We start from the raw sequence: 144179 nt of genomic DNA on the forward strand, positions 1-144179 counted from the left end.
ACATTCGGACCTACGTCCTCAAAAAACAATATCCCACTTCTCACAAGGTCTTGCATCTTGGTCTTCAACGGGTAACAGTTCTCCACGTCATGTCCGGGAGCACCAGAATGATACACACAATGAAGCTCGGGCTTATACCACCACTGAGGGTTGGTTGGTACAGCGGGAGGATCTCGTGGAGTTATCAGCTTCCTATCTACCAAGGAAGGATAAAGCTCAGCATATGTTATCGGAATCGGGTCAAAAGTTACCCTTTTCCTCTCGTAGTTGCTGGTGCTGGTGTTATTATTGTTGCGGTTGGTAGGCTTGTTGTTGTTGACGATGTTGTTGTTATTGTTGATGATGATGAACTTCTCGGAAGGGAGGTGCTATATGAGCCACCTGGTGTTGGTTGACAGCTGGACACACATCCTTCCTCCTTATAAAGGGTCTTCTTTTAATGTGAGAGGACACGACATGAGTCTCTCCCTCCTTCTTCCTAGCAAAGCCTCCATACTTCTTTGCTGAGGAACTGTCATCTCTAGATAATCGTCCTTCACGGACCCCCTCTTCTAATCTCATCCCCATATTCACCATTTCGGTGAAGTCTGAGGGAGCACTGGCAATCATTCTTTCATAATAGAAAGAGCTCAAAGTCTTCAAGAAGATCTTTGTCATCTCCTTCTCTTCTAGGGGTGGCACTATCTGAGCTTCCAGTTCTCGCCATCTCTGGGCGTACTCCTTGAAGGTCTCCTTGTCCTTCTGCGATATTGCTCTCAATTGGTCCCTGTCTGGAGCCATATCCATATTATATTTATACTACTTAACGAAGGCCTCGCCTAGATCGTTGAAAGAGTGAATGCTTGCACTTTCCAGCCCCATATACCACCGGAGCGCAACACCTATCAGGCTATCCTGAAAGTAGTGAATCAGTAGTTGGTCGTTATCGGTCTGTGTTGACATCTTGCGAGCATACATCACAAGATGACTGAGCGGGTAAGTGTTTCCCTTATACTTCTCAAAGTCAGGCACTTTGAATTTAACAGGGATCTTCATGTTGGGCACTAGGTGTAGCACCTCAAATTTGCACCTCCCATTTGCATATACATTTTCATTTTAGGTCATTAACATTTGCATTGTCCATTGCATAGTCCATCAGTCATCAGGCAAGATCAGTCAAGACTGGTCAAGAGATCCAGTTGTGCAAGCAAGCAAGTGCATTTCCTATGGAATCAAAGCCTATGGTTGGTTCATTGAGTTCACATGACCTAGGGACCATCTTGGAGTGGTTTGGCCAAGGATTGGATGATCAAAGCTCAACAGTCAAGCTGAATTTCATCTGAAACCCTAGAAAGTCAACTGTGGTCAACTATGCCTGAAATCAAGGATTTGAAGGTGGGAGATGGTTTGAAAGGCTTCATTCATGTCCATACAAGTCTCATTTGACATTTCAAAGATCAAGATTGAAGAATTTGAGGTCAGATGAAAAGTTTCCAAAAATAGTAAGTGACCTGTAATTTCAAACTGCCAAAAATGGAAAGGTCTTCTCCTCAAATTTACATCATCATACAAGCTTCAAATGGAATTTTGTCCAACATGAAAGTTTAAGATCTTGCTCTCACCTTTCCAAAAAGTCCAAGAACATGCATTTCTCATGTGTGGTTGGCAAGTTATGATCAATTCATTGTCAAATATTTTTGAACTTCAACATGGGATAACTCTCATACCATTTGGCCAAATTGAGTGGGGTTTCTTGCTACAAGTCACATTTGACATGCTCTATCCAAATCATTCGTTGCATTTCACCAAAACTCATCACATCAAAATGGCATTTTTTCACTTGAACCAATTTGAAAAAGGGAGGGAAAAAAAGTCACTTTCAAAATATGCATTTGCCACACTTTCAAGCTTCACATTTGGTCTTAAATCAACATTTGGGATATGCTTGAGCTGAATTTCATGCACTGTAGCAAGGTTATCATGTGCATAGGGTGTTTTGGCAAATTTGTACATAAACATGCATTTCACTAATTCACTTCCATTTCAGCTAATTGGGATTAACAAAAATGATTAACAGCTCATATAAATAACTAATCCTAACTGAATTCGTCATTAACATTTCATTCTAACAGATCTAGATCAAGAATTGCACAATTCTCTCAATTTTTCATCTCCATTTTTTCTGCAAATCTTCAAGAACATTGCATTGGATCTTCATTGTTCAAGCATTTACAAGCATTGCTGAAGAAGATTGAGGCCAGGATCTTCCATTTTCGAGCAAATTCAAGAGCTGTTACATAGAGCTTCATCAATGGCATTTTGAATTTTGAGCATCATCAAGCACAACTGAGCCACGATTCTCCTTCCATTCATCAACATAAACATCAAAGTGCATCTGTTTTTGCTTATCCAGGCCAAACAACCACGAATTCAACACTGTCATCAATTAGAGGTTGGAAATCGATTTTTATAATTCATGAAATCATGCTATGCTTCTTGTAGATCTTCTATTGTAGAACATGCTGCACTTTGTAGATTGAATTTCATCAAGTATTGATTGAGATATTATGAATTAAAGTTTGATGTTCCAATCTTCTTTCGCTCGATCTGGATTTATTAGTATGAGTTGAGCTTAATTGGTTACGGATTGTTGTTGTGCATGATGAGACGAGACTATTGATATGTTTAATTGTGATTTTGGTGAAAATTGTTCATGGCCTGGGATTTTTTTCGAAGAACGTGATGAACATGCTCAAGAACACTGTCCAGAATTCATTTGATCGCGTTTTGGCCTGTTTGCATGATTATTTGTGTTTGTGAACCATGAAGCCAGTAGGAATTAGCCACGTCATTTAGTTAAACGCAGCACTTCATATGGCGCGCGCTTATTTGAATGTGGAGGAGGCTCGATTCTTGCCTCTAGCATTTTCAGTTTTGGACCTTGGCATTTATTTCACTCATGTATCCATGCTTCACCATGCTCATTTCTCTTTTTGTTTATTTTTCTTCCACACTAAATAAATCATAACTCATTGATTTTTCGTCCAAATAATATGAGGTTTTTTCCACCATGATCCTTGCCATGTCCTTTATTTTTTGATGATTTTTAATGAATTTGTGCACGGTTGGAAAAAATATTTGGCTAGGGTTTGTTTTCACATGTCATTTGTTGCACCATGCTTACTCTTTTGATCATGAAATGATGATGCTTAATTGGAAATTCTTGAAACTTTACATGTGTGTTCTAGACTCATCCCTGGTCATTTTGGTATAGGATTTGTGATTTTTGCATTCCTGGATTGAGAGATATGACATGATCATTAGAGGTGTGACAATTTGTGTCACACCATTTCTTGTGCAACTTCATGATTTTTGTTACCATGCCACATGAACTCAAAATGACTTGAATTTTTGCATGTTGGATCTTCTGGATGTTAAGTTTGAATGTGAATTTTCCTGGATTTTTTGAGTGCATTTCCGATTTGATTGAGATTTTCTTCACTGTTTGACCAATTGTTGACATCTTGTGAGACATGATTTTATTTGATTTATGAAATTCTAGTGGTTTATTGGATGGATTTGAAATTTGGCATGTGTATTATAGACATCTTGAAGTTTGCCATGGCTTTGATTTCATTCATTTATCATGCTTGGTTGCTGTTTTATGATTGCTGGAAGTTGATGCATGTTTTGATGCCTTGTATGAGCTTGTTTGAACTTGGCTTGACTTTATGAATTTAATTGACTTGCTTCCCTTGGTCCAAATAACTTGAAATTTGGTATGATTGTCATGTTATGAATGCTGTTTGACCATGAATTCTTTGGGGATTTATTGAAATGTTTGTGAGTTGATTTGAATTGAACCATTCTGTTTGGTCCTTTGAGGTTCTAAATTGCATGTTTTGTACTCTTTGCTTCATGAAATGATAATGGTTGATGATATGAATGTGAAACCACTTGGATTTGATTAATATTGATTTTTGATAAGTTTCATGTTCTGTTTAGACGTTTTGCTCTCATTTTGACCCTAGTCTTGTACTAGTGGTTTGTGCTCTCACATTTGAGCTTTGTTTCAGGTTAAGAGCACAATTGCTTATGCTTGATGATGTGCACTCAATTGGAGTTGGCTTGTTGCTTGTTTATGACTAACTTTGAGTTTGTTTTGTAGGTTTTGAAACTTGAGTTTGTGCCATGTGGCTTGCACCTTTGTGCATTGATGCTTGTTATCTGTGTGTGATGTGGACTTGTAATTTTCTGTTTGACTTTTGTTTGAGCTGAGTACTGATTATATTGGATTGATTTCAGGTACCTTAGTTGTTATAGTTCCATTGTGAACTTGTGTTTGCTTTGCTTGCTAGCTTGAGCACTGAGGTATAATGATCTCTTCTCCATGTAGTCTGGAAGACCTGGCCTGTTACTTGGCCAGGCACCTGTCTGAAGTCCTCCTTAAGAGGAGATGTTTGTGCTTGTTTATTTTTGTCCCCAAGCAGGAAAAGACCTTTGTTAAGGCAATTGGCAGACACAAGAGGTGTGTAGTCCACCTCCTGCTATTCTGTTGAGTCGTCCCTTGGCTCACATCACATGTTGATGCCTTGTGGACATTAACCCAAGATCAGTTGAGTCAGTGTCATAAGTGTAGAAGGGTTCCCACTTTCTGGACCCACACTTCGTTGTCTGAAGCTCTCCCTGACCAGGGATAAGAGCTGTGAAGTCTCATCTTCACTCATCTTTCATCAGCTTCACCTTAACTCTCAATGTCAAGGTTAAGAGCTAACCTCACCCTGATACAGTGGCTTGTTTGTCGAGGTTGACATGACCCCTCGACTAAAGCCTAGCCTTGATGTTTGAGCCCCTTGTTGGTGTGTTTACTTCATGCTGTATGTCTTTGTGTGGTGTGATTGTATCCCCTAGGTCTGCTAGACTCCGCGTAGTCTCGTTTGCATGTCAATTAAGGTAGCACGGTTCCTTCGTATAGGACTTCCTTTCTTGCTTGAGCTTTCCTAAAACACACACAAACATTATCCCCTCTTAAGGATACGTCAACTCCTTCTACTACAGGTGAGTAAGTCTCCAAAGGTCGAGCATCCGGTAGATTGCGTAGTGATGTCGTCCACTTAAAAAATACAAACCAACAGGAATAGTTTAGCCGAACTACGGCAACTCTGATTCTCATGTCCAGATGAGATACGTAGGCACGAGATGCGATGTCTTGTCGAGTTTGACTAACAACTAACACTAATTCTTTTCTCTCGCCCTCGTTGCGATTGAGACCTTCCCTTTCTCTTGCCCTAGTTGCAATCGAGACCCTTCTTCTTCCTGTGTTGGTGTTAGGAGATGGATGTAAGCCCAGCGATTGACATTCCGTATCCTCTTGTTGTGTGCTTGGAGTCCGGTATAAGTCCATCAAGTGGCATCTGGTTTCCAGTGTGGGTGTGTTTGGTTCGGAAGCTGATGTAAGTCCAGCGATTGGCATTCGGGTTCCACGTTTGTCTGTGTCTGTTTTGTTTGTGTGCGTGAGCCAAGCTACGGATGCTCTGATTCTTCTTAGTCCAAGAAGATACGTATGCAGAGGATGCGACATCCTCGCGAGCATGTTTTTCCCCCAGTCCGAACTACTTCGACTCTGATGTCTATGCTTGATAGACTAAGTAGGCCTGGGATGCGATATCCTGCCGAGTCAGTTTCGTTTGTTTTCTTGTGTCTCTTTCAGCCAGTGTTTGTTTGTTTGTGAGCAGTGTTTTAGCAACCATATTCCTTCCTTTTGTGCGTGGATCCCGTCGAGTACGACGGATGCGTAGGGGTGCTAATACCTTCCCTTTGCATAACCGACTCCCGATCCCATTCTCTTTGGTCGCGAGACCATGCTTTTTCCAGGTTTACTCTGAGCGTTTCCTTTCCCTCTTTTGGGATAAATAACGCACGGTGGCGGCTCTGTTGTCTCGTTTTCCCGCCGGTTTTTCGCGTAATGCGACAGCTGGCGACTCCACTGGGGACTAGAGAAGTTGACCTCTTGCTGGTCCATCTTCCCTAAGCGAGTCTCTCCTAGCGCTCTCTAGGTTAGGGTTTTGGTTGTTATTTGCTGTTATTTATTGCATTCATGATTATTATGTTGTATATATGTGCATATCTGTTTGCATGCATCATACTGTCATTGAGCTGTCTTCTGTGCAGGTGGTTCCTCTGTTTGGGGTGGGTGTTCTGAGTGGGGCTAAAACCCAGGCCCGAGTATACACCTAGGATTAGTGTGGTCTCGCGTTTCCTCACTTGCTGTATCAGCATGTTGTTGCGACGTGTCACCACAGCCGGACGAGGTTCATTTGAGGGAGTCCTTCCGTTTGGAGTTATTCCACTCAGGTTGGATGATCTCATCTGAGCTGTTGACTTCGGCGACCGTTCTTTCCCGGATATTTAATTGAGACGATCTTAAGAGAGCTACAACGGCACACCCGAAAGGGAAAACCCGTTTAGTATCTTTGCCCGATTGTCGAGATCATTGTCCGCCTTAGGATGACCTGATTAGAATTTACCTGTGAGGGGAGGGTTGTTTCTTACAGATGCATGTTCTGATGGTGATTTTGTTGGTGACTATTGGTTGATCAGAGTCCTATTTATGAGTCGGATTTATGGATCTATTTCTGGACGCCGGAGGTTTGATCCTAGTATTGATCGGAGGGTTCCGTTTATTTCGGATCCCTGGGCTGAATTTGAGGATGCTCAAATGTGGATATGGTTCAGTTGACTTGGGTTCAGATGACTTTGGGTTTCAGATGAAGTTGTGATGCCAGAGTTCAAGCCGAAGCTTCGATCCTGTGTCGCGTGATACTCAGCCGACCAGTCTTGGCTCCCTCATTTGCATCATAGCATGTTTATTTTCAACAAAAAAAAATGTATAATAATGCATGAAAAAGTTAACCTGCATACACATCACGCACATCATACACATATCATCTTGCATAACAGGTGTTCTCGTTCCCGACTTCTCACTCCGGTTCCTGTGTCAGGCAGGATAGCTGATCGAAGACCGCACCAGTATTCAACCAGACTCAATCAACAGCGAAGCATGGATCAGGTTCAGAACGAGTTGGCTGAGATGAGGGCGAACATGGCCCAGTTCATGACGATGATGCAAGGGGTTGCTTAGGGTCAGGAGGAGCTCCGAGCTTTGGTTCAGAGACAAGAGACGGTTATTCAGGCGTCTAATCGTGGTTCACCTGCTGGTATTCCTGTGACAGAGAATGTTGTTGCTGCTCCCGTTCATGACTATGCTGTGGGAGATGAACTCAGGGGTATAAGGATCAATGGACAGCCTCTTACTGCAGAGACTGTCAATGTTAGGGCCACCCGGGCTCCGGTTCGTCATCCAGCTCCTATTGTCGACCGACAAGAGGACATGTTCACATTGCTGAGTGAAGATGATGGGGATGTTGGTAGAGTTGAGGATAGGGATCGTAAAGTTGATGCCCTGGCTGAGAAAATCAGAGCGATGGAGTGCCAGAATTCTCTTGGGTTCGACGTGACCAATATGGGGTTGGTTGAAGGTTTGAGAATCCCATACAAATTCAAAGCACCATCCTTCGACAAGTATAATGGTACTTCTTGCCCTCGCACCCACGTGCATGCCTATTATCGGAAAATCTCTGCATATACTGACGATGAAAAAATGTGGATGTACTTTTTCCAAGATAGTCTATCTGGGGCTTCTTTGGATTGGTATATGGAATTGAAGAGGGATTCCATCCGATGCTGGAGAGACCTGGGGGAAGCCTTCTTAAGGCAATATAAGCACAACATGGACATGGCGCCTAGCCGGACTCAGCTGCAGAGTCTATGTCAGAAGTCAGGTGAAAGCTTCAAAGAGTACGCCCAGAGGTGGCGTGAGCTGGCTGCAAGAGTCCAACCCCCTATGCTGGAAAGGGAGTTGCTGACATGTTTATCAGTACTCTTCAAGGTGTGTTTATGGACCGAATGCGGAGTTGCCCATTTGGAAGCTTTTCTGACGTGGTCATATGCGGAGAGAGGACTGAGAGTTTGATCAAAGCTGGAAAGATCAATGATGCTAGTTCCTCATCGTTCAAGAAACCTTTCTCTGGGGCACCTCGCCGTAGAGAAGGTGAAACTAATGCTGTTCAACACCGCCGAGGTCAGAACAGAAATTAGTACCGTCAGGTTGCTGCAGTGACCATTCCTGCACCTCAACAACGTCAACAACCGCAACAACAGAGAGTTCAACAACAAATGCCGCAACAGCAACAACAGCAACAACGTCCATATCAGCCGAGGCAGAGGATGCCTGATAGGCGTTTCGACCCACTACCCATGACTTACGCCGAACTGTTACCCGAACTGCTCAAGTTAGGGTTTGTGGAATTGAGGACCATGGCGCCATTGACAAAAATACCACCTGGGTATGATGCCAATGTGCGTTGTGACTTTCATTCTGGTGCGCCTGGCCACCATATAGAGAATTGCAGGGCTTTCCACCATAAGGTTCAGGACCTGATTGATGCCAAGACAATCAATTTCGCTGCTGTGCCAAATGTGGTGAATAACCCTATGCCTGTGCATGGTGCTCACCGGGTAAACTGTATTGAAGGGGGAGAAGCTGAAGATTTGGTTGTCAGGGTTGATGATGTTCAGACTTCTCTGTTGGTTGTCAAGGGCCGTTTGTTAGATGAGGGTGTCTGCCCGGGTTGTGATAAAGACTGTGTTGCGTGTGCAGAATCAGACAATGGTTGTATGCAGTTGCGGGCCGGTATTCAGAAGTTGATAGATGAGGGTTGTGTCCAGTTTGGCCGGGCTGATAATAGAGATCGTGGGGCAGTGTCAACTGTCACAATATATTTCAAACCGTCTGAAGGACGTGGGCCGGGGACTGCTGTTAGTGCACCTACAACAAGTGGTACTCCAGTTACCATCTCTGCACCAGTTTCTGCCAATAATCCAACAACGATTGTCGCTCCGGTCAGAAGGGCTGTGGACAGTAGAGCTGTGCCTTGGATATACGATAATGCCTACCGGAATAACAGAAGGGCTGAGAATCGGGTCAGGCCAACCAATCAAGCACCTGTAACTATTGCGGCACCTAGTAGAGTTCCGGCAGTTGTGAGTCCAGTTGTGGACAATGTCGGTGGACCGGGAGGCTTTACTAGAAGTGGACGGTTGTTTGCGCCTCAACCGTTGAGGGATGCCAATGCTGAGGCATCTGCCAGAGCGAAGGGTAAACAGGCAGTGGTTGAAGAGGAACCTGCTCAGACAAATGTGCCTGGTGGCTCGTTTGAAAAGGACGTGGAGGAATTCATGAGAATCATTAAGAAGAGTGACTACAAGATCGTAGATCAACTCAACCAGACTCCGTCCAAGATCTCGATACTCTCTTTGCTGTTGTGTTCTGAGGCACATCGCAACGCCTTGTTGAAAATGTTGAATATGGCGTATGTACCTCAGGAGATCTCTGTCAACCAGCTTGAAGGGGTCATTGCTAATGTGAGCACCAGACACGGTTTGGGGTTCACTGATCTCGATTTGACACCAGAGGGGCGAAACCATAACAAAGCCTTGCATATCACGATGGAGTGCAAGGGGGTTGTATTGTCACATGTGCTGGTCGACACCGGGTCTTCTCTGAATGTCTTGCCGAAGCAAATTCTGAAGAAGATATCTATTGAAGGGGTTGTGCTTACTCCTAGTGACCTGATAGTTCGTGCATTTGACGGATCCAAACGTTCTGTGTTTGGTGAAGTTACTTTGCCTGTGAAGATAAGTCCTGAGGTGTTTGATATCATCTTCTACGTGATGGACATTCAGCCCGCCTACAGTTGTCTGTTGGGGCGTCCATGGATCCATGCAGCAGGGGCAGTCTCGTCGACTCTCCACCAAATGCTCAAGTATGTCTGGAACGGTCAGATCGTGACCGTGTACGGTGAAGAAGATATCTTGGTGAGTCACCTATCCTCGTTCAAATATGTCGAGGTGGATGGTGAGATCCACGAAACCTTATGCCAGGCATTCGAGACTGTTGCTCTCGAGGGTGTGGCGTGTGCTGATCAGAGAAGGTCGGGTGCTTCGATTGCTTCGTACAAGCAGGCTAAAGAGGTTGTTGACTCCGGTAGAGCTGAAGGCTGGGGCAAGATGGTGGACTTGCCGGTTAAAGAGGATAAATTTGGTATTGGCTATCAACCCTTGCAAGCAGAGCAGGATGTGCCGGCAGGTCCGAGTACCTTTACCAGCGCTGGGCTGATGAATCACGGTGATGTCTGCGCAGCTGATGTTGAAGATAGTGACAGTGATATTGATCTCGACTGCTGGGTTCGCCCGAGTGCACCAGGGGAGCAGATCAACAACTGGACGGCAGAGGATGTAGTCCAAGTTACTCTTCAAACAGAGTAATTTTCTTTTGTTTTTTCATTCTGCACAAAACCCTACGTTCTGCCCAAGACGTAGTGGTTCATTGTAGGGCCACATCATGTTTTACAATTTTTATCATTAATAAAGGACGTTTTGCAAACAATTTTGTGATCCCTGTCTTTCTATTTTTGTTTTCACCCTTTCAAAAATAAAAAATGGCAATGTTTTTGTTTTTGTGACTTTATTAAAATCTTTTTCTAAAACAAAGCATTGAAACATGCAGAAGTGATCTTATGGCATCCACTATGAACAAATCTGTTATGGCTCAGTATGATTTCGACAATCCCATCTACCAAGCTGAAGAGGAGAGTGAGGAAGACTGTGACTCCCGAAAGAATTAGTTAGATTGTTGAAGCAGGAGGAAAGGGTCATCCAACCTCATCAGGAGGAGTTGGAGATTGTGAATCTTGGTACTGAGGACGCCAGAAGGGATATCAAGATCGGGGCTGCTTTGAAGACAGAGGTCAAGAGCAGGTTGATTGAGATGCTGAGAGAGTATGTTGAGATATTCGCCTGGTCTTATCAAGATATGCCTTGGTTGGATACCGACATTGTGGTTCATAAATTACCTCTCAGAGAAGATTGTCCTTCGGTCAAGCAGAAGCTTCGGAGAACGAGTCCTGATATGGCAGTTAAGATCAAGGAAGAGGTTCAGAAGCAGTTCGATGCGGGATTCTTGTCAGTGAAGACTTATCCCCCGTGGGTGGCCAACATCGTCCCCGTGCCGAAGAAGGATGGCAAAGTCAGAATGTGTGTCGATTACCGGGATTTGAATAGAGCGAGTCCGAAAGATGATTTCCCATTACCTCACATCGATGTATTGATGGATAATACGGCTCAATCCTCGGTATTCTCTTTCATGGATGGTTTCTCGGGATATAATCAGATTAAGATGGCGCCAGAGGACATGGAAAAGACGACATTCATTACACCTTGGGGCACGTTCTGCTATAAGGTGATGCCATTTGGGCTGAAGAATGCCGGTGCTACCTATCAGAGGGCAATGACGACTCTTTTTCATGACATGATGCACAAAGAGATTGAAGTGTACGTGAATGATATGATTGCGAAGTCGCAGACAGAAGAGGAGCACCTGGTTAATTTGCAGAAGTTGTTTGACAGATTGGTAAAGTTGAAACTGAGGCTGAATCCAAACAAGTGTACGTTTGGCGTGAGATCAGGGAAGCTGTTAGGCTTCATTGTCAGTGAGAAAGGGATTGAGGTTGATCCAGCAAAAGTCAAAGCTATTCAAGAGATGCCTGAACCGAAAACAGAGAAGCAGGTTCGTGGGTTTTTAGGGAGATTGAACTACATTGCAATGTTTGTATCTCACCTAACTGCCACGTGTGAACCTATATTCAAATTACTAAGAAAGAATCAAGCAATCAGGTGGAATGATGATTGTCAGAAAGCTTTCGACAAGATAAAAGAGTATTTACAAAAACCTCCAATCCTGATTCCTCCAGTTCCTGGGAGACCGCTGATAATGTACCTGTCAGTAACCGAGAACTCGATGGGGTGTGTATTGGGACAACATGACGAGTCTGGTCGAAAAGAGCATGCCATATACTACCTTAGCAAAAAGTTTACCGACTGTGAAATCAAATATTCACAGCTTGAGAAAACTTGCTGTGCTTTGGCCTGGGCTGCTCGCCGACTGAGGCAGTATATGTTGAACCATACTACCTTGTTGATTTCTAAGATGGATCCAGTGAAATACATCTTTAAGAAGCCGACTCTCACCGGACGTGTTGCCCGTTGGCAGATGACCTTAACAGAGTATGATATCCAGTACACGTCTCAGAAGGCTATCAAAGGTAGTGTTTTGTCAGACTATCTCGCCGAGCAACCGATCGACGACTATCAGCCTATGATGTTTGAATTCCCTGATGAAGACATCATGTATCTTAAGATGAAAGATTGTGAAGAGCCTCTTGTCGAGGAAGGACCGGATCCTGATGACAAGTGGACACTGATGTTTGATGGGGCTGTTAATGTGAACGGTAACGGTGTCGGTGCAGTGCTGATCAATCCAAAAGGTGCTCATATACCCTTTTCTGCCAGATTGACGTTTGATGTCACCAACAATGAAGCTGAGTATGAGGCTTGTATCATGGGGATAGAAGAAGCCATTGATTTGAGGATCAAAACACTTGACATATTTAGGGATTCTGCTCTAGTGATCAATCAGGTCAATGGAGAATGGAATACAAACTAGCCGCATTTGATTCCTTATAGAGATTACACCAGAAGAATACTGACGTTCTTCAAGAAGGTGAAGTTGTATCATGTCCCCCGAGATGAGAATCAGATGGCTGATGCTTTGGCTACTTTATCTTCTATGATAAAAGTTCATTGGTGGAATCATGTGCCACATGTTGCGGTGAATCGACTCGAGAGGCCTGCGTATGTGTTTGCAGCCGAGTCTGTTGTGATTGATGAGAAGCCGTGGTACTTTGACATCAAAAACTTCCTCAAAAGCCAGGAGTATCCTGAAGGTGCGTCAAAGAATGACAAGAAAACCCTGAGAAGGCTAGCTGGAAGCTTTTATTTAAGTCAGGAAGATATGCTGTATAAGAGGAACTTTGACATGGTCTTGCTCAGATGCGTGGATAGACACGAAGCAGACATGTTGATGCAAGAAGTGCATGAAGGTTCGTTTGGTACCCATGCTGGCGGTCATGCAATGTCGAAAAAATTGTTGAGAGCCGGTTATTACTGGATGACTATGGAATCCGATTGCTTCAAATATGCTCGGAAGTGCCATAAGTGTCAACTTTATGCTGATAAGGTGCATGTACCACCAAGCCCTTTGAATGTCATGAATTCGCCTTGGCCGTTCGCCATGTGGGGGATTGATATGATTGGGAAGATTGAGCCTACTGCTTCGAATGGACATTGCTTCATCCTGGTTGCGATTGACTACTTCACCAAATGGGTGGAAGCAGCTTCCTATGCTAATGTTATCAAACAAGTGGTTGCCCGGTTCATCAAGAAAGAAATCATCTGTCGTTATGGGGTTCCCGAGAGAATCATCACTGACAATGGTTCGAATCTCAATAACAAGATGATGAAGGAGCTGTGTAAAGATTTCAAGATTGAACATCACAATTCTTCTCCTTACAGACCAAAGATGAATGGTGCTGTAGAGGCGGCAAACAAGAATATTAAGAAGATTGTGCAGAAGATGGTCGTGACGTACAAGGATTGGCATGAGATGCTGCCTTTCGCTTTGCATGGGTACCGTACCTCAGTACGTACGTCGACCGGGGCAACCCCGTACTCCCTTGTGTATGGTATGGAAGCTGTCCTACCAGTTGAAGTAGAGATCCCTTCTCTGAGAGTTTTGCTAGATGTGAAGCTGGACGAAGCCGAGTGGATTCGAACAAGGTTTAATGAGTTGAGCCATATCGAAGAGAGACGGCTAGCAGCTGTGTGCCATGGGCAGTTATACCAGAGAAGGATGAAGCGAGCCTTTGATCAGAAAGTGCGTCCTCGGAGCTATCAGACTGGTGATCTAGTTTTGAAGAGGATCCTTCCTCCCGGTACAGATAACAGGGGCAAGTGGACTCCTAATTACGAAGGTCCATATGTTGTGAAGAAGGTCTTCTCCGATGGAGCCTTGATGCTTACAACTATGGACGGTGAAGATTTCCCGTCCCCTGTTAACTCAGATGTAGTCAAAAAATACTTCGCATAAATTGACCCGCTGGACAAAAAAGAATAAAAGAGTCCAGGCAAAAAAGGGGCATCCCGGCGAACCAAAAAACAGAAAGAAAAGGTTTGGGCAAAAATTAGGGATAAAAATGAAAAGAACTTGTACACCCGGTAAGTCGAAAACCCGCAAGGGCGGCTTAGGCAAAAATGGGTATCCCGGTGGATTGAAAACCCGAAAGGGCGATCCAGCCAAAAAAGGGATTAAAGCGAAGACTACAGTCTGAGTTATCTGTATGTTGTCGCGCTTCGTCGTCTGCCATCTCGAAAGATGTGATCGGTCCAGTCATTCTTCTCAGAAAGCAAGGAAGTTGGGAGGAAAACTGATGATCTGTGAGTTATAACAGAATTGGGAAATAGTGGATGCCGTGTTCACATTGCCATTAGGATAGATTTTTCCTTTTGTGCGCAATTACCTCTTTCTAGGAATTGCTTCCCGATGTATTCGCCTTTTCAGGCACATTTTTCAATCAATAAAAGTCGTTATTCAGATAAATAGCTCTCTTGTTTTATTTTACTGTTTTGTTTGCAAAAAACGTTCGAATTTTTGATAAACATTGCATATAAAAACATGAAGGCTTAACAATAACTTGCAGGAAGATAAAACATTTGAAAATCATTTTGAATGTTGAGGACACTTGAGCATATCTTGTCCATGTCTCCCCTGGGGGCAGTTTGTTGTGCTGTTTTGCAGGTTGTCATCTGTGAAGATGTTTCTCAGCAGATATTTCCCAAATGAGTTTGGGAGCTGTCAGAGCTATGTTCCCCTGCAGAGATGCCTGTGGATAGTGCCTTCTTTCCCCCCGCTGAGTGCCTGGCAGGTGTATTCCCCAGGAGAGTTCCCCACTGAGTTGGAGGGATGCTGTATCCCCAGCGGAGTTGTCAGTGGAGCGTTGTTCCCCAACAGTCGGGTTTGTAATACTGTCATCCCCAGCATGGTCGTGAGCGCTCATCCCCAGCAGGGTTATGGATGTTTCTCCTCAGCATAGAGTCTGGTATATTTGCATTCTCCACCAAAGTTATGCTCTTCCTCAGCAGAGTTGGTGTGATATCCCCGACAGAGTTATTTTCCCCAGCTAGTCCCCGAGTGGAGCGGGTTCAAAGAAATTTATGTCCAGCAGAGCTATCCTACCTGTGGTTTGGAGGAGTTTCCCGTAGTGGAATGATACTTGCATCCCCCAGCTGAGTCTATCCTACCTGTGGGTTGAGAGGGTCGTCCCCAGCGGAGTAGCGTTTATTCCCCATAGCGGAGTTTATTACTACTTGTGGATTGGTTGGCTCTCCCCAGTGAAGTCGCCTGGTTATACCTAGCAAAGTCACGTTATTACTCCCCAGCGAGTAGTTTCCCCAGCGAGTTGCTTTGTTTACTTTCCCCAGCGGAGTATTGATGGTTCCTCAGCGCAATCGCTTTGGTTAATCTTCAGCATAGTCGTCGTTGGGTTATCCTCAGCAAAGTTGTATTGGTTGTTTCGCCGAGCGGAGTCCCCGAGTGGATGGGTCTTGTGAAGGATGTTCCCGGTGAAGTCTATCCTTTCCTAGCAACTGTTTGTTTCTCCAGCAGGAGTGAGAAGTCGATGCTCTCCCCGCAGAGTTTTCCTCAAATGGAGTCCCCCCACAGAGGCGGTGTATCTGATTGTTTGGCTTCCCAGCCAGTTTTGCATTTGGCATATAATGATCATTGCATCCTCAAATCGCGTAGCATTTCCATTCGATATGGAGCATTACGCCATAGAAAAATTCAAACATATGCATTCATGTGTTCGAAACCAATCAGATCGTATACCCGACAGAGGCGGATTTTTGATCAACATCTGTACGGCACGTTTGCTACAGTTGCTCCTGACAGCTTTCAGGATTGATACCCCAGAGAGGTTTATTCCTCATCCGATGGCGAAAGGAAAGCCTGTTTCTCCCTAGTGAGATCCTCAGCAAGTGTTTAGCCTTGCCTTGACATGTGTAGATGTCATCTTGCGATACTGGTCGGTGTCATGTTAGCACCCGTGTGTGTTCTTTATTTGGTGTCGGTAAACACCATCTTTCGGTGTCGGTAAACATCGAGTCGTATTTCCCAGTCATTCGTTAATGTCTGGTCGTATTTCTTTGGTGTCGGTAAACATCATCTTTCGATGTTCGTAATACCCTTTTTCTTCCCCAGTAGAGTTACCTCTCCGTTGGTTTCGATAAACGTCGAGTTTTTCCTAGTTATCCGTTGATAACTAGTTGTATCCCTTTCACCTCAGATTTACCTCTCCGTTGGTGTCGATAAACGTTGAGTTTTTCCCGGTCGTCCGTTGACGGTTGGTTGTGATCATTATCCCCACAGAGTTACCTCTTCGTTGGTTTCGATAAACGCCGAGTTTTTCCTATGCGTCCGATGACGTATAGTTGTTTATTCCCCATAGATCATTCATTAATGGCTGTTGATTCCCCTCAGAGTTACCTCTCCGTTGGTTTCGATAAACGTCGAGTTTTTCCTATTCGTCCGATGACGTCTAGTTGTACCCTTCCCCATGCGGATTGACCTCTCCGTTGGTTTCGATAAACGTTGAGTTTTTCTCATTCGTCCGTTGACGTTTGATTGTATATCCTATCCTCCAGTCATTCGTTAATGTTTGGTTAATTCCCAGCCAGATTCCCCAGTAGAGTCGTCGGTGGCGTCCTATTCGGTTTTCGGTTGTTATACCCCTTCCCTAGTGAAGTTTCCTCCTCTCCGTTGGTGTCGATAAACGTCGAGTTTTTCCTAGTTGTCCGTTGACATCTAGATGTATTGCTTTCTTCCCAGTTCATCCGTCGTCCGTTGATGCCTGGTTTCCTTCTCCGTTGGTGTCGATAAACGTCGAGCTTCTCCCGTTCGTCCGTTGACGTCTGGTTAAGTTTTCTCCTTCTCCGTTGGTGTCGATAAACGTTGAGCTTTCTCCTTCTCCGTTGGTGTCGAGAAACGTCGAGCTTTCTCCTTCTCCGTTGGTGTCGATAAACGTTGAGCTTTCTCCTTCTCCGTTGGTGTCGATAAACGTCGAGCTTCTCCCGTTCGTCCGTTGACGTCTGGTCGAGTCTCCCCAGTTCATCCGTCGTCCGTTGACGTCTGGTTACCTCTCCGTTGGTCTTGATAAACGTCGAGTTTTCCCTAGTTGTCCGTTGACAACTGGATGTATTTTCTTCCCCAGTAGAGTTACCTCTCCGTTGGTTTTGGTAAACGTTGAGTTTTTCCCATGTCGTCCGTTGACGTATGGTTGTATCTCTTCCAGTCATTCATTAATGTCTGGTTACCTCTCCGTTGGTCTCGGTAAACGTTGAGTTTTTCCTAGTTGTCCGTTGGCATCTAGTTGTGATTCCCATTCCTATTCATCGTGTTGTGATGTCTGGATGTGACAGTACATTTGAAAAAGAAGAAAATCCCAGTGAATAAATATCAGATCCCAGTGGACGTTCCCGTTGGTGGATCCCCGCATTGTGCAAATTTCTACGGTTCTTCGGTATTCAATCCCTGTTTACCCTGAAAGTCTGACAGCCGTTGCTCTCATCCATTCGGGTTCCTAGTTGATTGAATAGGGGCAGCTGTAGCACCTCAAATTTGCACCTCCCATTTGCATATACATTTTCATTTTAGGTCATTAAATTTTAGGTCATTCCCAGTTGATTGGACAAGGCATCGTCTTTACAGTTCATAGATATGTGTAAAGCCAAATTGTGGTATTTTCCCTCCTCGGGAAGATCAGCATCACAGAAGCTCAAGTTGTTGCAAGCGGTTATATTTGCAACAATGCTATCAAACTGCTCGATTGTGACATCGTGATCCATGTATGCCATGTCTAACACCCTCTGCAAAGCTTCACGGTGTGGCTCGGAATTCATCAACAAAGATAAGACAAATATCTTTGATGGAGTTTGTAGCAGCTGATCAACAACATTATATTCACTCCTTTTGATGAGCCTCAGCATCTCATCACCATCCTCTTTCAAAATGCCAGACTGGCCAACCAGGATAGGAGTACTATTATTCTTAACAGCAATAGGGTCAAAACCCTTCATAATAGAAACATAATTATTTGAAGAAGAAGTCCCCACGGGACCGGCAGGATTAACGACAGTTCTCTTCACAACGTCTTCATGGGATTTCGGCTGAGCCGAGAAAACACGACCACTACGGGTCACACCACTGACATCTGAAATGCTAACTATAGAAGTTGAGGGCAACGACACCTCCTTCCCATCTTCCAGCATGACTGCGTTATATCGATAGGGAATAACTTTGTCCGACACATACGGGACAGGACCCGCTGGCTTAATCACAAGAGCTGGTGATACCTTCTTCTTGCTGCCATCATACTTGATGACAACAGGCTCAGGAATTTTAAACACTGGGGTGATAACATCAACTTCATCCTCATTATGATTCTGAAGTATCTCAACCATCCCTTGATCAATCATCTATTGGATGTCCTTTCTCACTTGACGACATCCTCTCTCATTGATAGTGCACACCTAGCACCTATCATGGTCATGCTCATAATGGCTGTGTTCACACAACAGCTTATGCATCTCAACCAAGGATTTACTTATATCATTCACATAAAGGACTTTGTATTTTCCAGGGCATCCCTGGACCATATTAACGGCTGCCTTCCCATGCTCGGGCAATGGGTTCTTCTTAACATTCGGACCTACGTCCTCAAAAAACAATATCCCACTTCTCACAAGGTATTGCATCTTGGTCTTCAACGGGTAACAGTTCTCCACGTCATGTCCGGGAGCACCAGAATGATACACACAATGAAGCTCGGGCTTATACCACCACTGAGGGTTGGTTGGTACAGCGGGAGGATCTCGTGGAGTTATCAGCTTCCTATCTACCAAGGAAGGATAAAGCTCAACATATGTTATCGGAATCGGGTCAAAAGTTACCCTTTTCCTCTCGTAGTTGCTGGTGCTGGTGTTATTATTGTTGCGGTTGGTAGGCTTGTTGTTGTTGACGATGTTGTTTTTGTTGTTGATGATGATGAACTTCTCGGAAGGGAGATGCTATATGAGCCACCTGGTGTTGGTTGACGGCTGGACACACATCCTTCCTCCTTACAAAGGGTCTTCTTTTAATGTGAGAGGACACGGCATGAGTCTCTCCCTCCTTCTTCCTAGCAAAGCCTCCATACTTCTTTGCTGAGGAACTGTCATCTCTAGATAATCGTCCTTCACGGACCCCCTCTTCTAATCTCATCCCCATATTCACCATTTCGGTGAAGTCTGAGGGAGCACTGGCAATCATTCTTTCATAATAGAAAGAGCTCAAAGTCTTCAAGAAGATCTTTGTCATCTCCTTCTCTTCTAGGGGTGGCACTATCTGAGCTGCCAGTTCTCGCCATCTCTGGGCGTACTCCTTGAAGGTCTCCTTGTCCTTCTGCGATATTGCTCTCAATTGGTCCCTGTCTGGAGCCATATCCATATTATATTTATACTACTTAACGAAGGCCTCGCCTAGATCGTTGAAAGAGTGAATGCTTGCACTTTCCAGCCCCATATATCACCGGAGCGCAACACCTATCAGGCTATCCTGAAAGTAGTGAATCAGTAGTTGGTCGTTATCGGTCTGTGTTGACATCTTGCGAGCATACATCACAAGATGGCTGAGCGGGTAAGTGTTTCCCTTATACTTCTCAAAGTCAGGCACTTTGAATTTAACAGGGATTTTCATGTTGGGCACTAGGTGTAGCACCTCAAATTTGCACCTCCCATTTGCATATACATTTTCATTTTAGGTCATTAACATTTGCATTGTCCATTGCATAGTCCATCAGTCATCAGGCAAGATCAGTCAAGACTGGTCAAGAGATCCAGTTGTGCAAGCAAGCAAGTGCATTTCCTATGGAATCAAAGCCTATGGTTGGTTCATTGAGTTCACATGACCTAGGGACCATCTTGGAGTGGTTTGGCCAAGGATTGGATGATCAAAGCTCAACAGTCAAGCTGAATTTCATCTGAAACCCTAGAAAGTCAACTGTGGTCAACTATGCCTGAAATCAAGGATTTGAAGGTGGGAGATGGTTTGAAAGGCTTCATTCATGTCCATACAAGTCTCATTTGACATTTCAAAGATCAAGATTGAAGAATTTGAGGTCAGATGAAAAGTTTCCAAAAATAGTAAGTGACCTGTAATTTCAAACTGCCAAAAATGGAAAGGTCTTCTCCTCAAATTTACATCATCATACAAGCTTCAAATGGAATTTTGTCCAACATGAAAGTTGAAGATCTTGCTCTCACCTTTCCAAAAAGTCCAAGAACATGCATTTCTCATGTGTGGTTGGCAAGTTATGATCAATTCATTGTCAAAAAATTTTGAACTTCAACATGGGATAACTCTCATACCATTTGGCCAAATTGAGTGGGGTTTCTTGCTACAAGTCACATTTGACATGCTCTATCCAAATCATTCGTTGCATTTCACCAAAACTCATCACATCAAAATGACATTTTTTCACTTGAACCAATTTGAAAAAGGGAGGGAAAAAAAGTCACTTTCAAAATATGCATTTGCCACACTTTCAAGCTTCACATTTGGTCTTAAATCAACATTTGGGATATGCTTGAGCTGAATTTCATGCACTGTAGCAAGGTTATCATGTGCATAGGGTGTTTTGGCAAATTTGAACATAAACATGCATTTCACTAATTCACTTCCATTTCAGCTAATTGGGATTAACAAAAATGATTAACAGCTCATATAAATAACTAATCCTAACTGAATTCGTCATTAACATTTCATTATAACAGATCTAGATCAAGAATTGCACAATTCTCTCAATTTTTCATCTCCATTTTTTCTGCAAATCTTCAAGAACATTGCATTGGATCTTCATTGTTCAAGCATTTACAAGCATTGCTGAAGAAGATTGAGGCCAGGATCTTCCATTTTCGAGCAAATTCAAGAGCTGTTACATAGAGCTTCATCAATGGCATTTTGAATTTTGAGCATCATCAAGCACAACTGAGCCACGATTCTCCTTCCATTCATCAACATAAACATCAAAGTGCATCTGTTTTTGCTTATCCAGGCCAAACAACCACGAATTCAACACTGTCATCAATTAGAGGTTGGAAATCGATTTTTATAATTCATGAAATCATGCTATGCTTCTTGTAGATCTTCTATTGTAGAACATGCTGCACTTTGTAGATTTGAATTTCAACAAGTATTGATTGAGATATTATGAATTAAAGTTTGATGTTCCAATCTTCTTTCGCTCGATCTGGATTTATTAGTATGAGTTGAGCTTAATTGGTTACGGATTGTTGTTGTGCATGATGAGACGAGACTATTGATATGTTTAATTGTGATTTTGGTGAAAATTGTTCATGGCCTGGGATTTTTGTGAAGAACGTGATGAACATGCTCAAGAACACTGTCCAGAATTCATTTGATCGCGTTTTGGCCTGTTTGCATGATTATTTGTGTTTGTGAACCATGAAGCCAGTAGGAATTAGCCACGTCATTTAGTTAAACGCAGCACTTCATATGGCGCGCGCTTATTTGAATGTGGAGGAGGCTCGATTCTTGCCTCTAGCATTTTCAGTTTTGGACCTTGGCATTTATTTCACTCATGTATCCATGCTTCACCATGCTCATTTCTCTTTTTTTTTATTTTTCTTCCACACTAAATAAATCATAACTCATTCATTTTTCATCCAAATAATATGAGGTTTTTTCCACCATGATCCTTGCCATGTCCTTTATTTTTTGATGATTTTTAACGAATTTGTGCACGGTTGGAAAAAATATTTGGCTAGGGTTTGTTTTCACATGTCATTTGTTGCACCATGCTGACTCTTTTGATCATGAAATGATGATGCTTAATTGGAAATTCTTGAAATTTTACATGTGTGTTCTAGACTCATTCCTGGTCATTTTGGTATAGGATTTGTGATTTTTGAATTCCTGGATTGAGAGATATGACATGATCATTAGAGGTGTGACAATTTGTGTCACACCATTTCTTGTGCAACTTCATAATTTTTGTTACCATGCCACATGAACTCAAAATGACTTGAATTTTTGCATGTTGGATCTTCTGGATGTTAAGTTTGAATGTGAATTTACCTGGATTTTTTGAGTGCATTTCCAATTTGATTGAGATTTTCTTCACTGTTTGACCAATTGTTGACATCTTGTGAGACATGATTTTATTTGATTTGTGAAATTCTGGTGGTTTATTGGATGGATTTGAAATTTGGCATGTGTATTATAGACATCTTGAAGTTTGCCATGGCTTTGATTTCATTCATTTATCATGCTTGGTTGCTGTTTTATGATTGCTGGAAGTTGATGCATGTTTTGATGCCTTGTATGAGCTTGTTTGAACTTGGCTTGACTTTATGAATTTAATTGACTTGCTTCCCTTGGTCCAAATAACTTGAAATTTGGTATGATTGTCGTGTTATGAATTTTGTTTGACCATGAATTTTTTGGGGATTTATTGAAATGTTTGTGAGTTGATTTGAATTGAACCATTCTGTTTGGTCCTTTGAGGTTCTAAATTGCATGTTTTGTACTCTTTGCTTCATGAAATGATAATGGTTGATGATATGAATGTGAAACCACTTGGATTTGATTCTTATTTGATTTATCTTGATTTTTGATAAGTTTCATGTTCTGTTTTGACTTTTTGCTCTCATTTTGATCCTAGTCTTGTACTAGTGGTTTGTGCTCTCACATTTGAGCTTTGTTTCAGGTTAAGAGCACAATTGCTTATGCTTGATGATGTGCACTCAATTGGAGTTGGCTTGTTGCTTGTGTATGACTAACTTTGAGTTTGTTTTGTAGGTTTTGAAACTTGAGTTTGTGCCATGTGGCTTGCACCTTTGTGCATTGATGCTTGTTATCTGTGTGTGATGTGGACTTGTAATTTTCTGTTTGACTTTTGTTTGAGCTGAGTACTGATTATATTGGATTGATTTCAGGTACCTTAGTTGCTATAGTTCCATTGTGAACTTGTGTTTGCTTTGCTTGCTAGCTTGAGCACTGAGGTATAATGATCTCTTCTCCATGTAGTCTGGAAGACCTGGCCTGTTACTTGGCCAGGCACCTGTCTGAAGTCCTCCTTAAGAGGCGATGTTTGTGCTTGTTTATTTTTGTCCCCAAGCAGGAAAAGACCTTTGTTAAGGCAATTGGCAGACACAAGAGGTGTGTAGTCCACCTCCTGCTATTCTGTTGAGTCGTCCCTTGGCTCACATCACATGTTGATGCCTTGTGGACATTAACCCAAGATCAGTTGAGTCAGTGTCATAAGTGTAGAAGGGTTCCCACTTTCTGGACCCACACTTCGTTGTCTGAAGCTCTCCCTGACCAGGGATAAGAGCTGTGAAGTCTCATCTTCACTCACCTTTCATCAGCTTCACCTTGACTCTCAATGTCAAGGTTAAGAGCTAACCTCACCCTGATACAGTGGCTTGTTTGTCGAGGTTGACATGACCCCTCGACTAAAGCCTAGCCTTGATGTTTGAGCCCCTTGTTGGTGTGTTTACTTCATGCTGTATGTGTTTGTGTGGTGTGATTGTATCCCCTAGGTCTGCTAGACTCCGCGTAGTCTCGTTTGCATGTCAATTAAGGTAGCACGGTTCCTTCGTATAGGACTTCCTTTCTTACTTGAGCTTTCCTAAAACACACACAAACATTATCCCCTCTTAAGGATACGTCAACTCCTTCTACTACAGGTGAGTAAGTCTCCAAAGGTCGAGCATCCGGTAGATTGCGTAGTGACGTCGTCCACTTAAAAAATACAAACCAACAGGAATAGTTTAGCCGAACTACGGCAACTCTGATTCTCATGTCCAGATGAGATACGTAGGCACGAGATGCGATGTCTTGTCGAGTTTGACTAACAACTAACACTAATTCTTTTCTCTCGCCCTCGTTGCGATTGAGACCTTCCCTTTCTCTTGCCCTAGTTGCAATCGAGACCCTTCTTCTTCCTGTGTTGGTGTTAGGAGATGGATGTAAGCCCAGCGATTGGCATTCCGTATCCTCTTGTTGTGTGCTTGGAGTCCGGTATAAGTCCATCAAGTGGCATCTGGTTTCCAGTGTGGGTGTGTTTGGTTCGGAAGCTGATGTAAGTCCAGCGATTGGCATTCGGGTTCCACGTTTGTCTGTGTCTGTTTTGTTTGTGTGCGTGAGCCGAGCTACGGATGCTCTGATTCTTCTTAGTCCAAGAAGATACGTATGCAGAGGATGCGACATCCTCGCGAGCATGTTTTTCCCCCAGTCCGAACTACTTCGACTCTGATGTCTATGCTTGATAGACTAAGTAGGCCCGGGATGCGATATCCTGCCGAGTCAGTTTCATTTGTTTTCTTGTGTCTCTTTCAGCCAGTGTTTGTTTGTTTGTGAGCAGTGTTTTAGCAACCATATTCCTTCCTTTTGTGCGTGGATCCCGTCGAGTACGACGGATGCGTAGGGGTGCTAATACCTTCCCTTCGCATAACCGACTCCCGATCCCATTCTCTTTGGTCGCGAGACCATGCTTTTTCTAGGTTTACTCTAAGCGTTTCCTTTCCCTCTTTTGGGATAAATAACGCATGGTGGCGACTCTATTGTCTCGTTTTCCCGCCGGTTTTTCGCGTAATGCGACACTAGGCACAACTCAACAACACTTTTACCAAAGAGGTCCTTACCCCTCAAAGTCTTCAGTTCCTTGCGCAACTCAAGGAATTGCTATTTCATTTCATCCATCTTCTTATATACGTTCGGGCCCTCAGATGGCTCAGAATGATAGATGGTGTCATCAACACGGGGAATGGTGTGCACAACGGGAGGTAGCACAGACATGATCGGGCTAGATGCCGACATGCAAGCGAGAGTAGGAGCGAAACCCTTTGGCATGAAATTTGATGGCATTCCCTAAGGGAATCCAGCTGGCATAGTCGAAGCAAAGTGAGCTATTGCAGCAGGCACAATTGACGTTGCTACCTCAGATATGACAGTCCTCGCGGGAGGAGTTGCAAGAGTTGGTGAAGCTTGGCTTTGGGCAGCTAGAACTGACTCCATCAGGGCAGTCAGCCTAGCAATTTCTTCCTTCAAATCCCTATTCTCTTGCTCTAGATGCTCCATTATCTTCAGATGATTGGCCCTAGTATTATACCGGTGCGTCAGCTTGTCTTCAAAATAAATGAAGAGCAAAGAGTTAGACCACTGATCAAGAGCTTGGAACTAAACCTGCTTATGCATATGATGCATGCAATGTTTGTGCATATGGTTTGTTTTTTATTAGAGGAACTTTATAGAGATCTATTTGCAAATATTTGAAAATATTTAACTTTTAAGACATATATGGAACACTCATAGCAATAATATTTGGAATTTTTTTTTACACCAAAGAAGTAATACAGTTTTGGTAACCAAATACAATATAAGAGAAAAGGAGAATGAACATCCTATGGAGCCCTAGAAACAATCGTCCAAAGCCCTTGAGATCGGAAGATAAGCTGCACGAAGCCTCTTCACCTCTCTCTCATAGGCTGCTTCCATATCGGCCTTCTCCTTGACGAGCTGATCATACTTCCTCTTCCAGAACCTAGACGAATGAGGAAGAAGAGAAGTAACTACACCATCAGGCTCATCAATAACCTGATGCTCTAGAAATTCTATCACTGCATCCTTATCTTTGAGTTGCTGAAGAAGTTCCTCACGCTCACGAACCCATGCACGCGACCGGTCTTCATCTCTTAACTCCTCTATTCCTTGGTTAGGGAGGGTTGAAGGCCCAACCATAACCATAAGGGTAGGTCTCGGATAATCGTACGACATGCGGTACTCAAGAGCTCTCCTCCTCACCCAAGAGGTGTAGGGTTCCAAAGCAATGCAATTCTTTGGACCAAGCTCATTCCTCCCTTTCCTAGGAACCTTGCGCCAGGCGCGGACCATCCTATTCTTCAAGTTCTGGGGATCTTTACCCTCTTGAAAAAGCAAACCTTCTAACAAAATGTTGTTAGGTTTATCCTTTAAGGGGAACCCAAGCTGACGGCGAGCCAAAGCAGGGTTGTAGTTAATTCCACCACATGTACCAAGAAGAGGCACATTGGAGAATTCACCCCAAGAATCAATAACCTGAACGCCATCATAAACACGGTTATACCAAGAGATATCATCATTAGTGAGAGACACGAGTCTCACAGACCACCGTAGACATCCCTTGTTCTTCTTGAAGGCAAGCGTCTGAGGCAAGTGTGAAATAAACCACTTGTACAACAGAGGCAGACAACACACAATGGATCCACCACCCTTTGCGTTCCTCATATGCAAAGAGAAATAAGTGTCACCCAACAGAGTCGGAACGGGATTAAGAGAAGAGAAAATCCTAATAGCGTTCACATCCACAAAATTGTCAATGTTGGGAAATAACACTAGCCCATAGATGAGTAGTACAAATATGGCTTCAAAAGCATCCTCACTCATGGCCTTCCCAAATAAAGTAGCTTGGGCAATGAGAAACTCAGATGGGAGACCTTGAATTCCACCTTTGGTAGTCATGTGAGCAACAATATCAGATACATCTATGTGAAGCATGTCAGCAACCTCTTGAGAAGACAGAATCTTCTCCAAACCACTGAACGGCAACTGGTCAAGAATAGGTATACTCACATGATAGGCATACTCCTCAAGTGTAGGCAAAAGCTGGAAATCCGGAAAAGTGAAGCACCGATACAGAGGATCGTAGAATTGCACCAACACACTAATCAGACCCTTATCCACCTTGGTAGAAAGAATAGACAGGAGCTTCCCATGATGAGCTTTGAACTCCAAAGGCTCTAATACATAAGATGTCAAACTCCTTAACTCTTTCAAGTCGGGTTGTCTGAAACTGTACTTCTTCGTATTCCTTCTTTGCTTATCCATGTCTGAAAATTTGCAAATAGACCTCTTAAGTTCCTTGAAAATCTTCATTGTCGATGATATGGATGCAAATGAATGCATGAATGCATGAATGCAACAATCACACTCAAGGATCAAGCAAGTCACACCACACAAAGATCACGGGATGGCTCAAGTCATCGTCAATATCAATCATCCATTTTGGTGGATTATGGTTTACACCTTATCAACACCCAAGTTCCATTGATATTGAGGATATACGAGAACGAATCAACCGCGAATCATGGGTTTGTTGTAAGTCACGAGCATGGAGTCTCGGTTAAGAACCACCCAATGGGAGTGTACTATGGTTAAACCTGACAATAATGTTCTAAAAAGGTCCCCATAGTCATCATCTCATCTTTCGGATATTATCGGATAAAACGACTACTCGTATTCCAAAAATATTCTCAAGAGAGACTCTTATGAGTGTAGTATCGCGTAACAGTCGTATCAAATCTTACACTTGAACGACCTTCGCACGACATCCTAAAATAGGCCAAGATGGGCTAGGTATCTAAGGTCCTTGGCTTCTAAGGTTTATATTGGAAAGAGTAATGCCTAACCACGACTACTCGTGTGACATTATTGATCCCAACAAGACCTCCACCAAGTGAATGGACTTGCAAGTCAACTTGCTAAGGAATAACTCCACACAAGTCAACAAGACTATGCCATTCTCCTATCATAAGTGCGCTCGAGCTCGGGTATAGAACTCATCTCACAAGAAACCACCAAGCATACAAGCAATTAATATATCAATCAATTCATACATTACAAACAATACAGACATCCCAAATTTGCGCAAAAATATGTCACCAATAAATATAAACATACAACACACACAAGCAAAAAGTAGGCTAAACCCACTAGGAAGGTCTCTCCCCAGCAGAGTCGCCACTTTTCTGTAGCGGGGTTTTCGTTACCTTTAGGTTTATTGACTAAACCAAAAGTAAACATACAGTTCGAGTCGCCACCACACTTTTATTTGTCCAAAGGAAAGGCTAAAAAGCGAACAAAAGCCAAGTAAGAAGTTTTATCAAATCAAAAAAACTAATAAAAATGTCAGAGATTTGGGTAAGGGGGTTGGTTATGAAATGGGAAGGTTTTACGCACCCAAAACATCCTTAGTACTCTAAGGGAACCTCTTTTTGCAAATATGTGTTGTAGGTTGGTATTTGTGAAAATATGTACAAAAGATTGGAGGGATGAGAAGAGAATAGATTATATGTACAAATTTTGTTATTTGAATGGATGAACCCATTGCCTACGTACCATTGTAATACCCCAAAATATACCCTTCATTTTTCCTGGAAGCATGGGATTATGTCTTACATTTCATTAGCATCATACTAGGTCATACTCATTGCATACTGCATTAGTGACTTGGAAATCAGGGTTTGATTGATCACTCCTTAACAGAAGGATCCCACACAAAGCAATATTGAGAATTGGACTTCATTCTCCAAGTATACAAGTCTCAAGGGTCTCAAGGTGGTCCAGGCATCTTATTGTGGTCCACAGTTCATCAGTGAAAGATTCAGAGCTCTCAGAGTGTGCATATGGATTTAATTAGAAATTAGGGTTTCATGGCTACCTGCAATAGGCAATGTTTGGTTGGAAGTAGAGGGGCTCATTCGTGTCATGATTAGAGAGGCATCTTGGCCTAGGAAGATTCACAATTATCTCAGGAAGATCCATTGGCAATCAGTGCAATTAGTTCTCGATCATTTTGCCCTAAAACTAGGGTTTGGTATAAAATCAGTCTATTTATGATTCCTTGGGTGAAACTCTTTTCCATGGCCCTCCATATGTCCACAAGGGTCTACATACAAAAAATAAGCTCTTCATTTGAGCCAGAGGTGCTTCAATTGACCAATGGAATCGGGAATCAGACAGTTTGGGAAAAGTCAACTGTAGGGCCAGAAAAGTCAACTCCTGACACTTTGAAAGTGGAATCTCAAAATTCATGCCTAAGGGAGCCTACATGTGAAATTTGATCAAGGTTGGATCATGGATTCATCATTTAATCAGGAGTTGGAAAAGTTACTAAATTTGGAAATAGTTGACTTTCCATTTAGGGCAAGTTTTCATGATTGTTGCACCCACTTTAAGCCCATTTTCCATCAAGATGCAAGCTCCATTTGAAAATTTCTCCAACATGAAAGTTGTTCCTCTTGTTCCAAGCTTTCTAGAGATATAAATTTTGTTCCATTTGGATTAGAATTGAGAAAGTTATGCTTGGTCAAAGTGAGACATTATTTTAGAATATTTGGAAAAAATTTCGAAGTCCAAAATCTTCAAGATTTGTCAAGACTTCTTGGCCAGATTTCTTGCACTTCAAGGAATCTTTTGAAAATACTTTCTTCATAACAATTATACCTTGCCATGTCCTCTTTCACATCCTTTTCGAATCATCCCATTTGGATCATTGGTTTGTGAGATGCACTCATCTAAAGTTTGCATCATGAACTGAATTTCTAGGCAGCATGTTAGGCCAAACTGGCCCAACCTGTTGGCATGACGAAACCTGAACTTTATGGCCATTTTTCACCTCTTTCCATTCATCATTTCCATTTGGTCCCAACATGAAAAGTGTTAAGCTCCATGAACCCTTCCTACTGTTTGCATTGCCTTGCCATTTGGTCACATACTCATCAAGATACAAAGTCTCAAAGTCACCCTGTTGGATTGTTTCCTTGCCAGACCAAGACAACCAATAAAGCTGCAAAATCGACCAAACCTCTTTCTTTACCTCATTTGGCCATGTACTTTTGTTTCACTCACTTAACCTTTGCCAAAACAAGAGATCTTCTAATACACCTTACTTTTTGCATTGCATTTTGCTCATGAACCAAAACAAACATTTCAAGCCCATTTAGAACACTTTGGTCCAACCTATTTAAACATCTAAACCCTAATCTGAAGGGTGGTGGCTGCAAAACTTCAGAGCAAGGCAAGCAGAGGCAAGTTGGCAAGGCTGGTTTTCATTTCCATTTCACAAGTTTCTCAAGCACAAGCATCAAAACAACACCTTATTTTCCTTCCATTTTTCTCCAATACCAAGAGGCAGTGGACTATCTTCCACTAGGTACCTTTACTACTCTCTTCCATGGCCATATTCATACTTGTTCATTACTTGTGTTCACCATGCTTAGCATGTTACCATGCACATTCCATGCTTTTTCATCATGTTTACATGCTTGCTTTATGTTGTTTCCTATGTTAACAATATGCCATGCTTGTCTATGAAGCCCTCACCATGAGGCCTTGCTACTAAGTTTGAGTTTATGACATTGTTTTCTGTTGTAGACGTGTGCATGTGACCATCTTGATGTCCACTTTTCACCATGTTTAAGTTACCATTTCATTTGAAACAAGATACCATGTTGTTCTACTCATTGCATACTTGAACTTTGCTTTTTACACCATGTCATTTGGAGCACCATAGCATTTGTAATCTTGGTTGGAAGATTGAAAAAATATCCTGCTGTTTGTCGCGTTTCCATTCATGCATGAAGTTAGGGTTTATGGCTTGTGAAGAAAACGAGACATGGCACTCTAGAGTCCGCCAGATCGCGCGTGCATTTCATAATCCTATCCATCCATTTCGTTTTTGTCCTGTAGCGTTTAATGAAACCTGATCGATTGTTATGCATGTGACATGGTTTATTAAGGTGTACGTTTTATTTCGTTGTCACACGCTGAATAATCACGTGGACTGGGCTTTTCCCCTGTACGCTATCCACACCCCTCACATTCAAGGCCCACCATTATTCCACTCACATTCTCTTTTCATTTTCTTTTTGTATTCATTCTATTTTCTATTTTGTTTTAATTAATTAAAATATTTTATTTATTCATAAAAATACCAAAAAATACTTTTCACATTTCTTAATCTTTTATTTAATTTATTTTTAATTTTTATTTTCATATTTATTTAATGTTAATATTTCATTTTAATTGTTTATTCTAAATGGTTTATTTTGACACACATTTTTTTATTAATTTTATTTACATGACTTAGAATTATTTTTAACTTCTGATTTTTGGGATGAGGGTTGACCAATGTCTCATGGTCAACCTGACCTTTTATTGGAATTTTATTTCCCATTTTTAATTTATTTTGGATTTATTTTTGACCTAGTTTGTTTGGTTGACTTTTCATTTGACTTCTGTTTTATTTCAATTAATTTATACACTAATTCTCATTATTTTTGAAATCTTTTTGGGGGATGTTGATATCCTGACCCCACCTTAGTTATTTTAATTTTTCATAATTTTCTTGATTAATTTACTATTTATTCCATATTGTTTAAGTTGACTTGACTTTATAGTTGACTTTTCTATGATTGATGTTTGACTTAAGGGATTGCTTAGGGCAATTGAAGAGATCTTTTGATCCTACCTTATTCATCTCATATGCCATGTATTAGAGGCCTTTCATATTGATTTTATTTGATCCTTGCATCATTTCCTGATTAAATTATTCAGTGATCCTTTGTGTGCATAGTTTCAGATGTCTGATTCATCTGATATTTTTTATACTCGTTTCTTTCATCCATGCCTCTATTGTTTGATTGCTTAACATGTTTATACTTCTCATGCATTGTCTAATGCTTCATTATTTCATTCTTTGATTATTTGATTTGATCATATATTTGTTTATATATCTTAATTGATTGATAAATGTTGCCTACTTGTATGATGTATGAGGCATATATTTTTATTGTTTGTTTGCCATGAACAACCCCCATTCATAACAAATGTACCCCTCTCCCATGAAGTGTATAATGTTTATTCTTTCATTCTTTATTCATCTGTTAATACAAGGATTAAAACGAACATCCGATAACCATTTCAAAACAAGATCAAAACCTCGATCCAACGTCGAGTAATCATTTTCAAAACTTAACAAAACCAACACGCATTCATCCATCCTTTTATAAGTCGATTGCTTCATGCATCGCCATCTACCCTTACCCATGGTTCCTCTCCTTTCTCCATCCGTCGACTCTTGTTCCGTTTAGGTAGCACCCATTAGGTAGAACCCTTTGTATGATAACATAGGTAGGATTCCCTTATTCTTTGTATGATAACATAGGTAGAATTCCCTTATTCTTTGCATGCTAACATTAGGTAGATGTTCCCATTTGTAAATCCTAACACATAGGTCCACATTGCATGACAACTCTAGGGTAGAGCTTCCCCACTTTTAGACCTTCCGTGCGTCTTCGATCTTGTGGCATGTAGTCCGTTATATTGCAAAGAGGTAACTGCCTATGACTCGATTCAGCGAGTTGCGACACCTATTGCTAGGACGTGAACACATTGCCCCACCTTCCTTTGACACAACTGGTGTCCTCTTTTGTAAGTCCATGTTCAGATGGCAATCCTTAACCCGTAGTTAGCCGAACTACGACAACTCTGATTCTCATGTTCAGATGAGATACGTAGGCACGAGATGCGATGTCTTGCCGAGTTTTTGACTGACGACTAACAACTAATCCTTGTTTGCTTTCTCCCTTGTTACGATTCTTTTCTCTCACCCTCATTGCGATCGAGACCTTCCCTTTTTCTTGCCCTAGTTGCAATCGAGACCTTCGTTCCCGTAGTTTGCTGAACTACGTTTTTCTCTGATTCTCATTCCCGATGAGATACGTAGGCATAAGACACGATGTCTTAGCGAGCACACTTCTCTTTAACCCATAGGTGGCCGAGCTACGAAGACTCTGATTCTCATATTCAGATGAGATACGTATGCAGTGGATGCGACATCCATGCAAGTCATTTTTCTTTAGACTTTCTTTTAGTAAATAGTACCTTAGATAAACACACACATCCTTTAGACGAGAACAACAAGAGTGGATCCCGTAGAGTACTACGGATGCGTAGGGGTGCTAATACCTTCCCTTCGCATAATCGACTCCCGAACCCTTAGATTTGGTTGCGAGACCTTGTCTCTTCCTTTCCTTTTTCTTCAGGTTTTCTTCGAGCGTTTCCTTTCCCTCCTTTGGGATAAATAACGCACGGTGGCGACTCTTCTGTCATTTCTCTTTTTTCTCCGGTTGTTTTTTCGCAGGTTGCGATAGCTGGCGACTCTGCTGGGGAACCGGTTTCCCTATGCGAGTCCCTCCTAGCTTTTGTAGGTTTCTTGTTTGTTGGGTATTTATTCTTTTATACAGTTATTTATTTTTCAGCATTTACTTGCTTTACCTTATTGCATTATGTACATGATTGTTGTATCTGTGGGTTCTGTGGGTTGGTTGTTTGTTGAGGTGGGTTGTTCTATGAGAGATAAGCCCACTACCCAGGCTTGAGCGTACACATAGGTTTTAGAGTGGATAGTCATGAGGCTTGCGTGGCATGTTGCTACGTTAAGTCGTTCATGAAGACCCACACCCAGACGAGGTTTCTTTTGGATATATTTTGTCCTATGGGTGTTCCATAACGACAGATGTTCCTCTAGAAATCGTCGACTCTAGTGACCATTTCCCGAGGACTCAGCCGAGGCCTCTCCTCCGAGACGCATTTATGTTAGCTCTGGTGGGCGCATTCTCGCTGCTCAATCCGAGGACCCCGAGGCTGGGAACTTGCTTTAGGATGTCCTGTTGAAGGGATTCAGTGGAGGTCTTTTATCCCGTAATAATGCCAAACCTTCAGTGGTAAACGTATTATTCTCGACTAAAGGGCTGAAGCTGACGAACTTCTGTTCTTAGAACCTACTAGTGAGGGGCGGGCTAAATTCAGGAAACCTTAACCTTCAACCAACCCGGTTCTCTAGAGCAGAGTTTTGATCTCGTATTATATTCCTCAGTGGGTTTCTTTTCAGTGCAACCTGACAGATGTTCAAGCAAATACATCAATCCTAATTTCCATGTCACTGCATTGCATCACATCATTTCGCATTCATATCATTTAACACATGTTTATCCATTTTTAGGGGTTTATATCTTCTTCTTGATTCCGGTCGGGGTTTTCTGGTTCTCCTAAGATGGACATTGGTAGAAAGAGACACGTCGCTTACAAGTTTCATGTGGTTTGTTTGGAGCCCATTCAGCAGTTGATGAAGTCAATGGATCATGATTCTCTAGAAAGATTCCGGAAGGATTATGGTTTGATTCTAAGTTTCGTCACGGTTCTCTCCAAAGATCAACACGATGCTCTCTTTACACTGCTGCAGTTCTATGACCCTCCATTGAGGTGTTTTACATTCACGGATTACATCTTGGTCCCTACTTTGTAGGAGGTTGCCAATTTTCTCAGAGTTCCTATCAAGCCGCAGTTGCTATTCTACAGTTCTGAGTTTCTGCCCGATCTTAGCATGGTTGCTTCAGCCACATATTTGGGGAAGTCAGTCTTGAAAGCTAATATGTGTCAGAAGGGAGGAGTCAGTGGTTTTCATCTGAGTTTCCTAGTGGGAGAAGCCAAGAAGAAGCTTAAAGAAGGTGATCAGAGAGGTTTCAATACTGTGTTGGCTCTTTGCGTATACGGGATTGTCCTATTCCCTAATGTTGCGAAATTTGTGGACGTAGATGCTATACGCCTCTTCGTGTTAGGAAATTCGGTGCCGACCTTGTTGGGAGATTTCATTCATTCAGTGCATCACAGGAACGAGGATCGAAAAGGAGGATTGGTGAGTTGCTGTGCACCCTTGTTTCATAAGTGGTTCAGTTCTCACCTACTCAAGTCAGGAGCATTCATTGATTTCAAGGACTCGTTGAGTTGGTCGAAGAGACTGATGGGGATAAGAGCTAAAGATATTTCTTGGTGGGCTGACCAGAGCTTGCTTCGGGCGGATATTGTTCACAGTTGTGGTAACTTCCCGAATGTACCGTTGGTAGGAAGAAGAGGAGGGATCAACTATAATCCTTCTTTAGCAGTCAGGCAGTTTCGATATGCTTTAAGAATTCCGCCTTTGGAAAAAGATGTGGAAGAATATCTGTTTTTCCATTCGTCATTTGATCTGACTGTATCCCATAAGGTAGCTGAGGCCTGGCTCAAGGTGATCAAGAGAGGAAGGATTGTGGTTGGAAAAGGAGATTGCAGGACTTATCCTCAGTATGAAGATTGGCTTCAGGGAAGAGTTGAAGAGTTTGGTCTGCCATTTCCTATTGAAGAACCTTTGTATCCACCTAATCCTGAGCAGTCAACAATGGTGAGCCGAGAGGAGTATGACAAGTTGAAGAATGCCATGGAGGAACTTCAAACTGAAAACTCGGAGTTGAGTGTGAAATTGCAAGACTGTATGCATCTGTACCATGAGGCGGAATATCAGAAGGGGGAAGCTATCAGATTGCAAGAGGAAGCAGAGAAGAAATTGGCGGTGGAGGTGAACTTCTTCAGGAAGACAGACAAAGCCTTGGGGTCATCCAGTTCTGAGTTGAGACGAGTCAAGCAGCAGTTAACAGATGCCCGTGGTAAGTTAGCTGGGTGGCAAGAACAGTGGGATGCATTTTCAGCTTCTCGGAAGGCAAAAGAGGAGGAGATGGTAGCTTAATTGACTGGTCAGATGGAGAAATTGAAGACTCAGCTGAAGGAGAATAACAATGAGCTTCTGTGCGCCCGTTCAACCAATGGTTACATCACAGATCAACTCAACAAGGCTCAAGAACAGATTGAAGAACTCAAAGCGCTGGCGGGTTTGAAGAAGTCTAGACTTGAAGAGGTATTCAGACAGGATGATGGGAATTACTACATAGAGCACATCAATGAACTGGATGGGATTATTCACAAGAGGAATTTGCTTATCCGGCGTTTGACAGAATCTCCAAATCATCCTGACACGGTGGCACTGCTGGCTGAAGTTAGGAACAGTCCCTATGGGTTGCATACAAGAGGCTGATTCTTGATTTTTATTCCTCTTTTTGCTTGTTGCTTTGTAGTGATGATCTACAGGCTTGTTATGGAGATCCTCTTTTGATGTACTGTTGGCCAAGGCCCTTCTCTTTGAACTCATTTATATGACGATTTCTCTCTATTACATCTTGGTCTCAAAAGTTTATCCACGGCTCGATCTCCTTGCGCTATTTATCTGATGTGAGACTGGAATCAAGGGATAGAATACCCTTTGGAATTGATAAACATGTCATTGCATTTACATATTCATTTGCATGTCTTGCATAACAGGTACTGCCGCAGTGGTTCTCATTTTGTTTGGTGTTCCACTAGCAGGATAGCTGACTCAGGAATTCACCGGTACGGTACCCGCAAAAACCAACAGAGAGCAATGGAAGGCCTACAAGCAGAGCTCGCCGAGATGAGAATCCGCATGAATCCGTTTATGGATGTGGTCCAAGGAGTGGCTCAAGGACAGCAAGAGCTCAGACAGATGATGCAGAGGAATCCCGCCACTACTCAACCAGAGACGGTGACGAATCCTCCAGTTGGAGAAGTTAACGGACCCAATGGACCGGGGCCTATCCCGATCCCACGTGCTAACCCTGATCAACAACCCATTCATGATGATCAAGAGGATCAGTTCACCTTGATGCAGGAGGACTTTGGTATTGGCCATGGCATGGACCCCATGTTTAGAAGATTGGAGGAGAGGTTAAAGGCTGTGGAAGGACAGAATACCCTGGGGGTAGATGTTGCTGACTTGGGGCTGGTCCCAGGCAGGAGGGTGCCACCGAAATTCAAAGTCCCAGTCTTTGACAAATACAATGGAAACTCTTGCCCAAAGACACATGTGCAAGCCTACTTCCGCAAGATGGTTGCATACTCCGATGACGAGAAGCTGCTCATGTACTTCTTCCAGGATAGTCTAGCTAGGGCATCCCTGCAATGGTATATGAGGTTGGACAGAGCCCACATCCGCTGTTGGAGGGACTTGGCCGAGGCTTTCGTAAAGCAATATCAGTACAACACAGACGTGGCGCTTGACAGAACCCAACTCCAGAATTTGTCTCTCAAGAGCAATGAATGCTTCAGAGAATATGCTTAACACTGGAGAGAGACAGCTTCCCGTGTTCAGCCTCCGATGTTGGAGAAGGAAATGGCCAACATGTTCATGAAGCGTTTGGTGGGTTGCAATGCCTCCAACTTTGCTGATGTAGTCTCTACCGGTGAGAGGGTGGAAAACTACTTGAAGACATGCAAGATCCAGAATGGAGTTGGATCATCATCAAGGGTGAAGAAGCCGTTCATTGGAGGGCAGAAGCGGAGAGAGGGGGATGCGAATTCTTTGTCTTCATATCAGAGCAGGGGTATCAGAAGGAACAGTTTTCAAACTTACCATCAGCAGCCTTATGTTGCAGTTGTGACCATTCCGGTTGCAGCACCAGTGCAACAACAACAACCACAACGTTAACCAACTCAGTACCAACAACAGCAGGGTAACAGACCCGCCTATCAGCAGAGGAAAAAGGCGATGGACAGGCGTTTCGACACTCTTCTGATGTCGTACGCTCAGTTTCTTCCTAGTCTTCAACAATTACAACTCGTGCAGTTACGCACTCTGGCTTCTCCTGTTGGTAGGCTTCCAGTGGGTTATGACGCCAACGCTAGGTGTAACTTCCACTCTGGGGCACCTGGCCATAATATTGAGAACTGCAAAGCTTTTAAGCACGTAGTTCAGGACCTCATAGATTAGAAGGCCATCAACTTTGCGCCGGCTCCTAATGTCGTCAACAATCCCATGCCGCAGCATGGTGGTGCAAATGTTAATATGGTGGAAGGAGAAGCCAAGTCCATCAAGGATGTGTTGAAACTGAAGACTCCGCTGTTGGAGATTAAAGAATATTTGCTGAAGGCCGATGTTTTCCCCGGTTGTGGGAATGGTTGTTTGGGCTGTGCTATACAGAGCAAGGGTTGTCTGAAGCTGCAGCAGGGTATCCAGGCCTTGCTTGACAATGGTATCCTCCAAGTTGAAGACTTGTCTGTCTAAGAGACGGTTGAAGGGGTTGTGGAAGAGGTGTTTGAGGATGTCGTTGATGAATTCACAAATGTTGATCCTATTGATTGTGTAATTCTTGATAATGTATTTAATTTTTCTAATGCTGTTGCTGATATCCCAAACAATGTGTTTAATTCTGATGTAAGTGTTGAACTTGATTCCGATGTTTCAGATGCTTGTTTTTCAATGAATGAGATTTCTGAGTATGACTGTGATGTTGCTACTATCACCATTTTCTACCCAACTGCTTAGATCAGTGTGCCATAAGCGCAACCGGTGCCACCAGTGCGATCATCCACTATGACTATCACGACCCCTGGTCCTTTACCTTTCACCAGCGAAAGGGCCATTCTGTGGCATTATGGGGGGAGTGTGTACACGTACGATCATGGAGTGGAACAGCCACTGAAAACAGAAGAGGTGCAGAATCAGAAGTCTGAATCTGAAGTGGAAATAAAAGATCCCGCAGTGGACAATGTTGGTGGAATCGGGCGATTTACCAGGAGTGGTAGATTGTTCTCACCACCGGTTACCCAAGTTGATAATGTTGACGCCGCGGCGAAAGCCAAGGGAAAACAAGTTGCGAATGAGGGTACCTCCGCACCACAGGCTGGCTCAGAGCCTACTTTCACGAAGGACGTGGACGAGCTCTTGAGAATTATAAAGAAAAGCGACTACAAGGTAGTCGATCAGTTGATTCAGACGCCGTCCAAGATATCAATTCTCTCACTCCTGTTGTGTTCGGAGGCACACAGGAAGGCACTTCTGAAGGTTCTTAATGCTGCATACGTGCCTCAGGAGATCTCGGTAAACCAATTAAAAGGGATCGTTGCAAATGTTCATGCAAGCAACGGGTTGGGTTTTACCGATTCTGACTTAACGCCAGCTGGACGCAATCATAACAAGGCTTTGCACATCTCGATGGAATGCAAAGACACCGTGTTATCCCATGTTCTGGTGGATACGAGTTCCTCTCTCAATGTGCTACCCAAAAGAGCCTTGTCAAGGTTAGAAGTAGAAGGTTTGATCTTAAAGCCTTCCAATCTTGTTGTGAGAGCCTTCGATGGTTCTAAGAGGTCGGTGTTCAGAGAGGTAGAATTGCCAATTTAGATTGGATCACAAACCTTCAATACCGTCTTCTATGTGATGGATATCAGTCCTTCCAATAGTTGCCTACTGGGTCGTCCTTGGATCCACAATGCTAGAGCAATCTCTTCAACTCTGCATCAGAAGATCAAATTCCCGGTCAACGAACGAATTATCACTGTCTACGGTGAGGAGGACATTCTGGTCAGTAACCTGTCTACATTCAAGTATGTAGAGGTGGAGGGAGAGATTCATGAGACCCTGTGTTAGGCCTTTGAGGCAGTTCAGGTCAAGGATGCAGCTCCGGTGGAAGAGGTTAAAGCAGGTGCCTCTATCTCGTCCTTCAAGCAGGCACAAGCCTTGGTAGATTTAGGTGTTGCCCCCGGTTGGGGACGTCTGTTGGAGTTACCGATGAAAGAAGACAAGTTCGGGATTGGGTATCAGCCAGCGTTAACTTCTACAACTTCAGCGCCTCAGACTCGTCAAGGGCCGATTACTTTCTCCAGTGCTGGCATCATTCAGTATGGCCAGATCTCTGCAATCAACAAAGAAGATGGGGATAGTGATTGCGACATCGACAACTGGGTGCGCCCAAGGGTCCCGGGTGAAGTCATCAACAATTGGTCTTCTGAAGAGATAATCCAAGTCACTCTTCTTGAAGAGTAATTTTTCTTGTTTGTTCATGCATGTCCAAGTCTTACGTTCCGCCCAGGGCGTAATGACTCATTGTAGGGCTCGTCTATGTGATTACCTGCATTTTTTATCATAAATAAAGGACGTCTTTTGCATTCAAATATTTTGTTCACTGTCTTTCTATTTTCGCAGTTTTCAAAATTAAAAAAAAATATTTGGCAATGTTTTGTTTAGTTTGCACTCCTTGTTCACACTCATAAGCACATAAAATCACTCATGCAGATGCACGTCACCGGATCCTATTGATAACAGTTCTGCTATGACTTGCTTCGACTTTGAAAATCCGATCTTTCAAGCTGAAGAAGAGGGTGATAAAGACTTTGAACTCCCCGAAGAACTTGCCAGGTTGTTAAAACAGGAGGAAAGGGTTATTCAACCGCATCAAGAGTCTGTTGAAGTGATTAATCTTGGCACCGAGGACGCCAAGAGAGAAATCAAGATAGGGGCTGCTTTGGAAGACCATGTGAAGAAGGGGTTGATTGAATTGCTGCAAGAGTATGTTGACGTCTTCGCTTGGTCGCATCAGGACATGCCAGGGCTAGACACAGACATTGTGGTACACCGTTTGCCTCTCAAAGAAGATTGTCCTCCGGTCAAGCAGAAGCTCAGAAGAACAAGACCAGAGATGGCTGTCAAGATAAAGGAAGAAGTGCAGAAGCAGTTGGATGCAGGGTTTCTAGCGGTTACAAATTATCCGCCATGGGTTGCAAATATCGTTCCAGTACCTAAGAAGGATAGAAAGGTACAAATGTGTGTTGACTATCGGGATCTGAACAGAGCTAGTCCTAAAGATGATTTCCCATTACCTCACATCGACGTTTTGGTGGATAACACGGCTCAGTTCTCGGTATTCTCCTTCATGGATGGCTTTTCTGGCTATAATCAAATTAAGATGGCACCAGAAGACATGGAGAAGACAACTTTCATAACCCCATGGGTATTAAAATGAAGTCAAAGTTGGATTAAGATTTATTCAAAATGAGTATTGATGAAAATGGTTTTGAAAAATCAAAGACTTAAGGCCTAGGTTTCTAATTTAAAACAAAAGTCAAAGTTTGAAGAAAAAGATTTTTGGCTTGGGTTAGAGTGGGGAGAAGAAGAGAATGACTAGTCCTAAGGTATACAAAGATAAGAGAGAAGATAAAACCCTTGGAGTTCCTTTTCTTGAAATCATAGAGATGATTCAAGATGCTCCTTTCCTTTGGACTTAGAAAACAAGCAAGCAATCATACAATTTAGATTCAAGCTCCTAGGATCTCCATTTGGCTTGTCTCTCTCAACTTGACTATTCATGACAATGGTCCTCTTTTTACTATCTCAAGATGGAATCCCTATCACACAAGAGCAAACATCAAAAAGCTCACAACACAATAAGAGGAATGGACAAAGAATAAGTTTAGATGAGAAGTCCTTTAAAGTCAACTTTGAAATTTAGCATTCTAAAGGTATGCGACCTAGTTGCTCTTGAACTCCTTTAAGCATGGGTATGTCCTAATTCTAAGTCCTTTCTCCTTTTTGCATTAGAAAAATGACATAAACATAAAGTATGTGCTCAAGTGAGCAAAATGAAAAGCAATATGAATAAATGAGCAAGAAGTAAATGACATTAAAGTAAATTGCAAGAAATTAAATTCTTAAATTAAAGTTAGTAATTAGTATGCTTATGTTAGTTTGTCATAAGACAATGTAGCGCTATGTTAAGCAATCGTAAGTGGACTAATGTAGTAGTCACACCTATCTGAGGTCGGTCAATAAACTATAGGCAAATAAACACAAGTTAGAGATCATGACTAGTAAGCCAAGCTCCTAAAACTTGCCATGCCAAAACAAAAGGGGAAGGGCCTTGTATGGACTTTAGGTTCTTTGCTTGACCAAGAAGCAACCTATCTTGGACACAAAATAACTCACTTGATCTTGGATCAAGTTGAGTTTGGTATGGATCAAAGAAGGCTAAACCTCTCATTTGTCAAGACCAACCATAAGACATTAACTCATTGGCCAAAAGATGAAAAGAAAGGGATGAAGATGAAATGGATGGAAAGAGAATTCAAGTATCAAGCTCAATTGGTCAAAAGTAAACCAAATCATCACCAATCAATGCTAAACAGAAAAGAAATTAAGGTTACAAGTCAACAAGTCAACCATATTTTTTTGGTATTTTTGAATTAAAAATAAATGCAAAAATAAAATAAACCAAATATGGTCAAACCTCGAATTTAATTCAAATCAACTTCAACAAGTCCAATTAAATTCTCATAGGTCTAACATGGTCAAACAAACTTTGACAAATTTTCTCAACAATTTTTGAAATCAAAAACTATTTAAAAACAATTAAAAACAATGAAAAATAATACAATATGAATTAAAATCTCAAATAAATCTCAAATCAAATAAGAAATTGATGAGACTATTTTTCATTGACTTATCATGATCCATAGGTGTTAGGAAAATGTTTTTGGATTTTTCAAATATCAGAAAGTAATTAAAAATGAATTAAAACTATTAAAAATCAAATAATTCACAAAAAAATATTAAATGAAGTCACAAAATGAATTAAAAATCAAAATATGAAACTAGATTTTTCAAGAATTTTTTTTGGCATTGGTCTCATATTTTTGTGACTTCAAATAAAATATTTATGAATTTTTGAAAATAAAAGGAATTAACTGAAATTAAAAGAAAATAAGAAAAAAAGGAAAATCCAGCGCCATCAGATCAATTCATTAATTGACGTGGCAAGGGATCAACAGCTCTAAGGCGCATATACATGGTATGCCCTGGTCAAACGTGTAACACAATGATTTAAAAGAAGTAAACACATTGGACGCTCGTGATTAAAACGTTGAGGCACGATCCAAAGGCTGGGAGGCTTCCACGTGGGGATGGTGGTGGAAACCACCATCTTCTCCGGCGATCCAACAAGATCCAGCCACCACGCGCAGGAAAATTGCAATGAAAATAAAAAATGAGGACATCAAAATGAAGTTGAGGTTATGTAGATCACCACTGTAACCATGGATCATCCTCACCATTCCTATTTAGAGAGAAATGTGAGCTTAAAAATCATGGTGTGTCAACTGGAATGGCACAATTTGCACAATTAAGACCACCACTGGCCGGCCTCAAGTATGAGGACTTCAGAAAACCACACAAACCAAAGAAATTCACATTGTATTGCAAGATCTTGATCAAAAAAGTTTGAGGTTCTACCTCTGAAATGAAGCTTCAAATGCCACGAATTCTCCAAGATCTTGATCTGCTTTTGCTCTGGAAGTGTGATGGAGATGATAGGTTAAGGAATTGAGCTTTGAAAATCAACTAATGATGTTGAATTTCAAGCTTGAAAGATAAAGAGAAAACTGAAAATTCCTTTTAGTGAGGGTTGAGATTTCAATTCAGCAGCAATTCAGATCTCCACTTGGTTGCAAATGAAGGAGATTGAGCTCTTATTTATAGCTGAAATGGATTGGCAAGCATGGTTCCCTTGTGTGTATGGGATTTGAATTCCCCTTGCATGGGCCTGTACAGGCGCATGTAAGGCCCAATGATGGGTGCAAATCCTTGTTGTGCTCAACTGGATATGAATTGGTCGTGCATAATGAACTACACAAGCTTGCACATCAAGTTATATCATGAAATGCCAAAATGGTCATAAAAAGAAAGCTCTTCGAAACTCCCACATGGAAAGTCCAAAAAATTATTGTGAGTAATGGTTGGAAAGCCCATGAAATAAGGAACAAAAGTCATGTTGGGCAAAAGTTCATTTGGCATTTGGAAATTAATGAAAACTGGCTGTGAAAGTTTGGTCACAAAACATGTTTAAGTTCCCCTTTGAAAAGTTTCACCAAAAGCAAGCATCTTCAAGCTCCTCTGTTTCCATGATGCAAGCTTCAAATGGAACAATCTCCAACATCAAAGTTGTATATCTTTTCAAGATGATCAATTTAGAATTAAATTTTGCATCATTTGGGTTTTCCATGAAAATGTTATGGGCACTTGAAGTTGGGCACTTTTTCAAATTCAATGACTTAGGTACAAAGTGACCTATAATGTTTTGTATTATCACATGTATTTATTTTAGGATTATGAAATTTTGTCCAACATAAAATTTTAATTATACATCTTAATCTTTCCAATGCATTTTGTCTCACCTCAAAATCATAAAAATTAAGGATGTTAGGTCCTTGGGAAGTTGACCCAAAATTAGGTTTTTAGTCAAAATGACCTATAATGTTTTGAAATGAATGATGACCTTAAAAGTTTCAAATGGATTTTTTATGAACATGAAAGTTGTTCATATGGTTCTTAAGAACATGTTTTCTCTTGGGGTCATATTCATTTGACAAACACATCAAAATTTGTATCTTAGTGATCCTCAATTTAGTCAGATGACTTGACTGGTCAACTTTTCAAGGCCAAACTTCCAATCTTGATGAATGAATGATTTAAGATCCTCAAATAGGCTCATATATGCATAAATTAATGAATGAAAGAACTTACCTTGATTAAATTGGAAAATTGAGACACTTGAGAGACATATATGATGATTAGGAGCTTTTTAGAACATTGTCATGCTTTTTCTCATCTTCAACTAGCCATTTCATTGAGCTTAGGAGCCTCCTAGGAGCATGGGAGCACATGATCACTTGAGCTTCAAAACAAAAAGAATTAGTGACATATTTTGTGCTTTTGGTTAGTAGTCAAAATAAGAAAAACAATAATATACAATACAAGCATGCTTGGTGGTCTCAAACCACTCACACAAGTCCCAACCCTAGGGTTAAGGAACCAAACCTACTATGATCCTTGAGGCAATGCATTGAGCAATGATATGATGCCATGAGGGATCTTAGGGTCAAAATTAGGGTCTTACAATTACTGATAATGGATCTAACTTGAAAAATAATATGGTGGAAGCTCTTTGTAAAGACTTCAAGATTCAACACCATAATTCTTCTCCCTACAGACCTAAGATGAATGGGGTTGTTGAAGATGCGAATAAGAATATCAAGAAGATCATTTAGAAGATGGTTGTGACATATAAAGATTGGCATGAGATGCTCTCATTTGCTTTTCATGGGTACGGTACATCCATCCACACTTCAACAGGGGAAACCCCTTTCTTTCTCGTTTATGGTATGGAAGATGTGCTCCCTATGGAGGTTGAGATCCCATCATTGCATGTTTTGATGGAAGCCAAGTTGATAGAAGTTGAATGGTGCCATACTAGATATGATAAGCTGAAGAAAGCTTTTGATAAGAAGGTCAGGCCTCGTGTTTTTAGAGAAGGTGACCTCGTGCTCGAGAAGATTCTATCTTTCAAACCTGATGCTAGGGGTAAATGGACTCATAATTATGAAGGCCCATATGTTGTGAAGAGAGCATTTTTAGGCGGTGCTTTGATTCTTACAACTATGGATGGTGAAGAGTTCACTCGTCTTGTGAATGTCGATGTAGTCAAGAAATACTTCTCCTAAAAAATAAAAGAACAGCTCGTTAAGTTGAAAACCCGAAAGGACGGCTTAGGCAAAAATGAGCGTCTCGGTGGATTGAAAACCCGAAAAGGCAATCCAGGCAAAAGTTAGAGATAGAAAACAAAAAATTTATCCCGATAGATTGAGTACCCCACCTTGGGGCAATCTAGGAAAAAATTAGGGATTATGGCAAGTAACTGCATTCGGTTGGTCCTGATCATTGGAGCAGTTTTGAGCAAATCATTTGGGTCTGATTCGACATTCTCAACCAAAACCAAGAGCACAAGGGATATAAAAGTTGGTAGGGAGAGTAGTGATCATTGTATTAAATGTATCCCTTTTCCATGTAAATTACTATTTTCAACTTTTGTAAAGATCTATGAAGTCTTGTCATTTACAGACCACCATCCTATTAAATAAAGTTGAGCTTTTTATCCAATTGTTACTACTCTTATTTATTTTCAGTTAAATAAAATTGAATTTTTATGATGATAATTTTGAAATAAATTAATAAATAAAGATCATTTTTCTTAAGAATATAAAGGCAATTACTTTAAGAATAATCAATTTCAGCAAGGAATATCAACCGCGATCTGAGAACAGGTAAGTCTTGAAATGCGTAGCCTTGTTGGTTTTCCCCGAGCAGTTGGTTTGGAGATTTTTCCCAAACAGTTCGCCATTTATCCCCAATAGAGTTGAGCTGGAGATCAGTCCCTTTTTGCAAACCATTTCCCTCAACTGAGTAGTAGAGTCTCACCCTCAACAAATGGCTCAGACCCCGTACATATTTTTATCTCTTCTATTCCTTGACGAAGTTCATCTTCAGATATCGAAGATCTCTTGTTCCCGACAGTATTTGATTTTGAGCAACATTTGATCCCCTACGAGGTTGTCTCCCATTTGATATGGTGTTGACCTAAAATTCCCCGCAGAGTTGAATCCTCAGCAAATCTTTTCTCTCTCTCTCTCTCTCTCTCCATCCAGGATTGAGTTATTCAGAGCTAGATGATTTATGTCCATCCCTAGCATTTTGCTCTGGTTGGTGTTTCCATCTTGTTGAGATTAGCCGAGTGTTGCAACGACGATTCAAATCTGTGATATTTGTATCCTTTGGGATTGTTTTGTCAACATAATTATAATCATATACATACATATTCATGCATAAAGCACAATATCATACATTTTCATTATGCATTTTATTGCCTTTGATTCCTTATTTCTGATCCCCTGGTACGGTGATATTATTCCCCCATACAGGATTGGTGTGTCTGTCCTCCTTCAATTGTAGAGTGTCAGCCCCTTAAGTAGAAAGAGTTTAACCTTTCTTATTTTCCCACTGAGTTATTTCCTCATGGATGATTATTGCTTAAGTTTCCTCCCCAGTTAACTATCTGAATGAAACCACTCCCCTTGAGTTATATCCTCATTGGGTTGAGTCATTGTTTGACTGTTTCTTTCTAGTTACTACCTAGATGAATATTTTGGTCCCTTGAGAATATGTTACCCAGTAACTAGTAATATTCTTCTCAATTTTTGAGTACATTACTTTTGCCCAATACCCGGTAAAATACTTCCTTTGCTTTCCCCAGCGAATTCATTTTCACGTTTCCCTAGGCAATCTATCCTTGATATGTTCATCCTAACCGATGACGGATATTCTCCCTTTGTGGTTTTCTACCCAGTAAAAAGGTAGTTATGATCCTTATTTCATTCCCTATAGAGTTAATCCTTGATATGTTCATCTTAACCGATGACGAATTTTCTCCTCTTTGCGGTCTTCTGCCCAGTAACAGGTAGTTGTAAATCCCATTTTTCCCAACATGCTCTTCTTACCCAGTAACCAGTAACAAATACACCGCATATTTCTCAGTGAGTCATCCTTGATATGTTTACCCTAATCAGTAACAGATGATCCTCTGTCAGAATATATTATCTACCTACCTAGTAACCGACAATAGATAATATACTTCCGATACTCCTGCGTTGAAGCTTATCCTTCCCAGTTGAGTTTGAGTGCATATTTCCTCAGTGAAGTCGCCAATCCCCTATTTGGTTCAGGTATTTCAGTTTTGTTCTGATTTACCCATTTCCCCTGCAGATTTCCCTTATCCCCAACCGAGCCCTTCCATTGATTTATTTTCATGGAAGTCCCCCTCGTGTCCCCAGTAGTTTTTAAGTCGTAGCTTGGCCTACGCATAACTGTTTATCCCCAGAGTCTCGGTCTCCCCAGTGAGTGTTCCTTATGGAATGCATTATGCTCCTGTGGACTTTCAGTCTCTCAAGATTCTTTTCCTTTGTGGCAATATTTTCCCCACATAGATTATTTTTAACATTTCATATCATACGCATCATGAGGTCTCTTAGGGACCAAAATTTGTTTCTATTGTTGTTATTTAAGTCCACTCTACTGAGTTGATACGAAGATTTTAACCTTCACATCCTCAGTTGGAATGTTCTTAAATAGGGTCAGCTGTAAGACCCCAATTTTGACCCTAAGATCCCTCATGTTATCTCATCATATGCATTGGCTTTGGGATCACACCTTGGCATCCTCCTTACCCCTCATTAATTGGGTTTACATTGATAGAGATCACTAAGCACATTTGATTGTATCATACTTTTTTTCATTATTTACTAAACCAAATGAAAAAAATATGTCAATATATAGTTTGCTGCTTTTGTAGGTAGTGTGTGTGTTCATCCATACTCCACCAAGCTCATATCTAGGGTTTAAGACCCTCAATTCAAGGAGACTAATCAAGAGATGGTTTATATTGGTTCTAGAAATCATATGTGGATCCCAATGATCTTCACATATCATTTTGATCAAGAATTCATCAAGAGTTTGAAGCTTGTTTTCCTTGGAAACCCTAATTCATCTAGGTATCTTGTATGACTTTCTCAGCAAGTTTCTTCAACATTTGATCAAATATTTCAAGGTATACTTAATATTACATCATCTTACACATATATGATCCTCCATGAGTCCCAAATATGAATAGAATGTCAAGTTTGCAAGATGGTTCATGGTGGTTGACCAGAGAAAGTCAACTAGTCAAAACTGGGGTTCCCTAAACCCTACATCCTACAAATTTTATCATATGAAAATAATTCCAAGATAAACTTTACTCCCTATGACATTACAAACAACTTTCATGTTTAAGTCAAGAGCTAGTTTTGCTTGGAAAGTCATTGTTTATGATGAAAGATTATAGGTCATTTTGTTTGAACCCTAGTTAGGAGGTTAACTTCCAAAGACATAACTTGCTCAATTTTTATGATATGAAAGCCATTCAAGTTCCATGATTAAATTCAATATTTCCTATCCAACTTTCATGTTTTGAAGAAGTTCAAATTCAACTTGAAAATGCATTTTCCAAGAGGAAACATTATAGGTCATTTTGGGCCACTAACATTGAACAAGTGATTTTTCTCAACTTATAAAATGCATAACTCCTTCATGCCAAATCCAAATGAGGTCAAATTTATTACCAAATTGAATAGGTTTGAAATATCTATAACTTTTATGAAGGAACTTTTTCCATTTGAAGTCCATAGCAAACGTTATTCAAGGTGGAAGAAGTGAACATTTGACTTGGTACTTAGAAAGTTTTCAAAAATATGTTTGATTTTGCAAACTTCCACCTCAAACTTCATCATGATCCAAGACTCAAATGTAAAAGTGTTCAACATGAAAGTTGTTCCCCTTGATCTCACCTTTCCGAAAAGTCCAAGATTATCTCTTTTGGCCAAGAAATGAAGGACTTGTGCATAGGTTCTTTTCAAAGTTCCATTTGGATGAATTTCACCTTCACTTTCCAATTTCAAATGCATGGCCATATGACATGATTTCAGCATTGAACTCAAGTAATTTTGGACCTGAATACATCACTTGATGGGCCAATCACACACCCATGCAAGCATGCAAGGCAAATTGATAAATTTGGCAAAATTTGGAAGTGTGTGGAAATGAATTGCATTGGCTATAAATACAACCCTCATGGATCAGAATTGAGGACCTCATGCCCAAGCTTTGAACCTGTAATCCAAACCCTCACCATTAAAGGATAATCTTGAAGGTTTTCATTTGAAAATCGAGCTTCAAATCTCATTCTATTTTGAGATTGAAACTCCAAGAGCCCAAGCTTTTATTTGGTCTAATTCACCTCCTACAAGCTTCTGAAGCCAAGCCAAGGACAATTGGAAGCAAGATCAAGCAAGGTTGAAGCTCATTCAAGGTGATTTTTCAGAATTTTCATCTCTTCAATTCTCACTCAATTCTTCACTATTCTTTGTGATTTTTGGTTGGCTGAAGTCCTACTAATGTAGGAAACAAGATTGAGTTGCTTTAAGGTTAAATCGAAGCAACTCAGTTCATGGTCCTCAAAATTCAAATCCCTGTATCTCTTGATATACTTGAAATTAGAGAAAATTGAGGCCAAATTCGAGCTCCCGAGCATTCTTTCTTTAAATCCATGTCCTTGTTTTTCATTTCCATGGTGGTTGGTGGTGGACCAGCCCGATGAAGTCCATCGGAGAAGACAACCGGAGCTAGGGCTCCGGTGATGTGGTGCCATGTCTCCTGGCCGTTTGATCTGTTTGAAATATTTTAATCTTAACCATCTGTTTTGATTACCAACCATGTGACGCGTTGACTGAAGACTATGGTCGATAGCGCACGCGTGGCCATCAGATATGCCACCTCAATTAATGAGGGAGATCCGACGGCCCTTATTTTTTCTATTTTTATTTTAATTTCTGATTTTATGTTTAATCCTTTTATTTTGTTTAATTCATATTAATTTCATTTTTAATCCAAAAATATGGGACTTTCACCAAAAATCTTTAAATATTTTTCTCCTCCATATTCTGAATTAAAATTATTTTTTGGATTAATTTTGATACTTTTCATGAATTAAATGTTTTTTTTCATATTTTTAATTGTTTAAAAATACTTCTGACTTTTCAAAAATCATGATTTTTTTTGTCTAAGGTCCTTTGACCTAGGATAAATCTCTTGGCCATTTATTTGGTGTTTTGAAGAGGTTTTAGGTTTTGACCAAATTAAATTTTATTTTAATGCATTTTTAATTTGATTTTTAATTGATTAAATGTGTAAAAATTAAGTTGAGCTATTTTTATGGTCTTGTGATGTTTGACTATTTGTTTGGGCCTTGGTCAAGTTTGATTTGACTTTTGTTGGATTAAAATCATTGGATTTAGGGGATTGATGAAATATACATTTCATCTCCCAAAATGAATGAATGATCTTAATTTGATAAAATTTCTCCCATGACCAATTTGTGTTTCTCTCACTCCCCTCCCTATTCATCTCCATCCCTATTATTTTCCATTCCTTTCATTGACCAATGAAATCTCAAATGTCTTAAGGCTAATTAGGTCATCAATGACCTTGTGTCAGATGAACCAATACAAGTATAGATGAGATATGTTCATCCGTCTTGGTTTTTTTCTTTTAGTGTGTGGTATGTTTTAGGAATTTAGTTCATCATACCAAATCTCTAACATGCATTAACACCTAAATTTTTATTGTCCGGCCTCAGATAGTTGTGACTTCTATATAAGTCCAATTACGATTGCTTAAGATAGAGCTAAATTTGACCATAAATGCATAACATTCTAGTAAGTGAGATTGTAAGTCTACCATCATTCATGGTATTGTGTGGAAACTTGACCTTTTTTCCTTCCCATGGAAGATGTCTTAGTTTAAGGATCCATGCTTGTGAATGGATGGTTGAGTGTTCTCCAAAGAATGACTTAATCCATTAAAAAACAAAAACATCACTAACACTTGACTAGCCTTTGACTAACATTTGACTAACTCTTATTAATATTGTTTTACTTTCAAGTCATTTACTTTATTCAATTTAATTTTCAGTCATTTATTATACATTGTTATTTACATTTCATTTAACCTGCTTATGTTTATGTCATTTTCACTTTGCTCATTTGAGCCATATCTTGTTATTGTATATATTTGTTTATGCATTTTGATTTTGTTTGTGGTCTTAGGACCTTAAAATACTTAATAAACAACAAAAAAACCCTAAAAAAATGTTTAGTGAACTGTTGATCTTGATCTGAACTTTTGGACTTAGGATTAGGCAACATTCCCTGTGCAAAAAGGACTTGGCCAATGCCAACATTTTGAGACCAAGTTATTGTGAACTGAGCTTTCATCGGATGCAAGCCTTAGGACTCTGTTTGAATTCTTTTTTGGCTTTATCTTGGTGCTAACTGTTATTTTGATCTTGTGTCTGATGCTTTCTTCTGAGTTGATCAAAGAATATTTCATCTGATACATGAGAAGACAAAGAAGACTGCTAGCTATGGAGTTTCTTACTTGGATGTGGTCATCTTTATTTGATGTCTTGATCTTCATGATGTCTTATATTGCTAATTGCTTATTGATTATTGCTTGATTCAAAGTCCAAGGGAAAATGGGTTTCTATATGACATTCTTGTCTGTTGGATTGCATCCTATTGGTCAGATCTTTTCAACTCTTAACTTTTAATTTTATGCTTAGGATAGCCTCTTCATCTCCTACCACTTTTAATTTTCCTAAGTGTGCAGGACTCTGATACAAACAATCAGATAGACAATCATCAGATACAAAATCAAGTGTTAAGATGTTACTTAGAAGATACACAACCAGAAGCTCTGACTCTGATCAAACGCAAGTGCAAGCTAAACTAAAGAAGTCAGACACTCTGAAGTGGAAGAATAACTCTAGATCTGAAGACGTACGCTCTGACTTAGTCAAAGTAAAAAAAAACTCCGAGGACAGTCAGCAACAATCATCATCTGAAGTGGCAATCAAGACTCTGACGTTAGGATCCTCTGATCCAGAAAGCTTAACCACGGAGAAACTCGCTTATGGAAAGAAATTATTTTTAAAAGGATATTATGATGCTCCAAATATTGCTTTGGAAAGAACACGGAGATTAATGACTTTAATCATCCTTCAATGCTCAAGATTCTGACATTAACATCACTCAACGGTCTGCTCTCTATTCCTATATAAAGGACGGAGCACCATCCAAAGAAAGACACAAAAACATGTGAGAATACAACATTTCCACCATTCGTTATTCCTTCTCTCACGAGCTGGTGCTCTTACGTGAGAATAACTCTTGTACTTACCTTGTGTAATCTCTGCTTATTGTTAGAAGCATTTTTCATTATTGTGATCCTTTTATTGCTAAGATATTTCCTCAAGTGACTTTGTGTAGTCTGATTACTTGAGAGGGCTAAGGGATTATTATTCTCTTAGACGGTTGTTTGTGTAATCTTTCAAGATTAGTGGATTAAGTCCTTTTTGAAGGAGAAATCACCTTGGCCGGGTGGACTGGAGTAACTTTGAATTTCAAGCGAACCAGTATAAAATCCTGTGTTGAATTCTTTTGTTTCTGCACGTGTCTCTGTTCTAAAAAGTTTCTATTTTCCAATAATTCAAACCCCCCTTTCTTGTTTTTTACTACCTTCAATTGGTATCAGAGATTCGGCTCTATTATTGATTTTCTAATCAAACACTTAACAATGTAGAGAGATCCAACGTGAGAAAAACACTATGGCCAACACTAATGAAAGAGATAGTTACAATGTTAAACCTTCAATCTTTGATGGAGAAAAATTTGATTACTGGAAAGGTAGAATTGAAAGTTTCTTTCTGGGCTATGATGTTGATATGTGGGACATAGTTACTATTTGCTACGTACCTCCTGTATCTGACGGTGGCGTTGCAATTACCAGAAGCAAGATGATAGATGATCAGAAGCGCGACTTCAAAAACCATCACAAAGCCATAACAATATTGTTGAATGCCATTTCCTACAATGAATATGAAAAGATCACCAATAGGGAAACCACTAAAGAAATAGTTGACTCCCTAAGGATGACTCACGAAGGAAATTCTCAAGTCAAAGAGACAAAGGCTCTGGCTCTAATTCAGAAGTACGAAGCCTTCAAGATGGAGCATGACGAAGCTATAGAGGTAATGTTCTCTAGATTTCAAACTTTAATTGCAGGACTCAAGGTTCTAGGCAAAGGCTACACAACTGCAGATCATGTAAAAAAGATAGTCAGAAGCTTGCCAAAGAAGTGGAGACCCATGGTCACAGTATTAAAATTGTCAAAGGATCTGAACAATATCAGCCTTGAAGAACTCGTTAGTTCACTCAGAAGTCACGAGATAGAACTTGAGGAAGATGAGCCTCAAAAGAAGATCAAATCTGTAGCACTAAAGTCCAGATATGAAAGACGCAAACCAGAAAGGAACAAAGCCTTCCAAGCTGAAGAGGAAGACAATGACGACTCTGAAAAGGAAGACTCTAACGATGAAGAAGAGTTATCCCTTTTGACCAGAAGAGTAAAACAACTCTGGAGAAAAAGGAACAACAACTTCAGAAGACCAAGATCCAAGGGAGATTGCTCAGAATCAACTTCCAGAGGTAAATCTAACAAAGAAATAACATGCTATGAATGTAAGGAAATAGGTTATTACATAAGCGAATGTCCAAAGCTGGAGAAGGAGAGCTCCATAAGAGAAAGTTTCAAGAAAAGCTCCTTCAAGACCAAAAAGGGACTGATGGCCACCTGGGACGACAGTGGATCTGATTCCTCTGAATCAGACTCTGAAGAACAGGCAAATGTTGCATTCATGGCTACCACCTCTGGAAACACATCAGATGAAGAATCTGATCCTGAAAAGGTATCTTTTGATCTTTCTCACTCTGACCTTAAATCATGCCTTTCTGAATCTTTGAACTCATATCAGAAACTTAAACAAAAATTTAAAGCACTAAAAAGGGTTCTTGAAGGAACCATCGAAGAATGTAATAAGCTTGAGATGACAGTTTCAAAACTAAAAGATGAAAATCTAACTCTGACAAAATAAAGAGACGCCACAAATAAACAATGTTTAAGACTTGAAGAAGATTTATCTCAAGCCCCACAAACTTCTAACACAATGATATATAAATATGAAAAATCTTTTCAAAAGTTTCTGAAAAATGGGATAGAAAGAGGCAGAATGGCATCCATGATTTATGGAGTCAGTCAGAATAATAAAAGAGGAATAGGGAATGATCCTAGTGAAGATAAAACTTCCACAGATGACAAACCCAAATCTCCTTTTTCTTATCACTATACACATGCATAAGCACAACATTTTGATAATGCTAGAAAACCCAAAGTTCTAAGAAACTCTGGGAAAACTAATCACAAAGGACCCAAAAGATTATGGGTACCAAAGGATAAGATTGTTTATGTTGCAGATATCTTATGCAGCAGAGTTAAGACACCAATCATGGTACCTGGACTCTGGATGCTCGCGACACATGACGGGAAGAAAGTATATGTTCCAAATCCTGGAACTTAAAGATGATGGCTTTGCAGGTTTCAGAGGAAATCAAAAAGGAAGAATCAGACACACCGAGACTATTGGTAATGGAACTCTTCCCTCTATATCTGATGTTCTCTACGTAGACGGATTAATGCATAACCTGTTATCAATAAGCCAATTAAGTGATAGCGGTTATGATGTAATCTTCAATCAAAAAACATGTAAAGCAATTAATCAGAACAATGGAATAGTTCTATTCACTGGAAAGAGGAAAAATAACATTTACAAAATAAATCTTTCAGATCTAAAAGATCAAAAGGTAAAACGTTTGATGTATGTTCACGAAGAGCAATGGGTATGGCATAGACGCTTGGGCCATATTAGCATGAGAAAACTTTTTCAGCTAAATAAAGTCGAGTTAGTCAGAGTCTACCTAAGTTGAAGGTTTCTTCAGATGCTCTGTGTGAGGCATGTCAGAAAGGAAAATTTTATAAAACATCTTTTAAAAAGAAAAATGTCGTTTCCACCTCAAAGCCTCTGGAACTTCTTCACATTGACCTTTTTGGGCCTGTTAAGACAGCGTCAGTCAATGGAAAGAAGTATGGACTAGTCATTCTTGATGATTTTAGTCGCTGAACATGGGTAAAATTCCTAAAGTGCAAGAGTGAGTCTCACTCTGTATTCAATAGCTTCTGTTCTAAAGTGCAAAATGAATTTGACTCTAAAATTATCAGAGTCAGAAGTGATCATGGTGGAGAATTCAAAAATAAGTTCTTTGAAGAATTGTTTGACTCTAATGGAATATCCCATGATTTCTCCTGTGCTAGAACTCCATAACAGAATGGAGTTGTAGAAAGGAAGTATAGGACACTCCAAGAAATGGCCAGAACCATGATCAATGAAAAAAACGTGGCAAAACACTTTTGGGCTGAAGCAATAAATACAGTGTGTTATATTCAGAATAGAATCTCTATAAGACCTATTCTAGAAAAGACTCCCTATGAACTGTGTAAGGGAAGAAAACCCAACATTTCTTATTTTCATCCTTTTGGATGCTCTTGTTTTATTCTCAATACTAAAGAACATTTGAACAAGTTTGATTCAAAAGCATAAAAAGGTATTATGTTAGGATACTCAGAATGCTCTAAAGGCTACAGAGTATACAACACAGAAACCAAAATTGTGGAAGAATCAATACATGTTAGATTTGATGATAAGCTTGACCCTGAAAAGTCAAAGCTAGTTGAGAAACTTCCAGATTTGGAGATAACTCTTGCAGGCTCTGATGAAAAGACTAAAGCATCAGAAGAATCTGAGAAAAAAATTCCAAATGCAACAGAAGTCTCAACTATCCAGAAAATATCAAAAATTCATCCTAACATCTCTGAAGATTTGATTCTGGGAAACAAGGATGAACCTTTCAGAACTAGGTCAACATTCAAAGTATCTGAAGAAACTCCTCTAGGATTAGTATCTCTAATCGAGCTTACTTCCTGTGGTGAGGCACTTCAAGAGAATGACTGGATTCTGGTAATGAAAGAAGAACTGGATCAATTCTCAAAGAATGATGTCTGGGATCTTGTCCCAAAGCCTAAAGGAACTCACATTATTGGAACAAGATGGATATTCAGAAAAAAACTGAACGAAAAAGAAGTAGTCAGAAACAAAGCACGATTGGTGGCACAAGGTTATAGTCAACAAGAAGGCATTGACTACAATGAAACCTTTTCCCCAGTCGCTAGGTTAGAACCTATTTGCGTACTTGTTTCATTTGTTGTAAATCATTCCATCAAACTATATCAGATGGATGTCAAAAGTGCATTCCTTAATGGTTATATATCAGAAGAGGTGTATGTCAATCAACCTCTAGACTTTGAAAATTCTAAATGTCCAGAACACGTTTTTAAACTAAAGAAATCATTGTATGGAGTAAAACAAGCTCCTAGAGCTTGGTATGAAAGATTAAGTAACTTTCTCCTGGAACATGATTTTATTAGAGAAAAAGTTGACTCTACACTCTTCTGTAAAAACATTAGAAATGATCTCATGATATGCCAGATATATGTTGATGACATTATTTTTGGTTCAGCTAACCCCTCTGTATGTCAAGAATTTTCTGAGCTAATGCAGGCAGAATTTGAAATGAGCTTAATGCAAGAACTAAAGTTCTTTATGGGAATTCAAATCAATCAAGCTTCAGAATCTACTTATGTATATCAAAGTAAGTACATAAAAGAAATTCTGAAGAAATTCAAAATGGCAGAATACAAACCTGCTAAGACACCCATGTATCCAACTTGCATTCTGGAGAAAGAAGAAACGAGTCAGAAGGTTTGCCAGAAGCTCTATCGTGGTATGATAGGCTCCCCTTCTCTATCTAACTACTACACACCCTGATATTCTTTTTAGTGTATGTATTTATGCCAAATTCCAATCAGATCCTAGGGAATCTCACTTAACAGTTGTTAAAAGAATCCTAAGGTATCTGAAAGGAATCCCTAACCTTGGCCTGATGTATGAGAAAACATCAGAGTATAGGCTCTCTGTTTATTGCGATGCAAATTATGCAAGGGACAGAATGGAACGCAAAAGTACATCTGAGAACTGTCAGCTCTTGGGAAAAAATCTCATATAGTGGGCCAGCAAAAGACAGTCAACCATCACCTTGTCTACTGCAGAAGCAGAATATATATCAGCGTCACTCTGCACTACTCAGATGCTCTGGATGAAAAATCAACTAGAAGACCTTCTGATCTTTGAGAGTAACGTTCCTATCTTATGTGATAACACTGCTGCCATCTGTTTAAGTAAGAATCTTATCCTGCATTCCAGAGCTAAGCACATAGAAATAAAACATCATTTTATCAGAGACTATGTTCAGAAAGGGGTAATATGATTAAAATTTATTGATACAGACCACCATCATGGGATGTAATCATTTCTCCCCTAAGCGTGTAAACTTGAATAACGTGCATCATTAATTTCATAACTTCTAAACTCCTCTAACACTATCGTTTTGCATGCACCTATTTGGGTATTTATACTTTTCACTCATCACAAGCTCACACTTTACACTCACGCCCTACACAAACCCTCTCTCTCTCTCTCTCTCTCTCTCTCTCTCAGTTTTTCATCGTCATCAAGGTCTTCATCTTCTTCAAAGCAAGTTCTTCATCCTTCAACCATTTAAACAATTTCTACATGGATGCTCAATAACAATGAGTCTACAACTACTTACAACAGATGGAATCCAATTATCAAACACCCATTTCTACTCAACAAACAACTACAACTACTGGTGTCGTCTCAACCCCCATCTACAGAGAACCCCACATTCTTGACTGTGAACCTCACATCCATCTTGCAACACCATTTGAGAAGCTTAAGGTACTGTGCGAATCGCTGGTAGATTTCGACAATATGAAGCGTAATGGAATAGACCTTACTGAGGAGCTAAGAACGCAAGGGTGGGAAACCTACTTTCAGAGACTCTACAGTCCCGTGTACACCTATCTGGTGAAGGAGTTCTGGCGTTTCACAGACTCAGATGATCACTATATCGTCTCTCATGTTTTGGGAGTCAAAATAGTCATCACTGAGAAATCAATAGCCTCCCTTCTGAACATGGAAAAGACAGGAGGAAGAAAAATCTACAACATTAGTCCTAGGGCAAGGTATCTATCTCAAGAAATATCCCCCACCATCTTTCAACAGAACACTGAGGGCAAACACTCCAAAAACAAAAAACTGCATCAGAATCTTCGTGTCTGGCTGAAGATCATCCTGGGCACCATCCATCACCGCCCTACATCAAACTCTTCTGACTACATCAACACGGATCAGAAGTGCATCCTTTACTGCATCCACAAAGGGATGAAACTGAATCTGCCAGCGCTGCTCTTCAAGTATCTCAGAGATTCTGTCAAAGATACCAGAAACAACATGAAGACCAGAAACTACATTCCTCTGGGAAGACTTATCTCGGATGTTCTGATCGAGGTGGATTGGTGGATCATCTGATCCATCACAATCTGATGGAAGATGTCACTGTTGACACTGGAAGACCTTTGAACGCTCGAAATCTGAAGAGTATGGGAATAATTGAGCAGGTCAGAGCTAAACCAACTCTAGACACTTCTTGGGAAGCACTTAACGACCAAAGGAAGATCCTCAACGGTCTCTATCTGTTCTCCAAGATTGACCCTCTAGAAGTGGGGAGAAACCTCCGGGCCAAGACCTCCAGGCCAAGAAGGCAAAGAAGGCAAAGAAGGTAAAGTTGGGAGAAACCTTCGGGCCAAGACCTCCAGTCCCTCTAGATAATTCTCCAAGTCTATGCCTCCTTCTCGCTCTGATAAATTATAGCTTGTTGCTTCTTCTCTCCCTCAAAACACTCCCATTCACACCCCATCAGAAACACCTCCCTCAACCACTAGAACTTCTAACCTACCATCCCTCAAATTCAATCTCGCAACCACTACCCTACCCATTTCTGAAGCAGAAATGCTGAATGAAACCACCTCACCATCATCTTCCTCACCTTCATCCCCATCATACTATATTCTCTCATCAGACAACGAACCATCTGCCCCCCAATCCCTCACTCTAGCTCAACTTTAGGCACGTGCCCTGGCCTCACAGTAACCTGAACCTGAAGTCACCTCTTCACCCCATGAACAAAAAAATACACCTCCATATGATCAACCTCAAACACCAACCCCTGCATAACAAACTAATCCACCCCCTGAACAACCAGTACTCTCACCATCTGAACATCAACCAAATCCACAACCTGAACAAACAACACCATCTCCCTCTGATATTCCCTCGCCACCAACCTCGGATGCCATCATCCTTCCTACTCACGATCCCGCTGACACCAATCCATCTCCACCACCCTCCTCGGCCTCTAACTCTGAACCAGAAACTGCCTTACCCACATTAGAAGAAGTCTTCAGTGGAGAACTTTGTTTGCAGAGTCTTCAGTGGAGAAGATCAAGTCTCTGTCTATCAACTCTAGCATCAGTGATGATCCCTCTGCAGTGAGAATCCACTGGAATAGAGTGATCAGATGGATGACCTCTGAAGCCTTCAAATTGAAATGCCTCTTTAAACAAGTCTGCAATGACTTCATCAGAGATGCTGGAATAAGGCTACAGGCTCGCTTGGCCAGAGAGGCTGAGGAAAAGGCCATGAAGGAAGTAGAAGAGAAAGCTCGCCTAGAAGAAGAGAAAAGGATCAGAGAAGTTGAAGAAAAGGTTGTTGTTGAAGTTGCTGCTGCTGTGGCTGCTGTTGAGGCTGAGGCAAAAGCAAAAGTTGAAGCTGAAGAAGCAGCATGCATTGCTGTAGAAGAAGCTGCCAAGTCCAGTGTTGATGCCTTGACTCAGGGGGAGCAATCTAACTCTGGTTTTGCCCCTCTATTCTTAAATACTCTGGAGGAACTACAAAAAGAACAACAAGTGGTACGAGTAAGGTTGGATCACCAGGATTCCGTCAACACCAACATTCAGAATCTGCTGAATCTGTTGCTCCAAAGGATGCCTCCGCCCCCAAACCCTTAGGCACTTAGGCTTTTTGCTTGTTGCTTTTCTTCTGATGTCTTTTTATGCTTTCTGCTATATGTCTTCATTGTTGCCTATCTGTACATGTTTTCTCTTATATATATGAATATCCATTTCCTGCCTATATTTCTATGTCTTTTTGATTCTAACAAAGGGGGATAACTAAAACAGCTCTAATGAAAATACATATCTAAACTTCTCAAAGCACTGCAACATTAAATATCTTAATGACTTATGAAAGCTAAAGTTATGCATGATAATAGCTAAGGTACAAAACAAACTACCACACAGGGAAGGTCCGGTAAGAACTTCTGTTATTTTTGATGCTCTAACTCAGGGGGAGTCCTTTCTCTTTATTTGATTCTGAGATATTACTTACTGTTTCATCATCACTCGGACTTGTTTTGTCATCATCAAAAAGGGGGAGATTGTAAGAACAAATTTAGTTCTACAATGTATCTCTAAGATTTTGATGATAACAAAGGATGAAACAAAAATGGTACCCTAACGAAATTTTCCTAAGTGTGCAGGACTCTGATCAAAACAATCAGATAGACAATCATCAGATACAAAATCAAGTGTTAAGATGCTACTCAGAAGATACACAACCAGAAGCTCTGACTCTGATCAAACGCAAGTGCAAGCTAAACTAAAGAAGTCAGACACTCTGAAGTGGAAGAATGACTCTAGATCTGAAGACGTACGCTCTAACATAGTCAAAGTAAAAAAGAAACTCTGAGGACAATCAGCAACAATCATCATCTGAAGTGGCAATCAAGACTCTGACGTTAGGATCCTCTGATCCATAAAGCTTAACCACGAAGAAACTCGCTTATGGAAAGAAACTATTTTTAGAAGGATATTATGATGCTCCAAATATTGCTTTGGAGAGAACACAGAGATTAATGACTTTAATCATCCTTCAATTCTCAAGATTCTGATATTAACATCACTCAACGGTCTACTCTCTATTCCTATATAAAGGACGGAACGCCATCCAAAAAAAGACACAAAAACATACGAGAATACAACACTTCTGCCATTCGTTATTCCTTCTCTCACGAGCTGGTGCTCTAACGTGAGAATAACTCTTGTACTTACCTTATGTAATCTCTGCTTATTGTTAGAAGCATTTTTCATTACTGTAATCCTTTTATTGCTAAGATATTTCCTCAAGTGACTTTGTGTAGTCTGATTACTTGAGAGGGTTAAGGGATTATTATTCTCTTAGACGGTTGTTTGTCTAATCTTTCAAGATTAGTGGATTAAGTCCTTTTTGAAGGCGAAATCACCTTGGTCGGGTGGACTGGTGTAGCTTTGAATTTTAAGCGAACTAGTATAAAATTCTGTATTGAATTCTTTTGTTTCTGCGTGGGTCTCTGTTCTAAAAAGTTTTTATTTTCCAACAATTCAAACCCCCCTTTCTTGTTTTTCTCTACCTTCAACACCTTCCCTCTGTGTAACCAACCCCCTTACCTGTAATCTCTGACATTTTATTAGTTTTGATTTGAAAACTTCTTATCTTTGGATTTTGTTCGTACTTTTCCCTTTTCCTTTGGAAACAATAAAAGCGCGGCGGCGACTCTGGTTTTATTGAAGTTAAGCTTATTCATAGTTTGATGGTCATGAATTTACTGCTACACTACGCCATAGAAAACAACCCCATTGCTTTCAAACTCACTGCCAAAGAGGGTATAAACTGTATTCCTCAATCCACGTCCTCTGATGAAACGGTGGTGAAGAACTGGCAATGCCAGATGCTGATTCCCTTCGTGGTTGATATGATACATTTGGAGAACACGATATTTATTGCAAGGAGCTTATTGGATTCAAATACTGACATGAATTTGTTAGAGATGTCATATTTGATATATTTAGGCGTGCAATGCTATTTGTGAAGAAAGAGGTACCTATGAATTTCTTGACTGATCCACGTGATGGGAGATCGACTCTTAAGTCAACAGGTGTTCTGGTGTATGGGTGGGTAGGAGTGAAACATGTATATGTAGACTTGATTGTGGTTTCTCTCATGGTGAGACTGAGGACTCGAGTTTTTACTATGAGACAGACAACTCTGAAAGCCGCTTCAAGTAAAGTGGTCAAGCATGATAAAACGTATTTCACAATCTACATGTTTTTATACCATTTACCTTTAATATTTTTGGTTTTCTAATACCAGAAACAATGAATCTTCTACTGAGCAGGCCCGACCCAACACATTTTGAGGCCTAAGGCGTGTAAAGAATTTTAATTTTTATCATTTATTTTAATTTTTTGTGTATAGAATGTTTAGTTTGTATTTTATTTTTTATCATTCATTTTAGCTTATATATAATTTTTATCATTTATTTTAATATTTTTTTAAAACATTTTTAGAATTTATTTTAAACAAATTTTAATAAAAACTATAGAGTTTGACTTTTTTTCACAAGACTATGTATTTAAAAATAGCAAATTGTTAAGTACTTGAGAGAAATTACTTTAAAAATGACAAAATATGCAAAAATTTAGTCTCACCTGGATAACTAAGGTACCATGAGATGTTAGACTATATTATCTATCGATGGAATACTAAGTTTTAGTCAACTTGTATTGAACTAAGGCGTCATGAGATGCTAAACTATGTTATCCACTTCTGGGACGATTACCGAGAATGCAAGACTCATGTTTAATAATATCATGTCACCTAAGACAATGAATATAATTTTGAGAGGATTAACTTTGTCATTTAAAAAAAGATAACGATATTATTTATTGCACGTTTGAATGTTATTTCTGTATAATCAATTATATATACATTAATTTAACTTTATGTTTTGTTTGAGAAAACTCTTTTAAAATCCCTTAAAGTGATGTATTGATTTATTTTTGGTTTGAAAATAGAATATTTTCGCTTATTGGTTCGAAAAGAGGTATTTCTTAAAGAAAACAGAATAAGAATCATGTACATTTAATAATAAAAGCAAGAATCTGCTATTATATCCTTTTTGTTAACTATTACGGATATTATATCCTTTTTGTTAACTATTACGGAGTCTCATCTAAAGTATGCAATTTAGGCCATCCACCTAACAGCATCAGGTGCAGTTTATAACTTTTCGGTAATCCAAACATTCTTGATAGAAAAATATTTAAAAAATTTGATTAGTGATGATAAAAAGTAAAGTGATGATTAAATTAAAATTAACATTAAAATTTTAATACTTTCATATATTTATTCATAAGTTATTATAAAACATGTGCATATACTTAATATTTTTATTAAACATGTGCATACACTGCACTCAGGTGGCGGTGTCGCATTGCGGCCAGTGATCGCCCGATTTTCATCGAAGATTTGGAGTTTGGGTGTTTTTGAATTTTTTTTAAGTTCGGGTATTTTTTGATTTTTTTTTGAGTTTGGGAGTCATTCGATGATATTTTTGAGTAACTTGTGATATTATAGTCTTTTTAGTGATTTTAGGGTCATTTTTGAGTAAATTGAGAAAAAAATATTTGTTCCTTATCTTAGTAGAGTTATTCGTGTGGATCTTTACCCTTGAGCATTTGGGTACCTTAGAGTACTTTTAGGGTACTAAAGGGTTATTTTTGAGAATTATGAGTTTTTAGGCAATTTTAGTTCCTTGAGTATTTTGATGAGTTTGAGGTTTGGGGTAAAACACAACTTTCCCCTCTTTGATGAAAAATAATTAAAATTAATTTAAAAACATATTTTTGAGTATAGTAATCTAGAGGATTACAGTGACAATCTTAATTGGTAGTTTGAGTATAGTAATTTAGAGGGATTACACTGATGACATATGATTGAAAACTTATATGTTTAAGAGTGGAACCTTTTTGAGAATGTTTTGAGATTTGTGATTTTATAATGCTATGATGTTGAGGATGTTGCATGTTTACATTGTTTTTGGCCATGCATTCATTTATTTAGAGTTAGGTAGGACTTCGGTCTAATGATGGACTAGTTCAGAGAGGAACTATGGTGGTCTCACGTCCACAGAGGGACATGGTTCAGAGAGGAACCGGAGACATGGGAAAATTAGTAATAAACCTCTGATCCCAGAGATTTGGTACCACATGCATTTTGAGAAGGAGTTGGAGACATTAGCATTTGCATTGCATAGTATTTATTTGATTTTGTTTTAGGTGTGAATGATGTATGTTATAACTCGTTATTACTGAAGGTGACGAGAAACGCAAGAAAATGAGGGTTTGAATTGAGTTTGTAAAAACAAAATCTTTTTCTAGCTAACCCAACACACATAAAACAAAGAACATAAAAAATAAAATAATTATTTTTTATCCTGATTCGCTGTTAACTAAGCTACCTCCAGTCCACCCGCCAATGTGATTTCACCTTATCAAACATGACTTAATCCACTATAATCAAACTTGATTACAACACAAAGATAAACTATCAATGTCTCTTTGTGTATACTGACTAAATCCTAGCCACTCAAGGAAAATACAATCAAGCAGATTGAAATACAAAGTGTGTTTATAAAATGCTTTTAAGAAAGCATAATACACAAATGAATAACAAGTATATCACACAAAGATATTCAATGAAGAGTATGAATAGAAGTTCGTTGTATGTGTTTCTTTTCTCTCAAAATATTTTACAAAGTGCATTGTTCATGTATATGATAATCTTTTAGAATGTGTAGCTCCTTTCAATTCTTCCAAGTCTTCTTTATATAGGAAATGGAGAGATCTGTTGGAGGATAGAATTGGAATACCAAAATGCAGTTGTATCCTTGCATAACAGCTTATGAAAATGGGAGAAAAATGGTACAATAGTACAATCCTTAGCCCATAAAATCAGTGTAGTGGAAGGAATATTTGATCTTGTACTGCATACTATTTTTCTTACGTAAAACTTTTTGATCTTATCTTCAATATTCAGAGGCTTCTGATAGTTAGATGATGAAGCATTCATAAGAGAAGAGCAAGAATATGGTTGAGAGAATCTTCAGAAATTATGTCTTTAGAGTTTTAATCTAGTTCATCAGAACCTGGTCTTCAGAGTCTGGTGATACATTTCAAAGTTGTTTTGAGTGTGGGGATTCAGAGCCTATCATCTTCAGAAGCTTTAAAGTAAAAAATCCTAGGATAAGTAGATGTCAGAAGCGTTGAGTACAGAGTCTAGAACTTGATCAACTTGAAAACACCTATTTCAGAGTTATAGTGCATTAGATTCAGAATCGGATGACGTCAGACGTCATTTAATTAGAGTTAGAACTTGTATAAGAAATATGCAAACTTAACAAGATTATTAGGGTACAAAATTGTTCTCTAAGAGTTTATGTATTGTTATCATCAAAACATAAGATCACATGCATAACTAAATCTTCTTTTTACATTCTCCTCATTTTTTATGATGACAAAACCATACATTTTGATGAACAAATTATACTTGGTTTAATCACATAAAAACATTAGAACGGGGTTTGTAAGCTCCCCCTGCATCTTATGCTATTAAAATTATTTCTTAACTCAAAACGTAAGAGTTAGCTTTGCAAGCTCCCCCCAAGTTTAAGACTTCATATAATTTTAACACATAAAATATTTTAATCAGCATGAAAGAAATAACTTCCCTGAACGAGGAAGCCTGGTTAAAATATCTTCTGATCTTTCTTGATTTCAAGTATCAAAAGGTATGGTTATTAGAAGACCATCTTCTCAAAGTCTTGATTGAACTTGCATCAGAACTTGATTAGAAATTCTCAATTTCTTGTATCAAGGTATGGTTGGAAACTTGCTTGACTCGGAACTTAGTTTAAAGACCATATATGCCTGATTAACACTTTTCTGACTATAGAATTATGGAATTTCTGAATAACCTGGTTAGCCTGATTGAAAAAGTTAACAATAATGGTGAACTTATTCAAAGTTTCCAGATTAGTGATCAAAGTCATAAAATATAGAAGTCTCAGAATCAAATGTTTAAGATTCAAAAAGGAAATAAGTATATCAAGATTGTGTCCACTCTTATCCTCCTTTGTCATCAATCAAAAAGAAAAAATAGAAAGATAAAAACAAAGTATAAACACAAAAGAAATCTCATATCATTCAAAATACAAAAACTACAAAAACAAAAGCAAGAAAGATAAGAAAAACAATAAAGTAACAAGTTTTTTTTAACTAGGGTTTCTAAGATGGGGGTGGCAATCTGGACAAAATGGCTTGAAGCATCCTTTCAATCTTGGTGTTAGTTTTAGCCTGTTCCTTCAAAATTTCATCATGCTTGTCCAGATGAGATATAACAACTTGATTCTCATTCTTCAGCTCTTGTAGAGTCTTCAGCACCAAGGGAATGGGTTCAGAACCAGAGTCTCCAACATCCACAATTGGTTTCGTTCCAGATACAATTGTTATTTCAGTTACAGGATGAGGAGTGACCACAACATCAGCTTCTAATTCAGAGGTGAGATCTTGGAGGAGATCTTGGAGTAAATATTTCCAAAAGAGGCTATATAACCTCTTAAATCTTGTCATGAAAAATTCTCTGAGCAACTGTGTAGTAGAGTTCCTTCAGCGCCTAGGAGCATGAATTCATCCATCTTCTGAAATTAGCCTAGAAAGCATCACTCTGAGCAAGATTGACACAATATATGCAATCTTGTACCACCGAGTCTAGATGCTCATTTGCTTTTGATTCGAACTGCCAAACTAAATCATCAATCTCCTCAGGTTGGTGATGGGTTGAGGTTCAGGTTCATATTCTATTTCAGTATCAGATGAGATTTTTATGGTTTGGTCAAAAGAATTAGAGGTTGAGGGTTCATTGTTTCTAATATTTTCCATGAAAGTATCAATGACTGGTTCATCTATTTGGTTAGGTTAATGGGGAAGATGGTGGTGTTGGCAGTGTTTATTGGTTTGAATATGGAGTAATTTTTCTATAAGGGGGTTAAATAGACAATTAAAATCCCTTCGATTTGATTTAAAATTAGATTACGCAAGCGGAAACGATATGGTGAAAACTTGTTTTGAAAAGGTTTTAAGATATTGGAAGAGGATTTATTCTATTCATACACTAAATGTTTGTAATGAGGTAAAAAACAATGTAATGCCTAATGGTTAACGTTTCAACGAGATGTTTAAAGACTTTAATTATTCTTCAATTTGAAAGCAACTCTAATTTCAATTCTCACACAATAATTAATTAACAAGATTCTTTCGAAGAACAATTCTAATAAAACCTAAACTTTTGCAAATCAAGACTATGAACACAATCAATATAAACAGCTAACCCAAGCATGCAGTTTTAAACGAGAGAGAGAGAGAGAGAGAGAGAGAGAGAGAGAGAGAGAGAGAGAGAGAGAGAAGATGGAGAGAGAGAGAGAGTGCACCAGGATATATACTAGTTCAATGTTATCGTTCTCGCGGGAACGTACATCTGGTCTTCGATGGTGAACCACCAAAAATTTCTTTCTTCCATTAATATGATTTTTGAGTTTGGTTCGTGTTACAACAATTCAGATAAGCAAAAGATAAACTATAACAATCCATTTTCTCTTCTTCCTTGCTTCTTAATAGAACTTGTTTGCAACTAGCTACCACCACTAAACTTCGATATATTCCCAAGATCTTGATATTCAACTTTTTATGGATTCCAATCTTGATAAATTTATAAATCTTCACTTAATCTTGAAATTACAAGCCTTGAATCCTTCTCTTCAATAAGTTGACTGATCCACAGAAAAACTCCACTACTATGGAGAAAAGCTCATTCTTCTTTTTCTTTTAGGACTTTCAAGCCTATGAAATTTCCAAGATCAAAGTACCTCTTTGCAAAAATCTACACACTTTAATGAACAGTTAGACCTCTAATATTTCCCCATAATTAATCATCACACACACACACACACAAGAGAATGTTTTCCATAAGCATGATTAAGATGAAGATCTGAGAGAGAAAGCAGTTATGTTTGCAAAGCTTTTTCTAACAGAAAAATTTGATCTCTTATGAAATGAGTAAATGAAACCCATATTTATAGGTGCAAGAGATAATGCACAAGAAATGAGTAAAAACTAACTAAATGAATAATTCAGTATTTCCATGACTCAATTCAATTAGGAAAATTTACCTGAGTCGAGTCTGAAAGGAATCAATTCAAATTAGAATCCTTAATCAAGTCATAACCCTTACTGAATCAATTCAATTTGGAATTTTAGACCCTGACTCAATTCAAATTTGGTCCTGACTCAATTCACGTAAACAAAACTAAAATCAACTTTTGATGCACATTGATGAATCGATTTATGAAGTCCTTGACTCGAGTCAGAAGTTACAAAAACCTTTGAATCAAATAGGGAAAGATTCTGAATCGATTCAAACAACTATGACTTATAGTCAACTTAACATAATGCATGGACATATTTCTTTAACATGTTCTTGATGATTAATAAGCAGGAAAACTCAAAATAAACAATAAGCATAAAACAAAGCATCAAAATAACAAAATAACTGACATGTTGATAGAGAGAAATTTCAATCTCCCCCTTTTTGATGGGAAACTTGATTAATTTTGAGTTACACGAAGTCATGATCCCCCTACGTAAAAGACTTTAATCACACGAATTACAATTTCTAAATGGGAATCCTTTCTCCACCTTTGACAAAATAAAAAAGGAAGAGGGATACAAACGAAAGAAAATAAAATGTGATAACACATAAACAATAACTAAAGCACAACCCAGCAAAAAAATTCAAAGCGCATAAAAGAATATCTCAAACGATAGGCAATTTCAGGTAAGAAGATATCAAGAAGAAGCTAAATGGCATAGATCAAGCAAACATAGAAAATACAACAAAATGGAAAGAGTTAAATAGAATGCAAGGATGCAAGATGCAAAATGATGGTTTAAGAATCCTCCATCTCAAAATCTTCAGAAGCGTTGGATTGACCAAAGTTATGAGCTTCAAGTTAAGCAAGAATGCGATCCAACTTGGCATTGTATTGAGCAGAAAGTGCCTTTTGGTCTGACAAAATAAGTTCACCCCAACTATCAAGGCCAACCCTAGTAACAACTGCAGAGCCATAATCAGTTAAAGAAGGAGCACCGGAAGGAGAGAAGCAGCTACAAGATTATAATCGGGAGGAACACTTTTGGTGTTCACAAAAGAATTCTCATAAATGTTAGAGAATGCAGTTTGAAAATACCATTCCTATTTTCAGGAGTCAAAATGATATTTGCACTGATGTAATATGTAATCACTAAACAGAGTCGGCTCATTTGTCATATCCTTAAGAGTTGACGCAACTCCAGCACGATACAGAATGAGTTGCACAAAGGATGGAAAGTACAACAGTTTTGATACACTCCTTTTGAGCTAATATTCATCAGTCAGAGCTTCTTTCACATTTTTAGGTTCAACCTTGGATACAAAGCAGGAATTTGAGCTATTCTCCCTTGATCTGGAAATCACACCACTATTGGAATCTCCTATGATAAGATCCTTAGGGCGGTCTTTCTGAATCCTGATAGAAGGCACCTTGTTGGATGCTTCTAACTCAAGTCCAGGAGGAGTATCCTGTACATTTTCTGTTGAAGTCTTAAGGAATGTTTCAACATCCTCTATGACATTGGATTCTTCATTTTTATCATCAACAATAACATTTATGGATTCCATCAAGACATTAGTTCTGGAGTTGAAAACTCTATATGCTCTGCTGTTAGTAGAGTATCCCAGGAATATACCCTCATCACTTTTGGGGTCCATTTTTCTTCTCTGTTCACGATCTGTAAGAATGTAACATTTGCTTCCAAAGATATGAAAGTACTTCACAGTAGGTTTTCTTCCTTTCCATATTTCATACAGAGTGGAAGAGGTTCCCTTTCTCAAGGTAACTCTGTTGTGAACATAGCAAGCTGTATTCATAGCTTCAGCCCAAAAGTGCATAGGAAGCTTCTTTGCATGAATCATAGCTCTAGCAGATTCTTGAATAGTTTTGTTCTTCCTTTCAACTACTCCATTTTGCTGAGGAGTAATAGGTGAGGAAAACTCATGACTTATTCCTTCAGATGAGCAGAAATCATCAAACTTGGAATTTTTAAACTCCTTTCCATGGTCATTTCTTATTCTGATAACACTACTATCCTTTTCTCTTTGGAGTCTTATGCATAGATCTTTGAAGACATCAAATGCATCTGATTTTTCTCTGATGAAGCTTATCCATGTGTATCTGGAATGGTCATCAACAACCACATAAGCATATCTCGTCCCACTAAGACTTTCAACCTGCATAGGTCCCATTAAGTCCATGTGCAAAAGTTCCAGAGTTTTGGATGTTGTAGGATGTCCAAGCTTAGGATGTGACATCTTGGTTTGCTTGCCAACCTGACATTCTCCACAGACTTTTCCTTCATCAATAAGCAGCTTTGGGATTCCTCTAACTGCTTCCTTGGATATGATCTTCTTCATTCCTCTTAAATGAAGATGTCCAAGTCTTCTATGCCACAACTTCACTTCCTTTTCTTCCTTGGCTAAGAAGCACATTGAGGAGTAGTTTGAGACTTTAGGTTCCCATAGATAGCAGTTATCTTTGGATCTGGATCCTCTCATAACTTCCTTATTTTCTGTATTTGTCACAACACATTCTTCCTTAGTGAACTGTACATTGAAGCCTTGATCACATAACTGGTTTATGCTGATGAGATTAGCAGTTAGTCCTTTTACTAACAACACATTATTCAATTCTGGAACTCCAGGACTGTCCAGCTTACCAACACCTTTGATTTTTCCTTTAGCTCCATCACCAAAGGTCACATAACTGGTAGTATGAGGTTGTATATCTACCAATAAGTTATTCATCCCAGTCATATGTCTTGAGCAACCACTATCAAAATACCAATCTTCTTTGGTAGATGCCCTTAGAGATGTGTGAGCTATTCTAGCAACCCATTGTTGTTTCTTGATAGGGGCATTATGCTTAGGTGCCTTCTTCTTAGGTCTGACTTGAGGGGTCTGGTTAGGATAACCATGCAACCTGTAACAGAAGGGTTTTATGTGACCAAATCTTCCACAGTAGTGGCATCTCCATCTTTGAAATTTCTTCTTTTGATGGTTAATACTCCTGTTTCCATGATGTTGTGACATTGGTTGTGACTTCTCCTTGATTTTCCGAACTTCAGCCTTTGAGCTTTTGAATTCAGATGAGGATTCCTTAACAAAGCCTAAACCAGACATGGTTCCTGATTTCTGTCCCACCTTTAGAATTTCTTCCAAAGTGTCAGCTCCTTTATTCAGCATTCTGATGGATTTTGTCATTTGATCTAGCTTAGAGGTCAGCAAGGTCATCTCACCATTTAGATCATCTATGACTGTCAGATGCTTCTTCTTCTCAACTTCCAACTCCTTGATAAGTTTCTTCTGCTTTTCTCCTTGTAGACACACTTCTGCACTTTTGACACATAACTCTTTATATGAAGCAGCAAGTTCATCAAATGTAAGTTCATCTCCATTTGAGTCATCATCAGAGGCACAGACACTAGTTAGTGCAGTGACATGTTTTGCAGATTCTCCTTCTGATTCACTCTCAGAGTCTCCATCAGACCAGGTGACAGATAGTCCCTTCTTTTGCTTCTTGAGGAAGGTAGGACATTCAGCTCTATTGTGTCCAAAACCTTCACATCCATGACACTGGATTCCCTTGCCTTGGTTGGACTTTTCTTCAGATTTTGATCTTCTACTGATGTCAGATGAAGTGTTCTTGACATTTGGTCTACCTTTTTTATCAATCTTCTTTATGAACTTGTTGAACTGTCTTCCAAGCATGGCTATAACTTATGATATACTTTTATCACCTCCAATATTTCCTTCTTCTGAATCCTCTTTAGTATTTGATACAAAAGCTATGCTTTTGTTTTTCTTTTCAACATTCTCACACAAGCCCATTTCAAAAGTTTGGAGAGAACCAATAAGCTTATCAACCTTCATATTGCAGATATCTTGAGCCTCTTCTATAGCAGTAACCTTCATGGAAAATCTCTTGGGCAATGATCTGAGAATCTTTCTTACAAGTTTTTCTTCAGACATTTTCTCTCCTAAGCCTTCAGAAGTGTTGGCAATTTCAAGAATATTCATGTGGAAGTCATGAATAGTCTCATCCTCTTTCATCCTCAGATTTTCAAACTTAGTAGTCAGCATCTGGAGTTTAGACATCCTTACCTTGGAGGTACCTTCATGAGTTGTTTTGAGAGTATCCCAAACTTCTTTAGCCAGTTCACAGTGATGCACCAGTCTGAAAATGTTCTTATTTATCCCATTGAACAGTGCATTCAAAGCCTTAGAGTTTCCAAGGGCTAATGCCTCTTGCTCTTTGTCCCACTCTTCTTCGGGAATTTGCATAATGATTCCATCTTTACCTGTCTTCGTTGGATGTTCCCATCCTTTGTTGACAGCTCTCCAGACCTTGCTATCTAGATACCTCAAGAAGGCTATCATACGAGGTTACCAGTCATCATAGTTAGAACCATCCAGCATGGGTGGTCTATTTGAGAATCCTACATCCTTTCCATGGTACTAGAAAGTAACGTCCCTAGATCTCACCCAGAAACTAACAGGCAGGGTGCCTGCTCTGATACCAATTGAAATTCTAGTAACAGACTATCGATGTCACACTGGATGTTATGACATCCAATTCTGCGCAGACAGGTAATGTATGCAGAAAGTAAATGTAAAAAGCAGTAAATGACACAGAGAATTGTTTACCCAGTTCGGTGACAAACACACCTACTTTGGGGGCTACCAAGCCAGGGAGGAAATCCACTATAAGATGTATTAATTCAGGACTTAAACCACCAGTTTAATCTTATCACTTAAGACCTACCCAATGCAATTTCAATCTAAACTAAGACCTGAGTACCTACTCACTCCCCCTCAATCACAACAGTGATTACAACCATTAAGAATTTTAAATTTAGTGGTGAAGATATACTTCAAACAACTCTTGATTGTGCTTAAAAGCTTTAATCAAGAAACACAGCACTCACGCTTAAAAGCTTAGAGTGACACAACAATTACAACTCAATAAACACCCTAGTCCAATGCAATCATCTAGGTGATAATTGCTTGGCTCACAAGTAAAACCTAATTCAAGACACAATGAAAGTAGATCAATGATATATAATGATATATTGAATTCTTCACGCTTCAAATCACTCAATTGCTGAAAGTAGGATTGCCATCCTTTTATAATGCAGTACTTGGGCCTTGAACTTGAATTTCATAAAATTAGGGTTAAGCAAGTTAACCTAATTTCCACACATTAGGGTGCTAACAAATAGGCTATATGCTAGGTCTCTTAATTTTAGCAGAGCTGTTAGTTTCCTGAAAATCAGCCTGAGATAAATACTGAAACATAACAAAAAAATTAGCCTATACTTTAGCATCTGCTGTCAGGGATGAATGTCATAACATTCAGTTTGACATCCAGAAAATGCTGTCATGAATGAATATCATAACATTCAGTTTGACATCCAGTAAATCCTGTATTAGCTAATCCTGCAACATACTACTTAAGCATGTCATGACATCAGTCAAGACATCTAAGTACAGTAAGTGTTTTAACATAAAATGCAGCCAATCAAAAACATCTACACAGATGAACTCAAAGGGATCTTCAATGATGTATCAGATGAAGTTTCAAATTGCAAGCACTTGGTTACATGAAAGTTGGCATTGGCCAAGTTCTTTTGCATAGAGATGTTGTCTCAATTCTAAGTCCAATTGTCCAAGATCAAACCAACAGTTCACACAATAGTTTTTTTAGGGTTTTTGTTCTTATTATGTAGATTAATGGCCAAAGACCACACAAGCAAACAAAATATTCACAAACAAGATATATCACACAATATGGTCCAAGTGGACAAAGTGAAAATGACATTAATATAAACAATTAGAATGGTATGAATAATGGAAAATGAATAAAGCTTAAAAATTAAAGTGCATTAAACGTAAATGACTTGAAATTAAATGTTAGTTGTTAATGAATTAGAAGTTAGTATTGCTTTTTCTTTCTATTTTAAGTCATCCTTTGGAGAACACTCAACTCACTTATCACAAGCATGGATCCTTGAACCCAAGACATCTTCCAAAGGAAGGAAAAAAGGCCAAGTTTCCACACAATACCATGAAAGAGGGGGGACTTACAATCTCACTAACTAGAATGTTATGCCTTTTTGTGTCAAATATTTAGCGTTATGTTAAGCAATCGTAATTGGACTTGTGTAGAAGTCACAACTATTTCAGGTCGGGCAATAGAATTTTGGTGTTAATGCATGTTAGAGACATAGTATAATGGACTATTCTCATGAAACATACCACACACAAAAGAATATGCAAAAGAGGTGACCTAATCTCATCCATACTTATGTTGTTTTTTCAATCCACTAGCCTTAGGACCTTGAGATATCATATACCAAATGAAATGGATGCATAAATAAGGGGATTTAGATGAAGAGGGATGGGAGTGGATCAAAACTCAAATTGGTCAAAGAAGGACTTTTACCAAATTAAGATCATTAATTCATTTTGGAAGATGGAGTGTACATTCCATCAATCCCTTAAATCCAATGATCTTAACCTAACAAAGTCAAATCAACCTTGACCAAGGCCCAACAACACAAGTCAAACTCACACAAATCATCAAGATAGCTCAACACAATTATTTGGCATTTATTCAATTTAAAAATACTAAAAATAATGCATTAAATTAAATATAGTTTGTCAAATTCCTAAAATCTCATCAAAACACCAAAGAAATGGCCATGAGATTTATCATAGGTCAAACAAGGTCAAAGGACCTTGGAGAAAAAATTTCAGAATTTTCGGAAACTTAAAAGAATTTTTAAACAATTAAAAATATTCACAAAACATATTAAATCATTAAAAATATTAATAATGATCCAAAAAATAATTTTAATTCAAAATATGAAAGAGGGTTTTATTTAAATTTTTTTGGTGAAACTCTCATATTTTTTGGATCAATATTAAAATTAATATGAATTAATGAAAATAAAACAAATTAAATGAAATTCAAATAATCAGAAAAACGTGGACCACTTGATCTCCCTCATTAATTGAGGTGGTAGATCAAGTGGCTGAGCGCGCGCAATCTACCATGCACCTGAGTCAACTAATCACACTCGTGGTAATCAGTATGTACGCTCAAGATTAAAACATTTCAAATGAGATCAATGGCTCAGAATGTCTAGCACACCACCGGTGCTGGACCTCCGGTCACCTTCTCAGGCGAGGTCCACCGGACTGGTTCACTCATCACCATCAAGAAAATGAAAAATAGAGAGGATATGATCTGAAAGAATACATGGTGTAGAGCACAAATCTGACCTCAATTTCAACTAACTCCAAATATATAGAAAGATATGAGGAGTTGAATTTTGAGGTGTGACAACTGAGTTGCTTCGATTTGACATCAAAGCAACTCAATCTTCTTGCCTACATTGGTAGGACTTCAGACAACCAAAGATCTGAGAGAATTGATGAGAATTGAGTGAGAATCAAAAAGAAGAAGATTTCTGAAAATTACCTTCAATGTTGTGCAGAAATGGATCTTGCTTGCTTCAAACTTGACTTGATCACACTCAAGGAGCTTGCAAAAATGGTGTGGCAATGGTACAAAGCTTTGGATCCTGGAGTTCTTGAATCTCCAAACAGTGAGATTCAAACACAATTTTCAAGTTGAAAGTTCTCAGGTTTTCCTTTGAATGGTGACGGTTTGAATTAGGGGGAAAAGGTGGCGCGCAAGGTGTGTTTGAAATGAGATAAGAGGCCTTGTATTTATAGCATTTGGGATTGATAATTGCACACTTGTAAATTTGCTAAATTTGGCAATGTAATGCACAAGCTTGCATGGGCGTGTACAGGCCCATGAAGCAATCCATTATGATCCAATTGCAACTGTACTGAAGTTCAAATCATGCTTGAGTGGCAAGGCAAAGTGAAATGGAGTTTTGGACATTTGATTTTCTCCAATGATGCGGACCTGTTAAGACCATGTGCAGTCCTAGAAAACCTCATCCAAAATGCATGAAATAGGTTTCTTTGGGAAGTTTAGATCAAGGGGAACAACTTTGATGTTGGACACTTTTTCATTTGGGACTTGGATCATAGTGAATTTTGAGGTAGAAGTTTGGAAATTTCAACATGTTGAAAACTTTTCTAAGTGTTAATTCATATATCTCAATATTCCATCTTGCTTAACTTTTTATGTGAGCTCCAAATGAGAAAGGTGTCTTTATCAAAGTTGTATCTCTTTCAAGGGCCTTCAAAATGGTCACCAATTTCATGTCATTTGGATTAAGAATGATAGAGTTATTCATTTTTGAAGTTGAGGAAAATCACTTGTTCAATGGTATAGGGCAAAAATGACCTATAATGTATCCTCATATCACATGCTCATAAAAGTTGATTTAGCTTTCACTCCAAACATAAAGATTGAAGTAGACACCTTGAATTTGATTTTTCAACTTGGAAATATTTCATCTCATAAAAATTGAGCAATTTATGGCCTTGGGAAGTTGACTTTCAAATTAGGGTTTAGACAAAATGACCTATAATGTTTCAACATAGAAAATGATTCTCCAAGCAAAAAAAGATCTAGGTCTCAACATGGAAGTTGTTTAGAATGTCATTTAGAGTAACTTTTCTCTTGAAATCATTTTCATATGGTGAAAATTGTAGGAGATAGGGTCTAGGGAGACCTAGTTTTGATCAGATGAATCCATCTGGCCAACCACCATCAACCAACTTCCTAACCTTCAATTATCTTGACTTTATACGCTCATGATAGATCATATATGTATAAGATGATGAATTTTGAAGTGTCCCTTGAGAAATTTGATCAATTGGTGAGGAAACTTGTTGAAGAAGTTATTCAAGATATCTAGACAAACTAGGGCTTCCAAGGCAAATCACTTCCAAACTCTTGAAGAATACTTGATCAATATGACATGTAGAGATCATTAGGACTCATATATGATGCTTAGAGACATTGCGGACCAATCCTTGGTTGTAATTTTAGCCATGAGGGTCTTAAACCCTAGACGTGAACTTGATAGATCAATGGGGATCATGCTCTACCTACAAAAGAGTTAGACAAATACAAAGACATATTTTTAGTACTTTAATTAGTAAAATGATAATATACAAGTATGATACAATCACATGGTGCTTGGTGATCTCTCCCAAAACAAACCCAATGAAAGAGGGGTAAGGAGGATGCCAAGGTATGATCCCAATGCTAATGCATATGATGTGGTTGCATGACGGATCTTAGGGTCAAAATTGGGGTCTTACATTGTTTCATGAGCCTTGTTCATCATACTATGTCTTTAACATGCATTAAAACCAAAATTCTATTTCCCGACCTCAAATAGTTGTGACTTCTACATAAGTCCAATTACGATTGCTTAACGTAGCCCTAAATTTTGACACAAAAGGCATATCATTCTAGTTAGTGAGATTATAAGTCTCCCCTCTTTCATGGTTTTGTGTGGAAACTTAGCCTTTTTTCCTTCCTTTGGAAGATGTCTTGATTCAAGGATCCATGCTTGTGATAAGTGGGTTGAGTGTTCTCCAAAGAATGACTTAAACAAAAGCAAATTAAAAGCAATAATAACTTCTAACTCATTAAGAACTAACATTTAATTTCAAGTCATTTATTTTTAATGCAATTTAACTTTCGAGCCTTATTCATTTGCCATTATTCATATCATTCAAATTGTTTATGTTAATGTCATTTTCACTTTGTCCACTTGGAGCATATTTTGTGATATATTTTATTTGTGTATATTGTGTTTGTTTGTGTGGTCTTTGACCATTAATATACATAATTAGAATAAAAATCCTAAAAAATATCTTGTGTGGACTGTTGGTATGATCTGAGACAATGGGACTTAGAATTTAGGCAACACTCCATATGCAAAGGACTTGGACAATGTCAACTTTCATGTAACCAAGTGCTTGAAATTTGAAACTCCATCTGATACATCATTGAAGATCCATCTGAGTTCATCTGCTACATGATCATGGGGAAGCTGTTATATTGAACCTGTGATTTGTGCCATCTTGAAATTCATCTGCTACATGGGCAAATTTGAAGAAGATCATGGAGTTGTTAAGCTTGGATGGGGATATATTTATTTGATGCCTTGCTCTTCAAGTTGATACTTTGTTCATTGTTTGTTGCTTGATTCTAAAGTCCAAGGGAATTTGGGTTTCTATATGACATTCTTGTCTATTGGATTGCAGCCCATTGGTCAGATATTTTCAACTCTCAACTTTTAAATTTTATTCTTAGGATTAGTCTCTTCATCTCCTCCCCACTTCTTTAATTTCAAAATCTCTCCCTCTTTTTTAGAAGTCTTCTTTGCTTGTGTTTGTTTATTTCTAAACTTTGACCATTATTGCAAACTAGAAACTTTTGCCTTATGCCATTGCATTTTCAAAACTCTTTTTGTTAATCAAATTTGTAAATAAACTTAACTATACTTGACTTAAAATTTTAAAAGACAAAAAAAATTAACACTCATTCAAATCATTTTAGGCCTTTGTGCCTTTCAAACTTAATTTTTTTGTTAAAAGCAATGCATCCACTTTGAAATTGATACCACGAACTACGAGGTTTTGATCCCTCATTTTATGTTGGTACGTAGGCATAAGTCTGAAGGTCTTGTCAAACACAAAAATATAATGAATGAATTCTTTTCTCATCCCTCTATTCTATTTGTTTGCAAACATCATTTGTACAAAAACATATATGCACACAAGAAAGGGCTCCCTAGGAGTACCTGGGATACTTTGGGTTCTAACACCTTCCCTTTGTGTAACCAACCCCCTTATATGTATTCTCTGGCATTTTATTAGTGTTGATTTGAAAACTTCTTATTCTTGGGTTTTGTTCGTACTTTTTCCCTTTTCCCTTGGAAATAATAAAAGCGCGGTGGCGACTCTTATTTAATTGATGTCTAGCTTATCCATAGCTTGATGATCGTGAATTTACCGCTACACCTGCTCATGATAATGCTATTGTCAACATGGTGGACGACTGTCCAGGGAATATTCGGGTATTCGATGTACGACGTATTTGCAGGTTGTTGGTGGAAATTCATAGGACCTTGTGTTTGATTAGTGACTGTGAACATGACCATGATGGTTGTGTCATTTGTAGTGTGAGTGTATGATTATTAAGAGAGATATCCAGAAGTTGATGGATGAGAATGTAATCCAGATTCAACAATCGAGGGATATGGGAGATGATGTCAATGTGATTGTGCCAGTGTTCAAGACCCCAGAATGGTTAGTAATCCAATTTGATAGTAGCAGCAACAACAACATTAATAGATCGATATCGCCGTTAGTAATACAGTTAGGGGGCCCTATTCCTTATGCATCCAATAAAGTTGTGCCTTATCAGTATAATGCCACCATGGTAGAGAATGGTCAAGAGGTTCCTTTACTAGTAGTAGATTCTATGGTGAATATAGCTGATATTACGAAGGTGACCTGTAACAGTCGTATGTTTGGTCCGGTCTTTCCAAAGGAGGTAGAAGATGTCGCAACCAGTAAGAGGGTGGAGATGCCAGTAGTGAATCCAGTTAGTGCTCCAGTGTGTCAGTCTGGTGAATCCAGCAAACTGAAGACTAATGATGATGATGAGGTATTGTGTTTGATAAAAAGAAGTAAGTTCAATGTGGTGGAGCAACTGCTCCAAACCTCGTCAAAGATTTTGGTGTTTTCTTTTTTGATGAATTATGAGGCACATAGAGAAGCATTGCAGAAGGTACTCGAGCAAGCCTATGTTGAACACGATGTTACTGTGGATCAGTTTGACCACATTGTTGCTAACATCACTTCTTGCAATAATTTGAGTTTTTATGATGAAGAGCTTATTGAGGAAGGTAGAAATCACAATTTGGCACTAGATATTTCGATGAATTGCAAGGAGGACGCACTATCCAATGTGTTGGTCGATATTGGTTCGTCTCTGAACGTGCTTCCAAAGTCAACTTTGTCCATACTTTCCTACCAAGGCGCCCCAAGGAGATACAACGACATAATTGTCAAAGCGTTTGATGGTTCTCGTAAAACTGTCATTGGTGAAGTGGACCTTCCGGTTAAGATAGGTCCGAGTGATTTCCAGATTACTTTCAAGGTAATGGATATCCACCCGACCTACAGTTGTCTATTGGGAAGGCCATGGATTCATGAAGTTGGAACTGTAACATCTACTCTACACCAGAAGCTTAAATTTGTGAAGAACAACCAGCTTGTCGTTGTTGGTGGAGAGAAGGCACTTTTAGTGAGCCATCTGTCATCCTTTTCTTATATTGAAGCTGAGGAGGAGGTTAGAACTTCGTTCCAAGCCTTGTCTATTGCTGAAGTAAATAAAACTGGGGCACCCATGTCTTCTTTGAAGTATGCTCAGAAAGCTATTGAGACTGGCACACTGATCAGTGGGACCGTGTGGTAGAAATTGATGAAAACAAGAATAAGAGCCGGATTGGGATTTCAACTAGGGTCGTTCAACGTCAAAGCTGGAGATGTCCAACTGAGTTTTCGCAGTGGGGGGTTCATTCATGGTAATGATCAACACTCAGTTGCTGTGATCAAGGATGGTGACGATGAAGATGAAGCTTGCGCCAACTTTGTGACGCATGGCCAGACTTGCAACAATTGGGTTGCTATTGACGTTCCTATTATTGTTCACCGATCTAAGTAATTTGTTGTTCATTTTTAAGAAAAAGCCTTCTCTTATGCCTAATGGAGAAGTGAACATTGTTGGGAATTTTATTATTATTATTATTAATGAAATACAATTTTATTCATCCACGTCTTTGATGTTTAATCATTACTTTTTGCTTTTCTAGAAATGGTAATCACAAAAAACATAAATAAATAATAATTGTCCATCTGCATAATATTTGGTCACAATTCACTTCTCTAAAATCAAAATATCAAATCATTATGTAGGTTGGTTCCCAAACCCATTGAATACAATGGTCCTACTCCCTCTCCAAACTTTGATTTCCCTGTGTTTGAGACTGAGGAAGAGACTGATGATGAAGAAGTATATGATGAGTTATCTCTTTTACTTGAGCACGAGGAAAAATCCATTCAGTCATTCGAAGAGAAGATTGAATTAGTCAACTTGGGTTCTGAAGATGATGTGAAGGAAGTCAAGATTCGGTCTCAACTGTGTCCAGAGGCTAAGAAGGGGTTGATTGATCTTCTTCGAGATTATTCAGATGTGTTTGTTTGGTCCTATCAAGACATGTCTGGGTTAGATTCTAAGATTGTGGAGCATAGATTACCGTTGAAGCCAGAATCCCCATCAGTCGAGCAGAGGTTGAGGAGAACTCATCCTGATATGGCAGTTAAGATCAAAGAGGAAGTGCAGAAGCATATTGAGTTTGGTTTTCTTGTTACCTCTAAATATCCGTAGTGGGTGGCCAATATTGTGCCTGTTCTGAAGAAGCATGGAAAATTCCGTATGTGTGTTGATTATAGAGATTTGAACAAGGCTAGCCTGAAAGATGATTTTCCTCTACCACACATTAATATATTGGTAGATAATACAACTAAATTCAAAGTCTTTTCATTTATGGACGGATTTTCCGGTTATAATCAGACCAAGATGGCACCTGAAGATATGGAGAAGACCATATTCATTACACCCTGGGGAACATTCTGTTATAGAGTGATGCCTTTCGGTTTAAAGAAGTTGGTGCAACGTACCAGAGAGCTATGACCACTCTTTTTCATGATATGATGCATAAAGAGATTGAAGTTTATGTTGATGACATGATTGCCAAATCAAGTGATGAAGAAGAACATGTTGAGCATTTGTTGAAGTTATTCCAGCGTTTGAGGAAGTACAAACTCCGCTTGAATCCCAATAAGTGTACTTTTGGTGTTCGTTTTGGTAAGTTGTTGGACTTTATTGTCAGCGAGAAGGGTATTGAAGTTGATTCTGCCAAGGTCAAAGCAATACAAGAGATACCTCCTTCATCCAAAACTGAGAAGCAAGTCAGAGGTTTTCTCGGCCGCTTGAATTATATCTCAAGATTTATATCGCATATGACTGCCACATGTGCGCCTATATTCAAGCTTCTTCGGAAAGATCAGTCTTGTGATTGGACCGAAGATTTCCAGAAAGCATTTGACAATATCAAAGAGTATTTGCTTGAGCCTCTGACTCTGTCTCCGCCTGTTGAAGGAAGACCGTTGATCATGTATTTGACTGTGCTTAATGAGAGTATGGGATGTGTTCTTGGTCAACAAGATGAATCTAGGAAGAAATAATAAGCAATTTACTACCTTAGTAAGAAGTTCACCGACTGTGAGACTCGGTATTCTATGCTAGAAAAGACTTTTTGCGCATTGGCTTGGGCTGCTAAGCGTCTGCGCCAGTATATGTTGAATCATACTACTTGATTGATATCTAAATGGATCCAATCAAGTACATTTTTGAGAAGCCTACTTTAACTGGAATAATTTCCTGTTGGCATATGTTGTTATCAGAGTATGATATTGAATACCGATCTCAAAAAGCTATAAATGGTAGTATCTTGGCTGACCATTCAGCTTACCAATCTATCGAAGACTACCAGTAAGTACAATATGATTTTCCTAATGAAGAGATCTTTTACTTAAAAATGAAAGATTATGATGAACCACTGCTTGAAGAAGGGTCAAAACCTGGTTCTTGTTGGGGCATGGTATTTGATGGATATGTTAATCAGTATGGCAATGACATTGGGGAAGTGATTATTACTCCTCAAGGCACTCATTTTCCGTTTACAGCTGGATTGAATTTCAAGTGTACAAACAATATGGCTGAGTATGAAGCTTGCATTATGGGGCTTGAAGAGGCCATTGATCTCAGAATCAAGTATCTTGACGTCTATGAAGATTTAGATTTGGTTGTGAATCAAGTCAAAGGTGAATGGGAGACGAATCAACCCGATTTGATACCATATAAAGACTATGCGAGGAGGATTTAAACTTTCTTCACAAAGGTTGAGTTTCATCATATCCCTCGAGATGAAAACCAGATGGCAGATGCTTTTGCAACGTTGGCTTCCATGATTATGGTGAAATTTTGGAATGAAGTTCCCAATTTGACTGTGATGCATCTTGATAGACCAGCTCATATGTTTGCTATTGAAGAGGTCAAAGATGAGAAGTCGTGGTATTTTGATATTAAATGTTTACTCCAAAGTCAGATCTACTCGTCTGGGGAATCTTTGAAAGATAAGAAGACTTTAAGGAGATTAGCTGGCAACTTCTACCTGAATGGTGATGTACTTTACAAGAGAAACTTCGATATGGTCTTGCTCATATGCGTGGATAGACACGAAGCAGACTTATTAATGACTGAAATCCATGAAGGTTCATTTGGTACTCATTCCAATGGACATGCTATGGCGAAGAAAATGTTGAGGGCAGGTTACTATTGGCTGACAATGGAATCTGATTGTTGCAAGTTTGTGAAGAAATGCCACAAGTGTCAAGTTTATGCAGATAAGATTCATGTTCCTCCGACACTATTAAATGGCATTTCCTCTCCATGGCCCTTCTCCATGTGGGGAATTGATATGATTGGTATGATTGAGCCTAAAGCATCAAATTGACATCATTTCATTTTGGTGGCTATTGATTACTTCACAAAGTTGGTTGAAGAGGCGTCATACACAAATGTAACCAAGCAAGTTATTGTGAGGTTTATCAAGAATCAGATTATATATCGTTATGGTGTGCCAAGTAATATCATTACTGATAATGGATCGAACTTGAATAACAATATGGTGGAAGCTCTTTGCAAAGACTTCAAGATTGCACATCATAATTCTTCTCCCTACAGACCCAAGATGAATGGGCTATTGAAGCTGCAAACAAGAACATCAAGAAGATCATTCAGAAAATGGTTGTGACGTATAAGGATTGGCATGAGATGCTCCCATTTGCTTTGCATGGGTACCATACATCCATCCGCACTTCAACAGGGGAAACCCCTTTCTCTCTTGTTTATGGTATGGAAGATGTGCTCCCAGTAGAGGTTGAAATCCCATCATTGTGTGTCTTGATGGAAGCCAAGTTAATAGAAGTTGAATGGTGTCAGACTAGATATGACCAGCTGAATTTGATTGAAGAAAAGAGATTGGCTGCCATGTGTCATAGTCAGTTATACCAGCAGAGAATGAAGAAGGCATTTGATAAGAAGTTCAAACCTCATGTGTTTAGAGAGGTGACCTTGTGCTCAAGAAAATTCTATCTTTCAAACCGAATGCTAGGGGAAAATGGACTCTTAGTTATGAAGGCCCATTGTTGTTAAAAGAGCCTTTTCAGGCGGTGCTTTGATTCTTACAACTATGTATGGTGAAGAATTCACTCGTCTTATGAATGTCGATGCAGTCAAGAAATACTTCTCCTAAAAAGAAAAGAATAACTCGCTAAGTTGAACACCCGAAAGGACGGCTTAGGAAAAAATGAGCATCTCGGTGGATTGAAAACCCGAAAGGGCGATCCAGGCAAAAATTAGAGACATAAAACAGAAAATTCATCCCGATAGATTGAGTACCCCACCTTGGGGAAATCTATTCAAAAATAGGGATTATGGCAAGTAACTGTAGTCGGTTGATTCCCCAGTCATGGGAGCAGTTTTGAGCAAAACATTCAGTTCTGATTCGTCATTCTCAATCGAAGCCAAGAGCGCAGTGGATATTGAAGTTGGTAGGAGGAGAGTAGTGGTAATTGTATTCAATTTAGCCTTTTCCATGTAAATTACCATTTTCAACTATTGTAAAGATCTATGGAGTCTTGTTATTTACAGACTACCATTCTATTAAATAAAGTTGAGCTTTTTATCCAATTGTTTCTACTCTTATTTATTTTTCAGCTAAATAGAATTGAATTTTATGATGATAATTTTGAAATAAATTAAATAGTAAAAACCATTTTTCTTAAATAATGAAAGCAATTACTTTAAAAAGCAATCAATTACAGTAAAGAATATCGGCGACAATCTGAGAACAGGTAAGTCCTAAAGTGTGAAACATTGTTGGTCTTCCCCAAGCAGTGGGTTTGGTAACCTTTTCCTCCCCAATAGTAATCAACTATCCCCAGCTGAGTCTGTGGGTCACCTCCAGTTGAGTTATAGGCTCACATCCTCAATAGTTTTCTTGTACCCCGTACAGAGGCTTATCTCCTGAAGTCTCCGACAGAGTTCACTTTTGATTCCCGGTGGTGTTGATTCTGAGCAGTGTTTGATTTGGTCCTCTGCGAGGTTATCTCCCATTTGATATGGTATTGATCTAAAATTCCCCGCAGAGGTGATAATTTAGATCCTCGAAAGATATTTTCTCTTTCCCCAACCATGGTTGAGACATTCAGAACCATATCATTTCTGTTCATCCCCAGCATATTTCTCCAGTTGGTGTTTCCATCTTGTCGAGATTAGCCGAGTGTTGTAGTAATGATTCAAATATGTGACATTTGTATCCTTTGTAATAGTTTTGTCAGCATAATCATCAATCATATACAAACATATTCATACATCGGACATTTCTATGCCTTTTCATTGCATTTGATTTCATATTCTGATTCCCTATTTTGGTGACATTATTTCCCCATACAAGTTTGGTGCATCTGTCCTCCTTCAATTATAGAGGGTCGACCACTTTAAGCAGAAAAAGTTTAACCTTTCTCATTCCCTACTGAGTTGTTTCCTCGTGGATGATTATTATTTCAGTTTCCTCCCCAGTTAATTATCTGGATGGAACCACTCCCCTTGAGATATATCCTCATTGGGTTGAGTCCTTGCTTAACCGTTTCTTTCTAAATCTCACCTAGATAGATACTTTTGGTCCCTTGAGAGTCTATTACCCAGTAACTGGTAATATTCTTCTCGATTTTTGAGTATTTTACTTTTGCCCAATACCCGGTAAAAGTAATCTATTTTCCCCATCGGATTCGTTTTCACGTTTCCCTAGACAGTCTATCCTTGACATGTTCATCCTAACCGATGATAGATATTCTCCCTTTGTGGTTTTCTACCCAGTAAGAAGGTAGTTGTAATCCCTACTTTTCGTTCCCCATAGAGTTAATCCTTGATATGTTCATCCTAATCATTGATGGGTTTTCTCCTCTTTGCGGTCTTTTGCCCAGTAAACGGTAGTTGTAAATCTTGCTTCCCCCTGCCGTATGTATCCTTGATATGTTCATCCTAGCCGATGACGGATATTCTTCCCCTGATTCTATCCTTGATATGTTCACTTTAACCAGTGACGAATATTCTCTTCCTACGGTCTTTTTCCCAGTAACCGATAGTTGTAAATCCTATTTGATATTTTCCCCAATAGGTTATTCTTACCCAGTAACCGGTAACGAATACACCTCCTTTTTCTCAGCGAGTCATCCTTGATATGTTTACCCTAACCGGTAATGGATGTCCCTCTGTCATAGTATGTTATCTTCCTACCCATCAACCAGTAATAGATAATGTACTTCTGGTACTCCTGTGTTGAAGATCTTTCTTCCTCAGTTGAGTTTGAGTGTGTATTTCCCCAGTGAAATCACCAATTCCCTGCTTGGTTTGAGTATCTTAGTTTTATTTGATCTACCTGTTTCCCCTACAGATTTTCCCTTATCCCTAGACCGAGTCCTTCCATTGATTTATTTTCATGGAGTTCCCCTCGTATCTCCAACAGTTTTTCAAGTCGTAGTCTAGCCTACGCACAACTTTTATTCCCCAGAGTCTCTGTCTCTCCAGTGAGTGTTCCTTATGGAATGCATTATGCTCCTATGGACTTTCAGTCTCTCCGGATTCTTTTCTTTTGTGGCAATATTTTCCCCACAGAGATTGGTTTTTAACATTCATACCATATACATCATGAGGTTTCTTAGGGACCAAAATTTGTTTCTATGTGTTGTTATTTAAGTCCATTTTACTGAGTTTATATGAAGATTTTAACCTTCACATTCTCAGTTAGAATGTCCTTAAATAGGGCCAGCTGTAAGAACCCAATTTTGACACTAAGATCCCTCATGTTATCTCATCGTATGCATTAGTTTTGGGATCACACCTTGGCAACCTCCTTACCCGTCATTCATTGGGTTTGCATTGGGAGAGATCACCAAGCAAATTATGATTGTATCATACTTTGTTTTTCATTATTTTACTAACCAAAATACCAAAATTATGTCAATGTATAGTTTGTTGCTTTTGTAGGTATTGTGTGTGTCCACCAATGCCTCATCAAGGTCACATCTAGGGTTTAAGACCCTCAATGAAAGGATACTAATTAAGAGATGGTTCATATTAGCTCTAGACATCATATATGGATCCCCATGTCCTTCACATATCATTTTGATCAAGAATGCATCAAGAGTTTGAAGCTTGTTTGCCTTGGAAGCCTTAATTCATCTGGGTATCTTGTGTGACTTCCTTAGCAAATTTCCTCATCAATTGATCAAATATTTCAAGATATACTTCATATTACATCATCTTATGCATATATGATCCTCCATGAGTCCCAAAGATCAAGATAATGTCAAGTTTGCAAGTTGGTCCATGGGTGTTGACCAAAGAAAGTCAACTGGTCAAAACTGGGGTTCCCTAGACCTTATCTCCTACAATTTTTGTCATATGAAAATGATTCCAAGATCAAAGTTACTACTTATGACATTCCAAACAACTTTCCTGTTGAAGTCTAGAGCTATTTTTTCTTGTAAAGTCATTTTTTATGGTGAAAGATTATAAGTTATTTTGTTTGAACCCTAGTTAGAAGGTCAACTTCTAAAGACCATAACTTGCTCAATTTTTATGATATGAAATCCATTCAAGTTCCATAATCAAATTCAAGATGTCATATTCAACTTTTATTTTTGGATCGAGTTCAAATTCAACTTTTAAATGCATTTCTCAAGAGGAAACATTATAGGTCATTTTCGGCCATTACCATTGAACAAGTGATTTTCCTCAACTTCTAAAATGCATAACTCCTTCATGCAAAATCCAAATGAGTTCAAATTTGTGACTAAATTTAATAGGTTTGAAATATATACAACTTTTATGAAGGAAAGTTTTCCATTTGAAGTCCATAGAAAAAGTTATTCAAGGTGGAAGAAGTGAACATTTGACTTGGTACTTCGAAAATTTTCAAATATGTTTGATTTTTCAAACTTCCACCTCAAAATTCATCATTATCCAAGCTTCAAATGGAAACGTTTTCAACATGAAAGTTGTTCCCTTGATCTCACCTTTCCAAAAAGTCTAAGATCATCTCAATTGGATCAAAATTGAAGGACTTACACATGGGTGCAATGCATGGTCCCATTTGGAAGATTCTCACAACCATTTTCCATTCCACATTGCATGGCTTCATGATTTGTTTTCAGCATCAGATGTGCACATTTCTGGACCTATTCCAATCATTCTTTGGGCTTTGTACACGCCCATGCAAGCTTGCATGAGGTAATTACTATTTTTGGATTTCAAATGGAAGTGTGTGGAAAGCATTTGAATTGGCTATAAATACAAGTGCTATGAGCTCAGAAATGCATCAACACCTTGCCCAAGCTTTACCAAGACAACTCAGACCTCTCACTCCATAGAATTTCTTGAGGATTTCATTGAAATCGAGTTTGAATTTCACCTTCTGTTTTGAAATTCTAACTCCAAGAATTCATTGCCCTTTCCATCTCAATTGATCTCTACAAGCAAGAGGAAGAGGAATCAAGAAAATCCATATCAAGATCAAGCAAATTTGAAGCTACTTGAAGGTGAAAATTCAGAAACTTCATCTCTTCGATTCTCTTTCAATTCTTCACTATTCTTTGTGATTTTTGGTTGGCTGAAGTCCTACCAATATAGGCAACAAGATTGAGTTGCTTTGAGGTCAAATCGAAGCAACTCAGTTCATGATCCTCAAAATTCAAATCCCTATATCTTTTTATATACTTGGAGTTAGAGAAAATTGAGGCCAGATTTGTGATCCTGAGCATTTTCTCTTCAAATTAGTGTCCTTGTTTTCCATTTTTCATGAAGTCTAGGTTGGACCACTCCGGTGGTCCTCACCGGAGAAGATGACCGGAGCTAGGACTCCGGAGGTGTGTTGGCAAGGTTCCAACCATCTGATCTTGGTTCAACGTTTTAATCTCAACCCTTGCTTTTGCATATCACGTGTGTACACGCGTTGACTGAGGTGTTGGATGGAAGCGCGCGCTTGGCCATCAAATCTGTCACCTCAATTAATGAGGGAGATCTGATGGCCCTTGTTTTTTTGAATTTCTTTTTATTTTCTGATTTTTCATTTAATCTCTTTATTTTGTTTAATTCATATTAATTTCATTTTAAATCCAAAAAATATGGGACTTTCACCAAAAATCTTTAAATATTTTTGGATCAATTTTGATATTTTTCATGAATTAAATGTTTTTGTACATATTTTTAATTATTTAAAAATACTTCTGACTTTTTAAAAATCATGAAAAAAATTGTCTAAGGTCCTTTGACCTTGTTTCACCTAGGATAAATTTCTTGGTCATTTATTTGGTGTTTTGAAGAGATTTTAGGTTTGGACCATATTAAATTGAATTTTAATGCATTTTTAATTTTATTTTTAATTGATTAATTGTGTAAAAATTGTGTTGAGCCATTTTTATGGTCTTGTGATGTTTGACTAGTTGTTTGGGCCTTGGTCAAGGTTGATTTGACTTTTATTGGATTAAAATCCTTGGATTTAGGGGATTGATGAAATGTACATTTCATCTCCCAAAATGAATGAATGATTTTAATTTGGTAAAATTTCTCCCATGACCAATTTGTGTTTCTCGCACTTCCCCTCCCTCTTCATCTTCATCCATATTCTTTCTCATTCCTTTCCTTGACCAATGAAGTCTCAATATCCTAAGGCTAATTGGTTCATCAATGGCCCTGTGTCAGATGAACCAAATCTCTAACATGCATTAACACCTAAATTTTTATTGTCCTCCTCTGATAGTTGTGACTTCTACATAAGTCCAATTTCGATTGCTTAACATATAGCTAAAATTTGACCCTAAAGGAATAACATTCTAGTAAGTGAGATTGTAAGTCTCCCATATTTCATGGTATTGTGTGGAAACTTGGCTTTTTTCCTTCCTATGGAAGATGTCTTGGTTTAAGGATCCATGCTTGTGAATAGATGGTTGAGTGTTCTCCAAAGAATGACTTAATTAATTGAAAAGCAAAACACTACTCACATCCAATTAACTTTGACTAACATTTGACTAACTTTTAGTAATATTGCTTTATTTTCAAATCATTTACTTTATGCAATTTAATTTTTAGTCATTTACCATTCATTGCAATTTACATATTATTTAACTTGTTTATGTTTATGCCATTTTCACTTTGCTCATTTGAGCCATATATTATGATTGTATATATTTGTTTGTGTATTTTGTTTGTGTCTGTGGTCTTAGGACCTTAAAATACCTAATAAATAACAAAAAACCTAAAAAATGTTTGAGTGGACTTTTGTGTTTGATCTGAACTTTTGGACTTAGGGTTAGGCAACATTCCATATGCAAAAGGACTTGGCCAATGCCAACATTCCGAGACCAAGTTATTGTAAATTGAACCTTCATCTGATGCAAGTCTTGGGATTCATTTGAACTCATCTACTACAATGTCTTTATGCACACTATTATTTTGATCTTGTGTCTAATGCTTTATTCTGAGTTGATCAAGGAGTATTTCATCTGATACATGAGAAGACAAAGAAGACTACTAGCTATGGGATTTACTTTCTTGGATGTGGCTATCTTTATTTGATGCCTTGATATTCATGATGTATGATATTTCTAATTTCTTGATTGATTATTGCTTGATTCAAAGTCCAAAGGGAAAGTGGGTTTTCTATATGACATTCTTGTCTGTTGGATTGCATCCCATTTGTCAGATCTTTTCAACTCTTAACTTTTAATTTTATGCTTAGGATTAGTCTCTTCATCTCCTCCCACTTCTTAAATTTCAAAATCTCTCCCCCCTTTTCAAAACTTTTCTTTTCTTGTGATTTCAAACTTGGACCAATTTTCAAATTAGAAACTTTGGCCTTATGCCATTGAATTTTCAAATTCTTTCTTAAATCAAACTTGTAAATAAATCTAATCATATTGACTTAAAATTTTAAAAGGCAAAAAGAACTAATACTCATTCAAACTTTTGGGCCCTTGGTGCCTCTTTTCACTTAACTTTTGATTAAAAGCAATCCACTCATTTTGAAATTGATACCACGAACTACGAGGTTTTGATCCCTCATTTTTATGTTGGTACATAGGCACAAGTCCGAAGGCCTTGTCAAACACAAAAATATAATGAATGAATTCTTTTCTCATCCCCACACTCTGTCTTTCAAACATCTTTTATACCAAACACAGATACACACATAAAAAAGGGCTACCTAGGAGTACCTAGGACACTTTGGGTGCTAACACCTTCCCTCTCTATAACCAACCCCCTTACCTGTAATCTATGGCATTTTATTAGTTTTGATTTGAAAACTTCTTATCTTTGGGTTTGTTCGTACTTTTCCCTTTTCCTTTGGAAACAATAAAAGCACAGTGGCGACTCTAGTTTTGTTGACGTTAAGCTTATCCATAGCTTGATGGTCATGAATTTTCCACTACAGCCACCACACTTTTATTATTTTCAAAGGAAAAGGGAAAAGTACGAACAAAACCCAGAGATAAGAAGTTTTCAAATCAAAACTAATAAAATATTAGAGATTACAGGTAAGGGGGTTGGTTACACAGAGGGAAGATGTTAGCACCCAAAGTGTCCTAGGTACTCCTAGGGAGCCCTTTTTTATGTGTGCATATGTATTTGGTATAAAAGATGTTTGAGAAAAATAAAGTGTGGGGATGAGAAAAGAATTCATCGATTATATTTTTGTGTTTGACAAGACCTTCGGTCTTGTATCTACATACCAACATAAAAATGAGGGATCAAAAGCTCGTAGTTCGTGGTAAAAATTTCAAAGTTGGTGAATTGCTTTTAACAAAAGTTTAATAAGAAAGGCACAAAGGGCCAAAAGTTTGAATTAAGTTGTTAGTTCTTTTTGTCTTTTTGAAATTTTAAGTTAATATGATTAAGTTTATTTACAAATTTGATTTATGAAAGAGTTTGAAAATTCATTGGCATAAGGCCAAAGTTTCTAATCATTAAAATAAAGTCTAAGTTTAAAATTACAAGCAAAGAAGGTTTTTGAAAAGGGGAAGAGATTTGAAATTTAAGAAAGTGGGATGAGATGAAGAAGTTATCCTAAGCACAAATTTAAAAGTTAAGAGTTGAAAAGATCTGACCAATGAGATGCAATCCAACAGACAAGAATATCATATAGAAACCCATTTTCCCTTGGACTTTAACCAAGAAATCATCAATAAGCGGTGAACAATATCAGACATCATGAAAATCAAGGCATCAAATAAAGATAGCCACATCCAAGCAAGCAATTCCCATAGCTAGTAGTCTTCTTTGTCTTCCAATGTATCAGATGAAATATTCCTTGATCACCTTAGAGCAAAGCATCAGACACAAGACCAAAATAACAGTTAAGCACAAAGATAGAATAGCATATGAATTCTAACAAGATCCAAGGCTTCCATCATATGAAGGCTCAGTCCATAATATTCAGTCTCAGAATGTTAGCATTGGCCAAGTCCTTTTTGCACAGGGAATGATGCCTAATTCTAAGTCCAAGAGTTCAGATCAAGATCAACAGTCCACCAAATGTTTTTTAGTGTTTTTGTTGTTATTAAGTATTTTAAGATCCTAGGACCACAAACAAAAACAAAATACACAAATAATATATACAATCACAAGATATGGCTCAAATGAGCAAAGTGAAAATGGCATAAACATAAACAAGTTAAATGAAATGTAAATGACAATGAATGATAAATGACTGAAATTTTAATTGCATAAAGTAAATGACTTGAAGGTAAAGCAATATTAACAAGAATTAGTCAAATATTAGTTAAGAGTTAGTCAAGTGTTAGTGGTGATTTTTAATTAATTAAGTCATTCTTTGGAGAACACTCAACCATTCTTTCACAAGTATGAATCCTTAAACCAAGACATCTTCCATGAGAATGGCTCTAACTTGGATAATTCAACAAGTATGCCACTAGCTCTCATGAAAGGAAAAAAGGTCAAGTCTCCACATAATACCATGAAGAATGAGAGACTTACAATCTCACTTACTAGAATATTATGCCATTAGGGTCAAATTTAGCTCTATGTAAAGCAATCGTAATTGGACTTATGTAGAAGTCACAACTATCTGAGGTCAGGTAATAAAAATTTAGGTGTTAATGCATGTTAGATATTTGGTATGAAGAAACAAACTCCTAAAACATACCACACACTAAAAGGAAAGATCAAGAGGGAGGGACCTATCTCAGTCATACTTGTATTGGTTTATCTGACACAAGAGCATTAATGAACCAATTAGCCTTTAGACATTAGAGATTTCATTGGTCAAATGAGGGAATGAGAGAGAATAGGGATGAAGATGAAGAGGGAGGGGAAGATAGAAACACAAATTGGTCATGGGAGGAATTTCATCAAATCAAAACCATTCATTCATTTTGGGTGATGAAATGTACATTTCATCAATCCCCTAAATCCAATGGTTTTGGTCCAACAAAATTCAAATCAACCTTGACGAAGGCCCAAACAGAAAGTCAAACATCACAAGACCATAAAAATGGCTCAACATGATTTTTAAGCATTTAATCAATTAAAAATCCAATTAAAAGTAAATTAAAATACATTTTAATTTGGTCAAAACCTAAAATCCCTTCAAAACACCAAATAAATGGTCAAGGGATTTATCCTAGGTCAAACAAGGTCAAAGGACCTTACACAATTTTTTTTTACTAATTTTGAAAAGTCAGAAGTATTTTTAAACAATTAAAAATATGGACAAAAACATTTAATTCATGAAAAATATCAAAATTAATCCAAACAATAATTTTAATTCAGAATGTGGAAGAGAAAAATATTTAAATATTTTTGGTGAAAGTCCATATTTTTTGGATTAAAAATGAAATCAATATGAATTAAACAAAATAAAAGGATTAAATGAAAATTCAGAAAATAAAAAGAAATTAGAAAATACAAGGGCCATCAGATCTCCCTCATGAATTGAGGTGGCAGATCTGATGGCCAATCGCGCGCTTCCATCATGTTCTGCAGTCAACGCGTGTACACACGTGGTAATCAGGGAGAATGACTCAGATTAAAATGTTCCAACATGGTCAGATGCCCAAGAGGTGTGCCAACACACCACCGGAGCTAGGGATCCGGTCATCATCTCAAGTGACCTTCACCGGACTGGTCCAACTTCATCTCAATGGAAAATGAAAAACAAGGACACTATTTCAAAGGAAAAATGCATAGAAGTTCGAATATGGCCTCAATTTTCTCCAATTCTAAGTATATTGAAAGATACATGGATTTGATTTTTGAGGATCATGAATTGAGTTGCTTCTATTTGACCTCAAAGCAACCCAATCTTGTTGCATACATTGGTAGGACTTCAGCCAACCAAAAATCAAAGGGAGTGGTGAAGAATTGAGATAGAATCGAAGAGATGAAGTTTCTGAAAATTCACCTTCGAGAGAGCTTGAATCTTGCTTGATCTTGCTTCTAATTGGCCTTGGCTTGACTTCAGAAGCTTGCAGAAGTTGAATTGGATCAAGGAAAGGCTTGGATTCTTGGAGTTTCAACTTCAAAACTGAAGTGAAATTGAAACTCAATTTTCAATTGAAAACCTTCAAGTTTATCCTCTAATGGTGAGGGTAAGGATTGCAGGTTCAAAGCTTGGGCAAGGTGTCCATAATTCTGAGCATGAGGGGTTGTATTTATAGGAAATGCAATTGCTTTCCACACACTTCATTCAAAATTTGAAAAATAGAAATTCACTCTTGCATGGTTGCATGGGTGTGTGATAGGCCCATGAAATGATGTAATCCGGCCCAAATTTCATCATGTGCAATACTGAAAGTGTGTCATGTAATCATGTAATGGAAATTGGAATGTGAACATGAGATTCATCCAAATGGAGCCTTGAAGAGAACCCATGCGCAAGTCATCCAATTCTTGGCCAAATGAAATGATCTTGGACGTTTTGGAAAAGGTGAGATCAAGGGGAACAAGTTTCATGTTGAACACTTTTCCATTTGAAGTTTGAATCATAATGAAGTTTGAGGTGGAAGTTTGAGAAATCAAACATATATGAAATGTTTCTAAGTACCAAGTCAAATGTTCACTTCTTCCACCTTGAATAACTTTTACTATGGGCTTCAAATGGAAAAGGTTCCTTCATAAACATTGTACCTATTTCAAACCTATTCAATTTGGTAACCAATTTTACCTCATTTGTATTTGGCATGAAAGAGTTATGCATTTTAGAAGTTGAGGAAAATCACTTGTTCATTGGTAATGGCCCAAAATGACCTATAATGTTTCCTCTTGGCACATGCATTTGAAAGTTGAATTTGAATTTCTTCCATGAATTAAAGTTATAAAGGACATATATAATTTGATCATGAAACTTGAATGGTTTTCATCTCATAAAAATTGAGAAATTTATGGTTCTTGGAAGTTATTCTCCTAACTAGGGTTCAGACAAAATGACCTATAATCTTTCACCATAAAAAATGATGTTCCAAGCAAAACTAGCTCTTGACTTCAACATGAACGTTGTTTTTAATGTCATAAGGAGTAACGTTTATCTTGTAATAATTTTCATATCACAAACATTGTAGGAGATAGGGTCTAGGGAGCCCCAGTTTTGCCCAGTTGACTTTCTCTAGTCAACCACCATGAACCAACTTGCAAACTTGAGATTCTCTTGATCTCTTGGACTCAAGGAGGATCATATATGTATAATATGATTTAATATGAATTATCCCTTAAAATATTTGATCAAATGATGAAGCAACTTATTGAGGAAGTCACACAAGATAGTCAAATGAATTAGGGCTTCCAAGGCAGACAAGCTCCAAACTCTTGATGAATTCTTGATCAAAATGATAAATGGGGATCATGGGGATCCATATATGATGTCTAGAGTCAATGTGAACCATCTCTTGATTATTTTCCTTGCACTGAGGGTCTTGAACCCTGGATATGAGCTTGATGAGGCCTTGGTGAACACACACACTACCTACAAAACAAGTAAACTATACATTGATATAATTTTGGTATTTAGGTTAGTAAATAAGGAAAAACGAAGTATGATACAATCAAATGTGCTTGGTGACCTCTCCTAATGCAAACCCAATGAATGAGAGGTAAGGAGGATGCCAAGGTGTGATCCCAAAGCCAATGCATATGATGAGATAGCATAAGGGATCCTAGGGTCAAAATTGGGGTCTTACAATGATCACTGCATTTGGTCATGGGATCACAAGCATGGTCACTTTGTAGTTTGTATCTTAACATTAGGGTTTCATCTTGTTTTATTTATCAACTAACCCTAACTTCATTTCGAGATGTTACTTGGTTGTTCTTGTTACTCATATAGTTGATCATGCTCCAAATCAATGCAAGGAAAAGGCCTTTTCATCAAGGTAAATGCAAGTTTGCTTATTGAGATTCAAAGATGGTCTGTGTGTTTGTTTCCATGCCACGTCACTCAATCTTCAAGTCATTCTCAATATCACTCAAGCCTTAATCAAGTTTTAATTAAGGGGTACTTATTCTATCATCATTTTGGCTTTAAATGCAAGAAAATATCAAGTTTGCACAAAGGGGTACAAGTTGGTTTAACCTAATTTGAAAGAATCTCATGCCTTTGGTCCAAAATCTATAACTCTTTCAATTTTTATCCAATTTCCAAGCTTCTTTGAGCCAAATTATCCTTTTGGGACCCTCTACAAGTTTTATTCAAGTTTCAAACATCAATTCATTCATTAAGGATCTCATTTGTGCAAAGGTCCAAGTTGCCAAAATGGGCCAAAACCTTGTCATGACCGCTACTTTCCACCCTTGCCATTTTTAGCTCAAGCACTTTTTTAACCCCATTCTTTTTGCATCTTGTTAAGATTAATGCAAAGATAATTTGGCCCAATTTTGTATCAATATTCATGAGGGGATCAAAAGTTATGGTGTCATCAACTTGGGACCTCAAAATGACCAGACATGCCTCAAGTTGGTTGACCAATTGCCCATCCTAAAACTCAGGCCACGGCCTCAACTTTCCAAGCATGTAACTTTCACCTCTAATATCTTTTGGACTTGTTTCTTTTTGCATCATGTTCTAATCCTTGAAGTGATCATCTTGCTCAAAGAAAATTGGAAACACACGAGTGGATTGGAATTGGCCTAAGCATGAAGATGGTGACCTAAACTTTGTTTTACAACGTGACCTATAATGTGGAATCATGCCAAAATCAACTTGGGACCACTTCTCACACATGCAAACTTGTTTCTTATAACCAAACTCATCTGACCATAACACAAAATAACTTACAAAGCGCCAAAATCACAAGTTTGGTGCCAATTTTTCACACAATTTGGATCTGAAAATTTCTGAGTTGATTCACATGAATTCTGATCCATTTCAAATGTATTTGAATCCCAACACATTCTCTATAAATAGAGTAAGGTTTTGCCTCATTTACCAAGCTTCAAGAGTCAAGAAATCCATGCTTCACTGAAACTCGAAAACACCAAAAAACTAGTCACTCATTTCTTCGTTTCAAATCCTTCATTGGCATCATCCAAGTTGTCTGAAGCATTGTCTTAGTTTGAAACTCCCTACAACCTTGCTTCCCGTTTCTTCATTGTTAAACTCGAGCTTCGATTTGGACAAGGTAGTTACGAGTAAAATTACACTTCAAGCAAGTTATCATTTCTTTGTGTGGTTCCACTGATTGAAAGCCCTCATCTACCTTTGATTTATCTTTTGATTTGGTAATTTAATTTAACTTTTGAAGAACTAGGGTTCTTCAAGAGTTTGAGCAAATTCTCTCTGCTCATAGCAAATCAATTGCTCTGATGCAGAAAGATAGGGATGATGATGGTAGTAGAAGCTTGCACGCATTGTGTTTTAGCTCAAAACTCCCAGTTCCTGAGTTTGCAAAATCAAAATTTTGGAGGTTGAAGATGAAGTGCTTTGCGCGCTTCAAAGGGAAAATTTGAATCCCTGGCCAATCAGAATGTGCCACCTCTCATAGTCGTTGTATTCAAATATTTTATTTTCTATTTTTATTTCATTTAATTCCTTTTCTTCCAAAATTCATTTTCATTAGCTCATTTATTTATTTTTAGTCTAATTTTTTTCATAATTTCATAAAAATATTATCTACCACATATAATTTTTGCATAATTTTTAAAATCGTTTTTGCATTTAATTCATACTTTCTTTTATTTTTCATTTAATTTTTATTTAACATTTTTATTTTAAACATTTTTCATCCCAACTTTTGAGGTCAATTCACTTATAATTTTGTTGATCTTCTCCATTTTTTAGACTTTTATTTGGTTTTTTTATACCTCTTTGATATTTCCTTTTATTAATCATAATTAAATCATTTTAATCATTTTTTATTTTCTTTTTTGTTGATCACTTTATGTTTTGAGTTAAGTTGATTGCTTGGTTGATGAGTTATTCCATATCTCAAATCATTGATAGATGGACTTAAGGTTGATTCAACCTTCTCCGATTTAAAACTATTGATAGATGATCATCAATCATCTTCTATAATTTGCATCAATGATAGGTTATCCCTCGATGCGCCATATTTTGAGTCCTTTGATTTATGGATAGAATGATCCCTATGTGATTGCCTTGGCTCCCCTCTTCACTCTTTCTATCTTCATCTCTTTTATTCTTTAATCATTGTGTTATATGTTGTAGGAGATTAAATTTGTGTTAATTCTCTAACATGTAGGACACATACATTGTTATTGACCGACCTCAGATAGGTATGGCTTCTACACAAGCCTACTTACGATTGCTTGACATGACGTTAAATTGTCCCGACACAATTAACTGATCACTAACTTCTAACATTACTTTGTGCTCTTTACATTATTGCCATTTAATTCAAGTAAATTTAATTTATGTCATTTACTTTTATGTTATTTACTTAATGCACTTTAATTTCATGCCTTATTAATCATCATCTCACTTCATACTCTATTCATCTTGCCTTATTCATCTGTTGCTTCTTATTTTGTTTGATTGATTTGCTTGTAAATCTTAAAGAATCAAAACATGATAAAGTGACTTTGAATTGATCTTAAACCTATGCTTGACTTGGAGTGTTGATGACCTCTTGAACTATGGACTTTGTCTTAGGTTTTAGACCCTTTGCTTGACTTGGAGTGACCTTGGACCCATGGATCTTGTGGACATTTTGACTTGCACTGTTCCTATTGAAATTTTGAGCTTGTAGTTTTATTCATCTGCTTTATGCCTCTGATTATTGCATTCATTTGTTTAGGCTTAGCACAAATTTGCACACACATGGATTTCTTTTGGGCTACCTAACAATAAGACATAGGACAGCAAACTTTGCACCCACATGGCTTTCTCTTGGGCTACCTAACAATGAGACCCTAGGCTACTTTTTGTATGATCATGCATCTTTGTTTGTTCATCAATCATATTCCCTTTGATTTGGCTTGATCAAATTCCACTATGATCAACCATATCCTATCATTTGATACACTTCCCATTTCTCTTTCTCAAGTGACCATCAGTACCTTGGTCACTTGATGGGATTTGTCTTTGTTACTTTGGAGCTTCAGCCACTCAACAAGTACAAGACTCCCAATGAATCACAGTCACGTTCCTCAGCATATCTCAATCATCCCCACAAGTATACTTGGGAGCCTACTACAACAACTTGTCAGACATTAACTAGGCTTGCATGCCATGAGCCTTAAGCAACAGGAAATGATAAGAGGGGATCTTCCCCACCCTTGTCTGTAAGAACAAGATTCAGTATCTGCAAATCATCTCTAATATTTTGATGATAACAAAGGACGAAACAAAAATGGTACCCTAACATTTTTTACCTATGTGTGCAGTACTCTAATCAAAACGAAGTCAGATAGACATATATCAGATACAGACACAAGTTCAGAATGACCACTTAGAAGGTACTCAAGTAGAAGCTCTGACTCTGAATAAAGGAAGCGTACAAAGCTTAACGAAGAAAGAGATATCAGACACTTTGAAGCGGAAGAGCGAACTCTAGGATCTGAAGCTTTTACACTCTGACGTAATCAACCAGGAAGACTCAAGAACCTCTAAAGACAGTCAGATGTAAGCAACTATCTGAAGATGTACTTACTGAACAGATACTCTGATGTCTTAACATTCTGATTTAGAAACGATCTCGAAAGACTTAGCTGTGAAGAATTCCACATATGGCAAGAATCTGATTTTGGAAGAAAGTTATAGCACCCCAAACTGCTTTGGAAAGAACACAGAGATTAATGACATTAATCATCCATCATTGTCAAAGATCCTTTCATCCAACAGTCTCTTCATCAACCCCTATATATAGTGTGGATCTCTTCACTCCGTCAACAACGAAACATAGTAGAATACAAAAACTACTTTCATATATCTTACGCATTCTCCTTTCACACGAGTTACTGCTCTAAAGTGTGAACATCTCTTTTGTTATTATATTGTAATTTCTGCTTATCTAGAAGCACTAAGCACTACTGTAATTCTACTTAATTATTGAATTCTCCTCAAGTGACTTGTGAAGTCTGTAAACTTGAAGGGGCTAAGAGATCTTTATCCTCTTAGACGATCATTGTTGTAATCTTTCAAGATTAGTGGATTAAATCCTTATCGAAGGCGAAATCACCTTGGCCGGGTGGACTGGAGTAGCTTTGAATTTCAAGCAAACCAGGATAAAACATTTGTGTTGATATCCTTTATTTTCGCGTGTGTTTTATTTTCAAAAGTTTTTATTATCAATTCAAACAATTCAAACCCCCCTTTCTTGTTTTTTCTCTACCTTCAATTGGTATCAGAGCTTCAGCTCTGTTATTGATTTTCTAATCAAACACTTAATAGTGTAGAGAGATCCAGCGTGAGAAAAACACTATGGCCAACAGCAATGAAAGAGACAGTTACAATGCTAAACCTCCAATCTTTGATGGAGAAAAATTTGATTACTGGAAAGACAGAATCGAAAGTTTCTTTCTGGGTTATGACGCTGATCTATGGGACATAGTTACAATTGGCTATATACCTCCTGTATCTGATGCTGGTATTGCTATTTCCATAAAAAGATGATAGATGATCAGAAGCGTGACTTAAAGAATCATTACAAAGCCAGAACAATATTGTTGAATGCCATTTCCTACAATGAATATGAAAAGATCACCAACAGGTAAACTGCCAAAGAAATACTTGAATCCCTGAGGATGACTCACGAAGGAAATTCACAAGTCAAAGAGACAAAGGCTCTGGATCTAATTTAGAAGTATGAAGCTTTCAAGATGGAGGACGATGAAGCTATAGAGGTAATGTTTTCTAGATTTCAAACTTTAATTGCAGGACTCAAGGTTCTGGACAAAGGCTACACAACTGCAGATCATGTCAAAAAGATTGTCAAAAGCCTGCCAAAGAAGTGGAGACCCATGGTCATTGCATTAAAATTATCAAAGGATCTGAACAACATAAGCCTGGAAGAACTCATCAGCTCCCTCAGAAGTCACGAGATATAACTTGAGGAAGATGAGTCCCAAAAGAAGAACAAATTTGTAGCCCTGAAATCCAGATCTGAGAGACGTAAACCAGAAAGGAACACAACCCTCCAAGCTGAAGAAGAAGACATTGACGACTCTGAAAAGGAAGACTCTGACGATGAAGAAGAGTTATCCCTTTTGACCAGAAGAGTGAAACAACTCTAGAGAAAAAGGAACAACAACTTCAAAAGACTAAGACCCAAGGGAGATCGCTCAAAATGAACTTCTAGAAGCAAATCAAACAAAGGGGTAACATGCTATGAATGTAAAGAAATAGGTCATTACAGAAACGGATGCCCAAAGCTCAAGAAAGAAAGCTCCAGAAGAGAAGGTTTCAAGAAAAATTCTTTCAAAACCAAGAAGGGACTCATGGCCACCTGGGACGACACTGAATCTAATTCCTCTGAATTAGACTCTGAAGAACAGGCAAATATGGCATTCATGGCTACCACATCTAGAAACTCATCAGAAAGAGAATCTGATCCTGGAGAGGTATTTTCTGATCTTTCTCGCTCTGACCTTAAATCACGCCTTTCTGAATCTCTAAACTCATATCAGAAACTTAAACAAAAATTTAAAGCATTAAAAAGGGTCCTTGAAGGAACCATTGAAGAATGTGATAAGCTTGAGATAACAGTTTCTGAATTAAAGGATGATATTCTGATTCTGACAAGAGAAACAGAATCCACAAATAAACAATGTTTAAAACTTGAAGAAGCTTTATCTCAAGCCCCACAAACTTCTAACACAATTATATATGAATATGAAAAATCTTTTCCAAAGTTTCTAAAAAATGGGATAGAAAGAAGCAAAATGGCTTCTATGATTTATGGAGTCAGTCAGAATAAGAAAAGAGGAATAGGATATGATTCTAATGAAGACAAACACATATCTTCTGCAGATGACAAACCTAAATCCCCATTTTCTTATCATTACACACATGCATAAACACAACGTTTTACTAATTCTAGAAAACCCAAAGTCTTAAGAAACTCTGGGAGGACTAATCACAAAGGACCCAAAAGATTCTGGGTACTAAAGGATAAGATAGTCTATGTTGCAGATATCCTATGCAGCAGAGTTAAGACACCAATCATGGTACCTGAACTCTGGGTGCTCGCGACACATGACGGGAAGAAAGCATATGTTCCAATGCTTGGAACGTAAGGATGCTGGCTTTGTAGTTTTCGGAGGAAATCAGAAAGGAAGAATCAGAGGCTCCAGAACTATTGGTAATGGATATCTTCCATCTATATTTGATGTTCTCTATGTAGAAGGGTTAATGCATAACATGTTATCAATAAGCCAATTAAGTGATAACGGTTATGATATAATATTTAATCAAAAAACATCTAAAGCAATTAATCAGAATAATGGAACAGTTATATTCACTAGCAAGAGGAAAAATAACATTTATAAAATAAATCTGTCAGATCTAAAAGATCAAAATGTAAAATGTTTAAGGTCTGTAAACGAAGAACAATGGGTATGGCATAGACGCTTGGGCCACATTAGCATGAGAAGACTCTCGGCTAAATAAACTCGAGTTAGTCAGAGGTCTACCTAAGCTGAAGTTCTCTTCAGATGCTCTGTGTGAGGCATGTCAGAAAGGAAAATTTTCAAAAACATCTTTTAAAAAGAAAAATGTTGTTTCCACCTCTAAGCCTTTGGAACTTCTCCACATTGAAATGTTTGGACCTGTTAAGACATCGTCAATCAATGGAAAGAAGTATGGACTGGTCATTGTTTATGATTTTAGTCGCTGGACATGGGTACAATTTCTAAAGCACAAGAGTGAGTCTCACTTTGTATTCACTAGCTTCTGTTCTAAAGTGTAAAACGAATTTGACTCTAAAATCATCAGTTAGAAGTGATCATGGTGGCGAATTCGAAAATAAGTTCTTTGAAGAACTGTTTGATTAAAATGGAATATCCCATGATTTCTCCTATCCTAGAACTACACAACAAAATGGAGTTATGGAGAGGAAGAATAGGACACTCCAAGAAATGGCCAGAACCATGATTAATAAAACAAATGTGGTTAAGCACTTTTGGGCTGAAGCAATAAATACAGCGTGCTATATTCAGAATAGAATCTCTGTAAGACCTATTCTGGAGAAGACTCCCTATGAACTGTGCAAGGGAAGAAAACCCAACATTTCTTACTTCCATCCTTTTGGATGCTCATATTTTATTCTTAACACTAAATAACCTTTGAACAAGTTTGATTCAAAAGCACAAAAAGGTATTATGTTAGGATACTCAGAATGCTCTAAAGGCTACAGAGTATACAACATAGAAACCAAAATTATGGAAGAATCAATACATGTCAGATTTAATGATAAGCTTGACTCTGAAAAGTCAAAGCTAGTTGAAAAACTTGCAGATTTGGAGATAACTCTTGTAGGTCCTGACGAAAAGACTAAAGCGTCAGAGGAAGCTGAGAAGCAAAGTCAAGAAGCAACTGAAATCTCAACTATCCAGAAAAGATCAAGAAATCGTCCAAACATCTCTGAAGAATTGACTATGGGAAACAAGGATGAACCTGTCAGAACAAGGTCAACATTCAAAGTATCTGAAGAAACTCTTCTAGGACTAGTATCTCGGATTGAGCCTACTTCCTGTGATGAGGCACTTCAAGACAATGATTGGATTCTGGAAATGAAAGAAGAACTTGATCAATTTTCAAAGAATGGCGTCTAGGATCTTGTCCCAAAGTCTAAAGGAACTCACATTATTGGAACAAGATGGGTATTCAGAAACAAGTTGAACGAAAAAGGAGAAATAGTCATAAACAAAGCATGACTAGTGGCACAAGGTTACAGTCAACAAGAAGGCATTGATTACAATGAAACCTTTGCTCCAGTCGCCAGGTTAGAATCCATTCGTTTACTTGTGTCATTCGTTGTAAATCACTCCATTAAATTATATTAGATGGATGTCAAGAGCGCATTTCTTAATGGTTATATATCATAAGAAGTGTATGTTCATCAACCCCCAGGTTTTGAAAACTCTAAATGTCCAGAACATGTTTTTAAACTGAAAAAATTAGTGTATGGTCTAAAACAAGCTCCTAGAGCTTGGTATGAAAGATTAAACAACTTTCTTCTAGAACATGACTTTATTAGATGAGAGGTTGACTTTACACTCTTCTGTAAAAATATTAGAAATGATCTCATGATATGTCAGATATACGTTGATGATATAATTTTTGGTTCAGTTAACCCCTATGTTTGTCAAGAGTTCTATGAGCTAATGCAGGAAGAATTTGAAATGAGTTTGATGCAAGAACTAAAATTCTTTTTGGGAATTCAAATCAATAAAGATTTAGAAGCTACATATGTATATCAAAGTAAATGCATAAAAGACATTCTGAAGAAATTTGAAATGTCAGAATGGAAACCATCAAAGAGACCCATGCATCCAACCTGCATTCTGGAGAAAGAATAAGTAAGTCAAAAGGTTTGTCAGAAGCTTTATCGTGGTATGATAGGCTCTCTTCTCTATCTGACGGCTACCCGTCCTGACATTCTTTTTAGTGTATGTCTTTGTTCCAGATTCCAATCAGATCTAGTGGGATCTTATTTAACAGTAGTTAAAAGAATCCTAAGGTATCTGAAAGGAACCCCTAACCTTGGTCTGATGTATGAGAAAACATAAGAGTATAGGCTCTCTAGATATTGTGATGCAGATTATGTATGGGATAGAATGGAACATAAAAGCACATCTGGGAACTGTCAATTCTTGGGAAACAATCTCATATCTTGGGCTAGCAAAAGATAGTCAACCATCGCTCTATCTACTGCAGAAGCAAAATATATATCACCTTCACTATGCACTACTCGGATGCTCTGGATGAAAAATCACTAGAAGACCTTCAGATATTTGAGAGTAACATTCCTATCTTCTGTGATAATACTGCTGCCATATGTTTAAGTAAGAAAACTATTTTGCATTCCAGAGCTAAGCACATAGAAATAAAACATCATTTTATCAGATACAATCTTCAGAAAGGGGTAATATCTTTAAAATTTATAGATACAAACCATCAATGGGCTGATATCTTCACAAAACCCCTCGCTGAAGATAGATTCTCATTCATTATGAAACACTTAAACATTGAAAATCGTCCAGAATGAATCTAACGTGCTTATCTGAAATAGAAAAATAGGGCTCTGAAAATAACATTTGGTATCTGGATCTGACTCTGATACTTCTACCAGTTAGGAGTCATCTGAATCAGAAATCCTCAGGATCCAATCCCTTGGTATTCCTGAAGATCAGATAGATCAACATGTGGGTTATCTTGTGCCTGACCTTGGATCTTCTAAACAAATGTCTACCAAAACTCAAGAGACAGACCCTTGAGATCTCATCGAGCAGTGTACTGATTTGGGGATTAGACTTCCATCATTATCTGTAATCATGTCTCTCCTAAGAGTGGCAACTCTTTTATGTGCTAAGTCTTTTTGAGTCTGACAAAAAGGGGGAGAATAAAAACAGCTCTGATGAAAATATATATAAGCCTTGTTGTACTACGCACATTAAACCTATTGTGAAAACTGTAAGTTATGCAAGATAACAACTAAGGTAAAAACTAGCTGCCACACAAGGAAAATCTGGTAAGAACTTCTGAAAAATCCTTATGATCTATCTCAAGGGGGGTCATCTCTCATCTGACTCTGAGATATTATTTTCTATTCTTGCTAATAGTATCATGTTTCATCATCACTCTGAATTTTTTGTCATCATCAAAAAGGGGGAGATTGTAAGAACAAGATTCAGTATCTACAAATCATCTCTAATATTTTGATGATAACAAAGGATGAAACAAAAATGGTACCCTAACATTTTTTATCTAAATGTGCAGGAATCTAATCAAAACGAAGTCAGATAGACATATAGCAGATACAGACACAAGTTCAGAATGACCACTTAAAAGGTACTCAAGTAGAAGCTCTGACTCTGAATAAAGGAAGTGTACAAAGCTTAACAAAGAAAGAGATATCAGACACTCTGAAGCGGAAGAGCACACTCTAGGATATGAAACTTTTACACTTTGATGTAATCAATCAGGAAGACTCAAGAACCTCTGAAGATATTCAGATGTAAGCAACTATCTGAAGATGTACTTACTTAACAAATACTCTGATGTCTTAACATTCTGATTTAGAAACGATCTCCAAAAACTTAGCTATGAAGAATTCAACTTATGGCAAGAATCTAATTTTGGAAGAAAGTTATAGCGCCCCAAACTGCTTTGAAAAGAACACAAAGATTAATGACATTAATCATCCATCATTGTCAAAGATCCTTTCATCCAACGGTCTCTTCATCAACCCCTGTATATAGGATGGAACTCTTCACTCCGTTAACAACGAAACACACGAGAATACAAAAACTACTTTCATATCTCTTACGCATTCTTCTTTCACACGAGTTGCTGCTCTAAAGTGTGAACATCTCTTTTGTTCTTATATTGTGTAATTTTTGCTTACCTAGAAGCACTAAGCACTACTGTAATTCTACTTAATTGCTGAATTCTCCTCAAGTGACTTATGAAGTCTGTAAACTTGAGAGGGCTAAGAGATCTTTATCCTCTTAGACGATCATTGTTGTAATATTTCAAGATTAGTGGATTAAGTCCTTATTGAAGGTGAAATCACCTTGGCCGGGTGGACTGGAGTAGCTTTGAATTTCAAGTGAACCAGGATAAAAATTATGAGTTGATATCCTTTATTTTCGTGTGTGTTTTATTTTCAAAAGTTTTTATTATCAATTAAAAGAATTCAAACCCCCCTTTCTTATTTTTTCTCTACCTTCATTGTCTAGAGTACCTATGTGCACGGGATGTAGACCCTAGTCGCTCAGAGTATTCGTTTCTATTCATAGACTTTAGTGCAATTCAAGTCAATTCACTGTCAAATCTGCAACTTACCTTGTGGCTCTTTTATCTATCATTTTGGTTTAAACACCATTGTAATCACCTTTCTTAGGGACACACCTTTTATGGCTAACCAAGAATCCTTTTCTTTGGGAGACACCTTTCATGGTTAACCCCTATTTCTTGGTTTAAACACCATTGTAATCACCTTTCTTAGGGACACACCTTTTATGGTTAACCCCCTATCCTTTTCTTTGGAGCACACCTTTCATGGTTAACCCCCATTTCTTAGTTTAAACACCAATGTAATCACCTTTCTTAGGGACACACCTTTTATGGTTAACCCCCTATCATTTTCTTTGGGACACACCTTTCATGGTTAACCCTCATTTCTTGGTTTAAACACCATTGTAATCATCTTTCTTAGGGACACACCTTTTATGATTAACCCCTTATCCTTTTCTTTGGGACACACCTTTCATGTTTAACCCTCATTTCTTGGTTTAAACACCATTGTAATCATCTTTCTTAGGGACACACCTTTTATAGTTAACCATCTATCCTTTTCTTTGGGACACACCTCCATGGTTAACACCCATTCCTTGGTTATAAAACTATAATTTAGGGAGATACTTCCTTGGTTAACCCCATATCCTCTCCTGGTTTAAACACCATTTCCTTACCATATGAGACCCAATGCTTTGGTAAGACCCTTGTCATGTTAGTTCCATTGCTTTGACAAGTTTCCTATTTTCTTTCCCTTACCATGTTAGACCCAGTACTTTGGTAAGACCCTTGTCATGTTAGTCCATGTGCTTTGAAAAGTTCATGCTTTTCTTCCTTACCATGTTAGACTCAGTGCTTTGGTGAAACCCTTGTCATGTTAGTCCATGTGCTTTGACAAGTTCTTGCTTTTCTTCCTCACCATGTTAGACCTAGTGCTTTGGTAAGACCTTTATCATGTTAGTCCTTGTGCTTTGACAAGTTCCTGTTTTTCTTCCTTACCATATGAGACCCGGTGCTTTGGTAAGGTCCCTGTCATGTTAGACCCATTGCTTTAACAAGTTCTTACTTTTCTTCTTTACCATCTTAGACCAAGTGCTTTGGTAAGATCCATGTCATGTTAGACCCAATGCTTTGACAGGTTCCTGTTTTCCTTACTTACCATGTCAATCCTAGTGCTTTGGTAAGCCTATTCTTTTTTATTTAAACACCGCCCTCAATCATCTTTTTCTCAGTCTTTATCCTATGAACTACAGATCTTTGACCTCCTTATTACATTATAGAGATACGTAGGCACGAGGATATGAATCCTTGGCGAGCACCTTCCCCATTTTCTTTCCCCAGTTCCCCGAACTACGAGACTCTGACTTTCTCATTGCACCATGAGAATATGTAGTCATGAGGGCCACAATCCTCCTAAAGCACTCTTTTCCTAACCCTTTTCTGTTTTGTAGGCACATAAAGATTTTAACACTCATCCAAGGAAGAGCATTCAAAACGGTTCCTATTGAGTACCATGGATGTGAGGTGTGCTAATACCTTCCCTTTGCATAACCGACTTCCTTACCCGTTTCTATGTTTCCCTTGTTTATCGATATTTTCCCATCCCTCTTTTGAGATAAATAAAGTTTGGTGGCAACTTTGTTGTGCCTTCGAGCGTGCGATGCGTTTGGTGCGTATATTTCAGCTAGCTTCAGATGTCATATTTGGTTCTTCTAATGCTACTTTGTGTAAGGATTTTGCTAAGTCTATGCAGGAAGAGTTTAAGATGAGTCTGATGGGAGAACTCAAGTTCTTTCGGGGGATTCAGATTAATTAAAGTCTAGAGGGAACATACATCCATCAGAGAAAGTACACCAAGGAACTTCTGAAGAAGATTGACATGTCATAATGCAAGGTGTTAAAGACTCTTATGCATCCTACATGTATCCTTGAGAAGAATTGGGTAAGTGATAAGGTAGAATAGAAAGTATACATAGGTATGATTGGCTCTCTCTTATACTTGACTACTTCTAGACTTGACATTTTGTTTAGTGTCTGTTTGTATGCTCACTTCCAATCAGATCCTAGAGAGTCCCATTTAATAGTTGTTAAGAGGATCTTCAAGTATCTGAAAGGCATGATTAATGTTGGCTTGTGTTATAAAAAATCTAAAGACTACAAGCTAATGAGTTATTGTGATGCTGATTATGCTGGAGATAGACTTGAGAGAAAAAGAAATTCTGGAAGTTGTTAGTTTCTGAGAGACAACCTGATCGCATGGTCCAGTAAAAGGCAATCAACAATAACAATATTAACTATTGAAGTTGAATACATTCGAGCTTGTGGATGCAGCACTCAGATGCTATGGATGAAAAGCCAGCTTGTGGATGCAACACTCAGATGCTATGGAATCCCATTTTGCATTCTAGAGCAAAGCATATTGAGATAAAACATCACTTTATACGTCTATGTTCATAAGGGAATTTAAAATTTAAAATTTATTGATACATACCATCAATGGGTTGATATCTTTATAAAACCCCTTGCTGAAGATAGATTCGTTTTCATTCTGAAAAGTTTTAGAATGGACTTATGTCCAGAATGAAAAAGATTTTCTTCTCAGAATGGTCAAATGAGACTCTGAGATTTGTTTTTGGTTCTAAAGGTGTGAGTCTTCTAAAGTGAGAAGGTTTCATAAGTTCATAAGTTCATAAGTATTCAGTCAGAATTTGTTTGGTTAAACAATATGTTTTCTGGATACTTAACAGTTTTTGCATTTAATAGTTATCAATCAGTCTCAATTAATGGAACAACTTTAAGACAGTTGTCTTAGAAAATTGGGTTGTTTCTAGTCTGGTGGTGTGACACATTGGGTGAATAAATCTTGGGATTAGGTAAAATCTTCACGCTTTACTCCTTATCAGATTTTTGCTCTATTATAAAAAATTCCATGATTGCAAAACCTCTATTTAAACCCACTTCACACACTTTCACTACATCCACAACCTATATTTTCTCTCTTAAAGCTCAAAACTTTCATTAACCTAAAAACCTTTTGTTCTTCGTCAATAATGACTTACAACAATCTTCTAAACAAACTCAACAAGCTCAATAACAAAGTGTTTCAACTACTCAACGAACTTCTCGTGGTTCTTCTTCATCATCATAAAAGCAACCACAAATTCCCCATCTCCTTCATTTAAGTTCATCGAAATCTTCTTCAGGTCAAGTTATACATATTTAAGATGCTTATGATGCTTCTGAAATTACCATGTCTGCTCCAGTAGAGAAACTGGATGTTCTTTGTGAACTCTTGGATGAGTTTAACAACATGAAACACAGTGGAATTGATCTTTTAACTGCTATCAAATTTCAAGGTTGGGAACAGTTCTTCAATCGTCTTCAAGGTCCAATCTTCTATCATCTGGTTATAAAATTCTATATTCGTGCCAAGTCTTCAACGTTCCAGGTTACTTCTTTCGTGTTTGGAAAGAAGATTGTTATTTCTGAAAAAATCATTGGTCATGATGGGTCTAGAATCAAATGTGAACAAATGGTGGATAAGGAATCCAATTTGAGTGAGATTTCTAAAGTGATTTTCATCTATGGAAAACACTCTAGCAAGAGCAAGGATTTTCACCTTAAGCTAAAGGTTTGGGCTAGAATCCTTCTGGGATGTGTTCATCATAGAAAGTCAACTAATTATTCTAAATATATCAATTATGACCAACAATACGTCCTTTATTACATTGCTACTAAGAAGAATGTGAATCTACCTGCACTTGTTTTTCATCACTTAAGGGATAGTGTGAAGGAAACCAGATAAGGTAGCAGAAAGATGAAGAACTAGATTCCTTTTGGTAGGCTAATCTCAAATATCCTGATGGAGAGCAAGATGATTGACTCTCTAATAAAGGAACATATCACCAAAGGGTTGGAACCTCATGTTGGCAAGATGTTTAATACCAAAGGTCTGAAGAATATGGGCATTATTACTGGAGTAATAAGTCCTTCTTTTGATATTTCCAAGGAAGATATCTACAATAAAAGGATCCATTTGTAAGACTTTCTAATCTTCTCAAAGCCAGATCCTCTGAAAGTTATGATAGGATCTCTGGAAAACTGTCATGCAGATGCTATTATTGTAGCTTCTCAAACGACTTTTAAGAAGAGGAAGATTTATAAGAATCATTTTGAGAGAATGGACAAGAGGTTTAAGGCTGCCAGGGAGAATCGGGATACTTATGTTGAAGAACTCAGAGCTTCTAATGCTACTTCTACTGGAACTACTTCTGGTAAGTTTGCTCCTTCTGAAGCTCGCTTAATTACTATTGATTACAGTTCATCCATCCCATCAAACACTCTCATTTCACCTACCCTCATCTTGTATATTTATGAAAAAGTTCACTTCCTCCCACTTAATCCAAATGTTACCATTCCACCACCAACACCATCAGACTCTAAAATCTTAACTTCCATTCTTATATCAACACCTTAACCAATATTACCACTTTATATCTTATCCCAACTCACTCAACCAGAAAACCCTCCCTCGCAAACTCTTTTTGAAACCTATCAACCATCATTTCATAGAAACCTATCACCCATCAATCCATACTCACTTTGATGTTCCTATTGCAGAATCAGACATTGATTCTAATACTGAGTCAGATGTTGAGCTCATTTCTCTCCCATATAGAACTCTTCAACCTTACTCTGATCAAACAACCCTTCAAACAAACATTCACCCTAAACCTATGGATGAATGGTTTCCACAATTTGAAAGTGAGGTTGTTTCCAGACTGAACACTCTCACTAATGTTTGCACTTTCAATGCAACCCTTTATGAAGTGTGTGCTCTAACTAACAACTTCAGAAGTTGGATAGAAGTCAACTCTAAATAGTTTGAATTCTTATGTCTGAAGGAAGCTAAAAGGAACTTCCATGCCAGACTCTCTGGTATATTTGAACCTCTGCTTCAAAAGGTTCCTCCAATGCTACTTCTTTCTACTCTAGAAGTGGTTCGTCCTCCTTTACCAGATCAGATTACTTTGGTTGCTTCTTAGATAACTCTTGAATATGGAAGTGTATTTGGGGTTAAGAAGATTGTGATGTCTGAGGAATTCATAATGAAGACTTTGGAAGAACTGAAGGCTAAGAAATTTGAGGTCAAAGAATAGTTGGGTAACACGGTAGAGATGTTTAAGCGTCAGGATGAGAAGACAACAAGGGTTTAAGGGATGCTTAGAGCTCTCTTAACAAGACTGCCACTCCCTCCTTAAGCCTTTGTTTTAAAACTCTGTGTTTTCTTAGTCTTTGTCATTTTTGTAATTGTTGTCTATTTTATCAATGAAATAAAATTTTATTTGGTTTACTTTGTCTCGATTTATTTTTGAATGATGACAAAGGGGGAGAAGAATGACTGATTTTGATATACCTAATTTCAATTCCAAAACCCAAACTTGTCTTTGAATATTAATTCTGACATTGGTAACTTTTCTGAGAACTTTGAATAAGTTTATTATGTCAGCCAAGTGTTTCAGGTTTTAAGGCATTAACCAAGATTATTAGAGTTCAAGTGAACCAAACATATGATCTAAATATTTAACTAAGTAGTTTGCAGTTAACCAGACATACATGTTCTGAACTCAATTCAAATGAACCAGGTGTGTACTGAACCAGGCGCATACAAGTTATAAATCAAAAGAAGTTCTGAACAACGTGTATACAAGTTCTAATATCAACCATGCATGCGTACAGCTAGGCATATGAAAGCTCTGACAAATTATGCTTTGTAATGAGGCTGATGAATATACTTTCTGACACTAAAGCAAAGTCATTTCTGAAATGAAATACTTTTGTACCCGAATTGTTGCTTTCTGAGAAGTTACTACATTCATAGTAATCAGGCTTCTGCCTTATGGGAAGTTATTTCTTTCATACTTATTGGAATTTTTATATGTGTTAAGATTATTTCAATTAAATTCAGGGGTAGCTTACAAACCTAACTCTGATATTCTAAGTTGAAAAATTCCTTTAAACAGTATAAAATTCAGGGGGAGCTTACAAACCTCACTCTGATAATTTTATGTGATTAAACCAAGTAAAAATTGTTCATCAAAGTACATGGTTTTGTCATCATCAAAAAGGGGTAGATTATAAAAACAAGATTTGGTTATGCATCTAGCCTTTAGTTTTGATGATAACAATTCATTGTTTCTAAGAGAACAATTGTGTACCCTAATGGTTTTTGTCTAGTGTGTAACTTTTTCTAACAGGTTCTAACTCCTAAGAATTGATGTGTGATATCATCAGATTCTGGACTCAACACACTCTGACTCTGAACAGATACAAGGTGTTTTACAAGATGTTGTCAAGTTCTAGAAATATCTTAGACAATGATTCTGATGAACTTTTATGCTAAAGCTTTTGACAGTGACTCTGATTGAAGAGCCTATGAAGGATTGTCTAGCCTTCAAGATTCTGCGTTCTCATGTTTGGAGGAACTGTGTCAAGACTCTGAAGATCGAGGTTTTGAAGAGTCTCTCAACTAGTCTCTTGATCCTTATAAGAATGCTTCAACATAATTTATTCAGAATCCTATGAAGATTAGAATATTAGATCAAAAGGTTTTGCGTCAGGAAAATAATACACAGTACAAGATCACCATTCCCTCCATTGCGTTGTTTTTGTCGGCTACAAACAATACCGTTGTACCATTTTGTCTCCTATATGAAAACCGTTATCAAAGAGACAACTCCAATTTTGATATTTTAATTCTACCTTCCAACTGATCTTTTAACTGCCTATATAAAGAAGACTTGAAAGATTGGTCAAGTTGATAATTCTCATTCGTATTCACGCTGCTATTTCACACTCATACACAAAGCTTTTGTTGAAGTAAATATTTTCTACATATAGTCTTTGTAAATACACATAGAGATTTTGTCCGTTATTGTGTGAGAAATTCATTGTACTTAACTTGTGTTAATCTGCTTTCTTAGAAGCAATATTGTAAAAACAGTCTTGTAAATCTCAAATTATTTGAGTGTATTCCTTCAGTGATTAAGTTTTAGTTATATAAACTTAAGAAGACAAAGGTGGTTTATCTATGTGGTGTCTGTAATCAGTTTCAATTATTGTGGATTAAGTCCTTGTTATGAAGGAAAAATCACCTTGGCGGGTGGACTAGATGTAGCTTCGTTAATAGTGAACTAGGATAAAAATAACTATCTTATTTTTCTTGTTCGTGTTATTGTTTGATTGTGTTGGTTTTAAAAAGATTTCATTTTTAGAAACCCAATTCAAACCTCTTTTTCTTGTGTTTATTGCCACCTTCATCTCTCTCTCTCTCTCTCTCTCTCTCTCTCTCTCTCTCTCTCAACAAAAAATAAAACAAAACAAAATAAAACAAAAAACAAAAACAAAAATTTTCCCTTCAGTCTAAATCACTCTCATATCTCAAATTGTCGTCCATCCCCTTCAATTTTACTCAAAGTCTACTAATAGAATACAAAGTAACTGGAAAGAGATTCAATACTTGCACTCGCAAGAATGCCAACCCTCATGTAGAGTACTCTGCCTGTGATTCATTTGATGTTAAATTTTTTGTCAATAGTGATGTCCATAAGAGGTACACAAAAATAGGATTCGTCTTTGTTTTGTAAGAAGAGTATTTTGGCCTCACTGATGAGGTTGAGCACATCATAACTGACTAGAAATGGAAGAGGTTCTCCAAACACCCTCTCAAATACAAAATACTGTTGGTAAAGGAATTTTATTCCAATCTGATTAACACTTATCAGAAGAAGATGAAGGTCCTTATAAGAATAAGACTTGTGCAATACTCTAACAAAACCCTCAACATGATGTTGGGTGTGAAGGAGGTCGAAACTTTTACCAAACCCTCTTTGAAAAATTTGACAAGGATGACTTGGAAGCTATTAGAGGTTCTTTGTGTATCTCATGTACAAAATGGTTTGAGACAGTAAAAAAAGTTGAGAAAATTGTTCTAAGAAAGAATTTGAGGGTGAGACCTAAAGTATGGTACTAGTTTCTTAAACATTCTCTTACGCCCACTGCGCACAATGAAATAATTAACAAGGCCATGCTAGTTTTAATTCACTGTGTGACAACATGCTCCCCATCAACATTTCAAAGATAATATGTCAATAAATCCATCCATGTTCTAAAAGGATTAAGGATATGATGTTATATTTTGATTAATGATTGTAGTATGGAAGAGACGCAGAAGCCTGAGAAGCCCATTGATGAAGTATCTAGCCCTCCATCAGGATTTAACAAGGATGATATTCTACATTCGTTGAAACCCTTGGGTAAGAAGGTTAACCAAGTGACGTTCCATAAGACGTCTGAGGCAATCTCTTTAATCAACAAGGAAGAACTCTTGTGGGAAACTCAACAACAAATACAAAGTAACCAACGAGAGTTCTACAAATTTGTGAAGGAGAAATAAACCTGACACGAGAGGTTATACTCTTTACACAAAAGAAGGGTGATGAATAAGCCCCATATTTTTTTATGTACACAACCTATGAATAAGAGCACTAGGAGCACCACCCTACAAAGAAAGTTGAAGAAAAAAGGATCCCGAATAATAAAAACAACAAAGATAAGGCTAAGAAGAAAAATATATCTTTTACAAAGAAACATGAGTTTCCAGAGGTAGAGAAAGCCCTGACAGGCAAGAAAAAGAAGAAAGCAAGAGTTTTTGACAAGAAGATGAGGAAACAATTGATGACCTGATTGAGCAAGCTGACAAAGACAATCACTACTATAAAATAGACCTTTCATCACACTAAACTACAACGGTCTGTTTGTTAACCGTGGTAATACCTCAACTGTGGGCACACTTTTTTTTATTTATATTTACAAAAATACATTGCACTATGGTCAAACTAATAAACCGTGATTATACGTTTATGGAGTGGCATGGTTCAAATCCCAGCTCCAACAATTTTCTACTTTTTTGTTATAATTGATGTTGTACTTATAATTATAATATATAAATTAAAATTGAAATACTTATCACCACGGTTGATAGTGAGAACCGTTGTGAAAGTCATTACATTTCATCACGGTTTTTTAAAATAACAGTGGTGAAATTGTTTACTTATTTATAATATAAGCGAATTAGCTCTCACTTCTTGACATTATCGCCATATCTATCACAACAAACCCCTAGCACACATTTTCTCTCTTCTTCGTCATTAGCTCTCGCTTCATACATAAAGGTATTCTTCTTCTTTCTTGTTCGAGATTTTATATTTTTGTTGTTGTTGTATATTGTTGTAGTTTTATGTTGTTGTTGTTGTATTTCCGATTTCAGATTCTTCTCTCATCATGGATAGTGGGAGAAACAAACTTATCCATGAGATTCAGGTTACAAAAGAGGTTATTGATATGGTGGAGTTATGGTTTAACAAAGCCAAGGAAGTTGAATCTGTTAGGGAACACATTATTGTTGTTGTTGACAAGTTTTTGATTTATTATAGGTAGTTGTTGTTAGCATGCTACTTTTTATTATGGCATGATTTTCTTCCTTTTTGGGTTACCAATGTACTGCTTGTTATGTTACAATGTTAATGGTAGTTATGTTGTGGTTGTTGTTTCTTGTTATGTTACAGTGTACTGCTTCTTTATGTTAACATGTTGCTTTTTGTTAAGGCATTATTTACTTCCCTAATGCTTTGTTGTTGCTTGTTATGTTATAATATTAATGCTAGTTTATATTTTCAAAACAGGTTAACTCATATTACGAAAAGTATGAATCAATTTTGGAAGTTTCATTCGCCTTGTACTTTTTCTTCATGGCAACACAAAGTAGATCAACTTCAGATTATTCCACGAATCTTTTCAATAAAATATATGTTGTTGCCATTTTGTTGATGTATATGTTGTTGTTGAGTTTATTATAATGTTTGTAGATTGTTTGTTTCACTCACCCTTCATTGAAGATGCATTCATTTAAAATGATTTAGAAAATAATAATCTGAAAATTAAGTTATATTTGAAATGCAACTTAGATCAAACATGATTTCTGAAATGCATCCATCTCGTAGATCATCTATATCACTCTTTAACACATAGAACTTGGTTTATTGCCCTAAATTTTCAAAGCAACGATTCATTCTCTATTAATTTATATTACAAAACATCAAATGTGTTGAGAAATTAGATCATCTTCATCGTTGTCATCATAATAATCTTCATCATTGATTAAAGTAATGACGATGATAGGGATGATGATGATTCCAAATTAGTCAACATATTGATGTTTTACAAAATAAATAAGGAACGAATTGTTGCTTTAACAAATTTGGGGCATTGAATCAAATATTACGTGTTAAGAAGCAAGAGATGAATTACAGTATGAATGAAATTTGAAAAATGGTGGTTCATTTAAGTTATTTTTCAAGAATAATCTAATTTTTCAAATTATAATCTTCTACATCAAGTTTTATGGTTGTATATGTTTAGTGAGGTGTAAGGAAAAACAAGCAATCTACATATTTTATAATAAACTCAGGGTACTTTTCACAACAGTTATATTCTGTAACCGTGGTGAAATGTTAATTATTTCCAAATAAATTATTGCATCTACTGGGTTTCAAACTCATGACCTTAATATTTATCACAATGGTTGTTTAATATAACCATTCTGATAGGTAGAGCGCTACCTTTTGTATAACAATGGTCACACGCCCGTTGTGGAAACCACCATACATACAATCACACACTACCTAACAACGGACGTGAAACTGTCATTATATGTGTTTTCCGTAATAGTGAATGAGCAAATGATGGAAAGGACTAATGAAAAGATGGAGATAAACGATGAATAAGAGGACAAAGAAAGAACATATGAAAAGGATGATCACAATGAAGAGATGGCTGGAAAAGATGATGAGCCTGCTGATGGTGAACCAAACTCAGTCTAAATATATGATAAAATATGTATTATATATATAAAGGCTAAATAATATATAAAATACCTTGTTGTCTATGTAAAAAGATAGGTAAATGAACTATTTGAAAACTTTAACGTGAATCAAACTTGTAAATAGACTTTCAGAGCAGGCCTGATTTTTAAAAAGGTTAGACTTTTAAAAAGGTTAGACCAGGCAAAAAATCGTATAATAGAGCATAGGCCAAAGTCAGGTCTTAAAATTTTATCATAAGTCAGGCTCAAGCCTTCTAAGTTTTGGCCTGACCTTCCCTATTTCCACCCCCAATATATAAACGAGGTTTCTCCTTACTTCATTTCACACCAAAATCCAGTTTTTCTAATTCTTTATAATTTACATATCTCTTCTCTCTCTTTAAATATTTTCTTTCACCAAAGTTGTCATAATGTCTTGTGACTAAAAACTTCTTGTGAGGAAAGATTTGCACTGGTATCGTTCCATTGTTGTTATTTTTAAGAGTTTAATACTCTTAAATAATTGAGTTTGGTTCTTGAGCTCAGCCACTTGTAAAATATATGTTTGGTTATAAAACTCATTCTGGAAAAGTTATGTTTGATTATTGAGATCAGTCTATAAAATCTATATTCGATTCCTGAGTGATGGGTCATCATGAGGGGGAAAACATACACATTGGATCAAACATACACCCAAAGATCAAAGAGTTACCCAAATAATTGAGAGAGACACCACATATTCATCCAAAACCTTAAGATAATATGTGTGTGGGTCCTCTTACTTATCAAGTACTCAACCTCCACTTTTCTAAGAAATGTGGTACTTATAACTCACACTTATTTCTCAACACTTATTTCCCAACAATCTCTCCCTCAAGTGTGAGTCCATCCAATATGCTCCCCCTCAAACGAAAGCTCTTTAATCTGCATGCTTGTACCGCTGTTGAAAGACGCTTGTATCTCGTTCTAGGCACTTAAATGGGACACGCCTCTTGACCATCATGTCAGGAAAACTTTCGACATAAGGAGTTGGTCCCTTACTCGAACTAGGCTCTAATACCACTGATGGGTCATCATGAGGGGGAAGCATATACATTGGGTCAAACACTCGCCTAAAGGTCAAAGATCCACCCAAAAAAGTGAGAGAGACACCACATATTCATCCAAAACCTTAAGATAGTAGGTGTATGGGTCCTCTTACTTATAAAGTGCTCAATATCCACTTTTCTAAGCAATATGAGACTTAGAACTCACACTTGTTTCTCAACACTTATTTCCCAACAGTGAGTTCATCTAGTGTAAAAGTTCTCTTTTAGGTTTGGGGGATAATAAAGTGTAAAATCTCTTGATTCACTTGTATCACATAATTGTGGGCATAACCTATAAAAGCTTAATATTATAGTGAAATCTTAAAAAGATCTCTTGGGGACAAGACTAGGCCAACGTTCAGCCGAACCTGGATAATTCTCTGAAGCCATCTCCATAAGCCTTGTCTTTTTAATTTTTGTTATTTACTTTACTATTTTATTTTCCGCTGCTTTCCTCTGTGGTCTTGAAAATACTAACTGTAGCGGTAAATTCATGATCATCAAGCTATGGATAATCAAGACATCAAATAATAAGAGTCGTCACCGTGCTTTTATTATTTCCAAGGGAAAAGGGAAAAGTACGAACAAAAACCAAAAATAAGAAGTTTTAAAATAAAAACTAATAAAATGCCAGAGATTACAGGTAAGGGGGTTGCTTACACAGAAGGAAGGTGTTAGCACCCAAAGTGTCCTAGGTACTCCTAGGGAGATCTTTTTTGTATGCATATGTATTTTGTACAAATGATGTTTGCAAATAAATAGAATGGGGGGATGAGAAAAGAATTCATTAATTATATTTTTGTGTTTGACAAGACCTTCAGACTTTTGCCTAACTACCAACATAAAAATGAGGGATCAAAACCTCGTAGTTCGTGATACAAATTTTAAAGTGTATGTATTTCTTTTAACAAAAATTTAAGTTTGAAAGGCACAAAGGCCTAAAAAATGGTTTCAATGAGTTAGTTCTTTTTGGCTTTTGAAAATTTTAAGTCAAGTATAGTTAAGTATATTTACAAGTTTGATTTAAGAAAAGAAGTTTGAAATGCAATGGCATAAGGCCAAAGTTTCTAGTTTGTAAAATGGTCTAAGTTTAAAAAAAACAAGTACAAATAAAGAAGTTTTTAAAAGGAGGGAGAGATTTTGAAATTAAAGAGATGGGGAGGAGATGAAGAGACTAATCCTAAGAATAAATTTAAAAGTTAAGAGTTGAAAAGATCTGACCAATGGGTTGCAATCAAATAGACAAGAATGTCATATAGAAACCCAAATTCCCTTGGACATTAGAATCAAGCAACAAACAAGGTACACAATATTAACTTGAAAAGCAAGGCATCAAATAAAGATACCCATATCCAAGCTTAGCCATTCCATAATCTTCTTCATATTTTCCCATGTAGCAGATGAATTCCATAATGTCATAAGTCACAGGTTCAAAATAACAGCTTCATAATGATCATGTTGTAGATGAGCTCGAATGAATATTTCAAGGATGTACCAGATGAAGTTTCAGATTACAAGCACTTGGTTACATGAAAGTTGGCATTGGCTAAGTCCTTTGCATAGGGAGTATTGCCTAAATTCTAAGTCCAATTGTCTCAGATCAAACCAACAGTCCACACAAGATGTTTTTTAGGGTTTTTGTTCTTATTATGTACATTAATGGCCAAAGACCACACAAACACACACAATATACACAAGCAAAAGATATCACAGAATATAGTCCAAATGGACAAAGTGAAAATGACATTAACATAAACAATTAGAATGATATGAATAATGGCAAATGAATAGGGCTTAAAAATAAAGTGCATTAAAGTAAATAACTTGAAAGTAAATGTTAGTTGTTAATGAGTTAGAATTTAGTATTGCTTTTTATTTTTGTTTTAAGTCATTCTTTGGAGAACACTCAACCCACTTATCACAAGCATGGATCATTGAACCAAGACATCTTCCAAAGGAAGGGAAAAAGGCCAAGTTTCCACACAATACCATGAAAGAGGGGAGACTTACAATCTCACTAACTAGAATGCTATGCCTTTTGTTTCAAAAATTTAGCGCTATGTTAAGCAATCGTAATTGGACTTATGTAGAAGTCACAATTATTTGAGTTCGGGCAATAAAATTTTGGTGTTAATGCATGTTAGAGACATAGTATAATGGACTATGCTCATGAAACATACCACACACAAAAAGAATATGCAAAAGAGGTGGCCCAATCTCATCCATACTTATGTTGATTTTCAATCAACTAGCCTTAGGACATTGAGATATCATAGGACCATGACATGAACGCATAAAGAAGGGGAATAAGATGAAGAGGGAGGGGAAATGGATAAAACTCAAATTGGACAAAGGAGGACTTTTACCAAATTAAGATCATTCATTCATTTTGGGAGATGGAATGTACATTCCATCAATCCCCTAAATCCAATGATCTTAACCTAGCAAAGTCAAATCAACCTTGACCAAGGCCCAACAACACAAGTCAAACTCATACAAACAATCAAAATGGCTCAACACAATTATTTGGCATTTATTCAATTTAAAAATACTAAAAACAATGCATTAAATAAAATATGGTTTGTCAAATTCCTAAAACCTCATCAAAACACCAAAGAAATGGCCATGAGATTTATCATAGGTCAAACAAGGTCAAAGGACCTTGGAGAAAAAATTTCATAATTTTTAGAGACTTAAAAGTATTTTTAAACAATTAAAAATAATCACAAAATCAATTAAATCATGAAAAATATTAATAATGATCCAAAAAATAATTTTAATTCAGAATATGAAAAAGGATTTTGTTTTAAATTTTTTGGTGAAACTCTCATATTTTTTGGATCAATATTAAAATTAATGTGAATTAATGAAAATGAAACAAATAAAATGAAATTCAAATATTCAGAAAAAACGTGGACCACTTGATCTCCCTAATTAATTGAGGTGGCAGATCAAGTGGCCATCAACGCGTTTCCACCATAGTCACTAGTCAACGCGTAACACAAATGGTAATTACAAGCAACGTGTGAGATTAAAACATTTTGAACAAGATCAATGGCTCTGAACCTATCCAGCACATCAGCGGCGTTAAACCTCCGGTCACCTTCTCAGGCGAGCCTCACCGGACTAGTTCAGTCATCACCATCATATAAATGAAAAAGGAGGACATGATCTGAAAGAAAAAATGGCATAGAGCACGAATCTGACCTCAATTTTAACTAACTCCACATATATAGAAAGATATGAGGAGTTAAATTTTGAGGTGTGTCAACTGAGTTGCTTCGATTTGACCTCAAAGCAACTCAATCTTCTCGCCTACATTGGTAGGACTTCAGACAACCAAAGATCCAAGAGAATTGATGAGAATTGAGTGAGAATCGAAGAGAAGAAAATTTCTGGAAAATACCTTCAATGATGTGCAAAACTTGATCTTGCTTGCTTCAATCCTTGCTTGATCACACTCAGGGAGCTTGAAGAAGTGGTTTGGAAATGGAACAAAGCTTTGGATCCTGGAGTTTTTGAATCTCCAAACAGTGAGATTCAAACTCAATTTTCAAAATGAAAATTCTCAGGTTTTTCTTTGAATTGTGAGGGTTTGAAGAGAGGGGACAAAGTTGGCGCGCAAGGATCCTTTCAAATGAGCTCAGAGGGCTTGTATTTATCGCAATTGGGAATGTTATTTGCACACTTCAAGTTTCTTCCAAATTTGGCAATGTCATGCACATGCTTGCATGGGCGTGTACAAGCCCATGAACCAATCCAATTAGGTCCAAATGCATCTGAAATGAGATTGAAATGATGCTTGAATGGCAAGGCAATGTGAAATGGTCATTTGCACTTTTGATTTTTCCACTTGATGCAGACCTGTTAAAACCATACCCAACCCTAGCAAACCTTGTCCAAAATGAATGAAATAGGATTCTTTGGAAAGCCTAGATCAAGAGGAACAACTCTTATGTTGAACACTTTTCCATTTGGAACTTGGATCAAGGTGAATTTTGAGGTGGAAGTTTGGAAATTTCAACATGTTGAAATATTTTCTAAGTGTCAAGCCATATACCTCAATGTTCCATCTTATTAAACTTTTTATGTGAGCTCCAAATGAGAAAAGTGTCTTCATAAAAGTTTTATCTATTTCAAATACCTTCAAAATGGTTACCCATTTGACATCATTTGGATTTAGAATGAGAGAGTTATGCATTTTTGAAGTTGAGGAAAATCATTTGTTCAATGGTATTGGTCCAAAATGACCTATAATGTATCCTCATATCACATGTTCATAAAAGTTGATTTATCTCTCACTCTAAACATAAAAGTTGAATTAGACATATTTAATTTAATTTTTCAACTTGGAAATCTTTCATCTCATAAAAATTGAGCAAGTAATGGCCTTGGGAAGTTGACTTTCAAATTAGGGTTTAGACAAAATGACCTATAATGTTTCAACATGGAAAATGACTTTCCAAGCAAAATTAGCTCTAGACTTCAACTAAAGTTGTTTGTAATGTCATTTAGAGTAGTGTTTCGCTTATAATCATTTTCATATGGTGAAAATTGTAGGATATAGGTCTAGGGGGACCCAGTTTTGATCAGATGAGTTCATCTGGCCAACCACCATCAACCAACTTGCTAACTTGCAATTCTCTTGACTTTTTAGGCTCATGGTAGATCATATATTCATAATATGATGAATTTTGAAGTGTACTTTGAGAATTTTGTTCAATTGGTGAAGAAGCTTGTTGAAGAAGTTACTCAAAATACCCAGATAAATTAGGGTTTCCAAGGCAAACCAACTCCAAACCCTTGAAGAAATCTTGATCAAAATAACATGAAAAGATCATTGGGACTCATATATGATGCTTAGAGATGTTGTGGATCATTCCTTGGTTGTGTTATTAGCTATGAGGGTCTCAAACCCTGGATGTGAACTTGATAGATCAATGGTGATCATGCCCTTCCTACAAAAGGGTTAGGCAAATACAAAGACATACTTTTGGTGTTTTGGTTAGTAAAATAATAAATGTACAAGTATGATACAGTCACATGGTGCTTGGTGATCTCTCCCAAAATAAACCTAATGAAAGAGGGGTAACGAGGATGTCAAGGTATGATCCCAATGCTAATGCATATGATGAGATTGCATGAGGGATCTTAGGGTCAAAATTGGGGTCTTACAACTGCCCCCTATTTAAGAACATTCTAATTGAGGAGGTGAAGGTTAAAATCTTCATATCGACTCAGTAGAATGGGCTTAAATAACAACATATTGAAACAAATTTTGGTCCCTAAGAGACCTCATGATGCATATGATATGAATGTAAAAGAAAGATCTCTGTGGGGAAATGTTGCCACAAAGGAAAAGAAATCAGAGCGACCGACAGTCCGCAGGAGCACAATGAATTCCATAAGGAAAAACTCCCTGGGGAGACAGAGACTCTGAGGGGATAAAAGAGGTTGTGTGTAGGCCAGGCTACGACTTAAAAACAATTGGGAGACTAGAGGAATTCCATAAAATGGAAGGACTCAGCTGGGGAAAAAACATCTGCAGGGGAAACGAGTAGATTAGGATAAAACTAACATACTTGAATCATGCAGGAACAGCGATTTCACTAAGGAAAAATGCATTCAACTCAACTGGGGAAGAAATAGACTTCCACACAGGAGGAGCGGAAATTTATTATCCACTACCGGTTACTAGGTAAGGAGATAATAAAGATCTACAAAGAGGACATCCGTCATCAGTTAGGATGAACATATCAAGGATATACTTGTTGGGAATCGTCAGGAGGGAATATTCATTACCGATTACTGGGTAAGAATAGCCTTGCTGGGGAGAAACTGCAGAAATAGGATTTACAACTACCAGTTACTGGGCAGAAGACCAAAGATGAGAATATCCGCCACCGGTTAAAGTGAACATATCAAGGATAGACTCAAAGGAAAGAAAATTCGTCATCGGTTAGGATGAACATATCAAGGATAGACTTTTCTGGGGATGTTAAGGAGGATATCCGTCATCCGTCAAGATGAACATATCAAGGATAAACCAACTGAACAAAAAGTAGGAATCACATCTATCGAATGTTGGATAGAATACCACAAGAGAAATATCCGTCACCGGTTAAGATGAACATATCAAGGATAGACTCTATGAGGAAGAAATAGGAATTACATCTATTAGCTACTGGATAGAATACCACAAGAGAAATATTCGTCACCGGTTAAGATGAACATATCAAGGATAAACCCTGCAAAGGGGAAAAGAAAAGCAGGATTTACAACTATCGGTTACTGGATAGAAGACTGTAAAGAGAAGGAAACCCGTCATCGGTTAAGATGAACATATTAAGGATTAATTCTCTGGGGAATAAGATAGGGATTACAACTACCTTTTTACTGGGTAGAATACCAAAGATGAGAATATCCGTCATCAGTTAAGATGAACATATCAAGGATAAACTCAAAACAGAGGAAGCAAATATTTGTCACTAGTTAGGATGAACATATCAAGGATAAACTCAAACAAGGGAAGAAAATACCAGTCATCGGTTAGGATGAACATATCAAGGATATATTTCCTGGGGAATCATAAAAAATGAATCCACTGGGAACTCCACTACGGAGAAAACAGGGCAACTTTTGTCGGGTAGTGGACAAGAAGTAGCAAACTGCAAACTAAGAAGAATATTACCAGTTACTGGGTAATAGACTCTTAGGGGACCCAAAGCATATATCTAGGTAAGATCTAGAAAGAAGCGGTCAATCAAGACATCAACCCAATGAGGATATAACTCGAAGGGAGTAATTCCATCCAGATAATCAACTGGGGAGGAAACTGAAATAATAATTATCCACGAGGAAATAACTGAGTGGGGAGAGAAGAAAGGTTAAAGTATTTCTGCTTAAGGGGCTGACTCTCTACAATGGAGGGAGGACAGACATCAAACTTGTATGGGGATAAAGTATCACCATAACGGAGAACCAGAATCTCATTAGTGAATCAACAAAAATGATGATGAAATATGTGGGTATATATGTACATGTATATGTATATGCATATGTATATGTACATATGATGATCATGCTGACAAAACGATTGCAACGGATACAAAAGTGTCGCAATTTGAACCATCGATACAATTCTCGATCAATCCACAAAAGAGGGAGACGACTTGCTGGAGAAAAAGAAAAAAAAGGAGATCATCATCCAAAGGCTCAAACCTAGCCGGGGAAAGAAGAGATCTGCTGAGAAAACCCGTTATCGAGTCTGCGGGGAATTTTAGGTTAACATCATATCGAATGGGAGACAACCATGTAGAGGATAAACATAAATAGCCACTCAGAAACCAGGAGGAAACTCTGACTCGGAATGATTCTGATGGCGATTGGTGGGGAAACCAAAGTTCTACCGCTATCACGCGAACTGCTGAGGAAAACCGGTTTTCAGCTAGGGAATAAACATAAATTCTGTTGAGGAATAAACATTCCGCAGGGGACTGAATCAACCAACCCTACTGGCTACCCTACCGGGGAATAGTGGACAACAATGGTTGAAATGCTAAAATGTTGTTGAGGATAAAAGAGAAATTGCGCCTACTGCTCGGGGAGAACCAATGCTACTTCACACGTAGGGCTTACTGCTTTTGACCCACTAATGATATTTCTTTTAAATGAAATCGATTGCTTAAAATTCATGCTTTTATATGTTTAAGAAAAATATTTTTGATTTAAAATTTTAATTTCAAAAATGATCATAATGAAATTTAAAACTATTTGCTGAAATAAACACGAGTAGAAACAATTGGATAAAAGCTCAACTTTATTTAATGGAATGGTAGCCTATAAATGATAAGACTCTATAGATTTTTTACAAAGTTGAAAATGGTAATTTACATGGAAAAGGGTTACATCAAATACAAATTATCACTAATCCTTCCACCAACTTTTGATGTCCACTGTGCTTTTGGCCGCTACTGGGGATGATGAACCACCGTCGATCGTTGTGCTCAACAAAATCTTCAAAATCTGAAGATCAGCATGATGCAGTTACTTGCCATAATCCCTTATTTTTTGCATAAATTTCACCAAGATGGGGTATTCAATTTATCGGGGTAATCTTTCTGTTTTATGTCTCTAACTTTTGCTTGGATCGCCCTTTCGGGTTTCAATCCACCGAGACGCTCATTTTTTCTTAAGCCGCCCTTTCAGGTTTTCAACTTAGCGAGTTGTTCTTTTCTTTTTTTAGGCGAAGTATTTCTTGACTGCATCTGCGTTCACTGGACCAATGAACTCTTCACCATCCATAGTTGTAAGAATCAAAGCACCGCCTGAAAAGGCTCTCTTAACAAAATATGGGCCTTCATAATTAGGAGTCCACTTGCCCCTAGAGCCTAGTTTGAACGATAAAATCTTCTTGAGCACAAGGTCACCTTCTCTAAATACACGAGGTCTGACCTTCTTACCAAAAGCTTTCTTCATCCTCTGTTGATATAACTGACCATGACACATGGCAGCCAATCTCTTCTCTTCGATTAAATTCAAATGATCGTACCTGGTTTGACACCATTCAGTCTCAGTCAACTTGGCCTCCATGAGCACACATAATGAAGGAATCTCAACCTCTACGGGGAGCACTGCTTCCATACCATATACAAGAGAGAAAGGGGTTTCCCCTGTTGAAGTGCGGATGGATGTACAATAACCATGCAAAGCAAATGGGAGCATCTCATGCCAATCCTTATATGTTACAACCATCTTCTGAATAATCTTCTTGATGTTATTGTTCGCAGCTTCAACAGCCCCATTCATCTTGGGTCTGTAGGGAGAAGAATTATGATGTGCAATCTTGAATTCTTTGCAAAGAGCTTCCACCATATTGTTGTTCAAGTTCGATCCATTATCAGTAATGATCTTGCTTGGCACACCATAATAACATATAATCTGATTCTTGATAAACTTTACAATAACTTGCTTGGTTACATTCACATATGATGTCGCTTCAACCCATTTTGTGAAGTAGTTGATTTCCACCAAAATGAAACGATGTCCGTTCGAAGCTTTGGTCTCAATCATGCCAATCATATCAATTCCCCGCGTGGAGAAGGGCCATAGGGAGGAAATGACGTTCAACAGTGTCGGAGGAACATGAATCTTATCCGCATATATTTGACACTTGTGACATTTCTTCACAAACTTGTAACAGTCAGATTCCATTGTCAGCCAATAGTAACCTACTCGCAACATCTTCTTTGCCATTGCATATCCATTGGAATGAGTACTAAAGGAACCTTCATGGACTTCAGTCATCAACAGGTCTGCTTCGTGTCTATCCACGCATCTGAGCAAAACCATATCGAAGTTTCTCTTGTACAATACATCTCCATTAAGGTAGAAATTTCCGGCTAATCTTCTCAAAGTCTTCTTATCTTTCCAAGATGCCCCAGACGGGTAAATCTGACTTTGGAGGAAACACTTGATGTCATAATACCACGGCTTCTCGTCTTTGATCTCTTCAACAGCAAACACATGAGCTGGCCTATCAAGACGCATCACAGTCAAATTGGGAACCTCATTCCAGTACTTCACTATAATCATTGACACCAATGTTGCAAGAGCATCTGCCATCCGGTTTTCATCTCGAGGGATATGATGAAACTCAACCTTTGTAAAGAAAGTTGAAATCCTCCTCGCATAGTCTCTATATGGTATCAAACCGGGTTGATTCGTCTCCCATTCACCTTTGATATGATTCACCACCAAAGCTGAATCTCCAAAGACGTCTAAATGCTTAATTCTGAGATCAATGGCCTCCTCAAGCCCCATAATGCAAGATTCATATTCTGCCATATTGTTTGTACACTTGAAAGTTAATCTAGCTGTAAACAGAAAATGCGTGCCTTGAGGAGTAATGATTACTGCCCCAATGCCATTACCATACTGATTAACAGCTCCATCAAATACCATGCCCCAATGGGAATCAGGTTCTGGCCCTTCTTCAAGCAATGGTTCATCATAATCCTTCATCTTCAAGTACAAGATCTCTTCATCAGGAAAATCATATTGCACTGACTGGTAATCTTCAATTGGTTGGTGAGCCAAATGGTCAGCCAAGATACTACCTTTGATTGCTTTCTGAGATCGGTATTCAATATCATACTCTAATAACAACATCTGCCAACGGGAAATCCTCCTAGTTAAAGCAGGCTTCTCAAATATATACTTGATTGGATCCATTTTGGATATCAACCAAGTGGTATGATTCAACATATACTGACGCAGACGCTTGGTAGCCCAAGCCAATGCGCAACAAGTTTTCTCAAGCATAGAATACCGAGTCTCACAGTCAGTGAACTTTTTACTGAGGTAGTAAATTGCAAATTCTTTCTTTCCAGTCTCATTTTGCTGACCTAGAACACAACCCATATTATCTTCAAGCACAATCAAATGCATGATCAATGGTCTTCCTTCAACAGGTGGAGACAAAATCATAGATTCAAGCAAATATTCTTTGATACTGTCAAAAGATTTCTGGCAATCTTCGGTCTAATCACAAGACTGATCTTTCCGAAGGAGCTTGAAGATAGGCGCACATGTGGCAGTCATGTGTGAAATGAATCTTGAGATATAATTCAAACGGCCGAGAAAACCTCTGACTTGTTTCTCAGTTTTGGGCGCAGGCATCTCTTGTATTGCTTTGACCTTGGCAGGATCAACCTTAATACCCTTCTCGCTGGCAGAACGAACACCAAAAGTACACTTATTGGGATTCAAGCGGTGTTTATACTTCCTCAAACGCTGGAATAGCTTCAACAAATGCTCAATATGTTCCTCTTCATCAATTGATTTAGCAATCATGTCATCCACATAAACTTCAATCTCTTTATGCATCATATCATGAAAAAAAGTAGTCATTGCTCTTTGGTAAGTTGCACCGGCATTCTTTAAACCGAAAGGAATCACTCTATAACAGAATGTTCCCCAAGGTTTAATGAATATGGTCTTCTCCATATCTTTGGGCGCCATCTTGATCTAATTATATCTGGAAAATCCGTCCATAAATGAAAAGACTTTGATTTTAGCAGTACTGTCTACCAACATATCAATGTGTGACAGAGGGAAATCATCTTTCGGACTGGATTTATACAAATCTCTATAATCGACACACATGCGGACTTTTCCATCCTTCTTCAGAACAGGCACAATATTGGCCACCCATTGTGGATATTCAGCAGTTACGAGGAAACCAGCATCAATCTGCTTCTGCACTTCTTCTTTGATCTTCACTGCCATGTTAGGATGCGTTCTTCTCAACTTCTATTTGAATGGCGGGCACTCTGGCTTCAATGATAATCTATGATCTACAATCTCAGAATCCAAACCAGGCATGTCTAGATAGGACCAAGCAAACACATATGAATATTCTCGAAGAATATCAATAAACCCCTTCTTAACATCTGGACACAGTCGAGACCCAATCTTGACTTCCTTCACATCATCCTCGGAACCCAAGTTAACTAACTCAATCTGCTCTTCAAATAGTTGAATGGCTTTTCCTTCATGCTCAAGAAGATGAGACAATTCATCACTCACTTCTTCATCACTTTCCTCCTCGGCCTCAAACACAGGGAATTCAAAATTTGGAGAAGGAGAAGGATCATTGTACTCAATGGGGTTAGAAACCAACCTGCATAATGATTTGATATTTTGATTTTAGAGAAGTGAATTTATGATCAAATATTATGCAGATGGGCAATTATATTATTTATTTATATTTTTTGTGATTACCATTTTCAGAATAAAGCAAAAAGTAAAAACAAACATCATAGATGTGGATGAATAGAATTAATTTTATTGATTATCAAATTTGAAATGCCCAACAATGTTCACTTCCCCCTTGGGCATAGGAGAAGGATTTTTTAAAACAAATAAAATCAATTACTTAGATCGATGGATAATAACAGGAATATCAATAGCAGTCCAATTGTCGCAAGCCTTTCTATGCGTCACAAAGTTGGTGCAATCTTCCTCTTCGTCATCCTCTAGCACGACAGCTAAGTGTTGTTCATTGCCATGAATTAACCCCCCGCTACAGAAGCTAAGTTGCATATCCTCTGATCTAGCAGTTGATGAACCTTGCTGAAAACCCAGGTCGGCTCTGTTCTTGTTATCGGAGACCTCTACCACTCGCCCCCAATGATCAACAATGGCCTCTTCAACAATCTTCCTTGCATCTTTCAATGAGGACATAGGTGTCCCAATTCTCTTTTCAATAACAATAGACAAGGCTTGGAACGAAGTTCCAACCTCATCCTCAACTTCAACATAAGAGAAAGATGACATGTGGCTAACCAACAACACCTTCTCCCCGCCAACAATGACTACTTTTCCATTCTTAACAAATTTGAGTTTCTGATGCAATGTGGAGGTAACAACTCCCGCCTCGTGAATCCATGGCCTTCCCAACAGGCAACTGTAGGCCGGTGGATATCCATTACTTGAAAAGTAATCTTGAAGCCACTCGGACCTATTTTCACTAGAAGGACCACTTCACATATCACTGTTTTGCATGAACCGTTAACAGCTTTGACGATTACACCACTATACCTCATAGGCGCTCCTTGATATGACAACTTTGATAATGTTGACTTCGGTAGCACATTTAGCGATGATCTGGTATCAACAAGAAAATTAGATAAAGCGTCATCTTTGCAATTCATCGAGATATGCAAAGCCAAATTATGATTCTTACCCTCCTCAGGGAGTTCTTCATCATAGAAGCTGGGATTGTTACAGGAAGTGATGTTAGCCACAATATGATCAAACTGATCCACTATAACATCATGTTCCACGAACGCTTGCTCTAGAACTCTTTGCAGTGCTTCTCTGTGTGCTTCTGAATTCATAAGCAGAGACAGTACTGAAATTTTTGAGGGGGTTTGGAGCAGCTGCTCCACCACATTAAACTCACTTTTCTTTATTAACCAAAGTACCTCATCATCATCATTAGTCTTCAAATTGCTGGATTCACCAGACTGACACTTTGAAGCACTAACTGGATCTGCTACAGGCACTTCCACTTTCTTACAGACTATTGAATCTTCCACATCTTTCGGGAACACCGGCCCAAACACTCGACCACTGCGGGTCATTTTAGTAACATCAGCAATGCTCACGATAAAATTGGTTGTAGGTAATGGAACCTCTTGACCATCCTTCACCATAGCTGCATTATACTGATAAGGAACGGCCTTATCAGATGCGTATGGGACTGGACCCACCAACCGTATAACTAACGACGATACCGATCTTTGGCTGATGTTGCTACTGTTGCTGTTATCATATTGGATTACCACCCTCTATGAATTCTTAAACACATGAACAATCACATTCACATTGTCATCTTCATGATGGGATTGAACAATCTGGATCATACCTTCACCCATCAACCGCTGGATGTCTCTTTTCACAATCTCACAACCTCTTGGATTAACACTGCAGATAGCACAACCATCATGGTCATGCTCACATTAACTAACAAAGCAAACATCCTTATGCATCATCACCAAGGACCTTCGAATAAAACGGACATCAAACACTTTGAACTCCCCAGGGCAGTCGTCTACCATGTTAACAGATGAATTTCCACGAGCGGGTAGTGTGTTAACTTTCACGTTGGGTGCACGGTCCTCAAAGGACACCATCTCACTCTTCACTAGCTTCTGGACTTCATATTTGAGAGGATAGCAATTCCCAATGTCATGTCCGGGTGCTCCCTAATGAAAAGTACATCGGAGATCAGGCTTGTACCACCATGGAAGTGGTTCAGGAATTTGTGGTGGATTTCTTGGTTCTAACAAGGTCTTAAGAACCAGTGATGGATAGAGCTCTGCATATGTCATAGGAATCGGGTCAAAAGAGACCTTATTCCTCTTGAAAGTTTGTCGTTGATGATTGTGGGTATTGTTGTTGTTGTATGTGTTTGTTCGTTGTGGTGGTTGTTGTTGTGGTTGCTGAACTGGTACTAATTGACTAGCTGAAAAAACAGGGATTACGGAAGATACCTGATGATGATGTTGACGGGATGGTTGACTTCTTATGATTTGAGGCCTCCTCTGCCTTCCACTAGAAATTACATTGGCTTCACTGTCCTTCTTCTTACTGAAATTGCTGCCATATCTTTTGCTGGATGACACCTCCTCCTTTGATAACCGTCCTTCTCGGGCACCTTCTTCTAGCCTCATCCCCGTGTTTACCATTTCGGTAAAATTACTGGGGGCACTGGCGATCATCTTCTCATAGTAAAATGAGCTAAGGGTCTTCAGAAAAATCCTGGTCATCTCTTTTTCCTCTAAAGGAGGGTTGATCTGAGCAGCGAGTTCTCTCCATCTCTGCGCATACTCCTTAAACGTTTCCTTGTCCTTTTGAGATAGTGATCTCATCTGATCTCGGTCGGAAGCCATATCAACATTGTACTTGTACTGCTTTACAAATGCTTCACCCAAATCACTGAAAGTGCGGATGCAAGCACTATCCAACCCCATATATCATCTTAGTGCAGCGCCAATCAGACTGTCTTGGAAGTAGTGGATTAACAACTGATCATTGTCTGTTTGGGTAGACATCTTGCGGATATACATCACCAAATGACTGAGAGGACATGTGTTCCCTTTGTATTTTTCAAATTTAGTCACTTTGAACTTTACCGGAATCTTCACATTCGGCACCAGATATAATTCAGCAGCACTCTTCCCAAAAAGGTCCTTTCCTCTCAACATTTTCAACTCCTTGCGCAACTCAAGAAATTGATCTTTCATTTCATCCATTTTCTCATATACGTTCGGGCCCTCAGATGGCTCGGAATGATAAATGGCGTCTTTCACACGAGGTAAGGTATGCACTACAGGTGGTGGCACACACATGACCAGGCTAGATGTTGGCATGGAAGCAAATGTGAGCGCAAAGCCCTCAGGCATGAAGTTTGGTGGCATTCCTCACGGGAATCCGACAGGCATGGCAGGCGCAAAATAAGCGGTAGCAGCAGGCATGGTAGAGGTAGCCACCTCTGAAGTAACAGTCCTATGAGGAGGAGGAGTTGCAGGTGTTGGAGAAAACTGGCTCTGCGCGGCTAGAACTGACTCTATCATGGCAGTCAAGCGGGCGATCTCTTCTTTCAGGTATCTATTCTCTTGCCCAAGATGTTCCATGATTCTGGAGTGATTGGCACGAGTATTGTACCGATGAGTCGGCTTGGCTGAAGCACAAAAGAAACACCAATGAGACATCTGGCGAAAGAGAAACCTGCTTATGCAAATGATGCATGAAATTCAATGCTTGATTATTTTTATTTTCAAGGAACTTACTATATTATTTGCAAATATATATATATATATATATATATATATATATATATACAAAAGAAACACCAATGAGACATCTGGCGAAAGAGAAACCTGCTTATGCAAATGATGCATGAAATTCAATGCTTGATTATTTTTATTTTCAAGGAACTTACTATATTATTTGCAAATATATATATATATATATATAAATATATATATATATATATATATATATATATATATATATATATATATATATATATATATATATATATATATATATATATATATATAAAATAACAATTGCAATAATTTGATATGACCATAAAAATCTCTTTTATTTATATAATTGGAAGGATTACACTGAGTACAATTTCAGAAACCAAATGAAAAATACAAGAGAAAAGGAGACTAGTCATTCTAAGTATCCCTAACAACAACGTCAAAAGATCTGGCCGCAGGTGCGTACTTCCTTCGAATGCGTCGAATCTCGGTCCCAAAAGAAGCCTTCATCTGAGTCTTCTCGAGGACAAGCTGATCAACAATCTTCTTCCAAGCAAGGGAAGGTTTGGCATACTAGAAGATGAAACCTCTGGCTCTCTCTGTCTCTTTGTCACTCGATCTTCAAGTAACTCAATAAGTGCATCTTTGTCCTTAGACTCCAACTGCAACTCCTCATTCTTTTTGCTCAATGCATAGAAACGCTCTTCCCACATATCCTTCTCTTGCTTCATCTTGGTGAGTGTGTCTTCCACCTCCTCTATATCTTGGTTAGGAAGAGATAACGGCTCAACCACAACCATAGACATAGGTCTCTTACAAGGATAAGGCATCTTCAACTCCAAAGCTCTCTTCTTCACCCAAATAATGTAAGCTTCCAAAGCTACACAGTTGCACGGACCAAGCTCGGATCTTCCTTCCCTATGCACATTATGCCAAGCATGCACAATCTTTTGCTTCCAATGTTAGGGATCTTTACCCTCTTGATAGAAAAGACCTTCTAACAACATGTTATTAGGTTGGTCTCTCAAGGGGAACCCAAGTTGACGACGAGCCAAAGCAGGGTTGTAGTTGATTCCTCCTTGTGTACCAATGAGAGGCACATTAGAGAATTCTCCACAACTATTAATAATCTCCAAACTGCTTAAAGAAGGATCATACCAAACTATATCATTATTAGTGAGATACATAAGTCTCTGAGACCACCGTAGACATTGTTTGTTCTCCACAAAAGCATGTGTCTGAGGCAAGTGCGAAATAAACCACTTGTACAGAAGAGGAATGAAACAGACAATCGTTCCACCACCCTTAGAATTCCTTAGATGCTAATAGAAGTACATATCACCCAATAAAGTAGGCACAGGATTCCCAATCAAGAAAATTCTAATGGCGTTAACATCAACAAACGGTCAATGTTAGGGAACAAAGCTAATCCATAGATGAGCAACACAAAGATAGATTCAAAAGCATCCACACTACCAGCTTGAGCAAAGACAGTAGCTTCCTTGATGAGGAAATCAGATGGCAACCCAAACAATCTTCCTTTCTTCACCCAATGAGCCTTTATCTCAGACTTCTTCATGTGAAGAGCTTCAGCAATAAGATGGGATCTGGGAATCTCTTCCAGTCCACTAAATGGAACCTTGTTAGAAACAGGTATTCCCAAGAGATGGGTATACTCCTCTAACGTAGGCACAAGCTGATAATCAGGAAAAGTGAAGCAACGGTAGAGAGGATCATAGAACTGAACCAACACACTCAGAAGTCCTTCAACCACATCAGCAGATAAGATAGATAGAAGCTTCCCATGACGTTGTTTAAATTCCAAGGGATCTAATACAAAAGATGCTAGCTTCCTTAACTCTTTTAAGTCAAGACATCTGAAACTGTACTTCTTAGTGTTCCTTCGTTCATAATCCATGGTCTGAAAATATTTGCAAATAATACCTCAGTTCCTTGAAATTTTCATGTGATTAATGTTATGATGCGCATGAATGCATGAATGCAATAATCACAAAAAAGGGATCATACACAAGGCACACAAACAAAGGTCAGGGGATGAATCAAGTCATTGTCAAAATCAATCATCCATTTTGGTGGACTATGGATTTCACCTTATCAACACCCAAGTTCCATTGATATTGACAAGACTCGATTGCATCAACCAAGAATCAAGGGTTTATTGTGTATCACGAGCATGGTGTCTGGGTAATAACCATCCTAAGATATTGAACTAAGGATAAGACCCTGTAAATCATGTTCTACAAAGTTCCCAGAGTCTTAATTCCATCTATCGGATATTACAGATTAAGATGACTAACTCATCGACCCATAATATTCTCAAGAGAAACTCGTTTGAGTGTAGTATCGCGTAACAACTGTTATCAAGTCTACACTTGAACAGTCTCCGCACTACGTCCTAAATAGGCCAAGAGGGATTAAATGTGCTACGGTCCTCAGCTTCTCAGACCCCAAATTAGAGAAAGTAATGCCTAACCATAAATACTTGTGACATTTCCAAATCCAAAAGGATCTCCACTGAGCAGATGGATCTCAAGCCAACTTGTTAAGGACTACTCCACATAAGTCGAACATGACTATACCATCCTCCTATCTTAATTGCACTCAAGTTCGGGTTAGAACTTATCTCACCGCTCAGAGATCACCAAGCATAACAAGCAGATTATATCACACAAACAAATATACATACATCAAATATACAATTATGTACACATAAAAAAGTAGGCTAAACCCACTGGAGACTACTCCCCAACAGAGTCTCCATTTAATTTCTGTAGCGGTAAATTCATGATCATTAAGCTATGGATAAGCAAGACATCAAATAACAAGAGTCACCACCGCGCTTTTATTGTTTCCAAGGGAAAAGGGAAAAGTACGAACAAAACCCAAAAATAAGAAGTTTTCAAATCAAAACTAATAAAATGCCAGAGATTACAAGTAAGGGGGTTGGTTACACAGAGGGAAGGTGTCAACACCCAAAGTGTCCTAGGTACTCCTATGGAGCCCTTTTTTGTGTGCATATGTATTTTGTACAAATGATGTTTGAAAATAAATAGAATGAGGGGATGAGAAAAGAATTCATTAATTATATTTTTGTTTTTGACAAGACCTTCGGACTTGTGCCTACGTACCAACATAAAAATGAGGGATCAAAACCTCGTAGTTCGTGATACAAATTTCAAAGTGTATGCATTACTTTTAACAAAAATTTAAGTTTGAAAGGCATAAAGGCCTAAAAATTGGTTTGAATGAGTTAGTTCTTTTTGGATTTTGAAAATTTTAAGTCAAGTATAGTTAAGTTTATTTACAAGTTTGGTTTACGAAAAGAAGTTTGAAATGCAATGGCATAAGGCCAAAGTTTCTAGTTTGCAAAATGGTCTAAGTTTAAAAAAACAAGTACAAACAAAGAAGTTTTTAAAAGGAGGGAGTGATTTTGAAATTAAAGAGATGAGGAGGAGATGAAGAGACTAATCCTAAGCATAAATTTAAAAGTTAAGAGTTGAAAAGATCTGACCAATGGGCTGCAATCCAATAGACAAGAATGTCATATAGAAACCCAAATTCCCTTGGACATTAGAATCAAGCAACAAACAAGGCATGCAATATTAACTTGAAGAGCAAGACATCAAATAAAGATACCCACATCCAAGCTTAGCCATTCCATGATCTTCTTCAAATTTGCCCATGTAGCAAATGAATTCCATAATGCCATAAGTCACAGGTTCAAAATAACAGCTTCATAATGATTATGTTGTAGATGATCTCAAATGGATCTTTCAAGGATGTATCAGATGAAGTTTTAGATTACAAGCACTTGGTTACATGAAAGTTGGCATTGGCCAAGTCCTTTGCATAGGGAGTGTTGCCTAAATTCTAAGTCCAACTGTCTCAGATCAAACCAACAGTCCACACAAGATGTTTTTTAGGGTTTTTGTTCTTATTATGTACATTAATGGCCAAAGACCACACAAACACACACAATATACACAAGCAAAATATATCACAGAATATGGTCCAAATGGACAAAGTGAAAATGACATTAACATAAACAATTAGAATGGTATGAATAATGGCAAATGAATAGGGCTTAAAAAATAAAGTGCATTAAAGTAAATAACTTAAAAGTAAATGTTAGTTGTTAATGAGTTATAAGTTAGTATTTCTTTTGCTTTTTGTTTTAAGTCATTTGTTTGGAGAACACTCAACCCACTTATCACAAGCATGGATCCTTGAACCAAGACATCTTCCAAAGGAAGGAAAAAATGCCAAGATTCCACACAATACCATGAAAGAAGGGAGACGTACAGTCTCACTAACTAGAATGCTACGCCTTTTGTGTCAAAAATTTAACGTTATGTTAAGCAATCGTAATTGAACTTATGTAGAAGTCACAACTATTTAAGGTCGGGAAATAGAATTTTGGTGTTAATGCATGTTAGAGACATAGTATAATGGACTATGCTTATGAAACATACCACACACAAAAATAATATGCAAAAGAGGTGGCCTAATCTCATCCATACTTATGTTGACTTTCAATCAACTAGCCTTAGGATATTGAGATATCATAGAACCATGACATGAATGCATAAAGAAGGGGAATAAGATGAAGAGGGAGGGGAAATGGATAAAACTCAAATTGGACAAAGGAGGACTTTTACCAAATTAAGATCATTCATTCATTTTGGGAGATGGAATGTACATTCCATCAATCCCCTAAATCCAATGATCTTAACCTAGCAAAGTTAAATCAACATTGACCAAGGCCCAACAACACAAGTCAAACTCATACAAACAATCAAAATGGCTCAACACAATTATTTGGCATTTATTCAATTTAAAAATACTAAAAATAATGCATTAAATAAAATATGGTTTGTCAAATTCCTAAAACCTCATCAAAACAGCAAATAAATGGCCATGAGATTTATCATAGGTTAAACAAGGTCAAAGGACCTTGGCGAAAAAATTTCAAAATTTTTAGAGACTTAAAAGTATTTTTAAACATTTAAAAATAATCACAAAATCAATTAAATCATGAAAATGAAACTAATCCTATCTTAAAATTAATATGAATTAATGAAAATGAAATAAATAAAATGAAATTCAAATATTCAAAAAAAACGTGGACCACTTGATCTCCCTCATTAATTGAGGTGGCAATCAGCGCACTTTCCACCATAGTCATTAGTCAACATGTAACACAAATGGTAATTACAAGAAACACGTGAGATTAAAACATTTTAAACAAGATCAGTGGCTCTGAACCTATCCAACACATCACCGGCGTTAAACCTCCGGTCACCTTCTTAGGCGAGCCTCACCGGACTGGTTCAGTCATCACCATCACATAAAAGAAAAAGGAGGACATGATCTGAAAGAAAAAATGGCGTAGAGCACGAATCTGACCTCAATTTTAACTAACTCCACATATATATAAAGATATGAGGAGTTGAATTTTGAGGTGTGTCAACTGAGTTGCTTCAATTTGACCTCAAAGCAACTCAATTTTCTTGCCTACATTGGTAGGACTTCAGACAACCAAAGATCCAAGAGAATTGAGTGAGAATCAAAGATAAGAAATTTTTTAGAAAATACCTTCAATGTTGTGCAGAACTTGATCTTGCTTGCTTCAATCCTTGCTTGATCACACTCGGGGAGCTTGCAGAAGTGGTTTGGAAATGGAAAAAGCTTTGGATCCTGGAGTTTTTGAATCTCCAAACAGTGAGATTCAAACTCAATTTTCAAAATGAAAATTCTCAGGTTTTCCTTTGAATTATGAGGGTTTGAAGAGAGGGGGCAAAGTTGGCGTGCAAGGATCCTTTCAAATGAGCTCATAGGGCTTGTATTTATAGCAATTGGGAATGGTATTTGCACACTTCAAGTTTCTTCCAAATTTGGCAATGTCATGCACATGCTTGCATGGGCGTGTACAGGCCCATGAGGCAATCCAATTAGGTCCAAATGCATCTGAAATGAGATTGAAATGAAGCTTTAATGGCAAGGCAATGTGAAATGGTCATTTGCACTTTTGATTTTTCCACTTGATGCAGGTCTGTTAAAACCATACCCAACCCTAGCAAACCTTGTCCAAAATGAATGAAATAGGATTCTTTGGAAAGCCTAGATCAAGAGGAACAACTCTTATGTTGAACACTTTTTCATTTGGAACTTGGATCAAGGTGAATTTTGAGGTGGAAGTTTGGAAATTTCAACATGTTGAAATATTTTCTAAGTGTCAAGCCATATACCTCAATGTTCCATCTTATTAAACTTTTTATGTGAGCTCCAAATGAGAAAAGTGTCTTCATAAAAGTTTTACCTATTTCAAATACCTTCAAAATGGTTACCCATTTGACATCATTTGGATTTAGAATGAGAGAGTTATTCATTTTTGAAGTTGAGGAAAATCACTTGTTCAATGGTATTGGTCAAAAATGACCTATAATGTATCCTCATATCACATGTTCATAAAAGTTGATTTATCTCTCACTCTAAACATAAAAGTTGAAGTAGACATATTTAATTTAATTTTTCAACTTGGAAATCTTTCATCTCATAAAAATTGAGCAAGTAATGGCCTTGGGAAGTTGACTTTCAAATTAGGGTTTAGACAAAATGACCTATAATGTTTCAACATGGAAAATGACTTTCCAAGCAAAATTAGCTCTAGACTTCAACATGAAAGTTGTTTGTAATGTCATTTAGAGTAGCTTTTCGCTTATAATCATTTTCATATGGTGAAAATTGTAGGATATAGGTCTAGGGGGACCCAGTTTTGATCAGATGAGTTCATCTGGCCAACCACCATCAACCAACTTGCTAACTTGCAATTCTCTTGACTTTTTAGGCTCATGGTAGATCATATATGCATAATATGATGAATTTTGAAGTGTCCTTTGAGAATTTTGTTCAATTGGTGAAGAAGCTTGTTGAAGAAGTTACTCAAAATACCCAGATAAATTAGGGTTTTCAAGGCAAACCAACTCCAAACCCTTGAAGAAATCTTGATCAAAATAACATGAAAAGATCATTGGGACTCATATATGATGCTTATAGACGTTGTGGATCATTCCTTGGTTGTGCTATTAGCTATGAGGGTCTCAAACCCTGGATGTGAACTTGATAGATCAATGGTGATCATGCCCTTCCTACAAAAGGGTTAGGCAAATACAAAGACATACTTTTGGTGTTTTGGTTAGTAAAATAATAAATATACAAGTATGATACAGTCACATGGTACTTGGTGATCTCTCCCAAAATAAACCCAATGAAAGAGGGGTAACGAGGATGTCAAGGTATGATCCCAATGCTAATGCATATGATGAGATTGCATGAGGGATCTTAGGGTCAAAATTGGGGTCTTACACTAATACAATTTTCCTTTTTAGTAATAAAAGCTTTAAACTAATCACAAATTTTAAATACCACAATCCACTTTCCTCTTGTGCTTGAAGTCACTTGTCTAGCAAGTGGTATCAGAGCCTAACTTCTAGATAATTCTCTGGTTCCATCTCTCTAACCCTTATCTTTTTAATTTTCATTATTTACTTTACTATTTTATTTTCCGCTACTTTTCTCTCTGCATAATGTGCATTTTTATTAATAAAATTTTTAAATTAATCGTGAATTTTAAATACCACATTTAACTCCCCTCTTGTGCTTAAAGTCACATGTCCAACAGACCTTGCGAGCTTTCACACTTTCTCGCTTTCACAACTATGAAGCTTCAAGTATTGACTTCATTATCTTTGACTTTATAATCACACAAGAACTTTGAATCATATGGCTTAATGAGGCTTGAAATATCTTCTAGTTGATTATTATTATCATATAGTTGAGAGGATAAACCACCGATGAATCTAGAAACAAAAGTCTTCACTTGAATGTTGTTTGACCATAATGTTGACTTCTCAGAGAGATGAATTGATCTTCAAGAGCATTGTTAGCTTAATTCAAGAGGATAACTTAATTATATCTTGATCATCTTTACCCGTTTGAGCTTTCTTCAATAGATAAGGACTTTACTAAATATCGTTTGATATCAAATGTTATCATCATAAAAAACAAACAGTTAATTATAACTTTTCTATAAATAAATAAAAAACTTCACCCCCCTAGATTACTTTAACAATAACTTCAAAGACATAGATTCACATTTGTATCATGCTCACAAGCAGAATATATGACAAGAATTATAGTCCAATTCATCTAAGAAACGTTCCCATTAAAATACCATTTAATAAGTGTGTGTCCTAGTTAACCATGCCGTGTCTTCTTAGCCTAACCATTTGATTTTGTGCTAGTCTGGAGAGTTAAAAAAATCAATTTAATCTGAGGGTACAACATATTGATTAACATACAACAGTGCCCTACTACTAGACAACAGAATACAACAAACATCATAAACAACATAAGGGGCGACATGCAGTACACAAACATAAATAACAGACCCGAGGCAATTAAATTCTTCATATTTGGCTTTTTGCTTTTCAAATTGAATATAATATTTTATAAATTAAATTTGTAAGGATAAATATATTATTTTAACTTTAATATCAATTTTTAATATCGGTCAAATATTATTTAGTTGGAGTCACATTGCCATTCACATATATTAAAAGAACATGTCACATCTATAAATCCAAAGGAGACCAGTTTATTTTCAAAATTTATTAAATAGAGACTAATAAGTTGAGTTTTGGAATGGATAACTAAAATCATATCACAACCTTTATTAAATAATTTCATTTTTTTAATAATTTAATGGCTAAATTTTCACACTTTATTATTTTAATTGTAGTGAAATAGAAAATCTTAAATTTTAACATTTAAAACTTCGCGTATGTTTCTAGAGCTATCTACTTAATAGTATTTACTAAACAAATGCATTGAATTGATTTTATCAATGGTGATTGACGTTGGAATTGGAGGAGGTTGAATCAACTTGATGCCATAAGTGATAGGAGGAGGTTGAATCAACTTGATGCCGTAAGTGACATTCGAATCATATTAGTTGGTCCAGTGGACCGGATACTGGTGGTGAAAA

This window comes from Lathyrus oleraceus, chromosome 5 (assembly GCF_024323335.1).
Source record: "Lathyrus oleraceus cultivar Zhongwan6 chromosome 5, CAAS_Psat_ZW6_1.0, whole genome shotgun sequence".
Taxonomy (NCBI): Eukaryota; Viridiplantae; Streptophyta; class Magnoliopsida; order Fabales; family Fabaceae; genus Lathyrus; species Lathyrus oleraceus.